Source organism: Marmota monax, unplaced genomic scaffold (genome assembly GCF_021218885.2).
Source record: "Marmota monax isolate L192 unplaced genomic scaffold, Marmota_monax_Labrador192_F-V1.1 WCK01_AAM20220418_F8-fsc00313, whole genome shotgun sequence".
Taxonomy (NCBI): domain Eukaryota; kingdom Metazoa; phylum Chordata; class Mammalia; order Rodentia; family Sciuridae; genus Marmota; species Marmota monax.
This window is the reverse complement of record NW_026695173.1, coordinates 148,403-292,581: the sequence shown is the minus strand read 5'-3', so window position 1 is coordinate 292,581 and position 144,179 is coordinate 148,403.

The window sequence follows — 144,179 nt, the reverse complement described above, 5'->3', positions numbered from 1 at the left end:
GTCTCATTATTTTAAAATGTAATTTCAATTTCTAAGAAATAAAAATTAAGACTCCCAGGTTTCCTTGTAGCATATACAATGGCTTTAAAATAATCAGACCCATCCTCTCAAGAAGAAAAGTGCTGAATGAACTAAAATTGATCCAATCTTCTTACATCGTAGAACTGAGGACTCAGTGCAATGTTTGCACTGCAAGCAGAAGAGACAAATGGTGGATACAGAAATCACAGTGGGCTAAAACAGAAGTCTGGAAGCTGAAACATCTTTGCAGTTGAAGTAGGAAAACATGAACTTGAACTGATAAATTGGTGGATATACAATTATTAAAAAAAATGAAAAACAAAACAAAACCTTCAGGGAGATTTGAAATGACTGTGGACTTCTGAGACTTTTTCCACCAGGAGCCAGACTATGGTCTCAAATAAAGCCTGGGAAAAATTCCCTTTGCTTTCAGCAGGGGAACATGGAAAACAATCATTTTGAAAATGGTCAGAAAAATCTACTATTATTAACAAGGTTGTCTTTCAAGATAAAATATTTATGATACTTTAACCTACAAGGGATTTACTAGAACCAAGTGATGGGAGGAAAAAGAACCACCATACTCCAGCCCTCTATGGCCTTTCTGTCATTCCTAAAGTGAGAGAAAAGACAAACACTTGCAAAGGTCACACCCAAGGAGCACCAGCCAACTAAAAAATCAACATTTTGTCATGAAAATACAAAAATTTCTGTCCCCACCTTATATCTCATCACTATAATACGTCTTATACATCAGTTTATTTGTCTAGTATACCATAACCAAATTTGAACAAAAATTTCAATGTGGACTTAAAAGTAAAAAGCACTATTTAAGGAAATAGCACAAGTACCAGAAGACTCAGATATGGCAGTAGTGTGGAACTGTCTATGAGTACAAAGTTTAAAAAACCATAACTCAAACAATAAGGGCTCTCCTGAAAAGAAATAAATTAACTTCAAGAACAGACAATGTGAGTAGGCATATGGAAATCTAAGGAAGAATAAAACAGGCATACAGAAACAAAAACATTCTAATAGAAATAAACACTATCTGTGATGGCTCAGGAGTAGACTAGAAATGGCTGAGTAAGCCTGAAGAAATATAATACATATTCCAAAACCGAGAATAAAATAGAAAAAAATAGGGAGGAAAAAAATTGAATAAAATATTTAAGAGTTACAGCATAAATAAAAATGTATCACTGCTTATATTGGGAATAACATAAAAAGGAAAAAAAGAGACAAGATAAATATTTTAATCAAAAAATGAATAACTTTCTCAAGATTAATATCAGAAAACAAATCACAGAACCAGGAGGCTCAACAAACATTATACAGGATAAATGCTTTTTAAAAAAATCCAGGCATAAGATTATATTCCAACTGCAGAAAATCAAAGACAAAGACTAAAAGATCATTGATCTCTAATCTTTAGCCATAATAACACAGGAGTGGGGGGCATGGATACAAGGTGGTACTTAGATCAGACATGATAGTTACCAACATAAAGCATAAAGTTTCCACAAACATTAAATGCATCATGAATGGATATTAAGAACAGTCTATGAAAACAAATTTGATAACTTTGGTAAAATGTACCAATTGGGTGAAGATATAAATTTCTAAAACCTCAGAAAAAACCTGTACAGGACTATATATATTAAAATTTCAAATAATTAATTATCTTCTACTATAACAGAAGATTCCAGGCTCAGAGAGTTCACTGGTAAATTCTGCCAACCATTTTCAAAAGAATTTATACCAATTCTCTATAATCTTTCATAGAAGGCAGGAGCAGATGAAATCTATCCCACCTCATTCTGTAAGGCTGGCATTACACTAAAACCAAAATCAGATATGATATTACAGAAAAACTGTAATATCAAATGCAAAATCAAAACAAAATATTGTCAAATTCATACCAATTGTATATGTAGAATTACTAAAAAAAGAAATGCCACATCAGAACTAATTAAAATTTATTCTACACATACCAGTGTGGTTTAATACTCAACAATCAATGTGATCGTATCAATAGATGCAAAAAGCACTTGACAAGATCCAAAACCTGTTTATAAAGAAATGCTTCATCAATTAGAAACTAATTAAACAGAAATTTTCTTAACTGGATAAACACACACACACACACACAGCCTCTAACTAATGCTGTATTCAATGGTCGAAAGCTAGAAGCTTTCCTGCTAAGCTCAGGAACAAGGCAAAGAAATATGAGCCCTCTTATCACTTTATTCAACACCATTTTAGGAAGTTCTAGGTAGATAATACACTGATTAAGAAAAAGAAAAAAAACACATGCAGAATGGGAAAAAAAAGTAGAAAAATTATCTTTGTTTACAGGAAAAAACTATCTATTTTATACGACATCCTTGGACAAAGTCCGCATAAACTGACCAAAAAACTCATGTAATTGATAAACTATTATAGCAAAGATGCAGGACATAGAATACAGAAGGAACACAAGTCAATCACATGCCTATATACCAGCAATGAACAAGTGGTATTTGCAATTAAAAACACAATAGCATGCCAGATGTGATGGCTCATAACTGTAATCCTAGCAGCCCAGGAGGCTGAGGAAGGGAGATTACAAGTTCAAAGCCACCCTAAGCAACTTAGCAAGGCCATAAGCAACTTAGTAAATAACATATAAAAAGATCTGGGGATGTGGCTCAGTGGCTAAATACCCCTAGGTTGAATATCTGGCACAACCCCCTCACCCCAAAAATGAAATAATAGCATTTACATTTGCATCATTAGAAATTAAATACTTCTGGTTAAATCTAATGAAATGTGATCAAGACCATTGTGAGTAAAATTACAACTTTATTTAGAAATTTTTAAAAACTAAAAAAAAAAAAAAGATATTTCACGCCTCAGAAAAGAAAAACTCAGAACTGTTAAGATGTTAAGATGTCAGTTTTCACAGTTGTATCTACAGATTCAATTCAATCCCCAACAAAATTTCAAAAAAGTTTTATCCATCAATATGAACAATTATGGGGGCTGTGGATATAGCTTAGTTAGTACAATTATTGACTTGCATGCACAAGACCATAGGTTCAGCCCCCAGCACCATCAAAAAATATATGAACAATTGCTATTTGTCAAGTAATTCTTAAAATATTGTTATTATATTTTTAAAATCTCAGAAAATTAAACTGTGTTACTGAAATGCTGGTTCCAAATTTTATAAAAAAAGCAAAAAAAAAACTGAATTGCACATTTAATATTTGAAAACAATAACACATACAGCAAAGGAGCCTCATCAATTGAAGACTCATAAAGATGTAAGCATCAAGATAGTATGGCATTTACTAAAGAAAAGACAATCCAAACAAAGGATCACCCAGAAGTAGAGTCCCCGTGAGACAGTCAGCTAATCTTAACTAAGGAGAGAGAATCTTCATTGGAGAAAGGATGGCCTCTTCAACAAATGGTGCTGGGGAAACAGAAAATCAACTTATAAATTTCAAAAAAATTTCTAGACACATCTCATACCTCTTACAAAAATTAACTCACAAGACAATGTATGCATAAATGTAAACCACAAAGGATAAAATATTCTAGATAAAGTAGAAGAAAATCTAAATAACCTTGTGTTTCAAGATAACATTTTAGATACAAACACCAAAGGCCAAATTCATAAAAGAGAAAAATCATTTAAGTTGAACTCAGTTAAAATCAAAATTTCTGCCCTGTGAAAGATAATCTCAAACAGAATAAGAGATAAGCCAGAGACAGACAGGACTATTCCCAAAGCATATCTCATAAAAGACTCATTCAAATTATTCAAAGAATCTTAAATCTAAATAATAATAAATGAACAACACAGTTTTTAAAAATGATCAGATCTGTACAGACATCTGACCAGATGTGATATATAGATGGAAAATAAGAATATGAAAAGTTGCTCAACATCGACGACATTAGGTAATTGCAAATTAAAACAATAATAAAATACCACTGGATATGAATCAGAATGGTGAAAGTCTAATGCTGAAGGGGTCAAACGCTGGAAAGGCTGAGATGTACCAGGATCTCTCTGATTCATGGTGTTCAGAGACACAAAAGTATAAAACAATTCTGGTAGAAAGTTTGACATTTCTTAAAAAATCAAATGTGTACTAATCATACAATCTTGATTTGCCCTTCTTGCTGCATACCAAATTGGGTTGAAAACTTACATTTACATAAAAACCTGCACACAAATGTTTACAGCAGATTAGTCTATCATTGCAAAAACTTGTAATCAAAAATGATGTCCTCAACTTGTGAGTGGGTGAATGAACCAGTGCATTTATGACATAATATTATTCAGCCTTAAAAATAAATGAGCTTTATCACCATGAGAAGATGTAGAAAACCCTTAAATGCTTATTTGAGGTGAAAGACCTTAATCTGAAAAGAATGCAATGGATTTCAAACAATGAAATTCTGTAAAATGCAGAATTATGAAGACAGTAAAAAGATCAGTATTTTTCTGGAAGCAAAGGGGCAGAAAAGATGAATAGATAGAGAAGATAGGATTTTTAGGCCATAAAAATACTCTTTGTGACACTGTATTCAAAGATACACATTCATACATTTTCCAAACCTACTGAATGCACAATCACCAAGACTGAACCCTCATGCTAACTATGAATATTAAGTGATAATGATGTGTCAAAGTCGGTTCATTAAATATCAAGATTATACCACCCTGGTGGGAGATGTTGATGGTGAAAGAAGGGCTGTGTGTGTTTGTGTGTGTGTGTGTGTGTGTGTGTGTGTGTCTGGGAAATGTGTATGAAGAAATATTTATACTGTCAGTTATTCTGTGAACCTAAAAGTCATTTAAGGTTTCTTCTACATCTTCTCATGGCTTTATAGTTTTCAGAATAATTAAAAGTAAAAACCTAAAAGTGCTCTAAAATTTAAGTGTATTAAATATAAACCTAAGCCAGGTATTGTGGCACATGCCTGTAATCCTAGCTTATCTGGAGGCTGAGGCAGGAGGATCTAGATTTCACAGCCAGACTCATGGGGCTGGGGTTGTAGCTCAGAGGTAGAGTGCTTGACTTGCATGCATGAGACCCTGGGTTCAATCCTCAGCATTACATAAAAAAATAAAAATAAAGATATTGTGTCCATCTACAACTAAAAAAAAAAAAAATAAAAAAATCCAGACTCAGCAAATGCAAGGCACTAAGTAACTTGGTAAAGTGAAACCATGTATCTAAATAAAATACAAATATAGGGCTATGGATGTGGCTCCGTTATTGAGTGCCCCTGAATTCAATCTCTGCGAAAAATTATATATATATATACATATATATACATATATATATATATATATATATATATATATGAAAGCTTCAGTAAATCTAGCTCTTTTTTGAGAAATGAGCAAAATGGCTTTTAGACATTCATAATTAGATTATATTGATCTAAAAGGAAAGCAATATATTTGAAAGAGCTGTGTGTTTCAAAATCTAAAATGTCTTTCTGATATAGAAAAATCAAAGTCATGCTGGTTTTTATATAAAGAGCTATGTCTTATAAAGTACAAATTAATAGAGTACAGTTTATCATTTCACAGCATGCTGTTCTACATTATGTAATGATACCAAAGATAAATGTATCTACAATCTGTTGTTTTAATAACAAAATGCATTAAGTTAATGAAGTATATTGGAATTTTAGCTGAAGATTTTCATTCTTCACTTTTTTTAGACTTCATTGAATCTTTGTTCTAATATCTTTATTTTGATTTATTCATTTTTATGTGGCACTGAGGATTGTACTTACAACCTCACATGTGCCAGGGAAGCCCTCTACTAGTGAGCCCAACTCATCATTTTTACTCCTTTTTACTTTATATATTATTATAATATCAGTCTTCCAGTGTCTTCTCTGATCAGTTTTATTAACTAATAAAAAATATGCAATTTACATGTTCATATCTCTCTATAAATCTGTATGAAATTGTCTTAACTTCTCCATTTGAACCTCTAAAAAAATAATAAATCATGTGGGTTGGGGCTCAGTGGTAGCAGCACATTTGCCTGACATGTGTGAGGAACTGAGTCCAATTCTCAGCACCACATATAAATAAATAAAATAAATATTCAGCAACTAAAAAAATAAATAATAAATTAACTATTTATCTTATCAACGAAGTTGGCTCCTGAATAGTACTGTTGTATCTTTATAAAAATTATCAAGTTTAAATTTTTTTAAAAATCTATCTACAATCTATTTAATCAGTAAAAATTGGGGGCTACTTATGTTTTATTCTTACTTATACTCAGAAATATGATTATGTATTGTGTTTCATAAATGGCATAATTCCAAAAAAGTTAATATAGATATTCTAAAGTTCATCAATCTTCAAAGGTATAGAGTGCTTATGTTGACTTTAGAAACTACTTCATATAATCTAGAGAATGTTGAGTGACAAAAATCTAATATCCATAACTTCACAAAAAATTTTGAGTAAATAAAAGTATGAAATAATCAAGTTTTGTTAAATTGATTTTGCAAGAAATGCCAGATAATATTTACCATTATAACAAAAACTTATGTACATAACTAAATGGCTTAACCTTTAGTTCCTTATTAGTTATTATTATGATGTTTCAAGATTTTATAATTTAAGGGTAATTTTATAATAATTGTATAAAAATAACATTCATTCATCAGAAAAAGGAAATGTAAATAACAGAAAAAATAAATATATTATTCTACTGCTGACATAATACTTTGGTTTGCATTATTGAATATTTATTTAAATGTGTATTAAAAACTACATCTTAGGCTGTGTTTGTATCTCAGTGGTAAGGCTGCCTAGCACGTGTGAAGCATTGAATTTATCCTGAGCAATATGTGTGTGTGTGTGTGTGTGTGTGTGTATATATACACAAAGATATAAAAATGTCTTATCATAATTAATTTGCAAATATTTTCTCCAATCTGTAGGTTTCTTTTTTTTTCCTTTAGATTTCCTGTCTCCTGATGTGAAACAATTTTAATTTTAATAAAATAAAATTCATTATTTTTTTTTCTTATGGATTGTGATTTTAGTGTCTTGTCTAACAACTATCTGCCTAAACCGAGTTCATAAAGTTTCTTCTATGCTTTCTTTTAAAAATTTTATAGTTCTACCACTCAGCTTTAGGTCTGTAATTCTTATGTATGGTTGAATTTTATTAAGAGTTTTTTACATGTGAGTAATCATTTAATAAAAGGACAACTCTATCAAAAATAAAAAGAACATGATTTTAAGAGTTTATTTCTGCAATCTCAATTCTACTTCACTAACCACTATCTTTACTCTTAGGTCAATGCTATGTTGCCTTAATTACTCTCACAAAAGGAAAGAAAATGAAATTGGAAAGTTTAAACTCTTCAATTTTGTTCTTCTATCCATTTATTTCAATTGTACTTGATTCAATTGTATTATGTGCATCCATGGACACCACCTTAAATCTTTTCTTAGACAAAACACATATAAATATAAAATTAAATAAACTATAATTTCAAGATATATTCGACACAACATAGTCATCCTAAGATTTGAGTGTGACAATCATTAATGTATGCCCCTTGGAATGACTAGCAACTTAAATCTTCCAAATTCCAAGGCCTACATCAACAAACATTTACTGAAAGCCTACCAGATACCCTACAGTATGAAAGTTTAGATATTGAAAGCACAAAAACCTTTCTCCTCACTCAGCATATAAATATAAAATGATGGCAAAGTATACCAATAGCAATAAGAGAACATGTAGAAAATACAATGGTAACAAAAACAAGGGATGTTAATTTTATCTAATCAGATTTCGCTTCCTTCATAGCTTGATTTGGAAAAAATGTTTACAAATTTTGGTATTTTCTACACAAAGTGATTTTAAAAATACCAGAGGCTGGTACTTACAAAATCTTGGAATACATGATCCTTTTATAAAATTTGGTTTCTCTTAACAAGTTTTAAATATTTTTACTAGTTATTGTTCTTGAGATTACAAAAGGAATTTAGACTAATGAGAAAGAGCATATAATTAAGTATTCAGGGTAGAAAAGGAAAGTTTCATTTTATCTCAAAACTACCCTTTTTTTCTCCCCAGAAATAACTTTAACTTCTACTATGCTTGGTTAACTCCTGATTATTTAGAGCAATCTAAAGTAAAAGAAGCAAAATAATATATCATGTGTTTATGTGTGTGTGTGTGTGTGTGTTTGTGTGCACGTGCATCATGTGTAGGATACTTAATAGTGACAATTTCTGATTTGTCCTGTGGGAGATTTTAATAAACATGCTTAAAAAGGAAAGAAAGAATGGAAGTTTGAAGGAAGATGGAGTGAATATTTCCAAGTTCAAATAAATTTGGAAAATATTGGGTTAAATAAAACATTAATATATACTGTGATTGCTCCCACCTTTTCTAAAAGTAATGAGTAGTAAAGCCTTTAATAATTGACTAACTAGTAATATTTTTAAAATGTTAGAACTTTACAAAAATATTCTATGTGAAACCAGTTAGTTATAGTTTTTCCTCCATGGTCATGCTGGTAGCAATTCATTCAGTTGAACACATATGGAGATTTAGAAACATGCACAGGGCCACATAATTTTGTCACTGGTCAAAACTAAGAGAATTAAAACAGAAGATTGCCTTAAATCTCTGACTTTATTATGTTAGAAAAACTAGCTTCATTTCTGTACTACTTTTTGTTTTTTCTTTGGCTGTGCAATGAAAGAAAAAAATTGACACTAAATATGCTAGTGTGTCTGTCTTTTAAAATTAAATACATCTAAAAAGTCTCTGTACTTCCTATAATGTCTTCCTCACAAAACTAAGGACTGGGATTAAAATAATCTGTGATATTAATAGAATAATTGCTTTACTATAAAAAATCTTTAAGTTGTTACCAGAAACGTGCTGAGAAATTTATCTATAGTGCCTGCAAATGCCTAGATATAATCAAATAATAGTGAATTTGGAAATGCATTCTCACATATTAGAATTCAAGTCAAGATATTACTCAGCAATAAATACCATTAAACTTGCCATTGAGATTGGATGAACCTTTGTGTAGTCATGAATGACAGCTTTTAAATATAACTTTCTTATTTCTGTCTTTCTGCTGAAATTTTATTTAGGAGAGTAATTCGGAAGCATCTCCTGTGGATGTGATCTTAGTGTAGCTAAAATAGCTGTTGTGGGTTATAGGTGGAAGCTAAAATTCAACTTCAAGAGAATAAAAGTGTATGGTGTCCACTACACATTTAAGGTTTTGCCATTTTTTGTATATTGCTGCTGGAAACAACAAGTATGAGAACTGTTCCCCTTATTTATAAATGTCACCCTCCTCACACCTTTTAACCAAACACCAATTATTTGTATAACATCTTATTCATGTTTCCTCTACAAATTATACTCTACTCTCTAAATCAATCAAAAATCATTTCTAAAGAGTGATCTGATTAAAAATATACAATTGTATTGTTGTAATAACAAATGGTTGTTGTAAACTTGACAATGTGTAATTTTACAGAAAATGCAAGTGTGATTAAGCTCCATGAGAGTAAGGAAATGATACCAGAGTGAACCCAAATCTGCAGGAATAAATGAAAAGAATTAAAAAATAAAAATGTCATTGTAACTATGAATGTTAACATGCTCTTGTTTCTTCTCCCATTTCTTTTAAAATTTATGATTATATAAAGTAAAACTTGTATATATTTATTGAGTTACTTACATATATACAATAATACCACAAAAAGGAGATTAAATGAAGCTATTTAAAGGTACATAGAATGTCTGTTTTGCTAAAAAGAAATATCAATCAGAAGTAAGTTCTTATAAAATGTACAGAAAGTCTTCTGTATCCACACATTTTAATGTCCATGAATTCAAACAAGTGAACATTGAAAAATATTTTTTTTTAAAAAAGATTAAGTGTAAAGATGATTTTTGGTTCATGGTTTCAGACGTTTCAGTCCATGGTAGCATGGCCTGATTGCTTTAGGTCTATAACAAAATAGTGAATAAACAGAGAAGCACTTGGTGGAGGAAAGCTGCTGATCTCATGGCATCCAGGACACAGAGAGATATCACTTTTATTAAAAAGCCATTCCCCTAAAACCCATTAATGTATGAATCAACAAATGTATAGATCCAATCATATGGCCAGAAGCCTCATGGTGCTATCACACCTCTACTCTACTATCATTGGAATGAGCCTTCAACCCATGATCTTTTGGAGGACATTTAAGATACAAGTCATATCAGTAATTAAAAATACATTTCCACCTAACATGAGAGGGAAATAAAAGGTAAAAGGATAAATAAATTCAAAAGTATTAATCAGGGACTTCAACTTTCTCTTATGATAGTACATAGAATAATCAATAAGGAAAAGAGCAAACAGAGAAGTTTTGAACAACACTGTAAGACAACAGACTTTTATAGAATACTCTTCCAAAAAACATATTAGACATTCTTTCTAAGTGCACACTAAATATCCTCCAAAATAGACCATGTAATAGGCTATGAACAACCCTAAAGAATTTAAAGAACAACCCTAAATAATACAAAACCATGTAAAAGCAATGGAATGATTTCCTTCTAGAAATCAATAGCAGAAGAAATTTGGGGAAATTTACAAATAAGGGGAAATAAAACAAAATATTATTAAATTACCAAATTTTTTAAAAAGAAATTCATAAATAAAGTGGGAAAATACCCTGCAAAACATGAAAACAAAAGCACAACATACCCCATGTCAATGTTTATAGCAGCTCAATTCACACTCTCTTAGCTATGGAACCAACCTAGTTGTCCCTCAAGAGATGAATGTATAAAGAAAATGTGGTATATACACTCAATGAAATAATACTCAGCTTTAAAGAAGAGTGAAACTATGGAATTTGACAGTCAATGGATGGACTTGGAGAATATTATGCTAAACAATATAATCCAGTCCTACAAAACCAAAGGCCAAACGTTTTCACTAGTATGCAGATGCTAATTCACAATAAGGCAGGGGGCCATTTAAGACACATGTCATATCAATAATTAGAGAATAATAATATTATTACCTTAGTTTAGGTAGAGGGAAGTGATGGGAAAAGGGGGGAGGAGAATGTGGTGATGGAAAAGAAAGTAGAATGAAACAGACATTATTACTTTATGTATACAGGTGACTATATGACCAATATGATTCTGCAACATGAAAACTCAGAAAAATGAGAAATCATACCCCATTTCTTTACAATATATCAAAGTGCATAAATGCATGCTACTGTCATGCATAACTAATTTAAAAATTAAAAGATTAAAAAAAACTTTTTTCCAAAGACAAAAAATAAAAAAAAACAAACAACATACCAACATTTATTAGGATAAAGCTAAATAAAACAATACATAGAGAAAAAATAACAGCTATAAAAATGGTTTAAATCCAAAATCTAATCTTCTATATAAAGAAGAAAAAACTCTAGAAAAAGAAAAAAAATAACCTTACACAAGTAGAAGAAATAAGATAATAAGGTGTATGTACAAATAAGTGAAATCGAGAACAGAAAGAAAAAAAAATGAAAGAAATCAATGAAAAAATTAAAGTGAGTAGCAAAGAATAATGCAATCAGATGGTCACTGAAAATGACAGAAAAGAGGCTTTTATGAGAAGAACAGAATCCAAACTGCAGGAAATTTAAGAAATAAAAATGTGAGGGAAAAAATGAAGATGGCATCTGTAGATTATTCTTCCAATAAACTTGAACTAAAAGGAATGAGGAGGAAGGAACTGAAAATACAAGAGAGAAGAAATGATAAACAGAGAAGGATCTTCCAAGAGACTCAAAGGGATTAAGAGCCTAGGAAAAAAATAACTTTTGTTGGGAGTAGTTAGAATAATAGAATTCTACTTATGTTTACACTGACAGAGTTGGAGTGCTGTGAATTTTTATTAGCCTCAGCTAAACAGGACCCGTATGCTTCTGAGTTGCCATTGATGCACATGAGATGCAATTTTGGCTAGAGAGGTCAAGTCTTCTAGAAGACTTTTAAGAAACTCCTTTTCACTCTAAAAAAAAGCCATAAAAGTGATACTCCCTTTTCTTACAATCTTGATGACTTTGATATGTGGGTGAAATTCTTATAGCTCAAGCTTCCAGGTGTCCACCAGAAAGGGAGAAGTCTGATGACAAAAGGAAACTCATCCATGATTGTATAATAGAAAGACAGAAAAAAAACAGTGTCTGAGGACAGTAGTTAGTTGCTGCATGAAGCAACTATAAAACCAGATCTTCTAGTGATATAAGATAATAAAAAGTACTTATTACTGAAGTCATTTTCAGTTGAGTCTTTTTTTTTCTTGCCAGCTGAAAGCAAGAAAATAATACCAAAAAATGCTATTTCTCAGATGGATGTGGGTGAAATTAACTTTGCATGTGGCATTCTTGGGAACTTCCGAGATTCAGATACAGCCTATATTTTCACTAAACTAAATAAATCTCATATAACTTAGTTTACAAAGGCACTTCCCTTAACAGCTTCTTCTTGCTTTAAATATTCAAGTATTTCTAGTTCTAGCAATAGCTTCTGGTAATGATGATGATGATGACCTATAGTTATGCATTTTTAAAAGATAGGCATTTATCCACTTATTGGTCAATTTCTGCATTCCACTTGACTTCGGTAGTGAAACCATACTAATCTTTTACTTTCTATTAATTATAATTATCATTTTAGCTCCATTTTTCATGCTTTTTTGGTATATAACATGTCCAATATTATAGTTTACAGAGGAAATTCTTAACTTTTAAGAACATCTTGAAAAACAATTTATGAATATTTATTATTATATAATTTCTAAATCTGTTCAAGAAAATAAAATTCAACTGCATATCTAGAATGATACCTTTGACTTATATCAGAGAGTGACAAAATCAATACTGTAGCTTCATTGAAAAATACCAGTAAAAGCATATTTTTAGCATTAATAGCAAAAAGTACTAGAGATATGCACTTATCCAAGCAGTTCCAAAATGGCTTAAAAACAATTTTTTAAAGGTAAATTATAGTACAGCTTTTAAAGTGCATAACATTGTTTTCTATAGAAATAATGTAACCATTCCATTATTAGGTCAGCCAATAAAAGCCTTGTAAAACCATAAGCATAAGACTACAACTTGAACTACATCAAGGTAGAATAACACTATTTCCTTCTACATAATTTTCTGCCCTCATCCAAATATCCAGGGGTCACTGCCTAGTACAGGCTCACTTCTCCAAGATCACCTCCCAACAATCTCACCCCACATATCCATGTGTCAGATAAACTGAACTCCACCAACCTAAAGTCTCTTCTCCCCTCTAAGACATTGCTTGCATGCCCATCTTCTTCTCTTTGTAGGTCACCTCCACTCAGTCTTTTGATCTCAGTTTAACTGCAACTTCCTCAGGAAGGACATCCTGTGTCTCCCACTGATTTATGTGTCATTGATGCAGATGCTCACATATAACCCCATCCTTTCCTTTCACAGAATTTACCACACTGTATTATAATTAATTATATCCATCTTCCCACAAACACCACTGTATCTGGGGTTCATTTTATTTGGTATGATTCCATCCCACAGCTTAGAAAAGAATGTGTGGCATACTGAAGATTCTTAATATGTATATTTATATGAATGGATTTTCATAAGAAAAGATACTTCAAGGTATTCTTTAACTATGAAATACTGAACATCATCTATGGTTATTACTATGGAAGAAGGCTGTTTGCCAAAGATGACTTTCCCATTCTTGAGTTTATATACTTTGCCTTCATTGTCAGAGGTCCTGTCTTTCAAGTGATGTATTCTGTTGAAGATGCTTCCTATTGAGTTCTTAATTTGGTTTACTGTTTACTTCATTTCAATGATTTCTGATTGTTTTTTTCAGAATCTCTATCTCCTTTTTGATGGAATCTTTTGTTTTCTGTATTTCCCTATGTAGCTCTTTATCAAAATGATCTTTGCTGCCTGTATTTGCTCTCTTATATCATCCTTTAATTCACTGAAAATTATGTACCTCCTCCATGCCTTCTCTGTCATTTCTCCTGCTGTTCTGACCATGGGGTTCTAATAATGTAGCATCATTGTTTGGGCACATTCTTGCTTGTTTTTTCATGTTCATGCATCTTCCTCTCCAGCTCTGTGTTTTCAAGGTGTTACAATTTTTACCCTGTAGGATTATAGTGTCCCCAACAGGTTCCTATACCTTTCTTTTTCTAAAATTTACTTATTTTTTTAAAAAAAACACAACAAGAGTGGAATACTTCACAATCCTTATTACACACATAGAGCACAATTTTTCTTATCTCTATATAGAAAGTATATCCATGCTAATTTATGCCATTACACATGTACTCATTTCTTTCTTCATTACAACTCTTAATACACATATATAACATAATTTTTCATATCTATTTGTATATAAGGTATATTGGCATCAAATTCAAATCTTCTTACATGTATTTCTGTATAATGATGTCTAGCATATTCCACCATTCTTCCTAGTCCCCTTCCCCCTCCATTTTCCTCCCATCCCTCTTCCCTATCTAGAATTAATGTAATCCTCCCATGCTCTCCCTCCCTATCCCACTGCGAGTCACCCCCCATGTATCAGATAAAATATTTGGTATTTGATTTTTAGGGATTGGCTAACTTCAGTTAACATTATATTCTCTAACTCCATCCATTTACTGGCAAATGCCATGATTTTATTCTCTTTTAGTGCTGAGTAATATTCCATTGTATATATATACCACATATTTTTTTATCCACTCATCCACTGAAGGGCATCTGGGTTGGCTCCACAGTTTAGCTATTGTGAGTTGTGCTGCTATAAACATTGACCTGGCTGTGTCCCTATTGTATGCTGTTTTAAAGTCCTTTGGGTATAGTCCAACAAGAAAATAGCTGGGTTAGATGGTGCTTCCATTCCCAGATTTCCAAGGAATCTCCATACTGCTTTCCATTTTGGCTGCACCAATTTGCATCCCCACCAGCAGTGTATGAGTGTACCTTTTTCCCCACATCCTCACCAACACTTATTGTTTATATGCATAATAACTGCAAATCTGGCTGGAGTGAGATGAAATCTTAATTAGAGAAATGCAAATTAAAACTGTTTATGTTGAACTTTTTTATTCATATTTGTTGCTCAATTGTATATCATATTCTGAGAAGTGCTTGTTCAGTTCCTTGGCCCATATATTGATAGGGGTTATTTGTTATTTGTGTGTGTGTGTGTGTGTGTGTGTGTATGTGTGTAGATTGAGTTCTTCATATATCCTAGAGATTGGTGCTGTGTCTTACGTGTGTGTGATAAGAATTTGCTCCCAGGATGTAGTCTGTCTCTTCACCTCACTGATTATTTCTTTTGCTGAGAGTCTGTTCAGTTTGAATCCATCCACTTATTGATTCTTGGTTTTAATTCTTATGCTATAGGAGTCTTATTAAAGATGTAAGGGCCTAATCCTACATGAAGATTTAGACTGACTTTTTCTCCTCTTAGATGTAGGGTCTCTTGTTTAATTCCTAGGTTCTTGATCCACTTTGTGTTGAGTTTTGTGCATGGTGATATAGGGTCTTAATCTCATTTTGCTGCATATGGATTTCCAGTTTTCCCAGCACCATTTGTTGAAGAGGCTATTTTTTTATCCAATATGTTTTTGGTACCTTTGTCTAGTATGAGATAACTACATTTATGTGGGTTATTCTCTGTGTTCTCTATTCTGTACCATTGGTCTACATGTCTATTTTGGTGCCAGTACCATGCCGTTTTGTTACTATTGCTCTGAAGTATAGTTTAAGGTCTGGTATAGTGATTCCACCTGCCTCCCTCTTCTTCCTAAGGATTGCTTTGGCTATTCTGGGTCTCTTTATTTTTCCAGGATTAATTTCATGATCCCTTTTACTATATCCATGAGGAATGTCATTGGGATTTTGATTGGAATTGCATTGAATTTGCATAGAGCTTTTGTTAGTGTGGTCATTTTGACAATATTAATTCTGCCTATCCAAGAACAAGGGAACTCTTTTCATCTTCTAAGTCTCTTTTAATTTTTTTTTCTTTAGCGTTCTATACTTTTCATTGTAGAGGTCTTTCACCTCTTTCATTATGTTGATTCCTAAATTGTGCGGGGTTTTTTGAGGCTATTGTAAATGGGGTAGGTTTCCTAGTTTCCCATTCAGAGAATTTGTCACTGATGTACAGATTCCCTTTTATTTATGGGTGTTGATTTTTATATCCTGCTACTTAGGTGAATTAATTTAATAAATTAATTAATTTCTTAGTAATTTCCTGGTGGAATTTTTTGGATCTTCTAGGTATAGAATCTTGTCATCAGCAAATAGTGGTAGCTTGAGTTCTTCTTTTCCTATCCATATCATTTTAATTTCTTTCATCTGTGTAATTGTTCTGGCCAGTGTTTCAAGATCTGTGTTGAATAGAAGTGGTTAAAGAGGGCATCCCTGTCTAATTCCAGTTTCTAGAGGGAATGCCTTTAATTTTTCTCCACTTAGAATGATGTTGGCCTGGGGCTTAGCATAGATAGCCTTTATAATGTTGAGATGTGTTCCTGTTATCCCTAGTTTTTCTAGTGTTTTGAACATGAAGGAGTGCTGTATTTTCTTGAATGCTTTCTGTGCATCTTTTTGAGATGATCATATTATTTTTATCTTTAAGTCTATTGATGTGATGAATTAACTTTATTGATTTCTGTATGTTGAAATAACCTTGCATCCCTGGGATGAATCCCACTTGATTATGATGCACAATCTTTTAAATATGTTTTAATATTCAATTTTCCAGAATTTTCTTCAGAATTTTTGCATTAGAGATATTGCTCTGGAGTTTTCTTTCATTGATGTGTCTTTGTCTGATTTTAGAATCACGGTGGTTTTGGCCTCATAGAATGAATTTGGACATGTTCCCTCTTTTTCTATTTCATGGAATAATTTCAGAAGTATTGGTGTTAGTCCTTCTTTGAAGGTCTTGTATCCATCCAGTCCTGGGCTTTTTTTGGTTGGTAGGCTTTTGATGGTGTCTTCTATTTCATTGCTTGAAAATGATCCTTGTAACTTGTGTATATCATCCTGACTCAGTTTGGGTAATTTTATACGATTCTAGACATTTGTTGATGTCTTCAATACTTTCTGTTTTATTGGAGTACAAATTTTCAAAATAATTATCGTCTGTATTTTTGTAGTGTTAATGATAATATTTCCTTTTTCTTCATGGATTCTAGTAATTTGAGTTTATTTTTCTTTCTCTACATTACCATGGATAAGGGTTTATCAAATGTATTTATGTTTTCAAAGAGCCAACTTTTCATTTTGTAAAATTAAAAAAAAAAACTTAAAAAACTAAAAAAAAAAATAAATGGCAGCAGAATGGATTAGAATTCTTACTACACATGTACAGCACAATATTTCATATCTCTGTATATAAAGTAGGTTGACACCAATTCATGTCTTCATCTTTGGATAACAATGTCTATCACATTCCTCCATCCTTCCTAATCCCCTGAACCCTTTCCCTGACCACCCTGCTGCTCTATCTGTAATCCATCTATTCCTCCCATGCTCCCCTCTGTACCCCACTATAGCCAGCCTCCTTATATCAGAGAAGACTTTCAGCATTTGTTTTTTTTTTTTTTTTTTTTTTGGGGGGGGGTTCCTGTCATCACACTCAGAGGTTTGGAAAATGCAGAATCATTTTAGGATAAATTTTCCAGAGTTTATTTTCATCATTAGCAAATTACCTTTCTCAATAGTTTGTAGAAAGTAAATTTTATTAAAAATACATGTAGAGAAAAGAAAATCCTAAGGAAAAGAGCCAATGTTGACATCATAAATTCTTTCTATGATATGTTCATTTTCAATATCTTCTAAGTTTGCTCCTTTCCTTAGGATTTTCTTCTCTACATGTATTTTCATAAAATTTACTTTTTCCAAAGTATTGATATACATAATTTGCTAATAAATTCTTAGTCTTTTAAGGGCTAACATAAGTCTGTATTTTTATTAGTTGCTGATAGACCTTTATTTACTTATATGTGTGCTGAGAATTGAACCCAGTGCCTCACACATGCCATGCAATTCCCTGCCCCTGAGCCTTGGCCCTTCTGTTCCACATCTCTATTCTGCTCTTCTCAGCCTTACCCTTCACCTTTTATTCTTCAGGTCCTTGGCAGTAAATGAACCACGGCCTCATGGTCTTGGTCTGAGCTGGGGCTGGGGCCATACTTGGGCTGGTGTGAAAACTGGGTCCCTGTGTCCAGACAGAAGGGACCTGCAGTGCAGAGTGTGGTGGTAGCTGGAGGACCTTTCCCAGTGGTAAATGTGGCAGTGGTGGGGGCCGGTTGGAGCACCTTCATAGAATTCTTTTCCCACCTCTCTTCTGTCAGGGTAGTGTTGCTCTTTCATAGCACATGCCTGAGTACAGAGAACCACACCATCTTCCAAAGTGCTTTACCATTTACCTTTGCCACTGCAGACTTGGCTGTTCCAATCACTCAACATCCCTGTGGCCATCAGTCTTAAAGTTGTGTGTGTGGGGGTGACTATTCCCCTTCCTGGTGAATCTACAGTAGTCTCTGCTGCCTTGACTATTAGTTCCCTTGAAGAGTCCTACTCGATACTCATGCTCATATATTTATTTGCCATGTAATTATTTTCTCCTTTGTGAAATCTCTTTTGAAATTTCTCATCTGTGCTGGGCTCTGTTAGGATGTCTTCCCCCCCCAAAAAAAAAAATGTGAAGTACTTTGAATATTCTGCACTCTAAGCACTTTACTAAAATTTTCATGGACAACATCTCCTTTTCTAGATCTTCCTTTAAACATTGAGATCCAGTGACTTAAAATGACCAAAGTAGAATTCACAGAGGTGAAGTTCTAGAAATATTCAGAGGGGAATCTTGGAAAAGAGAAAGTAAAAAAAAAATTGGAGGATAATGAAGTGAATCTAAACCCCTGAATGTTTAGGTGAATACTGTGGCCCATGTGCTCAGTGATAAGATGACCAGGGACCTTCCCTGTGGGTGAGGACAACACTAAGTAAGTGGTTTGACCCAAGGTTACAGCAACTGGGAAAGTGATCAGGTCTCATTGAGGTCACAGTCCCACCAGTTATCTAACCATGAATCCCTTCTCAGATCAACTTCTAGGTGTTCTTCCCTCCTAGGAGAATTTTCAGGTTTTCAGAGCTCTAAATTCTCTATTGAGTATTTGGTGGCACTGTCCCAAGCAGGTGACTCCCATCTCACTGTGTTGGGGATCTGTCTCTGCCATTCTGAGATTGCAGACCAGGGCTTTCTTTGCCCTGGGCTTACAGCTGCATTTTCTGACTTTCTGGTAAATATTGTGAGCAAGGACAAGCTCACTTGACACCTTCCAGCTCCTGTTCCTGAGGGACTAAGCTGTGTGAAGGTTGAGGGTAGCCATCAGTGGACCTTTGTGTTTTATACGAGATGGACTTGTCCATCATCTCACTTTTGAAAACTACATCAAAATAAGGAGAGGAGATTCCAGAAGTTACTAGAAATTGGGATTTTTTTTTTTTTACAAATTCTTGAAGGAGGGTGAATGTTAACACTGTGAAATTATTTCATTGTTAGGATACCTAAAACATTCAAGTTATAAAATAATGCATTACTATTATTTTAAGTGATAACCTTTGTGATATTTTCTTTCAAAAGTAACACAAAAGTATGCTTTCTGTAATTTATTTATTGATAGATTTCTTATTTGTGATACATGACAGAACAATGCCTTTCAATTTATAGTGCACATATAGAGCACAAGTTTTCATGTCTCTGGTTAAATATAAAATAGTCACACAATTTGTGTCTTCATACATGTATTGGGGTAATGCTGTCCATCTCATTCCACCAGCTTCTTTTCCCCCCATGCCCCCTCTGTTTTTCCTCCCTCCCCTTTGCCCTATCTAAAGTCCCTGTGTTACTCCCTCAATCCCCCTTCCAAATTATGGATCAGCCTCCACATATCAGAAAATATTCAGCCTTTGATTTGGGGGGATTGGCTAACTTCACTTAGCATAATATTCTCCAACTCCATCCATTTACTAGCAAATGCCATGATTTTATTTTCTTTCAATGCTAATATTTCATTGTGTATATACACCACAGTTTTTTAATCAATTCATCTGTTGAAGGGCATCTAGGTTGGCTCCATAGTTTAGCTATTGTGAATTGTGCTGCCCTAAACACTTATGTGGCTGTGTCCCTGTAGTATGTTGTTTTATATCCTTTGGGTATAGATTGAGGAGAGGGATAGCTGGGTCAAATGGTGGTTCCATTACCAGTTTTTCAAGGAATCTCCATACTGCTTTCCATATTGGCTGCAACAATTTGCAGTCCCACCAGCAATGTATGAGTATGCCTTTTCACCCACATCCTCGCCAACACTTGTTTTTTTTTTTATCTTCATAGCTGCCATTCTGACTGAACTGAGATGAAATCTTAGTTTTGATTTGCATTTCTCTAATTGCTATGTTGAACTTAAAAAAAAATATTTGTTGCTCAATTGTATATTATATTCTGAGAAGTGCTTGTTCAGCTCCTTGGTCCATTTATCAATTGGGTTATTTGGTTGTTGTTGTTTTTTTTTTTTTTTTTTTTGTGTGTGTGTGTGTGTGTGTGTGTTAAGATTGAGTTCTTCATATACCCTAGAGATGAGTGCTGTATCTGACATATGTGTGGTAAGAATTTACTCTCAGGATGTAGGCTATCTCTTCACCTCACTGATTGTTTCTTTTGCAGAGAAGCTGTTCAGTTTGAATCCATCCACTTATTGATTCTTGGTTTTAATTCTTATGCTATAGGAGACTTAATAAGGCGCCTAATCCAAAATGATGAAGATTTGGACTTATTTTTATTCTCTTAGGTTCAGGGTCTCTGGTTTAATCCCTAGGTCCTTGATCCACTTGATGTTGAGTTTTGTGCTTGGTGAGAGATGAGGACTTAATTTTATTTTGCTGCATATGAATTTCCAGTTTTCCCAGCACCATTTGTTGAAGAGGCTATTTTTTTTTCCAATGCATGTTTTTGGTACCTTTGTCTACTATGAGATAACTGTATTTATGTGGTTAATCTCTGTTTTGGTGCCAATACCATGCTGTTTTTGTTACTGTTGCTCTGTAGTATGGTTTAAGGTCTGGTTTAATGATGCCCCCTACTTTACTCTTCTGCTAAGGACTGTTTTAGCTATTCTGGGTCTCTTTATTTTTCTGGGAATAATTACATCATTGCCTTTTATATTTCTATGAGGAATGCTATTGAGATTTTTATCAGAATTGCATTAAATCTGGATAGTGATTTTAAAAGTATGGTCATTTTGATAATATTATTTCTGCCAATCCAAGTGCAAAATCAATCTTTCCATCTTCTAAAGTCATCTTTAATTTCTTTAGTGTTCTATAGTTGTAATTGTAGAGGGCTTTCACCTCTTTCATTAAGTTGATTCCCAAGTTTGTTTTGTTTTGTTTTAGTTTATTGTGAATGAGGTAGTTTTTCCTAGTTTCCCTTTCAGAGGATTTGCCACTGATGTACAGATTGCCTTTGATTTATGGGTGTTGATTTTGTAACCTGCTACTTTGATGAATTCATTTATTAGTTTTAGTAGTTTTCTGGTGGAATTTTTTGGATTTTCTAGGTATAGGTTCATGTTATCAGCAAATAGTGATAGTTTGAGTTCTTCTTTTTCTATGATTATTCTTTTAATTTCTTTCATCTATCTAATTGCTCTGGCCAGTGTTTCAAAAACTATGTTGAATAGAAGTGGTGAAGGATGGCATCCCTGTTTTGTGTGTGTATATATATATATATATATATATATATATATATATATATATATATATATATATATATATTCATAGTCTTTTACAAACATGTTATTTCCACCAGAAGTAGAAATGTTGAGTCAGTTATTTAAAACAAATTTGTGTTTCGAAATTTACACATCCAAATATTTAGATAATCTAAAAAATTATTTTTGTAAGTATTCAAAATTGTGCAACAATCACAATCTGATCTAATCTGATCTATAACTGAGGATGTACCCTTAACTTTACATTACTGATTGTAATTTTTTTATTATGGTAAAAATATTTTAATGATTTCTGTCCTCTTAACAAATAAAAATGATATAAATATGTAAATACCTGCCTTGTCAAAACTGAAAGTCCAGTAAAGAAATATCCAAACTTCCCCAAAGCCTGGACCACATGTTTTATAATGGTGGCCTTTTTACCAGGTTTTATTTACTATCATTATCCTTTTGATAATCATTATCATGATGATGCTTAACATTAACATCTTTTCATACAAATTTTCGAATTCTATGCTTTTGGGGGGAAATATCTATTAAGATTATTTGACCATTTTCAATTGGGTTTTTATTTATTACTTGTTCTTGAGTTAGAACTGCCTATCATGTACTTCGGATATTAACTCCTTGTCATATGTCTGGTTTGGCAATCTATTCTCCCCCTCTTCTGCCTTTTTGCTCTTGTATTCTTTGCTAAGCAGGAACTTTGAGTTATGACATAGTCCTGCTTGTCTCTTTCTGAATCGTGGCTCATGTTTTTGGTATCATGTTAAACACCAAATATTGAATGTCTCCTAAAGGTCTATGTATTGAATGTCTGGTCTACCAGTGGTGCAACTGGATGGTGGTGAGACACTTGGAAGGGTGCAGGTATAGGTCCATAGGTCAATGGGCATGCACATTAGATTGTGAAGCCCAAATGTGCTCTCTATTTGCTTTCTGGTGTGAGATGTGACCATTTACTTGCACACATGGTCCTGCAAAGGTGTGACATAATTCAGGGCCCTCTCCAGAATTCAGCAAAGAAGGCAACTTGCAATTCAACACCAAAAACTGAGGTACATGAGTCCTTTTTCTTTATAAATTGGTTTCTTCAGGTATTTTGTGGTAGAATGTGCAACTAACTAATATATGTCAGTTCCCAGAAATCATTATTAATATCATTGCTTTTAAAATATTCAAGTATCAGGCTTGGATTGATTACACTTCTTCTTATGCCTTCATATTTTCTCTGTCTCTCTCTCTCTCTCTCTCTCTCTCTCTCTCTCTCTCTCTCTCTCATCCCTTTATGTTTTACAAATAATCTGTCTTATCTTTCTTCTCCTCAATACTTTTCCTTTGGTCTCCATAAGTGAGAGAATTTGTATAGTACAAATGTTTCCATAACTAATTTTACGTGACACTGTAATATCCAATTTCATCTATTGTCCTGCAAATGAGATGTTTCATTCTTCTTATGACAAAACACAGGTCAATCCTGTGTATATGCCAGATTTTTTTCTACATTCATATTTCAAAAGGCACCTATGTTGATTCCAGATCTTGTTGTGAATAGTACCAGAATAAACATAGTTATGAAGGTATCTCATTTGTATGCTACCTTTTTTTCCTAAACATCTATTCCCAGGAGTAAGTATATATCGATATCTATCTATCTACCTATCTATATCTATATCTATATCTATATACAGATATAGATATATTTGGATAACTAGATATCTAGATATATAGACATATAGATATAAAGGTATTCTTCATACTGACTAAAATAACTTATATATTCACCAACATTATATAAGCATTTAATTTTTTCCAAATTCTCACAGGTTTGCATAATACCATTTCTTATTAGGGTGAGATGAAATCCTAATACAATTTTGATATGCATTTACATATTTGAAGATTATGTTAAGCCCTCTGACCACACATAATTCTTCTGGAAACCTTAACATTTATTTTCCTGCCCCACACCCCACCCTGTATCCTAGGAAGTGGCCATGACCCTGGCATTCTCAGGTAACCCAAAGCTCCTCTACTGCCATACTACAGCAAGGAACCCTGCTGTAAAGACCCCAATACATAGCTTCGAGGATCCTTGGGCTCATTCAGTCTGAGGCTCACCTCCTGCTACCCACCTCCCACCTCTTTCAGCATTACACAGAAGTCTGGTTCACTCCAAGGAAGCTAAAACACACATTGGCACCCACCTGAGTCCAGTCTGGCCCAGAGCACAAAAATCCATGTGCACTCTGCCATTCCCCATCTCCTGCTGAAGTATGAAGGTGGTTCACTCTCCATTGCCCTGGGGACAAGGGCCACTAGAGTTGTGCCACCACCAATTTCTGCCACACATAGCACATTACAGCCACCCAAGAAGTCCTGTTGGCAGTCATATGGCTTCTTTTGTATGAAGATATGTGGACAGGGGCAGCAAGGAGGCAGTCTTCTGCCCCCACAAAAGGCCAAGGAATGAACTGAGCAGACTCTGAGACAGAACCAGCTTTTCTCCTAGGAGTTCTTAGGCCTGGCACCCTAGATCCTGGGGAAAAAGACCTACAGAATTAAAATACAAAAGGGCTACAGAATTAAAATTCCTATCACTCTTCTTTTCACCCATGTACCCAGAAACTTCATGCATAGACATCACTAATAAGCAATGAATTTTAACATACACATACCTCAATGAGAAAAATCCCTAAGAACTTCCTTCACAAACCAATGACATAATCAAACCAAATTATCCTGAGGTAAAATTCCATCATTACAATCATTCAGCATTATGTTCACATATCCTGAGTATGTATGGAACTTCATTCCATGGAATTATAATGAAAACACCACAATATGTTGTGTCATAGATTTTCCTAACCTCCCATAGTATGGTAAATTTGACTTAGTACATGTAACATCAGATTTTAAGATAGATAATCACTTATTTCCAAAAGCTGAGGCATGGTCAGGCATAGGCATATTATCATTAGGTACACAAAGATATAAATTTCCTATAATTATTACAGATTCCATACCTCAGCCTTATAAAATAGTGAAACAAATTTGGCCATCTTCATATCCCAAGATAGGGATTCCTATGTTGAGTCTACCTCTGCTTCAAAACAATGTTCTTTGACAGGTACACCGCCCAGTTCCTACGCTCATGCACCCCTGGTGTGCATCCTTATACAAGAGGAATCTCACAAGCATTCTTAGGACATTCTTGCTTTAACTACAATCATAAAAATTTAACTATGTATAGAAACATAAAAACAAACAACTTTGGAAATATGCTTGAAGCTATTGACACCAAATATAATTTTTCAAAAATAAAGTAGCAAAAGATACTACCTTCACACTTTTCAGTAATTTCACATATTATGCTAATACATCATAACTTAGCAAGGATAAGAAGGAAAACTATACACTAGAATCAGCATGTATAAAACTCAAATTAATAAACTATAAAACAAGAGAACACTTAACTTATATTTCATGAAATTGGACACACACATGGACACACAATGGTATACATTGGGACTCACCTAAGCCACATTCCATGCTTCTAGAGAAGAGTCTAGTGGCATTCTTTGACTATACAGCACTTCCTAATACATCATTCATAACACCATGTAGCCCACAACATGATCCCCAAACAGAAACCCAAACACATAACAAAATTTTGGTCATGTCTCTACATGGATTAATGAAAGTAAAAAAAACTATGTATACATACCATAGTATACATGACAACAAATGCACATCCAGATATCTGTATTCTTTATGTGTGACCAAATGGCTGCAATACACATGAACAACACATTAGACTTTGAAATTCCCTTAGATATAAAAACAGACAACCAAACATGCATAACACCATACCTAGACAAAGGATAAGATCATAAACTTGACATGCGTGGACTGTGTGGATAGATGATTATGTAACACCAGACATACTGATGGGATTGCTACAGTGGGGTGAATGTAAAATTGAATACACCTACTTCTACCCCAGGTATAAGATAAAAGCAGCAGATAAAAGGCCTTAATCATGGTTGTCAAACAGCAGGCATAAATTTTGATAAAGTATCACAATATAGAGTAGATCATGCTAATATGACAATGAAACAAACCATGGGAATTAAGTCAATATTATTTTGTGGCTCATTAACCTCTATTTAACAGATCTTTAATTGCCAAAATGTCACAGCAGAAACAGGAACATGTATTTACTTGTATTACCCATGTCCTTTGAAAGATGTTACATCAAGGACTATCTTCAACCATGTATAATTGATAGAGAAGGTATTAATGCCACACATAAACTATTTAGAGAATATTACCCACCAGGAGTGAAATTATATAGAGAAAGCCCAAGACTGTCCACAATCATCAGAGCACCTTATGCAATACCAAATACACAAATTCCTCTACAAATAATTGTAAATCTCATAATTCAGAGGATAACATTAATTATTGACACAGCAATATATGCTAAGGAGCTACATAGGAGATGCCCACAGAAAACAACATGGCATATTACAACAATACAGAGACATTAGGAGAACAAGGGAGATTTTTAGAATAGATAGCTATAGCTGGACTAGAATTAGGAGAGATTATTAGGGCAGAACAGAGGACTTGAATGTTAGAATTACAGGCCTGGAACACATTAGAGACAAAGAAATTCATGGACTAAAAATATTTCTAAATCCTTATATACAACCACAGATATCTACATCAAGTTGAACTACAGAGGCAAACTATAGTTCAGACAGTAACAGCCCAAAAGGAATATTATGATGCTTTTATATAGAAAATGGATAAGAGAATAAATAGTTAAAAACACTAAGATCAGACATTATCCTAGATGGAACAATTGTACCACAAGCGTCAGTGAAACCAATTGGCACATTGACTCACCTATACTTAGGACATATAAACCATCATGAGTTACATACGTCTAAGTTCACTATAATTGACCCATAGGAAGAAATAATACCATTGTAAAATAATCTTTTTGCTTTCTGTTCACCTAATACCTTTAACATCACTTATCCATGAAAACACATATGCCCTAAAACACAATGATGATAACTACACAGGACACATCAGACAGAACCTCCCATGGTGAGGATTATTATTATTATTATTACTCTGAATATCCTGACACCAATATATGTTTTGGTAAATGTAAAAAAAACCCATGAAGCACATGGAAGTTGACATTACACACTTAATCAGGTAAATATATAACAGCTTTCTCAAATCAACAGATACAGATGAAACACACATTACAAACTAATATAGTATTTGATGAAGATGACAATAAAGAAGACATACAATTGGAACATATGAAGCAACTTCAAAACCAGATTGAACATAATATAGAATTACTACAAAGACAGAATGCCCAAATAACATTGAATATAGCACACCTTAATAAAACAAATCACATTGCCTCACCAGTAGTAATGCAATGAAAACAGATTCTTTATCATAAAAACATAATATAGTTAATGGAATAAAGAAATTAAAACCAGACACAAAGAACATGAAACACATGTAGGTAATATTATATGGCTATGTGACCACTCTACAATCACCTCTGATTATAGAGACGTGGATGTAGCATATATGAATATTACATGCACTTTACAGCTCACTTGGATACTACTGGATTCACTTATCTGTGATAACACCTACCTGGACTTCCTGAGAAACATATGTGGAAATTAGAATACCATTTTATGACATTGATTGAAAATTACTTCTGCCTTTCACTTGATGCTAACATTTTGACATCTATTGGTTGTAACAACCTAATGATGCTTGCAAAATTGTTGTGAGTAATTTAAATTTAAGTTTAAGACTTTTCTGTGTGTTACCAGATGTGAAGTACTATATAGACACACTTTAGCTGCTGTGGCAGATAATTTGTAACAGATTCACTGGAAAATTAAGATATTTTAGGATTTAAGAGAAGCTGGAAACATTGGAAAGTGAGACTATTTATCAGAATTTGACAGATGTATTAATGAAAAATATAAAGAATGGTCATGTCACTGTATCTCATATACAACACTATAGTTTTTTTGGGTGTGGGGAGCTATGTTTGTGGCTAGACCCTTGGACTTTGCACAAAGCTTATTCTGGGGGATGGATATACCCATATAAACTACCACCCATGTAGGATGCTTTCAAAAGTCAAGTAACCCATCTATTCATTTCAATTTTTTATGACTTCCACATTAATATAGAATCTTTACAGAATATAGTAAATATAGATAATATAGTGCTATTAGAACATAATAGATTTGTCACTGATGACATTGCTCCACAAAAGCTTAAGATTGAGGCTTATTTCTTTATAATCTTACCCACAATATAGCTGTGCTGCTGCTCCCTAACCTAACTAATAACATAGACTCATCCCTTCTCATTAGATACAAGATTTCAATGTGCAACTCTTTCAGATATGTACGTATTTTATGAATAAAGAATATTATCCAGAAGAAATACTACAGGGTATAATACCTAAACAGGCTACAATACTGATTTTAATAGCAAGACCAAAACTCATATCACCATACCCAGTTCAATTTCCACATCTTACAGACAACTTAAAAAAAAAAAAACATAGTATTGGAACAAACCAGAAATAAGATAAAATTAAAATTCAATCCTTTAAGGATTCTTTCCCTTACTCCAAAATATATGCATGTGCAAAATTATGGCAATATATTGACCCAAATCTTAGAGAGTATCATAAGAATTTTGATCTAAAGGAATGGGTAGGACCTGACACTTATTTATTCTTAATTTTATTGTTTGAACTTTATGGGTATTTTCAAGGAAGTTGGAGCCTGTGACAATATATTGAAGAATCAGATTTTTATCAGGCCAATCTGGCTTTTTCCACTGACTTTCACGTTTATTTTAGAAACCCTTTATTTTGAATTGAATCACACAGAGTAAATAGCACCTTACATTTTGCTTTTCAAATGCTGTACAGCTTCTGCCAAATAGTTCATTGTCAATGAGTATTAAAATGCATGAAAGAATAAAGAAAAAGAAGGCTGAAAAGCAAAATGACTTTAAAATAGCATTGCATTCCTCTACTATTTTTCTTTTTCTTTTTCCATTTTATTTGTTTGTTTGTTTGTTTAATGTCAGTACAGGGGAGTGAGTACAGGACCACATGTATCCTAGGTAGGTGCTACTCTACTGAGTGACATCCCCAGTTCTTTTTTTATTTGGAGACATAATCTTGCTAAGTTTTCCATGCTGGTCTCAAACTTGCAATCTTCATGTTTCACCCTCCCTATTAGGTGGATAACAGGCATTTGTCACCATACCTGCAATCTCTCCTGTTAAAATTTTGAAATGAACACCTGTCACTTCCTCAGCATATTTAGGCAGCTAGAACAGTATAGGTAGTTTTGATTGGTGGCCCAAGGAAAACTGTCCCTGGATTCAGTGTGGCTTCAGATGCCTAGTGCTAAGGCAGGTGGTAGGTATAGCAGGCTCTCACTGCCTCTGCCCAGCTTCAGCCTCAGCTTAATCTAGGGATTTCAGGATGAAAGTTTGGAGATTGAGATGCTCTGAAAGTTAGTGACAACCAAGGCCTCTACTCCTTATCACCTCCTGTCCTCTCTTGCCCCCAGCTCCAGGCACCCAGAACCTCCTCCAGACCTTGTACCCCCATCAGACCCTCTCCACATCCTCCATATAACCTCCCCAAATCTCCACCTTTCTTCATATCCGGTTCCTCCTCCAGACCCCATTCCCGTCCTCCAGACCCTACCACTTCTTTAGCCTAATCTCTTCTGTTGATTCCCCCCATTCTTCAATATTCACCTTTTATTATGATTCAGTCAAATTTCCCTGTACCTCTCAAGTTCTACACCACTCCAGAGAAGTATCCTGTTTCAGTATCAAGCCCTTTTTCCAGACCCCGCCCTCCAGACCCCACCCAGATTGAGCCTATTTCTGTATAACCTACACCCCTCCTCTGGACATGTCCCTTCCTACAGACCCCAACTCTCCCATGCCTTGCCCTACTCTGCCTCTACTTCAGACCCCACACTTTTTTAGGCCCTGGCCATTCTAGATATCTCTCCTCCACATGCAGCCCCTCCTGCTCACTCTGCCAGATCCTAGTCTACTCCAAAATCCGACCCTTCCCAGGCCCACCTCACCTCCAGACCCACAATCTTCCTGACTCTGTTTTCCCTCCAGGTCTCACCCTGCTCCAGGCACCACCCCTACAGGGCCAGGTGGAGTAAATGCAGGCTGAGTTTCCTCAATGCAATAATTGGCAGTTTTTGCAGTGGTACAAAAATAATGCCTATTTTATGGACATCTATCCTGAATCAAATGAAGTATCTCAGGATTTCATATGCCTTAAACCAAATTTTAAAATCAGCTGGGGTTGTGACTCAGTGGTGGAGGGCTTCCCTAGCATGTGTGAGGCACTGGGTTCAATTTGCAGCATTGCAATAAACGAATAAATAAAATAAAAGTCCATCAACAGATTATATATATATATATAATTACAAACAAATAAAATCAGAATTTGTCAAAGGTCAGGTAACACTTAGCTCATATCCCTGATGATCTTGTGGCCTTTTTCAGTAAAATATCCCTTAGCATCAGTCTAGGTTTTCTATACTAATTGGTCAGTTTATAGTTTCCTTATTTTAGAGTAATTTTGCAATGTCTCTATTTTCTCAGAAATTCCCCATGTCCAACAGATTTCTAGTTTAACATTTATTTTTTACTCTTTCTACTTTTTTACATAATCCTGCAAACTTTTGCTGTTTTTCATCAACAACATTTTTAAAACATACTTTTAATTTACTTTAGTTTGATTAAAAGAATTTTCTTATTTTAAAAAATCTTATGGTACTATTGACTTATTTTAATTAAATTGTGGTTTTTAAGACATATTTGAAGTCTGGGCATCCAGCTCATGGAAAATCACTTACCTAGCATGTGAGAGGTCCTGGGTTGAATCCCACCACCACACACCCATACAGAAGATGTCTTTGAAAAGAATCAAACATCAGAGGTATCCACAGGTATGGCTAAAAGATCATATACTTATACATATGTTCATAATCCACAATATATCTTCCATATTTTAATGAAATTATTCTAAGCAAAATTTTCAAATCAGTTTTAGAAGATAGGAGAAAAATGGTATTATTTTTTATTTTTAATTTTTTTTTAATTTTTTATTGTGGGTTGTTCAAAACATTACAAATTTCTTGACATATCGTATTCCACATTTTGATTGAAGTGGGTTATGAACTCCCACCTTCACCCCATACACAGATTGCAGATTCACATCAGTTACACATCCATTGATTTACAAATTGCCATACTAGTGTCTGTTGTGCTCTGCTGCCTTTCCCATCATCCCCCCTCCCCCCTCCCCACCTCTCCCCTCCCCTCCCCTCCTCTCTCTCTACCCCCTCCACTGTATAACCCTGAGGGTCTCCTTCCATTACCGTGCAATTTCCCTTCTCTCTCCCTTTCCCTCCCACCTCTCATCCCTGTTAAATGTTAATCTTCTTCTCCTGTTCTTCGTCCCTACTCTGTTCTTAGTTACTTTCCTTATATGAAAGAAGACATTTGGCATTTGTTTTTTAGGGATTGGCTAGCTTCACTTAGCATAATCTGCTCTAATGCCATCCATTTCCCTGTAAATTCTATGATTCTGTCATTTTTTAATGCAGAGTAATACTCCATTGTGTATAAATGCCACATTTTTTTTATCCATTCGTCTATTGAAGGGCATCTAGGTTGGTTACACAGTCTTGCTATTGTGAACTGTGCTGCTATGAACATCGATGTAGCAGTGTCCCTGTAGCATGCTCTTTTTAGGTCTTTAGGGAATAGACCAAGAAGGGGAATAGCTGGGTCAAATGGTGGTTCCATTCCCAGCTTTCCAAGAAATCTCCACACTGCTTTCGAAATTGGCTGCACCAATCTGCAGTCCCACCAGCAATGTACAAGTGTACCCTTTCCCCCACATCCTCACCAGCACTTGTAGTTGTTTGACTTCCTAATGGCTGCCAATCTTACTGGAGTGAGATGGTATCTTAGGGTGGTTTTGATTTGCATTTCTCTGACAGCTAGAGATGTTGAGCATTTTTTCATGTACTTGTTGATTGACTGTATGTCCTCCTCTGAGAAGTTTCTGTTCAGGTCCTTGGCCCATTTGTTGATTGGGTTGTTTGTTCTTTTATTGTCTAATTTTTTGAGTTTTTTGTATACTCTGGATATTAGGGCTCTATCTGAAGTGTGAGGAGTAAAGATTTGTTCCCAGGATGTAGGCTCCCTATTTACCTCTCTTATTGTTTCTTTTGCTGAGAAAAAACTTATTAGTTTGAGTAAGTCCCATTTGTTGATTCTAGTTATTAAATTTTGTGCTATGGGTGTCCTATTGAGGAATTTGGAGCCCGACCCCACAGTATGTAGATCGTAGCCAACTTTTTCTTCTATCAGACGGCACGTCTCTGATTTGATATCAAGCTCCTTGATCCATTTGGAATTCACTTTTGTGCATGGCGAGAGAAAGGGATTCAGTTTCATTTTGTTGCATATGGATTTCCAGTTTTCCCAGCACCATTTGTTGAAGATGCTATCCTTCTTCCATTGCATGCTTTTAGCCCCTTTATCAAATATAAGATAGTTGTAGTTTTGTGGATTGGTTTCTGTGTCCTCTATTCTGTACCATTTGTCCACCCGCCTGTTTTGGTACCAGTACCATGCTGTTTTTGTTGCTATTGCTCTGTAGTATAGTTTGAAGTCTGGTATCGCTATACCACCTGATTCACACTTCTTGCTTAGCATTGTTTTTGCTATTCTGGGTCTTTCATTTTTCCATATGAATTTCATGATTGCTTTCTCTATTTCTACAAGAAATGCCGTTGGGATTTTGATTGGCATTGCATTAAACCTATAGAGAACTTTTGGTAATATCGCCATTTTGATGATGTTAGTTCTGCCTATCCATGAACAGGGTATATTTTTCCATCTTCTAAGATCTTCTTCTATTTCTCTCTTTAGGGTTCTGTAGTTTTCATTGTATAAGTCCTTCACCTCTTTTGTTAGGTTGATTCCCAAGTATTTTATTTTTTTTGAAGATATTTTGAATGGAGTGGTTGTCCTCATTTCCATTTCAGAGGATTTGTCGCTGATATACAGGAATGCCTTTGATTTATGCGTGTTGATTTTAAATCCTGCCACTTTGCTGAATTCATTTATTAGCTCTAATAGTTTCTTTGTAGAGCCTTTTGGGTCTGCTAGATATAGAATCATACCATCTGCAAATAGTGATAATTTAATTTCTTCTTTTCCTATTTTTATGCCTTTAATTTCTTTCGTCTGTCTAATTGCTCTGGCCAGTGTTTCGAGAACTATGTTGAAGAGAAGTGGAGAGAGAGGGCATCCCTGTCTTGTTCCAGATTTTAGAGGGAATGCCTTCAGTTTTTCTCCATTCAGAATGATGCTAGCCTGAGGCTTAGCATAGATTGCTTTTACAATATTGAGGTATGTTCCTGTTATCCCTAGTTTTTCTAGAGTTTTGAACATAAAGGGATGCTGTACTTTGTCGAATGCTTTTTCCGCATCTATCGAGATGATCATATGGTTCTTATTTTTAAGTCTATTGATGTGGTGAATAACATTTATTGATTTCCGTATATTGAACCAGCCTTGCATCCCAGGGATGAATCCTACTTGATCATGGTGTACAATTTTTTTGATATGTTTTTGTATCCGATTCGCCAGAATTTTATTGAGGATTTTTGCATCTAGGTTCATTAGAGATATTGGTCTGTAGTTTTCTTTCTTTGAAGTGTCTTTGTCTGGTTTAGGTATCAGGGTGACGTTGGCCTCATAGAATGAATTTGGAAGTTCTCCCTCCTTTTCTATTTCCTGAAGTAGCTTGAAAAGTATTGGTATTAGTTCTTCTTTAAAGGTTTTGTAAAATTCTGCTGTATACACATCCGGACCTGGGCTTTTCTTAGTTGGTAGTATTTTTATGGTTTCTTCTATTTCCTCAATTGATATTGGTCTGTTTAGGTTGTCTATATCCTCCTGACTCAATCTGGGCAGATCATATGACTTAAGAAATTTATCTATGCCTTCACTATCTTCTAATTTATTGGAGTATAAGGATTCAAAATAGTTTTTGATTATCTTCTGTATTTCTGAAGTGTCTGTTGTGATATTGCCTTTTTCATCCCGTATGCTAGTAATTTGAGTTCTCTCTCTTCTTCTCTTCGCTGGCATCGCTAAGGGTCTGTCGATTTTGTTTATTTTTTCAAAGAACCAACTTTTAGTTTTGTCAATTTTTTCAATTGTTTCTTTTGTTTCGATTTCATTAATTTCAGCTCTGATTTTAATTATTTCTTGCCTTCTACTTCTTTTGCTGTTGTTTTGCTCTTCTTTTTCTAGGATTTTGAGATGAAGTATGAGATCATTTATTTGTTGTTTTTTTTTCTTTTTTTAAGGAATGAACTCCAAGCAATGAATTTTCCTCTTAGAACTGCTTTCAATGTGTCCCATAGATTCCGATATGTTGTGTCTGTGTTTTCATTTATCTCTAAGAATTTTTTAATTTCCTCCTTGATGTCTTCTATAACCCATTGATCATTCAGTAACCTATTGTTCATTCTCCAATTGATGTATGCTTTTTCCTTCCTTCTTTTATCGTTGATTTTCAGTTTCATTCCATTATGATCAGATGAGATGCATGGTATTATCTCTACTCCTTTATATTGTCTAAGAGTTGCCCTGTGACATAATATATGATCTATTTTTGAGAAGGATCCATGTGCTGCTGAGAAAAAAGTGTAACTGCTTGATGTTGGGTGGTATACTCTATATATGTCAATTAAGTCTAGGTTATTAATTGTGTTATTGAGTTCTATAGTTTCCTTATTCAACTTTTGTTTGGAAGATCTGTCCAGTGGCGAGAGAGGTGTGTTGAAGTCTCCCATGATTATGGTGTGGTGGTCTATTAGACTCTTGAACTTGAGAAGAGTTTGTTTGACGAACATAGCTGCACCATTGTTTGGGGCATAAATATTTATGATTGTTATGTCTTGTTGGTGTATGGTTCCCTTAAGCAGTATGTAGTGTCCCTCTTTATCTCTTTTGATTAACTTTGGCTTGAAATCTATTTTATTTGATATGAGTATGGACACGCCTGCTTGTTTCCGAAGTCCATATGAGTGATATGATTTTTCCCAACCTTTCACCTTCAGCCTATGTATGTCTTTTCCTATCAAATGCTTCTCCTGTAGGCAGCATATTGTTGGGTCTTGTTTTGAGATCCATTCTACTAGCCTGTGTCTCTTAATTGGTGAGTTTAAGCCATTAACATTTAGGGTTATTATTGAGATATGGGTTGTTCTTCCAGCCATATTTGTTTATTTCTGTTACTAAACATTGTTTGTTTTCCTCTTTGATTATTTCCCCACCCCCCCTTTACTGTCCTACCTCCCACTGTTGGTTTTCATTGTTATTTTCCATTTCCTCTTCCTGTAATGCTTTGGCGAGGATGTTTTGAAGAGATGGTTTTCTAGATGCGAATTCTTTAAACTTTTGTTTATCGTGGAAGGTTTTAATTTCATTCTCCATCCTGAAGCTTAATTTCGCTGGATACACAATTCTTGGTTGGAACCCATTTTCTTTCAGTGTTTGAAATATGTTATTCCAGGATCTTCTAGCTTTCAGAGTCTGTGTTGAAAGATCAGCTGTTATCCTGATTGGCTTACCCCTAAATGTAATCTGCTTCCTTTCTCTTGTAGCTTTTAAAATTCTCTCCTTAGTCTGTATGTTGGGCATCTTCATTATAATGTGTCTAGGTGTGGATCTCTTATGATTTTGCACATTCGGCGTCCTGTAGGCTTCTAGGATTTGGGATTCTGTCTCATTCTTCAAGTCTGGGAAGTTTTCTTGTATTATTTCATTGAATAGACTGCTCATTCCTTTGGTTTGGAGCTCTGTACCTTCCTGTATCCCAACGACTCTTAAGTTTGGTCTCTTAATGTTATCCCATATTTCTTGGATGTTCTGCTCATGGTTTCTTAACAGTCTTGCTGAGCTGTCTATGTTCTTTTCCAGTTAAAATACTTTGTCTTCATTGTCTGATGTTCTATCTTCTAAGTGTTCTACTCTGCTGGTAGTATTCTCCATTGAGTTTTTAAGTTGGTTTATTGCTTCCTGCATTTCTAGGATTTCTGATTGCTTGTTTTTTATAACCTCTATCTCCCTGTATAGTTGATCCTTTGCTTCCTGGATTTGTTTGCGTAATTCGTTGTCGAAGTGATCTTTCATTGTCGGATTTTGCTGTTTAATGTCTTCCTTGATACTCCAGATCATCTGAAGCATGTATATCCTGAATTCTTTATCTGACATTCCATCTGCTGCAGCTGTTACCTCTTCTAAAGTTGCGTTGACCTGCATTGCTTGTGGTCCTTTCTTTCCTTGTCTTTTCATACTGCTTGTGTATCTTTCCTGCAGGTGTGGGCGGCGGCTCTGCTCTCTCCTTATTCCAATTGGGGTGTCGTGGCTACCACGCTAGCAGGTCACTGGGCCTGTTCTGGGAGCTGGTGGCGGCTCTGTTCTGCCCCTACTACAATTGGGGTGATGAGTGTACCACGCCGGCAGGCCACCAGGCCTGATCCGCCGGTCTGTTGTAGGTCTGCCTACCTTGAAGGCGCGGGCGGCGGATCTGCCCTGCCCCTCCTACCACGCCTGCGGACCCCTGGGCCTGATCTGCAGGTTGATCACTGGTCTGCTCACCCTGCGGGCACGGGTGGCGGTTCTGCTCCGCCCCCACTCCAATTGGGGTCACGTGACCACCACACCGGCAGGGCCTGATCCGGGCGTGGGAGAAGGATCAGCTCTGACCCTACTCCAGTTGTGGTGATGTGTGTACCACACTGACAGGCCACTGGGCCTGACCCGCCAGGGTGTCACAGGTCTGTTTACCTTGCAAGCGCGAAGGGCGGCTCTGCCCTGCCCCTCCTACCACGCCCATGTACTACTGGGTCGTGGGTCTGCCCACCTGGCGGGTGTGGGTGGCGGATCCGCTCCGCCCCCTCTCCAATTGGGGTCACGCGGTCACCACGCTGGCGAGCCGCTGGGCCTGCTCCGGGGGCTGGCGGCGGCCCGGCTCCTTCCCTCTGGCTCGAGGACAAATTGAGGAGACTCGGGTGACTGAGCCTCACCCCCCTTACCAGGAGACCAACTGCTTATGTCACCGCTGGTATTGATGAAGATCTCTCCTCCACCGCTTTCTGCTGACATCAGATCTCTGCCATGTTGGTATCCTATGCGAATGGCAGCATTTCGTTCCCCTTGCCGGGCAACCCAAGCAACGGGTGAGTCTTGACCGGCCCTCAGCAGGACCCGGACCGAGACGCAGTTTCCACGGGCTCCTAGCCCCGGTCCAGGGAAGTTCCGGGAGCCGGAACTCGGCCGCTCCGTGCTCGGTGTAAGCTCCTATAAGTGTAAGCTCCAAGAATCAGTCCCCGCGGGCTCAGTTCCGGGAGCCGGAATTCGGCTTCTTAGTGCGTGGTGTTTGCTCTGATAGTAGCAGGGTCCAAGAAGCAGCCTCCGCAGGCTCCGCAGCCCTGAGCCAGGGCGGTTCCGGGACGGTTCCGGGAGCCGGAACTCGGCCGCCCCGCGCTCGGTGTTCACTCCGATAAGATCAGATTTTAAGAAGCACCCAGGCGCTGAACCCTAGCAATCTGTCTGCAAGCCGCAGGCGAATTGCAGCCTGAAATTACCTGTTCTATGGCTGAATGAGCTGTGGTCAGTCAAAAACAGGTATGGTGACGTCAGTTTACCAACATGGTGGCTGCTGGCCTCCTCTGTGGTCTGACCAGTATGGAGAACCGAGATGGACCGCTTCCTTCCCCCGTCTCGAACCCAGAATTCAGCCCTGAGTGCGGTGCTTGCGCGGCTGGCAGAAACTGCAGCACTTATTTTTAATTTTTATTGTCATAGTCAGTTATACATGACATCCAATTGCTCTTCGATTCATTGCATACAAATAAAGCATACTTTTTCACTTCTATAGTTGTACACAAGGTCTGGTCACACCATTCATGCAATGAATTATGCAATCATATGTGTACCTAAGTAAATATCCATCTCCTTCCACCAACTTTCCTACCTAGGATGGTAATATTTTCATGACAACTATTATAATGCATGATATTTAAGACCACTAAAAATTAAATTTCCTCAGGACTCAAACTATTACAATATGAAAGAGATAACTCATTAGCTGCATTTTGTAATTTAAATACATTTTCTAAATAATCATAAAATTATTTTCTTATTTTCAAATTTAGAAAGCATATTCTTATATCTTATTAAAATCTACATTCATCAGAAAATTATTTATTGCTTACATGTAAGGGGACACTTTCTTATAAACATAGAACTTTATTGATATCAGGAATTATTGTGGAGAACTATATTATGCTTCACTTCTATTCACACTATCATTTAAAAATGTACCAATGTGATTTTGGTGTCATAAGTTTGAATTTCTTCTTTGAAATTGTGTGTTTATTAGTACTTAGGATTATTTCTCATGAAACTTCCATGATAACATTATATCCTAATATCAGTACATCTATGTGCTTAGAAGGTAGCTTTTAGAGGAGAGTTGAGTGTACATACATAGTATTTGGTGGGTTCATTAGAAAAGAACATACACTTTTAAAAAATAATAGTTGTAGTTGGACATAATACCTTTATTTTATTTATTTATTTTTTATTTGGTGCTGATGATTGAACCCAGTGCCTAATGGATGCTAGGTGAGTGTTCTACCACTAAACCAAAACTCCAGTCGAAACATATATTTTATAATATTTAAAAGGCTATCTTTTTTGAATTAGTGAAAGCAGAGTTTATACATGTTAATATTGTGAGCTGAACAAAGTGCAGGTATAATTTAATAATTTTTTAAGTTGAAATAATAGTCTCTGCCCAATTCTACTTCTTCCATGGTTGTCTGTGATCAGATATTTGAGCTTGAGAATTTTTTGCACTGTTGATTGGGCACTAGGCCTTACACAAGCTAGGCAAGCACTGAATAACATATATCCCCAGCCCTCTAATAAAATGTATTTTGAGACAAAGCATTGCTAAATTACCCAGGTAGATTTCAAATTTGTCATCCTCCTTCCTTAACCTCCAAAGTACATGTGATGACAGGCAAATGTCAAATTTCCTGGTGTGTTCTAGAGGATTTATATCAGTCTCATGTTTCCAGTTTATTAATAATTATCTTAGATATACTATGTCCAATTTTTTTTTCTTTTTCCCAGTATCAATAAAGCTTTTTTTGGTTACTTTGGCAGTATGCTTAATGTAAACATACTTTACAACATTACACTGCACCTCCTTATAGTCCAGTTATGCAACTCAGTGTGAGGGAAGTATTTTGATTATGAAAATGTCAACAGTAATTCAGATCCAACATGTTTTCCTAAAAGCAGTAATTATTAATTTTTTATTTGATTATACAAAGAAGGCCATTTTTTTTTCTTTTGTGTGCTTGGAGTTGAGCCCAGTGCATTCTTTTTTTTCCTTTTATTTATTGGTTGTTCAAAACATTACAAAACTCTTGACATATCATATTTCATACATTAGATTCAAGTGGGATATGAACTCCCATTTTTACCCCATATACAGATTGCAGAATCACATCGGATACACATCCACATTTTTACATAATGCCATATTAGTAACTGTTGTATTCTGCTACCTTTACTATCCTTTACTATCCCCCCCCTCCCCTCCGATCTTCTCTTTCTACCCCATCTACTGTAATTCATTTCTCTCCTTGATTTTTCCCATTCCCCTCACAACATCTTATATGTAATTTTGTGTAACAATGAGGGTCTCCTTTCATTTCCATGTAATTTCCCTCTTCTCTCCCTTTTGCTCCCACCTCATACCTCTGTTTAATGTTAATCATTTCCTCCTGCTCTTTCTCCCTGCTCTGTTTTTAGTTGCTCTCATTATATCAAAGAAGACATTTGGCATTTGTTTTTTAGGGATTGGCTAGCTTCACTTAGCATATTCTGCTCTAATGCCATCCATTTCCCTGCAAATTCCATGATTTTGTCATTTTTTAGTGCTGCGTAATACTCCATTGTGTATAAATTCCATATTTTTTATCCATTCATCTATTGAAGGGCATCTGGGTTGATTCCACAATCTAGCTATTGTGAATTGTGCTGCTATGAACATCGATGTGGCAGTATCCCTGTAGTATGCTCTTTTAAGGTCTTCAGGGAATAGTCCAAGTAGGGCAATAGGTGGGTCAAATGGTGATTCCATTCCCAGCTGTCCCAGGAATCTCCATACTGCTTTCCAAATAGGCCGCACAAATTGGTAGTCCCACCAGCAATGTACAAGTGTACCCTTTTCCCCACATCCTTGCCAGCACTTGTTGTTGTTTGACTTCATAATGGCTGCCAATCTTACTGGAGTGAGATGGTATCTTAGGGTGGTTTTGATTTGCATATCTCTGACAGCTAGAGATGGTGAGCATTTTTTCATGTACTTGTTGATTGATTGTATGTCCTCCTCTGAGAAGTGTCTGTTCAGGTCCTTGGCCCATTTGGTTATTTGTTATCTTATTGTTTAATTTTTTGAGTTCTTTTTATACTCTGGATATTAGGGCTCTATCTGAAGTGTGAGGAGTAAAAATTTGTTCCCAAGATGTAGGCTCCCTATTTACCTCTCTTATTGTTTCTCTTGCTGAGAAAAAAACTTTTTAGTTTAAGTAAGTCCCATTTGTTGATTCTTGCTATTAACTCTTGTGCTATGGGTGTCCTATTAAGGAATTTGGAGCACGACCCCACAATATGTAGATCGGAGCCAACTTTTTCTTCTATCAGACATAGAGTCTCTGATTTGATATCAAGCTCCTTGATCCATTTTGAGTTAACTTTTGTGCATGGCGAGAAAAGGGGATTCAGTTTCATTTTGTTGCATATGGATTTCCAGTTTTCCCAACACCATTTGTTGAAGATGCTATCCTTCCTCCATTGCATGCTTTTAGCCCCTTTATCAAATATAAGATAGTTGTAACTTTGTGGATTAGTCTCTGTGTCCTCTATTCTGTACCATTGGTCCACCCGCCTGTTTTGGTACCAGTACCATGCTGTTTTTGTTACTATTGCTCTGTAATATAGATTCAAATCTGGTATAGCTATGCCGCCTGATTCATACTTCCTGCTTAGAGTTGCTTTTGCTATTCTGGGTCTTTTTTTTTTCCACATGAATTTCATGATTGCTTTCTCTATTTCTACAAGAAATGCCATTGGGATTTTAATTGGCATTGCATTAAACCTATAGAGAACTTTTGGTAATATCGCCATTTTGATGATGTTTGTTCTGCCTATCCATGAACACGGTATATTTTTCCATCTTCTAAGATCTTCTTCTATTTCTCTCTTTAGGGTTCGTAGTTTTCATTGTATATATCTTTCACCTCTTTTGTTAGGTTGATTTCCAAGTATTTTATTTTATTTTTTGAGGATATTGTGAATGGGGTGTTTTTCCTCATTTCCGTTTCAGAAGTTTTGTCACTGATATACAGAAATGCCTTTGATTTATGTGTGTTGATTTTATATCCTGCCACTTTGCTGAATTCATTTATTAGATCTAGTAGTTTTTTTTTTTTTTTTTTTTTGTAGACCCTTTTGGGTCTTCTAGGTATAGAATCCTGTTGTCCACAAATAGTGATAATTTAAGTTCTTCTTTTCCTATTTTTATGCCTTTTAATTTCTTTCGTCTGTCTAATTGCTCTGGCCAGTGTTTTGAGAATTATATTGAATAGAAGTGGTGATAGAGGGCATCCCTGTCTTGTTCCAGATTTTAGAGGGAATGCCTTCATTTTTTTTTCCATTCAGAATGATGCTAGCCTGAGGCTTAGCATAGATAGCTTTTACAATGTTGAGGTAAGTTCCTGTTATCCCTAGTTTTTCTAATGTTTTGAACATAAAGGGATGCTGTACTTTGTCGAATGCTTTTTCTGCGTCTATTGAGATGATCATATGGTTCTTATCTTTAAGTCTATTGATGTGGTGAATAACATTTATTGATTTCCATATATTGAACCATCCTTGCATCCCAGGGATGAATCCTACTTGATCGTGGTGCACAATTTTTTTGATGTGTTTTTGTATCCAATTCGCCAGAATTTTATTGAGGATTTTTGCATCTAGGTTCATTAGAGATATTGGTCTGTAGTTTTCTTTCTTTGAGGTGTCTTTGTCTGGTTTCAGAATCAGAGTGATGTTGGTCTCATAGAATGAATTTGGAAGAGCTCCCTCTTTTTCTATTTCCTGAAATAACTTGAAAAGTATTGGTACTAATTCTTATTTAAAGGTTTTGTAAAACTCCGGTCCTGGGCTTCTCTTGCTTGGGAGTCTTTTGATTCTTCTTCTATTTCATCCATTGATATTGGTCTGTTTAAATTGTGTGTGTCCTCCTGACTCAGTCTTGGCAAATCGTATGACTTAAGAAATTTATTGATGTCTTCACTATCCTCTATTTTATTGGAATATAGGTTTTCAAAATAATTCCTAATTATCTTCTGTATTTCTGTAGTATCTGTTGTGATATTGCCTTTTTCATCCCATATGTTAGTAATTTGAGTTCTCTCTCTTCTTCTCTTTGTTAGCATGACTAAGGGTCTGTCGATCTTATTTATTTTTTTGAAGAACCAACTTTTAGTTTTGTCAATTTTTTCAATAGTTTCTTTTGTTTCAACATCATTGATTTCCGCTCTGATTTTAATTATTTCTTGCCTTCTGCTACATTTGCTGTTGTTTTGCTCTTCCTTTTCTAGGGCTTTGAGATGAAGTGTGAGCTCATTTATTTGTTGTTTTTTACTTTTTTTGAGGAATGACCTCCAGGCCATGAATTTCCCTCTTAAAACTTTTTTCATTGTGTCCCATAGATTCCGATATGTTGTGTCTGTATTTTCATTTATCTCAAAGAATTTTTCAATTTCCTCCTTTATGTCTTCTGTAACCCATTGATCATTCAGTAGCATATTGTTCATTTTCCATGTGATGTAGGATTTTTCCTTCCTTCTTTTATCATTGATTTCCAGTTTCATTCCATTATGATCAGATAAAATGTATGGTATTATCTCCACCCCTTTATATTTACTGAGGATTGCCCTATGGCATAATACATGGTCTATTTTTGAGAAGGATCCATGTGCTGCTGAGAAAAAAGTATATCCACTTGATGATGGTTGATATATTCTATATATGTCAGTTAAGTCTAGGTTATTGATTGTGATATTGAGTTCTATAGTTTCTTTATTCAACTTTTGTTTGGAGGATCTGTCCAATAGTGAGAGAGGTGTGTTGAAGTCACCCATAATTATTGTGTTGTGGTCTATTTGATTCTTGAACTTGAGGAGAATTTGTTTTATGAACATTGCAGCACCATTATTTGATGCATAAATATTGATAATTGTTATGTCTTGTTGGTGAATGGTTCCTTTTAACAGTATATAATGTCCTTCCTTATCCGTTTTGATTAACTTAGTCTTGAAGTCGATTTTATTCGATATGAGGATGGCCACCCCTGCTTGCTTACAAGGACCGTGTGCGTGGTATATTTTTTCCCAATCTTTCACCTTCAGCCTGTGTATGTCTTTTCCAATCAGATGTGTCTCCTGGAGGCAGCATATTGTTGGATTTGTTTTTTTTAATCCATGTTACCAGCCTATGTCAGTTTATTGGAGAGTTTAAGCCATTAACGTTTAGAGTTAATATTGATATATGGTTTGTATTTCCAGCCATGTTTGGTTATTTGGTTGTGTCTGTATTTTTTATCTTTTTTTTTTTTAATTTAGTTTGTTTCTCCATGATTAGCTTTCCCCCCACCCTCTGTCTTTACTGAGGTACTTCCCACTGTTGGCTTTGGTTATTGTTTTTCATTTCTTCCTCGTGTAGTGATTTGCTCAAGATGCTTTGCAATGCTGGTTTTCTGGCTGCAAATTCTTTTAACTTTTGTTTATCATGAAAGATTTTTATTTCGTTGTCGTTCCTGAAGCTTAATTTTGCTGGATACAAAATTCTTGGTTGGCATCCATTGTCTTTCAGTGTTTGAAATACGTTGTTCCAGGATCTTCTCGCTTTCAGCGTCTGTGATGAAAAATCTGTTGTTAACCTTATTGGTTTACCCCTGAATATAATCTGCCTCCTTTCTCTTGTAGCGTTTAATATTTTCTCTTTGTTCTGTATATTGGATATCTTCATAAATGTGTCTTGCCGTTGGTCTACTGTGATTTTGTATGCTCGGTGTCCTGTATGCATCTACAATTTGCACATCCGTTTCCTTTTTTTATTTCTGGAAAGTTTTCTATAATTATTTCATTCAGCAGGTGGTCATTCCCTTGGTTTTGAACCTCTATACCTTCCTCTATCCTGATGACTCTTAAGTTTGTTTTTTTTTTTTATGTTATCCCATATCTCTTGGATGTTTTTCTCATGATTTTTTACCTGCCCTTCTGAGTTGACTAGACTCTTTTCAAGATGATATATTTTGTCTTCATTATCTGACGTTCTGGCTTCTACTTGCTCCACTCTGTTAGTGATATTCTCATTTGAGCTTTTAATTTGGTTTGTAGTTTCCTTCATTTCTAGAATTATTGTTTGATTTTTTTATAATCTCTATCTCCTGATAAAGATGCTTATTTGCTTCTTTTATCTGTTTATGTAATTCATTTTCAATGTGTTCTTTCACTGTTTGAATTTGCTGTCTCATATCCTCTTTAAGGTTCCATTCCATCTGTCTAAGGTATTCCTTGAGTTCTTTATTTGACCATTTTTCTGATGCCTCTAGGTCCTCCTGAATATTTAGGCTGTCCTGCATTGTTCGTACTCCTTTTCTTCCTTACTTTTTCATGCTGCTCATGTTACTTCTTGTTCTGTTTGACTGCTGAGTTACTGTTTACTCCTATAAATTTATTTGATGCTTGGGAGGAAAGGTATTAGAAGGGAAGGGAAGAAGTCACTAAAGAGAATGAGAGTAAGCAGGTAGAATTCAAGGAAGGGGGAATAAGGAAATTGAAAAGAAATAATAAGACCAAAGAAAAAAATAGAAAAGAAAAAAAATTTTAAAAATAATCAAAAAAAATTAAATTAAAAAAATAATAAAAATATTCAAAAAAATTAAAAAATAAAAAAAGAAAATGAAGAAAAAACCCAAATTAAAAAAAATAATAATAAATGCAGTCTTAAAGTTTGGTTAACTTCTCTTCCAGTATGTCGAGCTGTGCCCACCGGGCCAAGCTTCTCCTCTCAATATGCAGGAACCAATCACTGTGCAGCAGCTCCTCCTCCCAGACTGGGCGGGTCTCCAATCCTGAGTGCCTAGTGCCTTCTCTTGTGTCTAGTCACTTCCCCACTTTTCCTCAAGCCACACCCCGCTCACTGGTGATGCTCACCATAATACTGTCTACACGCCAGGTCTGCTGCTCCCAGGAGCCCTATTTTCTTGAAAGACTGGGCACACTCTCCCTGTTTGCCATTCCCTCAGACCCTAAGTTTGTGGAGCTTGGGGCTGAGAACCCTCAGTGAATTTGCTTGCCCTCCAGTAGCCATGCCCCTGGTAGCTGGTGCAAGAGACCTCAGTTGTCAGCACTGGTGGGAGCGGTAGCTGGGGTTCCGCACCGCGGGTACCACGCCACTCCTGATTCCCTTGGTCTGACTATTGTGCTCACAGGAGAGCTGGGAGGGTCCTTTACGGGAGAGCTGGAAGGGGCCCTTAAGGTTTCCCCGCTGTGTGGAGAGGGAAGGCTAGGGGATCACACACCTGTCGCCACCAGTTTCAAGGAAGTTATCTCCTCCACCGCATTCTGGTGATGTCAGTTCTCTGCCATGGTGGTATCCCATGCAAATGGCGACAGTTTGTTCCCTTTGCCAGGTGACCAGTGCAACGGGTGGGTCCTGACTGGCTCTCCCAAGCCCCATCTCAATCCAGTGGCCACTGCCTATGAAGGCTCGGTTGCTTTTAACCTCTGCAGGTTCAGAAGGGGTGACCAGTTGTTTCAGCAGGATCATTTAGTGCTGAGTCACAGTGGTTGTCTGTGAGATGCAGGTGAACGGGAGCTTGAATTCACCTGATCTGGGCTCGGTGTGTGTTCTGAGAGGCCCAGACTGTTCACCCCAGATCCACGTCAGCTCAGCATTGCCTAGTGATGCTGAGCAGACAGCATTTAGACAGTTTCCGACTCCCTATGCCCATGCAGCTGAAGAGGTCAGACACTTGATATCTCTGTGCCTGCCGCCATGTTGGATCCTCTCCCCAGTGCATTCTTAATGCTTCTACTAAGCTCAATGTTCAGTTACCTAAATCCTTTATTTATAATGAGCTCCTTGACTAGTTAGATTGTTAATAAAATCACAAAGAAGTTCAATTGAATTTTGAATCATTCAAGAGTTACAGCATCCAGTAATTCCTTGTGATTTTTAAAACATAATTTATTATTTCATAAGACAGCAGCATCTAAGAGCATTCCTGGACTAGGCTGCCATCCATATTATTCTCCTCCTACCACTTCCTTCAGAGCAGCAAGAGAAGAAGAATATTTGTTTTCTACTAAACACTTCTGCTGGAAGGTGTCATTTATTGTGGTTGCCAATTCTACTTATATTTTGTTTTCTTTGACTATTTGTCACAGTAGCAAATATTTGATTCTAAGTGCTAAAGGGTAGGCATAGAAACAAAATAAAGACACTTCTTGGGATAAGTTATTTAGCCACAAGCAGCCAATTTGCTATTGTAATAATTTTTAACAAGCTTTTTAAGAAGGTTCAGCCATCAATTAAAATAGAGTGTTATTTTTTCATTCCACTTATCAAGTTCTTAGAAGGCATACCCATGATGTAATGACAGAAACACACACACACACACACAAACAAACAACACACACATGTATGTGCTCTCTCTCTCTCTCTTTATATATATATATATATATATATATATATATATATATATATATATATATATACATATGTGTTATTACTTCATGTAAAACATGTAAAAGAAGAAGCACATATCTTGAATTATATATTAGTTTGGATTCTTTTAATTTTTGTTTCGAGGGGTGCTGTGGATTTAATCCAAGGCCTTGTGCATGTGTGGCAAGCACTCTTCAAAATGAGATATATCTCTAGCCCTAGATTGGATTACTTAGGTTTGTTTAATAAATGCTCATAATAAAATAGAGAACTAGCTGAGAGTGTCAGTTACCAGTAATTCACTGTATAAATAATTTTAACACCATGTATTTGGGAAACTAGAGCCATGTCTTAAGGTTTTATTTTAGAGAAATTGCAAATAAAGTGAAGAGCTATGGAAAACAATAATCATACAAAACATCCCCTGCAGCAAAGTGGAGAGATGGTGGAGCTGGGGATGAGGGGGAAAAAATAGCTAGGCATTTACGTCCCAGTATATCTTTTTTCAACAATAGACCCTGAAAAAAGGAGCATATACTAAATTCAGGGCTTTGGACTTTGAAGTTTTCCCCTTGCAAATTGGTATTAAACAGAGACACAGTAAATATTAAAAACTCTAGGAAACAAGGAATCCCAGATAAAGAATATCAAAGAATAAAATTTTAGTACTCATCCTCAAAATCTGGTCTCCCATATCTCCAAGTAACAATGAGTTTTAACCTTTTTAAACCTGCCCTTCTTAATTAAGGCTTTAAACTTGACAACGACCATTGATTATCCAAACATCACATTCAAGACCCAATGATTAAACACCCTGGTTGTACCCTATAAAATGAAAATCCTCTCTGTAACAAATGATCATTATTGTTGAACCCTGACACAAAGAAAAGACCACCAACTTCAGGGTAGAGATCAGAACCCCAGCTCTCCAGGAAAGAGTTTTTTCGCATAAAAAGTTTCAAGGGGTTGTGTCTTGATAACTAACAGATCACAGGATTTTGATAAGAATAATGCAAAGGTAGACAGTAGGTTAAGCATCTACATGAGTTAATATTTTAAGGTACCTAATAAATTTAGATCCCAGCATCATAATTTATGAGGGGCCCCTGAGGTTTCAGAGAGAGTTGTTATCTGGTCAAGTGCAGCCAGGATTTATGAGGTGTCACTAAGGATTTAGGGAGGGTTGTTATCTAGTCAGGGAAAGCCAGGCATGGGTGAGATCAATGCATGCACATTTGAATTCCAAATTTGAATTCCAAACAAATTTAAAAATTGCAGTAATTTATAATAAAATAGAAATTAAGTTTTCATGACTTTGTGATGAGATGGCTCCCAATCTTAAAATAGAGTTAATCTGGGTTGATTATCTCCACCCCCCCCTTGTGTTACATGTCTCTTTAAAGTCTTTGTTAAATGGAAGAAAAGCTCTGAAAAATTTTTAATTCCTCAGGGGACTTTCTCCAACTTTCTGAACTTACTCAAAACTGACCTCCTTGATTTAACCATCTATACTGTTCTGTCCATCTAATTCTGGTTTTAGCCCCCCTCTATAATTTTAGAAACTTTGTATTACTGTAAGGAAACCGGGTGATGACCATACTAGCTGCTTTGGAGCTGAAAGGGGGCGATGTGACAACCTTGATCTGACCTGACTCCATTTACATATCTATACTGTCTGTCCATCTAATTCTGGTTGTATTACCCCTTTCTAATTTTAGAAACATTGTATTACTGTAAGGAAAAGGGGTGATGACTATACTGCCTGCTTTGGAGCTGAGAGGGGGTGATGTAATAAGAGATAAGAAGTTTGAAGTTTTCTTTTAGAAATCCTGTTGGAGTCAACTCTGATTGAGGAAGAAGAGGTTATAATGTCCTCTGGGGATAGGTGATTCCATGAGATATAAACAAAAAACATAAGTGCTGAACCAATATTATAGCCTCTGGAACATGTCAATTAATATCACAAAGATGGCAGAAGTTAATATTTTTTCACCAGGAGGTGTGGAGATTAAGCAGCTGTCCCCCTAATAAGCCCAGAGTGGACAAGGCCTTTATATAGGAATGTAAATCTTTAACATCTTTAGAGTTATCAGGAATATAAACACAACATTTAAATTTTAATGCTACAGATGTCCATCTTAAGAAGCTCTCTTTGTAGCTTCCAGTCTTATGTTGGTGGACTAACATAAGTATATATCTTAAATTATGTTTAACAATTGTAATTTATTTTTTGTAAATTCCCAGGAATGGCTATGTTTTGGTTTTAATTAATTTAAAATTAAAAAAGTCAAACTAACTTTTTTTTTCTCTATATTTTTAAGAGTCAGCTTAGTTTCCACGGGAGTCACTTTTGGGGAATCTTGAGAACAGTTTCTTAGTTCTGCTAGTGACATTTGCACTAGGATGGGTTCAGGTATTGCTGACCATGTGGATTCTCTTGAAAGCACCAGGTTTGTCTTCTTTCTCCAATTACCCTCCTCTTAATGCCAAGTAATCTATTGGCTTTCTGTTGTCCAGTGGTCTCATTAGTCTCCCTGATCAGGATGTTATGTGACCCAGAGTTGCAAAGCTCTTTAGAAAGTTTCCTGTTTCCTAGATTTATACTGATTTGGAGGGCAAGAGCCAAATATTGGTTCTTGGTCCTTTTAATTTAACTTTAATTTTTAAGTCTTGATCTTAAATATCTAGCAAGTCAGTTTCACCAGTCTTAAATTAATAATACTGGGTTTTAACTTTGATGTCTATAACCTTATAGTCATTTACTCCTTTATATTATTTGGAGTCTATACTATGCTATCTGTCCTTTAGGTGATGGCTTATTATTATAAATAAACCCGGATTGTGTGTTTTGAAGAAATGCCCCTGTGAAACATTAACAGGCAATGTTTAGACCATTTATAAGAAAAATACAAAATAAAATTAATAAGAGTTAAAATATTTATTTTGTGTAATAACTATCCTGAGTTATGACTGCTTTTTAATATCCTAGTAATCTTAACAATAAAAATCAATCATTTAAACACACCTTTAAGTGAACTGAAATTTGGCCTGCTTTGGTGTCATTCTGACATGTAGTAACATGGGAGAAATAGCCATAATCTCAGGTAAGGTGGAGCTCATAGAAAACTTAGGTGAATTGTTAAAATTCTGAAATTGATTTTTGTTTTTTAAATATCATTTTACAAACTTTACATGTATTGTTGTTTGGATTCACATAATCATTTGCTAACACAATATAATATTACATTTAAAAAATGAATTAAGGGGCTGGGGTTGTGGCTCAGCGGTAGAGAACTCACCTAGCATATGTAAGGCCCTGGGTTTGATCCTCAGCCAATAAAATTAAATAAATAAAATAAAGGTATTTTGTCAACTACCACTAAAATATATGTTTAAAGAAAATGAAAAATGAATTAAGAAAGCCAGGGGGCATTTAACTTTTGTGGAAAACTAGCAAAAATCCTATCCTCTTTTATAATATGAACCTTTATACAACTTAGACTCTCATTAAATTAAAATATATTTAAATTGTATTCCAGTGTGAAAAGTAACATAAAACTTTATGTCTTAATGGTAACAGGTACAGTTATAGAACATTAAATGATATAAATAAATATCCAATAAAGTTTTCCGTCTTTAAAAGCCCAAAATTACACTACAACTTTAGCATGGAGAACATCAAATTGATATAATGTTTTTAAAGCTTCATCTTAAGAACTTGTAAACCTGGAAATATGAACATATTTAATATTCAAATAAGAGTAATAGCACCACAATTGCATTGATTTTTGTATTAATTAAGTTTAGCTCTTAAGGAAATAACATATTATAATATTTAAAAATAACAGTTCAACAACCGTTTAACCATACTTGTATAATCCTTAATTTCTTCCAGATTACTTTTTCAAAAAACAAGACTTAATAAACACAATGTTATGAGTAAGTTAGTGTTTTAAGAAATTCTTGTCTTTCTAAAATATAGATAAAATTTTAGTTTATACCAGTATGTTAACATTTGACCTTATGGAAAATCTCAAATATACTTGACTGATCATTATATATATATATATATATACAAATGGAAAACAGACATTAAAATTATATATACACACACACACACACACACACACACACACACACATATATATATATATATATATATATATATATATATATATATATACATATCCAACTTATATAGAATTTTTAATTTCTGTTTCCCATTTGTTAACCTCCTTTTTGTTCACAATTTGAAAAAGAATTCTTTTAAATTTCTGAATTTAGGCAAATTATTTTATTTTAATAAAAATAATTACTTTATATTGTTTAAATTACTCTTAATTGAAACAGTTGAAACTTTTGGGCCTTTGTATATAGAAATCTTCTATAAGTCTTTGCATATAGAACCACTTCTGTTTACCATTTCATGAAAACATAATATTTAAGAGCATGGAATTATAACTGTTGGCACTTTAAATTTTTAAGTAACATTTTCAGTGGTGACAAAGAAACATTAAACAATTTTTTTTCCTTTTTTTACCATTTATGAAAATATTAATAATGTTATCAAATGGAATTCATGGAGTTAAAAGTACTTGATGGTATATTTAACAGTTACCTTTTTAAACTTGTAAATTAATCAGATGTCTAACAAACACATAGATGAGTAATTTCATTTCAATTCTACTTTACTTGTTTTTACCAAGGTATCAGACAAGTATATTAAACAGTATAAGCCACTTCTTCCTTGTTGAATAAAAGTCCTAGAACTAAGAGATATTAGACATTTTATACACATCAACATTTTATTATTTCTTTGACTACCTAGAGACACTTGTGAGTTAACTTTAATTTTAAAGATATCTTGACTTTCATCTGCTTAACTAATTTAAATTGAACTGTCTTAAATCACATGAATGAAAGGTATTTGGACCCATTTAAAAATTGTAATTCTTATTACACAGATAGAGCATAATTTTTATATCTCTCTATATATAGTATCTTTATGCAAATTCATGCTTTTGTACATGTATGTTTTTGCATTACAATTCTTAATACACATATATACCACAAATTTCCATATCTCTGTTTGTATATAAAGTATGTTGACACCCAATTCAAATCTTCATACATGTACTTCATACAACAATGTTCATCACATTTCAGCAGCTGAAGGAAAAAAAAAAGTGAGAATCTCCTAAATCAATGCCCTTTTTGCTTCTTTGATATTTTGGCATTTTGAACCATGTGCAAATATTTACTATTCAAAAAAAATACGATTTTAACTTTAAAAAGTAAATAACCATGCTGTGGTCAAATGATTAAAAATAAGTAATGGAAGTTTTCTGAGATTCAAAATAAAAACCATTAAAACTCTAAAAAAATAGTCTCCTTATATATCTGCCAATTTTTATATCATGTACATGACATATGAACACACACACTCATAGACAACAACACAATACACAGTCTGCACACATGTAACAGTAAAGACCTTATTCAACATGGAATAAATGGCTTATACTGTTCAATATACTTTTAAAAATAAGTAGAATTGACCTTGTAATGTAAGAATAACCTTTTGTAGGTTAATCTCCATAGCAATGTTACATATGTTTAAAAATTTCATAGTAAAATAAAAATTAAGACTGATCAGAAGAAAAAATACAGATATTTTTTAAAAGCAATTTTCCTAGAAAAAATGACTGGCCTTTTATTAGTAAAGTACTACAAAATTTGCTTTTGGTTTAATCTAATATAAGTTCAGGTAAAAAGCACTTTTACTCCCCCCAACCCCGAGGACTTGAAACCAGTCTCCTACTGAGCTTCCATTTGTATTTCAATGTATATCCTGGCTGAGGTCATGGAGGAGCTAGAGAAACTGCTGTTTTGATCAGGTTTCTCATGCTTAAGGCATTTTAACCACTTTTTTGAAGTTGGTAATTGGACAGGTTTGGGTGTCCAAAATTATCATACCTAACTTTCTATTTCTTTTCAAAACATAGCTAAGCTCCTACTGATATAATCTTTGGCTGTTAAGTGGGTTCATTTCTTGTGTGAACATTCCTAGGGTTATTCTTTCTCTCTCAGAGACAAACAGGTTAAACAGGGTAAATCTTGCTCCAATGCCTGTTCATAACAAGGGGAGTAAACTTTTTGGTAATAGGCTGTTCAGATATTTTTAAGAGGTCTAAGGTAAGAAGTTAGGACAGAAAAGCTTGCACTTTTATTCAGGAGAAATTGACTTTTGGCTTCCTACAGAGAAGCAGAAGCATACATGGGGCATTGAAGGTTATGTTTGGCTAAGTAATGACATAACATCTTTCCAGGTGATTTCAAACATCTGACATAAGTTCTAAAATATCTCAATATAAAAATACATTGAGTACATCTGAGCATAAGAACAGAAATGGGAGATTTTAAACTGGCTTGTTAAGGCTAACTATGTGAACAGAGGGAACCTAGATATTTTCTTACTAATTATCCCATGTATTTTTTTTAGTCCTACAGTTTGAAATGCTAGTGTTTCTGATAATTATTTTATCTCTGACAAACCAACTCCCAACTGCAAGGTTGTACATTATTTAAAAAAAACTATTAAAAGACCAAATTGTTACAGTAAAACATCATCTTTTTTAGACATGTTTACATCTATAGGTGACCCATTAAGCCAAGATTGTCCCCAAGAAACAATTGGTACTGCCAGTTACTGATGATGAGTCCTGCTTCCATGCATGTTGAAGTTTGAACATTATAGAAGCACACTGAGGCAAGCATATAAAACAGGGTTTATTTTAAAAAGGGATAACATAGAGTTCTCCCAGGAGGAAGAAGGGAGACATAGTTGGTATTGAAAAAACAGCCTCTACCTCAAAGCAAAGCCGGTCCAAGGAAGGGAGCATGGCCCTTGTCTTTGGAAAGACCCACAGAGCATTCCTAGGCACATACCCACCCTGCTGAGTTGTTTATCTACAAATAACAGGAGAGATCTGACTCAGTCAGGCTAGGTGAGGACCATAGCACCCCCTAGCAACCACCAATCAGCATGAGACAGAGAAAATACCTGCAATGCCATATTACCCTCCCAGTAGTTTGTGGTGGTTGATAATATGTTGGGAAACCATGTAGTTCAGCACATACTCCCCTCATGGTTTAAACCAATCAGTTCAAAAGAATCCCCCCTTGTACTAACCAATCACACTTACCCAACTTGTTCCTGCCAGTGAATGTGCTAATCATGTTTTAGAGTTGTTTTATGATTTCCCCATGGTGTGTGATGATTTGCTAAGAGATGCTATGATGTATGTGAAGTCCCTGCCTTCCCCAAAGAATGTATAAAACTGCTACAAACCCTGGGCTCGGGGCCTCTCAGCATCACCAGTTGCTGTGTGCATGTGGAGGACTGAGCTAGCTTGAAATAAACACCTTTTTGCTGCTTACATCAGTCTTGGTCTCTGGTGGTCTTTGGGGGGGTCTGGAATTCTAGCATAACATTATCCTGGTATCCCAAGAGGAGAGGTTTTGAAAAACCATCCTCTACCTCAGATCAATCCTGTCGAAGGAAGGGACATGACCTTTGTCTTTGGAAAGACCCATGGAGCACTCCTAGGCACATTCCCACCCTGCTAAGTTGTTTATCTGCAAATTACAGGAGAGATCTTCTGTGCCAGGTGTCCCTGACTCAGGCTAGGTGGGGACCCATAGCAGTACCCTAGCAGCCACCAATCAGCATGAGACAGGGAAATACCTGGGATTCCAGATTACCCTCCCAGTAATTTATGGTGTTGGGAAACCATGTAGTTCAACACAAACACCCCTCTTGGCTTAAACCAATTAGTTCAAATGGATCCCCCTCTTGTAGTAACCAATCACCCCTACCCAACTTGTTCCCACCAGTGAATATGCTAATCATGTTTTAGAGGTTGTTTTTAATGATTTTCCCGTGGTGTGTGAAGATTTGCGAAGAGATGCTTTGATGTATGTGAAATTGCTGCCTTCCCCAAAGAGTGTATAAAACTGCTGCAAACCCTGGGCTCAGGGCCTCTCAGCATCACCAGTTTCTGTGTGTGCATGTGGAGGACCCAGCTACCTCACAATAAACACCTCTTTGCTGCTTACATTGATTTTGGTCTCTGGTAGTCTTTTGGGGGTCCTGAATTAAAGCATAACAGTGTTCTGCCCTTTTTATAAGTTCTAGGCTTCCTTTGTTCTCCTGCATTTTTCTCCATGTTTTATTTCCTTTCTGCCTACATGACTAGGCCGAGGAATGCTTGGTAGTGTGGCCAAAAGGTGGGAAATAGGTGTGCTCAAGGGGGAAGGGCAGGATGGAGTAGCAAAAGACACATTAACAACCTTATAGGTCCCTGTAGGAAAGGAACATTCCTTGGACAGGTTACCTTGGCAAGAGATTGGAGCAGGGTACATTCCTGATAAGGGTGGAGGAAGGGCTCTGAAGAAGTTGAAATTTCAATCCCTCAGGGGATAGTCTCTGACTTCCCAGACTGACTCAAAATTGGCCTCCTGGATCCAACTTAACTCTATTTTCCTATCTACACTGACTGCCTATCTAATTCTGGCTTCACAATCTATGACATCAACACATTATTGCCCATGTCTAAAAGGGCCAGAAACAGATACAAAAAAAATCACAATGGCAGACAGAGAGGCTCTCTAAACTATGGCCAACTGACAGGAACCTTTAAAATAGACCAGATAGGGGAAAAATCTCACTAAGTTCCCAACTCCCATTTAATGATGACTCCTACACCAGTGGCAACACAGATGTCCCCATGAGTGGAACAGATGCTCCCAAATAGGGGAACCAGAACTGTAAAATCAAGGTGTGGCAACTTACTGCATTCAGGTTGTTGTTTTTTTTTTTTAATTAGACAAAAATGGAGTAATTCTTATTGTGCAGGGAAGTAAGTTGGGAGTTCCCTAAAGCAAAATGGGTCTCAACAGCTGCTCAAAGTCACTCAGTCCCTCCATTTACTTACAGGAATAGCTCCACTTGTTTCTTCTGATGCTGTTATGCTTGAATTTGTGACCCTCAAAGACCACCAGAGACCCAAGATCTGTGTAAAAACAAAGAGGTGTTTATTGCGAGCTAGCTCGGTCCTCCGCGCACACACACAGCAACTGGTGATGCTGAGAGGCCCCAAGCCCAGGGTTTGCAGCAGTTTTATACATTTTTTGGAGAGGGCAGGGACTTCACATACATCATAGCCTCTTTTAGCAAATCATCACACACCGTGGGAAAATCAAATAACAACTCTAAAACATGATTAGCACATTCACTGGCAGGAACAAGTTGGGTAGGGGTGATTGGTCAGTACAAAAGGGGTGTTCATTTGAACTGATTGGCTTAAGCCAAGAGAGGTGTACGTGCTGAACTACATGGTTTCCCAACTTGTTATCAACCACCATAAACTACTGGGAGGGTCATCTGGCATCCCAGGTATTTCCCTGTCTCATGCTGATTGGTGGCTGCTAGGGGACTGCTATGGGTCCCCACCTAGCCTGACTGAGTCAGGGACACCTGGTGCAGCATATCTCTCCTGTTATTTGTAGATAAACAACTTAGCAGGGTGGGAATGTGCCTAGGAGTGCTCTGTGGTTTTTTCCAAGGACAAAGGTGATGTCCCTTTCTTGGACAGGCTTTGCTCTGAGGTACAGGCTGGTTTTTCATTCCCCCCTTTGTCTGGAAACCTGGGAACCAATCATGGTTTCCTCAGTTGGGGGCATATTTGGGCAGGCTCTACATCTTGGTAAGCAATAATCCTCAGGGTACAGTCTTCAACTTCCCAGACTCACTTAAAATTGGCCTCCTAGATCCAACCTGACTCAATTTACCTATCTACACTGCCTAACCATTTCTGGCTTTATTTCCCCTAATTTTAGAAACTTTATTGCTGTAAGGAGAAGGGGTGAGAAGGGGCGACGGCTCATTCTGCCTGCTTCAGAGCTAAAAATGGGGTGTCAAACATGAGGGGACTCGACATGGGGGACAATGACATGGGGGACATGAGTTCCCTTTTAGAAGTCAGTTCCATTTGAGGTCTGGTTCGGGAAAAACAGGTTGTCATCTGGGGATGGGTGCTTCTGTGAGAGAAACAAAAACGATGAGTACTGAATAAGTGTTGTAGCAGCTGGAACATGTCACTGTACATAAGTTCCCTCACCAAGCTTTAACATCCCCAGTTACCAGGACTGTAAACATAACATTTAACTTTTAGGGTTACAGATGTCCTTCCCCTTAAGATACAGTTTAATAATTTATGTCATCTGATTTGCAAAATCCTTTTACTAGTATGACCTGTGTCTAATAAAGAAATATTTAATTCTGTTACTTAGGGCTGGATAATCATACTAGCAAACACCATGCCTACATGTGTAGGTTAGGAATATCTGTAGGCTTCAAACTAAAAACTACTCTGGCAGTTCCTTTTAATAGTTATCAGGCATTTTTGTCTGAGAATCTCTTTTGCAGCCTCTAGTTTACTTATTTTTGGAAGTTACATTTAACTATTATTATTATTTAAAATGCCCAGGAATAGCTGTGTTTTGGTTTTAACTGTCTTTGCTAGGTGTTTAAGATGAAGCAGTCAAACTGACTTTTGTTTCTATCTATTGCTATCAGTCAGCTGAGTTTCCATGGGAGTCCTGGGGGAACTTTAAGGCAGCTTCTCAGTTCTGCTAGTGCCATTTGTGCTAGGATGGGTCCAGACCTTGCTTGTCCATGTGGCTTCCCTTGGAAGCATCAGGGATGTCTCCCTTCTCTGATGAACCTCCTCTTCACAGCAAATGCACTGATTGGCTTTCTGTTCTCCAGTGGTCTCATTAACCTCCCTGAATGGGAGGTTATGTGGCCCAGAGTTGCAAAGCTCTTTAGAGATGTCCCCTGTTCCCTGGATTCAGACTGACTCAGATGGCAAGAGCCAAACATTGGTTTTCTTGGCCCTTTTAATTTAACTTTAATTTTAAAACTTAATCTTAAACATCCAGCAAATGAATTTCAACAGCCTTATATTAAGAGTACTGGGCTTTAATGTCTATCTCTCTATCCTGTAGGTGATAACTCATTATCTTAAATCAACCCAGGTTGTGAGTTCTTAAAGCAGTACCTCTGTAAAACATTAACAGGCAATCCTTAGACCATTTATAAGAAAACTACAAAATAAAATTATCAAGAGTAAAAACATGAGGTCAGAACATGGCGGCGAGAGGGGAGGCAGCGCTTTCAGTACCTCCTCAACAACGGGGTCAGAGAGACGCATGGATACGCTGAGATTCGACCTGCTGAGAAACTCCTAGCAAAATTCCACTAAAGAGAGACCGGCCGGGAATCGGTAGGATTTTTGGAGGTGACAGTCTGCGCTAGACGAGTGAATCTCCACCACGCAGCACAGAGGTCCAGACCCGCCAGCCGCTGCCGGGGCGACTCAGCGACTGTCAGCTGCCTGCACGTGGCCCCTGCATCAGGGCCGATAGCCTCCGAGGCACAGCGCAGCAGGAGCAGTGCAGGGACTCTAGGAAGAGGTCTCTCGCCAAGCCTTCATGAAATAGCGAACCGGGAGCTGAAACCAACCAGAGACAGACCAGTCCCACCTCTCCCTTCGGACACTAAGGCAAGGAGCCTGGGGCCTGCCATAGCAGAGTGGTGACATCACCAGAGTTCCGCCGACAGAACGTGTCTGTAGGGAAGCAGAGGGGATTCCAGATCCCCATCTCCCCTTAACACCAGCGGCGACACCCAAGACCTTAGCCGCCAGTTTCTGGGGGTGTGCCCACCAAAGGGGTCCGGAAAAATTAAACTGTTGGTTCCCAGATCACCCCACCACAGCACTGGGGCTTAGATGAATGACAGAGAGGGTGTTCATCGTTTGGGATATAGGACAAGCGGTGGGGCTGCAAGTGTAATCAGATCCTTGGGGAACCGCCTCTGGTGAACAGGACCTGGCTGGCTGGCTGGGAGGAGGAACAGGGGGAGGGGCTGGATAAGTAAAAGGGCTCTGGACTAACAGGATTGAGAGACTCCCAGGAGCCACCGTACAGGGATTTCTGTCAGCACATAGAGGGCAGAAGCTCGGCTCAGAGGGCACAGCTCCACCTATGGGAAGAGAAGAAAATGGGATTCAGCCATAGAACAGGGGATGCCAGCATGGCAGAGATCTGATGTCATCGGAGAGCGGCCGAGGAGAGAACTTCATCGGTGCAAGCGGCGACGGAAACAGTTGGTCCCCTGGTAGGGAGGGTGAGTCACAGATACCCGAGTCTCTCTCGCTTTGTCGTCGAGCCAGAGGGGAGGAGCGGAGCCGCCGCCCGCGCCCGCAAGGTAAGCAGACCTGCGACCAACCTGCAGATCAGGCCCAGCAGCCTGCCAGCGTGGTACACACTTCACCCCAACTGGAGTAGGTGCAGAGAAGAGCCTTCGCCCGTGCCCAGATCAGGCCCAGCGGCCCGCCTGTGTGGTGGTCAAGTGACCCCAATTGGAGTGGGGGCGGAGCGGAACTGACACCCATGCCCGCAAGGTGGGCAGACCGGCGACCAACCTGCAGATCAGGCCTAGCAGTCCCCGGGCATGGTAGGAGGGGCAGGGCAGAGCCTTCGCCCCCACCTGCAAGGTAGGCAGACCTGTGACAGAACGGCGGATCAGGCCCAGGGGTCCGCAGGCGTGGTAGACACCTCACACCAATTGGAGGAGGGGCAGAGGAGAACCCCCGCCCGCACATGCAAGGGAGACTTTTCAACTATACAAGAGCAATATAAATATATAGGAGGGGAAAAATTTCAAAAACACAACAGTTTCACCAAGAAGAAAGAAACACAAGCAGTATGAAAAGACAAGGAAAGAAAGGACTACAAGCAATGCAGATCAACTCAACTTTAGAAAAGGTAACAGCTGCAGCAGATGGAATGTCAGGTAAAGAATTCAGGATATATATGCTTCAGATGATCTGGAGTATCAAGGAAGACATTAGACAGCAAAATCAGACAATGAAAGATCACTTCGACAATGAATTACGCAAACAAATCCAGGAAGCAAAGGATCAACTATACAGGGAGATAGAGGTTATAAAAAACAAACAAACAGAAATCCTAGAAATGCAGGAAGCAATAAACCAACTTAAAAACTCAATGGAGAATACTACCAGCAGAGTAGAACACTTAGAAGATAGAACATCAGACAATGAAGACAAGTATTTCAACTTGAAAAGAACATAGACAGCTCAGCAAGACTGTTAAGAAACCATGAGCAGAACATCCAAGAAATATGGGATAACATTAAGAGACCAAACTTAAGAGTCATTGGGATACAGGAAGGTATAGAACTCCAAACCAAAGGAATGAGCAATCTACTCAATGAAATAATACAAGAAAACTTCCCAGACTTGAAGAATGAATCAGAATCCCAAATTCTAGAAGCCTACAGGATGCCGAATCTGCAAAATTATAAGAGATCCACACCTAGACACATTATAATGAAGATGCCCAACATACAGAATGAGGAGAGAATTTTAAAAGCTACAAGAGAAAGGAAGCAGATTACATTTAGGGGCAAGCCAATCAGGATAACAGCTGATCTTTCAACACAGACTCTGAAAGCTAGAAGATCCTGGAGTAACATATTTCAAACACTGAAAGAAAATGGGTTCCAACCAAGAATTGTGTATCCCGCGAAATTAAGCTTCAAGATGGAAGATGAAATTAAAACCTTCCACGACAAACAAAAGTTAAAAGAATATGCAGCTAGAAAACCATCTCTTCAAAACATCCTCTGCAAAACATTACAGGAAGTGGAAATGGAAAATAACAATGAAAACCAACAGTGGGAGGTAGGACAGTAAAGGGGGGGGGATAATCAAAGAGGAAAACAAACCATGTTTAGTAAGAGAAATAAACAAATATGGCTGGAAGAACAACCCATATCTCAATAATAACCCTAAATGTTAATGGCTTAACTCACCAATTAAGAGACACAGGCTAGTAGAATGGATCTCAAAACAAGACCCAACAATATGCTGCCTACAGGAGATGCATTTGATAGGAAAAGACATACATAGGCTGAAGGTGAAAGGTTGGGAAAAATCATAACACTCATATGGACTTTGGAAACAAGCAGAAGTGTCCATACTCATATCAAATAAAATAGATTTCAAGCCAAAGTTAATCAAAAGGATAAAGAGGGACACTACATACTGCTTAAGGGAACCATACACCAACAAGACATAACAATCATAAATATATATGCCCCAAACAATGGTGCAGCTATGTTCATCAAACAAACTCTTCTCAAGTTCAAGAGTCTAATAGACCACCATACAATAATCATGGGAGACTTCAACACACCTCTCTCGCCCCTGGACAGATCTTCCAAACAAAAGTTGAATAAGGAAACTATAGAACTCAATAACACAATTAATAACCTAGACTTAATTGACATATATAGAATATACTACTCAACATCAAGCAGTGACACTTTTTTCTCAGCAGCACATGGATCCTTCTCAAAAATAGATCATATATTATGTCACAGGGCAACTCTTAGACAATATAAAGGAGTAGAGATAATATCATGCATTTTATCTGATCATAATGGAATGAAACTGAAAATCAACGATAAAAGAAGGAAGGAAAAAGCATACATCACATGGAGAATGAACAATAGGTTACTGAATGATCAATGGGTTATAGAAGACACCAAGGAGGAAATTAAAAAATTCTTAGAGATAAATGAAAACACAGACACAACATATTGGAATCTATGGGACACATTGAAAGCAGTTCTAAGAGGAAAATTCATTGCTTAGAGTTCATTCCTTAAAAAAAGAAAAAACCAACAAATAAATGATCTCATACTTTATCTCAAAATCCTTGAAAAAGAAGAGCAAAACAACAGCAAAAGAAGTAGAAGGAAAGAAATAATTAAAATCAGAGCTGAAATTAATGAAATCAAAACAAAACAAACAATTGAAAAAATTGACAAAACTAAAAGTTGGTTCTTTGAAAAAATAAACAAAATCGACAGACCCTTAGCCATGCTAGCGAAGAGAAGAAGAGAGAGAACTCAAATTACTAGCATACGGGATGAAAAAGGCAATATCACAACAGACACTTCAGAAATACAGAAGACAATCAAAAATTATTTTGAATCCTTATACTCCAATAAATTAGAAGATAGTGAAGGCATAGATAAATTTCTTAAGTCATATGATCTGCCCAGATTGAGTCAGGAGGATATAGACAACCTAAACAGACCAATATCAATCGAGGAAATAGAAGAAACCATCAAAAGACTACCAACTAAGAAAAGCCCAGGACCGGATGGGTATACAGCAGAATTTTACAAAACCTTTAAAGAGGAACTAACACCAATACTTTTCAAGCTACTTCAGGAAATAGAAAAAGAGGGAGAACTTCCAAATTCATTCTACGATGCCAACATCACCCTGATACCTAAACCAGACAAAGACACTTCAAAGAAAAAAACTTCAGACCAATATCTCTAATGAACCTAGATGCAAAAATCCTCAATAAAATTCTGGCGAATCGGATACAAAAACATATCAAAAAATTTGTGCACCCTGATCAAGTAGGATTCATCCCTGGGATGCAAGGCTGGTTCAATATACGGAAATCAATAAATGTTATTCACCACATCAATAGACTTAAAAATAAGAACCATATGATCATCTCGATAGATGCGGAAAAAGCATTCGACAAAGTACAGCATCTCTTTATGTTCAAAACTCTAGAAAAACTAGGGATAACAGGAACATACCTCAATATTGTAAAAGCAATCTATGCTAAGCCTCAGGCTAGCATCATTCTGAATGGAGAAAAATTGAAGGCATTCCCTCTAAAATCTGGAACAAGACAGGGATGCCCTCTTTCACCACTTCTGTTCAACATAGTTCTCGAAACCCTGGCCAGAGCAATTAGACAGACGAAAGAAATTAAAGGCATAAAAATAGGAAAAGAAGAACTTAAATTATCACTATTTGCAGATGATATGATTCTATACCTAGCAGACACAAAAGGCTCTACAAAGAAACTATTAGAGCTGATAAATGAATTCAGCAAAGTTGCAGGATTTAAAATCAACACGCATAAATCAAAGGCATTCCTGCATATCAGTGACAAATCCTCTGAAATGGAAATGAGGACAACCACTCCATTCAAAATATCTTCAAAAAAAATAAAATACTTGGGAATCAACCTAACAAAAGAGGTGAAGGACTTATACAATGAAAACTACAGAACCCTAAAGAGAGAAATAGAAGAAGATCTTAGAAGATGGAAAAATATACCCTGTTCATGGATAGGCAGAACTAACATCATCAAAATGGCGATATTACCAAAAGTTCTCTATAGGTTTAATGCAATGCCAATCAAAATCCCAACGGCATTTCTTGTAGAAATAGAGAAAGCAATCATGAAATTCATATGGAAAAATGAAAGACCCAGAATAGCAAAAACAATGCTAAGCAGGAAGTGTGAATCAGGCGGTATAGCGATACCAGACTTCAAACTATACTACAGAGCAATAGTAACAAAAACAGCATGGTACTGGTACCAAAACAGACGGGTGGACCAATGGTACAGAATAGAGGACACAGAAACCAATCCACAAAACTACAACTATCTTATATTTGATAAAGGGGCTAAAAGCATGCAATGGAAGAAGGATAGCATTTTCAACAAATGGTGCTGGGAAAACTGGAAATCCATATGCAACAAAATGAAACTGAATCCCTTTCTCTCGCCATGCACAAAAGTTAATTCAAAATGGATCAAGGAGCTTGATATCAAATCAGAGACACGCCGTCTGATAGAAGAAAAAGTTGGCTACAATATACATACTGTGGGGTTGGGCTCCAAATTCCTCAATAGAACACCCATAGCACAAAAGTTAATAACTAGAATCAACAAATGGGACTTACTCAAACTAAAAAGTTTTTTCTCAGCAAAAGAAACAATAAGAGAGGTAAATAGAGAGCCTACCTCCTGGGAACAAATCTTTACTCCTCACACTTCAGATAGAGCCCTAATATCCAGAGTATACAAAGAACTCCAAAAATTAGACAATAAGATAACATACAACCCAATCTACCAATGGGCCAAGGACATGAACAGACACTTCTCAGAGGAGGACATACAATCAATCAACAAGTACATGAAAAAATCCTCACCATCTCTAGCAGTCAGAGAAATGCAAATCAAAACCACCCTAAGATACCATCTTACTCCAGTAAGATTGGCAGCCATTCTGAAGTCAAACAACAACAAGTGCTGGCGAGGATGTGGGGAAAAGTGTACACTTGTACATTGCTGGTGGGACTGCAAATTGGTGCAACCAATTTGGAAAGCAGTATGGAGATTTCTTGGAAAGCTGGGAATGGAGCCACCATTTGACCCAGCTATTCCCCTTCTTGGTCTATTCCCTAAAGACCTAAAAAGAGCATGCTACAGGGACACTGCTACATCGATGTTCATAGCAGCTCAATTCACAATAGTAAGACTGTGGAACCAACCCAGATGCCCTTCAATAGACGAATGGATAAAAAAAATGTGGCATTTATACACAATGGAGTATTACTCTGCATTAAAAAATGACAAAATCATAGAATTTTGCAGGGAAATGGATGGCACTAGAGCAGATTATGCTAAGTGAAGCTAGCCAATCCCTAAAAAACAAATGCCAAATGTCTTCTTTGATATAAGGAGAGTAACTAAGAACAGAGTAGGGACGAAGAGCATGAGAAGAAGATTAACATTAAACAGAGATGAGAGGTGGGAGGGAAAGGGAGAGAAAAGGGAAATTGCATGGAAATGGAAGGAGACCCTCAGGGTTATACTAAAGAACATACAAGAGGAAAGGAGGGGAAAGGGAAAAATAATACAAGGGGGAGAAATGAAGGTCAGTAGAGGGGGTAGAGAGAGAAGAGGGGAGGGGAGGGGAGGGGAGGGGTGATAGTAGAGGATAGGAAAGGTAGCAGAACACGACAGTCACTAGTATGGCAATATGTAAATCAATGGATGTGTAATTGATGTGATTCTGCAATCTGTATATGGGCTAAAAATGGGAGTTCATAACCCCCTTGAAGCAAAGTGTGAAAGATGATATATCAAGAACTATGTAATGTTTTGAACAACAAACAATAAAAAAAGAGTAAAAACATATTTAGTTCATGCAATAGCTACCTTGAATTTTGGCAGAGTTATACATTGTAATCCCCTGTTTGAGATCCTAGTAATCTTGACAAAAAACAACTTTTGGACACAACTTTAAATGTACTGAAATCTGGCCTACTTCTTTCATAGTCACTTTCACATGTAGTGAGCTGGGACATAGAGCCTTATCTCAGGTAAGGCAAGGTTCTTTATAAATCTTAAATACTATAGTTCTGAAGCTGACCTTTGCTTTTTAGACATCATTTTATAAAACCTACATAAATTGTTGCTCAAGTTCACATGTATATTAGCTAACACAATATAATATCACATCTAAAACATGAATTAAAGAAAGGCTGAAAGCTTTTAAATTTTGTAGAAAAGTAGCAAAGTATTTTTGTGTTTTACAATAAAACCTTCACACAGATTAGGCTCTCATTAACTTAAAAATACATCTAAATTGTATCTCAGTGTAAAAAGTAACATAGAACTTTTACATATCTTATTGACAACAAGTCTAGTTATAGAACACAAATGATATAAATAAATATCCAACATGTTGTTTTTTAAGCCTAAAATTACCATACAACTTTAGAACATCAGCTTGATATAATGGTCTTTTGAAGCTTCTACCTTACAGACTTGTATACCTGGAAGATATGAACACATTAATAGCACCACAATTACATTGATGTTTTTATATTAACTAAGTTTAGCTTTTAAAGAAATAACATTACAATATTGAAAAATAACAGTTGTTCTTTAACCATAGTTGTATAATTTTTAATTTCTTTAAGATTACTTGCTCAAAAACTTACACATATAACCAGCTTACACAAACATTCTTTATCACTTACTTAAACCCTCTTAATTACTTAATCACATAGACTCTCTTATACAGAAACACATTTTCCCTCTATTAAATACATACCTAGAACCTTCTAGTTTCTCTTTTCCATCTGTTAACCTCCTTCTGTTCACATTTTGAAACAATACTGATAAATTTTCAAATTTAGGCAGATTATTTCATAGACATTTCATCAACATTTTATTAGGGAGTTTTTTGAACACCTAGAAAAACTTATAAGCTTAATTTTAAAGACATCTTTACTTTTATCTGTTTACCCAATTTAAATTGAACCATTTGAATCATGTGAATCAAAGATATTTGGATCCAATTTTTTAAAATTTTTCATGAGCGCTCCTCATATATCTGCCAATTGTCATGTAACTGCATAATATATGGACATACACACATACAGACATACAGACATACAACACATAACACAAGTGTAACACATAACACAATAGTAAAGGCCTTGTAGCTTTTTCTCAGGTGAAATCTCCATTGCAATGTTTAAAAACTCCACAGTTGATCAAAAATAGAACTGATCAGAAAACATTAACTTGTCTGTAGGGTCAAAATCATGAGCTCAAAAAAAATAGAATTAAAAAAAGCAAAAGTCCTAGAAAAAAACATGACTGGCCAGTTATTAGTAGATACCACACAATTTATTTTTGGTTTAATCTAGTTTGAGTTCAGATAAAAGACACATTTACTTTTTTTTTTCCCTTGGGCCTCAGATCTGTCTCCTACTGAGCTCCAGGCTTCTTGTATTTGCATTTCAATTTAAATCCTGCCTGAGGTCTGGAAGGAGCAAGAAAAACTGGAATTCTGAGGAGAAGCCTCATGCCTAAGGCATTTTAACCATAAGTCACAATTTTCAGGTTTGGATGTTGGAAATTATGACACAAGTTTAAGATACAATTCTCAAAATTTCATACCTTTACATCTTCCTACACTAGAAAAACTTGCTCACACAAAACTGAAAATAGGATCTAATTTGATAATATAAAAGTTACCATCAGAAGAAATTCCTTTAGGATCATTAAGCTACTTTCTTTGTTCTGAAGTTCCCAAAGTAGTATTAAGTTACATTAAATTACCTGGAAAAAAATTTCAAAAGAGAACCACACATTACCATGTATATCCAAACTTAACCTTTGAAAATTTTCAAGACTGTTGCTATTTAATGTCATTTTAATAAGCCAGACCAACGTTTCAATTCAACACTTTTTTTTCCTGAATCTTACACACTGAGGGGAACAGATACCATATCATAATTTATTATCCTTGCCCAAGTTAATGTACTGGTACACCTAGTGAAATCTTTTCAGGATACCCAGTTCAAAAATTGATGAAAAAATAAAACTAAATGATTGAGAGTTACTTGCCAACTTGGAAGTAGAGTTCTTTAATTTTCTATCTAAGTATTTAAGTTTTCTGGCATGAATTATCTGAAATCATAAACTGAATAATTACCTAAACCCAACTTTTAACTGCAAGATTGTACAATGCTTCAAATACCCATTCATATACTGGATTGTTACAATAAAAAATCATCTTTTAGATACACATTCATCCAAGATCATCCCCAAGAAACAATCTATAATATCAACACATTACTGCATTCATTGTCCCTTTTTTAAGTAGAGAGAGGTGGAGTAATCCTTAAAGTGCAGGCAAGAAAGAGGGAGTTCCCCAAAGCAAAATTGCTTCAGCAGCTTCTGGGAGTCCGTCAGTCCTTTTACTTACAGGATTAGTTCCTCTGGTTTGGTTGGACCCCAGGCACCAGGCACTCTCCATATCTCCTAACTTTTCAGTAGTCAGCTCCCAAAAAGTTAATCCTCTGCTTGCAGTTGTCTCAAGTGCTAGGCTTCCCCAAGAAGGCAGAGTGGGAACTCCTCCCTGGGGTGTCAAAATTTGTAATCGAAAATTTGGTTCCAGTTCTTGAAGCCAATTAATGCAGATTTAATAATGAGGACAGGGTTTTAAGAAAAGTTAAAGCAAGATATCAAAGTTCTTAGACCCCCAGCAGGCATTTCCCTCTGCAGTGGGTGCACCCAAGGCAACTACAGGAAGAAAAGAAAACACTGCTTCCCTAATTTCACTTAACAAAGTTTACCAAAGTTCTTTAAAACACAGCTAAAACGAGTGTAAAAGGTGAGAACAGAAAAGCTGTTCTATTGACTTTTGGTCCCTTACAGGAGAAGCATACTAGGGACATTCTTGGGCTAAAATTTAGCTAAAGTTACCTCCACACATCTAAGGCAGATTGGAACTTGGGACTCTGCATCTATCCAAAGTAAAACAATGCCATCACACTTAACAGAGACACAGACAAAAACACACAAAGTCATAGATTCCCTTTTCAGATTGTCAAAAAAAACGAAAGTGGGTGCTGGCCCCAAGCCAACTGGGGCCTTCCCTTCAGACAAATGGATTGGGGGAGCATCCCCTTCAGATTGGGTCTGATGACCCCAGATTGGGAGATTAGTTATCTTCCCAGGGTGTTGGGGTGGAGATAGACAGGACAATAGAAACAAACACACATAATACAAAATTCGCAGCGCGTCGTGGATTGCTACCCAGAAACTAAAGGCTCAGGCGGACCACAGATCCGTCAGTTACAAAATACTTTACCAAATACTTCACAAAATACTTTACTACCGGCAATCCACTCAGAACCCAGAAAGGGGCTGGGACGTCTCCCACAAACCCTGTCAGCTGCCCTTTGGTGCATCCACCTGGACCTTTTGCTGACCTCACAACACAAAACCAGAACCTGCATGCAACCAAAGTACAGGACCTTACACATCGGCAATGCCTTTATTACCGGCTGGGTTTTCATCACCTCTCGATCCGGGTGTCTGGGTAGGCTTATTAGGGGGATCCAGGATGAGCCCCCAAAGACCACCAGAGACCCAAGATCGATGTAAGCAGCAAAGTGGTGTTTATTGCAAGCTATCTTGGTCCTCCGTGCACACACACAGCAACTGGTGATGCTGAGAGGCCCCGAGCCCAGGGTTTGCAGCAGTTTTATACATTCTTTTGAGAGAGCAGGGACTTCACATACATCATAGCAAAACATCACACACCATGGGAAAATCAAATAATAACTCTAAAACATGATTAGCACATTCACTGGTGGGAACAAGTTGGGTAGGGGTGATTGGTCAGTACAAAAGGAGTATTCATTTGAACTGATTGGTTTAAGCCAAGAGGCATGTACATGCTGAACTACATGGTTTCCCCACTTGTTATCAACCACCATAAACTACTGGGAGGGTTATCTGACATCCCAGGTATTTCCCTGTCTCATGTTTATCGGTGGCTGCTAGGGGACTGCTATGGGTCCGCACCTAGCCTGACTGAGTCAGGGATACCTGGTGCAGCAGATCTCTCCTGTTATTTGTAGATAAACAACTTAGCAGGGTGGGAATGTGCCTAGAAGTGCTCTGTGGGTTTTTCCAAGGACTAAGGTCATGTCCCTTCCTTGGACAGGCTTTGCTCTGAGGTAGAGGCTGGTTTTTCACAGTAATTTCTATAGGATATGCTACTGGTTGAGGAATATCTTATACATTAAATACATACACAAGAATATTAGCAATTTGCATTCCTTATATAATTCAAGATAATTTGTTTTTTGTCCTGATCAATGCTGTGTGATTTCTTTGTATCTGATCTTAGTTTGTATTTTTCTGATTTGTTAAGATGTTGAGAGGTTTTAATTTTTGAACATTTTTACTACCAAAAGTGTCATTTACTTTTTTATTAAACATGCTTAATTTTATGTGAGGTAATTAGTTTTCCCACTTTGTCATTTCTCTTTACATGTTTTTGTTGTTGTTTTGTTTCATTTTGTTTTTAAATATTTTATAATTTAGTTGGGGCTAGACAAATTACCCTTATGTTATTTATTTATTGATATGGGGTGCTTAGGATGGAACCAAGGGCCTCACATGTGCCAGGTGAGAGACCTACCAATAATCTACCACCACAGCCCAACTTTAAACTGTTTAATAAAAAATTATTTTAATGTTTCCCAAATTATAAGTTTTTAACATATTTGTGTAGCTTTTTGAAAATAAATAACTGCTCTGTTTTGTGGTTCTTGAGATTTAAACCAAAGCTGCCATTACACTCATTAACATTCCCAGCCTTTTTTATAATCTTATATAGAGACAGTTTGTCAGCAAGTGGCCCAGGCTGACCTTGAAATTTTAATCTTCCTGCCTTAGTATCCCAAATAGATGGCATTATAAGCATGCACTATGGCATTTTCAATATTAATCCATTTTATTCATGCTTGGGATTGAATACAGGGGCACCTGACAAATGAATCACATACCCAGTATTATTTTATATGTTATTTAGTGACAGGTTCTCACTGAGTTTCTTAGTGACTCATTTTGGTGGGGGTTGCATTGAACTCACAATCCTCTTGCCTGAGTCTTTAGAGTTTTGGGAATTCAGGCATGTGCCACTCCATTTAGCACAAATCCCTTGTTATAGTTTTGACAGACATACATTAGGTATTGAAACTAGGGGTGGTATACCCTTAAGCCACAGCCATATACCAAGGCCATTTATTATTTTATTTTGAGACAGAAACTTACACATGGTGGTCACAGACTTGCTAAGTTGTTCAGGCTTTCTTTGAACTTTTGGTTCTGCAGACTCTGCCTCACAAGTCATTGGGATTATAAGTGCAATACCATTCACAGGTATATTTTATTTTTATATTGAAGTATATATTACTTCTGAAAATGATTTTTTCTGGTATTAAGAAAGCATATAATATAGTTCCCCCCCAAAAAAATCCCCTCATCCCTCTGGTTTTTCTTTGAAAATAATGTCATATTTCTATTTCTGCAAAGCACTGAAAAATTTCTCTAAACTACATTTTTTTTCTTTTTCTTAATAAAGGTTCTCTGTTACTTACACAAGTCTATTTATTTATATTATTATAAGGTATATACTTATTTATATAAATTCATAGTATAAAACAATGTGTGGTAAAATCATCTGCTGTTTAGTGATGTACTTTAATAAATATAATATGTAACCTAAACATTTGCTAATACAATAATCTAGATGTCAGTATTTACTATGACATTTATAAAAAAATTAGAGTGCATTCCTTGGAATGTTTTTACATTCCTGGTGATTATATAATGGTATAAGTATCCTGAATGTTAACTTCTCTAATATTGGTTTATGTGTTTATTTATATATTTGTTATTTGAACATTTTCCCATTTGCCAAGCCTGATTTATATTTGGTCTTAATCTTGTTTTATGAATACTTGATAAAAACACATTATTTCAAACAGCTTAAGGATTTATCACCTGGGAATAATTCCATCACAAAATATAATGTGCCTCTTGGTCAACTAAAAGCTGTGTCAAAACTACTCTTTGTTCCTATACACACCTTAAAAATAGGACTTCTCTCTCACTCACATATGTTTGAGAGCAGACTAACTTCCCATAGCAGCATTTAATAAACCTAGATGAGTTTCCATTTACTAGCCCACTATTATTTTTAAATTGTTTAAATTCTTGACCCTGAAAATGTGACTGATTACCTTTCTCTCTCTCTCTCTCTCTCTCTCTCTCTCTCTCTCTCTCTCTCTCTCTCTCTCTCTCTCTCTCTCTCTCTCTTTTCTCTCATATTACAGGTATAACCCAGAAATCCTTTCCTGGTAAGAAACATCCTCAGCCCTTTTTAAAATATTTTTTATAGAAAAAGGGTTTTGCTGAGTTTTTTAGCGCCTCACTAAGTTGCTGAGGATGGCTGGCTTTGAACTAGAAATCTTACACTCACTGCCTCAGAAGACTCCAGGGTTACAGGCATGCACCCCTGCACAAAACTTTTGATACTCTCTTTAAAATACTCAGTTACAACTCTAATAACTGAAATTGCGTTTACATCACTCATTTCAAATGCACTAATATATTACCAACTAAAATATTTTTGAAACAAATTTATTGAATGACTATCATTTTATTCCCAGAGTTTATTCTGAAAATTATGATTCTTAATCTATCACCAATCCCCACAATTCCAAGAATATTTAAGGCATAAAAATAACAATATTCATGACTAATTATTTGTGCTGTGGGCTCAATAAGCTTCTTAATAAGGAGATTGGCTGCCCTCTAGCCAAGGTTAAAAACTGGAACAAATAGTTTTTTGAAAACAAAAAGGAAAACTTCATAATAATGTTTTCACTTTCATGTTGAGGTTATTTTTTTGCACAGAAGTTTTTTTTAAGTTCAATTTATTATTTTTTTGAATCATAACTAAGACTTCACTGCTAAATCTGATTTATAAATATGTAATTGTTTTCTTCTTAATTTTTATAGTTTTAACTCTTACATTCTAGTGTAAGATACATTTCATGTTAAATATTGTACATAATCTCATCTAAAATCCATTACATGAAACATAAATATTCATTTATATCAATTTTGCTTAAAGCAGAGACTACTAATTCTCCATTTAGTTTTTCTGACAAAATTGTCAAAATTACATTGACTAGATATGTGGAGTTTACTTATATACTTTCAATTTTTTTCTCATTATTGTATTGTCCAATTTTATTCATATATATACTACCTGAATTTTCAAATAATTATAATGCTTAAGGTGATAGGATATGTCAATGTCAATAAGATACACTATGTAAAAATAAATAATTTTTACTTAATTTTATGAAACATAAACAAGAACAACTAATAAGAAAAATTAAAGCATAAAATTTTTAAAGAAAAAAAGAACCTTTTTTTCCTTGTACCTGGCAATGAACCTAGGGGCACTGCACCAGTGATCCACATCCCCATACCTTTTTATTTTTATTTAGAGACAGAATTTCTCAAATTTGCTTAGAGCCTCACTAAGTCGCTGATACTATCTTTCAACTTATTATTTTTCTATCTCAGCCACTTGAGCCACTGGAATTTTAGGTTTGTGCCACCAATCTTGGTTAGTTTAAGTATTTCACAAAGATGAAATATCATTCACCTGTATTACTGGAAATTATTCTCTCTTATTAACAGAAGTGTTAGTAATTTAAAAACTTTAGGATAAATGTGGCCTTTTTAGTTGATAGCTGAAACTGAATTTTCATCTCTATATCAGGGACCACTATTGTGACAGGGGTGGCTCTACCTACATCAGGTGTGTCTTACAATTGTTTTTTATTTAAATTATTATTTTTTTCGTTAATTTGTTTTCATTTTTTCACTAAAACTCATATTTGGATTTCTTTCTATTAAATATTTATAATAATTATTGCAAATAAATTTAAAATGGTATCCTATTAATGCATATATATCATAATTATGGAATGTCATTTCCATTTATGTCTATTATAAATTATTTGTATTGACAGAAGTTTCATGTAGCTTCACATTCTTATATATAAAGGCCCAGATGATATTCTCATCAGAGTTCTAGTGCATTCTTTGGTATCTTGTTTAAAAGTGCTGTGTTCTTCTTCACTCTCTTTTATGGGTTTTCAAATTTTTATTTTTAGCACTTTTGGGATACAGATGAAGTATTCTCTTTCTAGAATTTCCAAAGAGTGTTTTATCACCATGCCTTTTGAATGCATTGTAGTATTTTCATAAAAATGTATTGTTGATTATTTATTTTCTAAATTGAGACATCAATCATTACTCAAAATTATTCCAAGTCCTTTCTAGAAGCTTCAGAAGGACACTCTTGATTATATTATTCCCACCATTGATGTACACAATATGGACACAGATCCTGCTTTTTTGGTATGTCTCTATCTAAAACCTCAGAGAGTAAGAGAATTTGCATGTAGTGCATTGTCTAGTGGAAATCTTGGATTTGGAGTCATGCATAGTTGATTCTGAATTCTACCTAGTCTGCTTAATAGCTGTGGATATTTGAACACATTGTTTTCCTTCAAACCATTATATAAGCTTCATGTATAAAATAGGTTAGTATGATATAGAGTGAATGATATCAGCAGTTTTTCCTTCTTTTATGTATTTATACACTAGGTATTGTGTTTTTTATCTTCACCTGTTAAAATTCAGAATCTGTTTCTAAGTCCTTATATCTAATATTTCTTTTTTTTTTCTTTTTAATTTTGGTGGGGGTTTGGAGTACAAGGGATTGAACTCAGTGTAACTTGAATACGGAACCACATGCCCAGCTCTATTTTGTATTTTATAATAGGTAGGATCTTACTGAGTTTCTTAGTTACTTGACATTGCTGAGGCTCAGTTTAAATTTTTTACCAATCCTCCTGCCTTAGTCTCCTGAGCCACTTGGATTATGGTCATGCACCACTGTGCTTAGCATTTTTTATTTATTGTGGCTCATAGAAACCTGTAAAGATGAAAGTGAATAGTATAATATCTACTTTCAAAAGGTCTTGATTTCTTTTGATTTTGGTTTTCAAATCCTCTTCTGTCCAAATTAACAAGCCCATATTCGAGGAGGAATTATCAAGGCAAAGAATTAAGGTGCCCCTGGTGAGGATGATAGCTAACTCTCTGAAGTTCAGCACTTATCAGGTAACTATTTCTACTAGAAAAAATACACAGAAGACCAGTATGAATTAATAAACAGATCATTCGTGATCTAATAAGCTCTAGAGTGACTCATCCATCAATTATAATTGGAAACCAGGATTCTGGCACATACTTTGAGAAAATTCTGTGGAAAACAGCAGTTGCCTTATTGGTATTGTTTTCCTTTTACCCCACATTAAGTCTGGACAATTATTGAGGTGCTATTAGCTTATGCAGACATGTATACATGAGATTGATGCTAAAACTCTCACAGTACCTCATACCAAGTGAGGAAACAATATCACAGCCTAGTCATTAGGTCAAAGGCTAAGTTTCAAAATAAGATGTTTGTCTTTAATATATTTAAATTTTAGAGTCAAGGCTGTAAAAATATATACAAAAATGAGACATAATACTCTTGGAACTCTCTCTTTTATGCTGTCTGACATCTAAAATGGGAATAAGCCTGTGTTCAGCATCAGAAAAAAATATTATCTTCTGGGCCCTGTCTTGTTTTGTCTTCCTTCTCTTTCTGAGGGCAGTGCCACTCTTGCTGTTTTGTTTTGTGGAAAAGCATTGATTAAAAAGTGTATTCTCACACCTCTTGGAATGAAGGGGTCCAGGTTATTTGACTCCTCAAGGTTAGAGGAGCCATATTCTCAAAATGGAATGTGACCACTATGAAATAAGATGTGCTAAAGCCTTAAAATAGTGGGAGTTGTGAGGATGCAGTTCTAAATACATATACTTTTATTAGTAAATTTATATTTTCACATACTAATAGTATTCTTGATACATTCATTTTTTGATTAAAATAAATTTCAACTATGTCTTTTTTATTGTATATACTAAAATAGTATACTACACCTGTGCCTAACATATTATTTGTATTGGACATTAGGGGAGTGCTTCCCAGTTGAGAGCTCTAAGTGGCTTTTTAGTAAATGTACCCAAGGACCTGCCTATCTTGTCTCCTTCTGGCCTCATTCATTCCTGGAGTTGATGCCATCTACTGTCATTTGGAGAGTAGGCTCAGTGAATTCAAACTAAGAGGGCAGCAGTTTCCAATCAGGTGATCTTGGATGATAATTGTTCAATCCAACATATGATAAGTACAATAGGTGTGACTTACACTATCTTATCGAGTTTTAATTTCTGGAGCTTGCCATTCTTTCAGATTCATTTTTAGGCTTCTTTCTCAATGTTCAGGAAACCCAGGATCTTCTTCCACCCAGATGATAAAATATCTATTGGGAGAATGCAAGGCACCCTGAAAGCCCGTAAATAGTGACTGCAAGGTATTGAGACTGTATCTGTACACTGGAAAGGGAGACCTTTTGAAAGAAGTTTCAAAAAGCAATTGCCATGACTAAAAGTGTTTTTGGTAGATGGAAACTACAGTTTCAGCACATGCAAAAATGACTCATAGAGAAGTTCATTCTCAGTCTTCTCTGGCTTATTCAGTGGGAAATATGTCAGTAACTGAAATTCTGGACATTCTGTCCTATCCAATCATGGTAACTTCAGGCATGGTGTGAGGCGTATGTGGACAGCTTTGTTCTGGAAGCATGACATCTCCTCAGATTTTGTAGTACTGATTGGCATGATCAGCAGGAGAGAATCCCAAATCCAGATGTATTTTTTTTTCTGCATAAAAGTGTTGCTGGTATATAGGTGACTGAGTTGCTTTTTTCTCCTGAGCTTTCTATATGTCTGAGAAGCAGGACCTCAAATTCAGAGTGATGGACATTTCCTTTAGTTTAATTTTTTAGGGTCTCAGAATATAATTCTCTATTTTAATTTTTCTGTTTGTATTCCCAATGCCAACTTCATTACTCTACCACATAATAAACTGTTTCTAATATTTCAAATAGACACATTATTTTGTAACTATTTTTTTCTAACACTAGGTGGCATGGTTTCATAATATTCATTTTATTTTTTAGTTAAAGGTGGACACAATATCTTTTTTTTAAATTTTTATGTGGTGCCAAGGATCAAACCCATTGCCTTACATATGCTAGGCAAGCGCTCTATCTCTGAGCCATGATCATGGCAGTGTTTATGGGATTTTTATTCTCCTGGTTGTGAGAATTTAATATGAGAGAGAGAAAAAAAGAGAAGAATCACATGATACTTTGTAATTAAATGCTTGTTCTTGTCCTCTCCTTTTCTTCCATAGACAGAGATACCTTATTGTAATGTATTTAAGTGGGGATTCCCCTTTGTAGACTTGGCAGGATGATATGTCCTCATGTCATTCCCATATTTTCTCCTGGGTGAGTTTTTTCTGAAATATCAACGACTGTCATATAATTTTGGAGTGTATAGCCCATTTGAATCTCTGTGTCCTCTCCTGCCAAGAGGAAGCAAGCTGAAATATAGTGTGGAGATTATCTTGGGAGTACTTGGATGCCCTGCACTTGAAATAAATCTCCTGAGACACCTTTCACTTAAGTCTTTTTTTTCTATGACTACTGGCAATACTGCTACATGATAATGGGTATGCAGTCATTTGTTTGACTTACTCGTATTAACTCTTTGAATTTATACCCAGGATTAATTTAACCATGTTATATGTTATTTCTGTTTATCTTTGTTCTAAGAGATAAAGATATTTTGAAACCTTCTCTCAAAAAGAGATTGAGAGTTCCTTTTAAATTGTCATTAAATTTACATTTTCATCATCAGTGTGCAAGGATTTTCTTTTTCTCATATCCATAATGTCTTGACTCCTTTTTGGTATTAGACTATTGACAAAACTATTCTTTCTCTTTTGAGGGGGTAGGCACTGGGGATTGAACTCAGGGGCACTCAACCATTGAGCCACATCCACAGCCCTATTTTGTATTTTATTTAGAGAGAGGGTCTCACTGAGTTGCTTAGTGTCTTACTTTTTCTTAGGCTGGGCATTGAACTCATGGTTCTCCTGCCTCATCTTTCCAAGCTGCTGGGATTACAGGAATGTGCAACTCTGCCTAGTGGCAAAAGGTACTCTAACACCTGTGCTCAGTATACAAGTGTCCACTATTTGACTTGTGCATCAAATACGTCAGGGATGATTGTGGAGTCCAGCCTGTCAAGTATCCACAGATTGAGTGTGTGGAAACCTTTTCTTGGAATTAACAAATATATATGCTTTCTAACCCCTTCTTTGAACTACTGCTTGGGATTTTAGCAACTTATGAGATACTTGCTAATTAATGGAAAACCAAAAGTTTGTAATCTAGGGGAGATTTGCATGTCATCAGTAACCTTCATTCCCAGAACTTGAGCATTTAGAATGGTTTTCTATTTGGCTTCCTCTGCCTAAGCCTCCTACCTTTCTTTTTCAGAGTGTTTTGCTGTATGTGAGGTAAATAGTTTCTTTCATTGAATGGAAGATGTTAAGAGATTACATCAGTCAGTGAAGAAAAATTTTTCTGCTGGGAAAAAATTGGCTGTCATGAAAATTTTAGAGAGACCAACTGGAGACTGGAGCTCTTTGTATGCTGAACACCCATAAATTCATGAACCAAATTATTCGTGATTTTAATTCTCTGTCCTAATCCCAGGTTTTAAGCCCATGGATGCCCTTGCATGAACATAGATAACTATCATTTTTTTTTCTGTGTTCTTAGTAGTATGAATTTGAAGATCCTTCTTTAGCACAAGCAAAATTAATATCTAAAGCACAGAACACTATATAGTGGTAGGGTGTTGTATATATGGTCCCAATATTTTTCTTCTCAGGGTGACACTGGCTGTTGTTAATTCTGTTCCAATTACATAGCACATTGCCTAAGGCTGGACTGAGACCCAAGTCTACCCTAGTGTTTTAAAAATCATCAAGTGGCAGATATTTTCCCAGTTGTACAGTTTATATAAATCTTTCAATTCATTTTTTATTTGCCTAAGAGTAACTTGAAACAGAATATTTCCTTTTAATGTATTTATGGATGGAGAGAAAGTCAGGAGCTACTATTCATTTATATTCCCAACATTGCCCTCATTTAAGATATACCTTTTATCATTGGGCTGGAATTTTAACCCAGTGCTTTCCAGATTGTATACACAAACTATACCAGTTAATTCTGCCCCCAAGTCAGTCGATCTTTCTGTAGGTTTGGCCAAGTCAACCACTCAAATGTGGTGTTTTTCTTGAGGTGTTCAGATTTATATTGACCTTTCAATTTCTATTAAGTGTAAATAAAGTTTCACATACATATACATTTATCTATGAATTTTGTTTTGTATTATTATGCTTGGTTTTACTATTGTAAAATAAGTTCTTCTTTTAATTCAGAATTTGGGGACTGATTTCATGTATAACATATAACATTCCAGATAAATTTTAGAATTTTTTCTCTGGTAACTTCTCTCATCAAAATTAAAATATGCTAACGTTTTAATGAGGTGATATTATATATTTAGGAGAAATTTTACAACTTGGTAATGATGAGTTTTATCATGGTGTATATGTATGGTGTATATGGTCAAGTCTTTTATGTTCTTTTGTACATTTTTATTTTCTCAATATATACTTATTTTTAAACATGCGTGAATGCAAAATATCACATATATGTGACATCTACATAAAATTATGTGAAAACTCACATATTTGTCAAACTGGATACATTATGATGAAAATGGGTTCTGGAAATCATTTTTTCACTGTATTCCCTTTGTCTTTGTAACCCTATTCTCTTTATATCTTTCTCCATGTACATTGCCTTTTTTCCATGTACTGGATTTCATCTGTTTGAACCAATACTGCCAAATCCTTTTATGTTATTATGCTTCAGATATGCAGTAATTTTAATAAGCATATGCTTCTGCTTGGGAATGAACATGTATTTTCAATACCCATTTCTTGAAAGAAATAACAAATTTTACTCTCTCTTTAGTTCCTGTGAATTTATTTGCTCCATGTGTTTACTGATACTATTTGATTTTGTCTCACAGGTATGATTTTATTTGCCATTTTGAAATTTATAAATCTATTGAGCTATTTTATAATTATCGAACACTTATGTTTTCTTTTAAAAGGTGGTTGTTAAAGTCTCTTCCCTTCCTTTTATTGGTACTGTGGATTTAATTCAGAGGCACTTAACTACTGAACAACATCCTAGAACTTTTTTTATTATTTTCTTTTGATACATGGTATCACCTAATTGCTTAGGGCCTCAATAAATTGCTGAGACTGGGTTTGAACTCACAGTACTCTTTCTTAAGTATTCCAAGCTGCCAAGCTGCTGGGATTATATAAATCTGCCACCATTCATAGCTCTTACCTTCTCTTTTTTGGAGTCTCTGTTTTTGACATTTTTTTAAAAAAAAATTTATTTACTTTTTTGGTACCCAGTTTAAAAATCAGGGATTCTTAACTACTGTGAAACATCCCCTGATCTTTTTACTTTTCTAAGTTTGAGACAGGGTCTCTAATTTGCTTATGAGCCTGGATGAGTTGCTAAGTCTAGCTTTAAACTTGGGATCCTCTTGCCCTAGCTTCTATTACATCTTTATCATATATGAGGCATACATTTTGTCATATGTAAGGCAATTAGTTTTTTTTTCCTAAATTGTTACTTCAGTTTATACCCTTTAATGGTATCATATTATAAATATAAACTACATTTAAATATTTTTCTGTTTTGTTACAAAGGTACCATTTAAGTTTGAAGACAAACAGCCATATTTCTCTTTTATATTATTATTATTTTGTTATTTTGGATGACTACTGAAAGGTGTGCCATACTACTCAGACACATTCATAGTCATTTTTAAAGGTCATATTGAATAAGCATCTCACTAAGATACTTAGCTGATTTTAATTTTGCAATATTTCTTTTTTTTTCCGAGTATCTGGTATTACAGTCAACAACCACTATGTACACTGTGTAGATCTCTTACTTGTATAAACTTTGCATATCTTATACTTTTCTTTCATGTTAAAGTATTTTTTAACCAGTGAATGATTTATTAAGTCATACCAGGAAATGATACAATGGCATTTTTGTTAAGCAGATACTCCATTGTTTTAGCAGCTTTTTTAGAAAGGTTGTCATTTTTTTTTCTTTTTTATGGTAGTTCAGTTTCTGTGTTATATCATTGTCTAAAGGGCCAGAGTCTTTTTACATATTCTGTCTTTAGTTTCACAGGGCTAATAATTCACCTCACTATGAGATCTATATTGATTGCTATAATGTTAAATCCTATAGTCACATGTGGTATAATGTTTTCATTAATGTTAAACTTTATATATTTTAATGGCTAAATTATAACCTAGGTTTGTAGTGGTCTATACCACTTAAAATTATGTAAGTACCCTGCATCATTAGTAAAATAACAGAATTATCTTATGGTGCATTTCCGGCAATGTATTCACATCATTAAATGAGGCATCATTAGACATACCATACATTTTACAAGCATATAATATATAAATAACATAAAGATTTTACTTGTGGAATTTACCAGAGCTCTTTTAATTTAATTGTGTTCTCAATGCAATATTTGGAATTACTGAAGCTTTCTCTGCTATATTCACTGTTGATATGTTTAAATATTACTCCTTTGTTAGTATTTTCCCTCTACTCTCGACCTATAAAAATTGCCTTTCTCAAAATATTGAACACAATATTTAGCTAAAAATTTCTTACTTTTATTTGTAATTAATCATTTAATAGTGTAATATCTAGTACCCTAAATTTTTAGTCTCTCCCTAATGCTGTTCCTCACCACCTTTTATAAAATTAATTTGATCTTATTTAACAATGCAAATACTTGATCAGCATCAAAACTCTACAGGTCAATGAATTATTACAAATGGAATATACTATGTAACTACTATTTATATTAAGAAATAGAACATTAGTGATGCTACAGAGAACAGCTTCATGTCCTCTTGCTTTCACTATACCCTCCAGTCACCCTAGTGGTAACTTCAACTTGTTTTCTCCAACTAGTTCTTTTAAGTATTATTCTTAAAAAAAGGAGTGGGTTATTTATTTATATAATTATACAAAAATGAGTAAAATATGTAGCTCATTGTGTAGGAAACAAAATCTTACACCAATTATTCTTGTAGATTTATTGGCAGAGCAAATCAGAGGGTGATCTAGGAGTAAGAAAAAAGAGGGATAGCTCAAAATGTCAGGGATGGATCATTAAGAGTTAAGACATGAGAGGTTATCTGAGTATAAATATTGGTGGGATGGGTTGAAGAAAAAGAAAAAAAAAGATTGGGTGTGAGTTACTGGAGACAATCTGAGGGAGCTCAGATGGAACAGGTCAAGAAGTGGATCAATAGCAGATTTAAGTTGGATGAGCAGTGCCTGGAGGGGGAGAAATTAGAAGTCTTGAAAAAAAACGAGTGTGACATCTCTGGTAGAGCTCTAAGAGCAGGAAGCCAAAGTGTGGCATACATGTTTGATTACACCATTATGTTCTGGTTTTAAAGAAATTCCAAATACGAGGACATTGGTGTATGTATCATGCTGCCACAATATTTCCTGACTTCTCCCATCTGGGATCAATATTTTTCTCATCTAATACTCAGTTAGCAGTTTCTTCTTCCTCCTCAGATCCATTCTTTTACTCCTTCACCACTTTTTCTTCTACCGGTTCCAGTTTGTCTTTTCTTCTATTGTGTCCATGTTCAGATCCTTGATTCTCAACTATGCCACATTCCTTATGCTTTACTTGGACATTGTTGTGGGACTGGGAATAGGCTCATGGAAACTTTGATAACCAGGGCCCTGATTTAGGGAACCTGGACAGTGGAATGTAGTGGCAGATGCAGTTTATTTTCATGGATAAAGCAGCAGTGGCAGCTACCTGTTGAAACAGTCAGAATATTTTGGATTCCAAGAATAGAAGTGATGACTCGTTAAGGTGTACCTATGTAGGCAGTACCAAATCAATTTTCCACAAGGCTCTAAAGTTTCACATGGCAAAGAACAGGATTTGACAATTCCAATAAATTAACGTATTTGTAATTTCAGTCTTTTTTTTTTTCTTTCTATTTCATGTTTTCCTTCCTGGTTTGCATGCAATTATGAATTTGCTTTTTTGTTAACTTGCCTCAGTAGTAGTGATTTATACTCCCTTTTGTAAATTTATGTGATGTTTGAATATTTCCTCTTTTATTAATTGAATTTAGAAATATTTTGACTGTGACATACTCTTTTGGTATGCCTTCTTTTCCTCACAAATATAACATCACTTTCATTGTGTTGTATCAACTTTTTGCTACATATGAAGTTTAAAAGTATTTTCTCCAACTTTATGTTTTACCTCTGATCACTGAGTGTTCCTCATTCTAAAATATTAAAAATTGGAATTCAGATACATACATCGATGGAAATATACAGGGAAGGGTCTTAAAAATTAAGTAACAGAGATCACTGATGTAGTTTCTCCTTTCCCAATATTCAAATAAGTACCATGAACATTTTTTGTAGGAGGATGACAAAGGATAGACAGAAAGTATAAATAGATATTAGTTTGAATAATCCAAAACTCCATGCTATTGAGAGAGTTTCCAGGTTTCAAAAAAAAAAAAAAAAAAAAAAAACACAAATAAGACTTCCACTTTGGAAATGGCTCTGTCCTCTGCACTACATCTGCAGACAGTGTAGACAGTGTATGATGTCACATTTTTACCCATCACACTCACTTTTGTGCATAATTAACCTGTCTTGCTACATTCTCCTGGCTCAATGTCCCATCTCTTTCTTCATCCACTGTGCATGAAATTTCCTTTTGTGTGATTCTGTCAAATACTCTGTGTAAGAATAAAAATAAGCTCAATGGAAGATCTCCCTTCTGTTTCTATAGTTCTCAGATTCTATGAGGCTTTAATGTTGTAACTTGTTGTGACATCACCTCTCTCTCTATATATAGTCTCTCTTTATTCTTTTGAAGGCTGTATCCTACAAGAAGAAGGAAAACATTTGAAACCATACACACACAAAAAATACCAATAACTAATAAAAGCTAGAATGATTATCTTCCAGAATTTCTGGAAAGACTGCAGATTTGCTAATACTTTGATATTAATCTTCTGTCATGATAATAAAACATCCATAATGACAAAATAATTAGTTTTTTTATTATTTTAAGCTGTCATATTTGTGATTATTTTTTTAGTAGCAATGGGAATCTAGGGATTTTTTGCAAGTTTAATTGATGATGTGACCAAACTGAATCAAAGTGGTAGGTATCAAATATAAATACTGTTGTCAGGTTGTGAATATATTTGCAAATTATAACTGAAAGCTGCCTACCATATTTGTAGAAATAGAAACAGCTTGGCAAGGCAAATTTTTTAAATTCTTCAGTATTTTAATTTTCCTTTATTTTTTTAACTTCTGTTTATTGCAGATGTGACTTTAGGAAGTATTCTCTCTATCTTTTATATAACTTCATACAACTTATTCATTATAAAATATTTTGTTCTAAAATACTTTTGAATATATTTTATTTTTTGCAGTACTCAAAATTGTAAGGCTGATTCTAACAAATTTCCTGAAAATATGTTTTTATTTTTAAAGATTGAAAGAATTCTTTATTGCTTCTGTCATCTACTGAACTGAGAACAGGGAATTTACTGGTTTATGTTTCTCTCACTTCTTTCACTAGGTGGATGTATTTGTGTCTGTTTGGTGGTCTTGTTTTTTATGTTTTTGAAATGTAAGTTTTTAAGATTCTCACCAATGTTTTCAACATGGTGAAAGTAAGGTATATACAAAATAGCTTTGTTGTGTAGCTTGCTATTTTAATTTTGTTCTTTCCCCAAATTAGCAATAACAGAGCTTAAAAAGTAGATACTTTCAAGGTCATCAAAATTGAAGGGTGTAAAAATAGAAAAAAAAATAGGTGAAATAAAAAAGTCAAAAATCATATGCACTTTGGCTTCTGATTAATGTGTATAATGTGGTGAATTTCTGACTGAATGTTATCTAAAGTGTGCTATCATTGTGTAGATAAAAATTTGAGAATGAAGACTTACATTCAGACATAAAACTGTTTTCTCATCTTTAACATGTTTTAGAGTTTTCATTAGGGGTATTAAAGGATCTCTATACTCCTTATTGTATAGTGTTCAGTAACTTTGAAACCATTTCTGAATTCACTTTCCAGAAACTTCTAAAAGCTGAGAGCAATGAATCTTGTAGAACATAAAACAATCAGTTTAAAGAATAACGTATCCTGTTGTTTAAATGGTATCTCAGCCTTTAAATTATCATATTGAAAATTTATACATAAAAATATGTGGCACAGAGGAAATAAAATTTACAAAAACCTACATATCTACTAATATTGTAACCAATATGTCACTAATAATATTTTATTATTTCTCCATATTATCTGCCAAATTTTGGATTTGCTACATTATTGTCAAAGTTTTACCACAGTGCCTAAGTTTTATAATATATTACAATTTTTTTTTGGGGGGGGGTACCATTGATTGAACCTAGGTACACTTAATCACTGAGCCACATCCTGAGCTCCTATGCTCTTTTTGTATTTTTATTAGAGATATTACTTTGCTGAGTGACAGAACCTTGCTAAGTAAAAGAGGCAATATTTATACTTGCTATCCTGCTGCCTCATTGTCCCAAGTCACTGAAATTATTATAGATTTGTATCATCATAGCTAGCATATATTAGCAATCTTATGATTGATGCTTGTTTCTCTTTGTTTTATAATAATTATTATTTTTTACAAAAATTATACAGTGTATTTTGGGATGTATATTGTGTACATAAACATTTATAGTAGTTGCACAAAGGGTACAAGAAGATAAACAGTCTGTGGTAAGATTTTTATTTTAATTTTAGTAAACTTATATAATACTGACTCTTATTAAATTGAAATGGTAAGATGGAAATTATAATCTTCATAGCAACCAGTAAAAATAATATGCAGTTGTCATTGAAATACTAGAAAAGAATAAGCTGAGTTTAATAATTATTTGTTTAAAATTATTGATGGCCTCACTAGTCCTAATGGTCCAAAATAAGAAATAATTCAAATGTTCCTGAATGTTGATATTAACAATTTGTATTGCATCCATAAAATACAAAAGCAGTCATCAATACAAAGGAGCACTTCACTGATGTACACATGCTTATTGACTGTCACAGATACTGAATAGTTCTGCAGCTGTATTTAAATTATATTGCATGATGTCAGGCAAAATAAAAATATAGTTCTATAATCCATTACACTAACATCTTTCTGAGAACAAAAAGTTGCATGTAAAAGAAAATGTTTTTTGGGGGGATGCTGTAAATATTCTGTGCTTAAAAGCAGTGAAGGTTTTTATTTTATCATTCTATTTGTTAAAACTAAAATAATGTATTTCTATGACATTCAGGAGATGTACATATGACCTCACCAAAAATATCTATACAAGAAGAGGTGTTCATCTATGTTGGGAAGTAGGTAGAAGCATAGAAAAAATAAAAATGGCATATAATAAGCAGGTATTAAATTCTGGGTAACTGGTAAAATATTCACTTTACTTATATATACTTTACATTTATGTGATAAAACATTCCCATGCTAGTTATTAAGAACCTCTTTGCTTTTTGGGATTGTAGATGGAAAAACGCTTTTAGTTTGTCCTGAGAAAGGCCGATTCAAAATGTGTTTACTTTTGAATAATTTCTGAATCTTCACATAAATGCTTTATGTGTTTTTATGTGTGCATCATACTTCAATGGAAATTTTAACAGATATGCTTGTGAAATAATTAGATATAACAGAATGCTAGCAAAAATTTGCAATTCAGTACAAATCTCAAATTAGTTCACTTTTTATTTTAATATTTTAATATTCTCAGACATTTTTACATGTTTTAATACTTGGACATAAGTGTTTTTTTTAAAATATCAGCAACAATTTGATAAACATTTTTTTATTCATTTTCCTTTTCAGTATAGGCAACGGTAGTAAGTAACACTTTGCCACTTACTGTTGCCAAACCTCAAGCCTGTAATTCACCTTGCAATCCAGCAGTACCAGACAACTTCATTATAGGATTATTAGCATGCAGCACAAAACATGGCTTAACACATTTTCTTTAATATTTTTTTCAATTAAATTATTTGATAAAATGATGTGGTTTATGATCAAGGCAATCTTTCCTGTGCCTTGTGTATTCTCAGTAATTTTTAACTGAGTTGAATGGGTGAAAATGACTATCAAAAATAAGTGTATGCAAAGAATATCAATAATACAATACAGGTGCTCTGGTTTGGATAACTGCTCCATAATGGTCCATGTATTAGAGGTATGTTGCCAAGGTTGTCCTATATAGTGGAAACTTTACAAGGATAAAGCATATTAAGAATTGTTTAGTTCATTATAGAGTATGTACTTGAAATGAAGTAATGACACCTGGTGTTTTTTTATGCCACGTGCTCCCACCATAATATGCTCACTCAACTCAAACATAAAGCTATAATATCAAGCACTCATCTACAGGAATCTCCAGAACTTTGATTAAAAATAAGATGTTTCTATTTGTTAGTTGATTATCACAAGTATTTTTATAGCTAAGAACAAAACAAAACAAACAAAAACTGACAAATTGGGTGACCAAATTCATGAGTACATATTGTATAGGTCTTGGCAACTCATTCATCAAAAAATATTAATTTAATTTAGTGGTTTTTCGTTTTACTACCCATGATAATTTCTATCCAATCTTTCAGAAACACTACAGCCTGGGTTCCTTTCTAGAGATATGGATTCCAGGGATATGAATTACATTGTTTTAATGTATTTTTTTTTTAATTTAAGAGACACCACAGTTTATTGTACACGTAAGCCAGAACTGGGACCCATTTGTTCACAGTTGAAAATGCATTAGCTCTGTGTGGTTTTCTTGTGTGCTGTGTAGATTTGTCCACTTCAGACTTTCTTTGGGGGGTTTATAGAGAAGAGGTTTGCCATGTTGAAAAAATAAAAGGATGATTTTATTATATCTTCAGGTGTTTAGTCAAACTGCTGGTGGAGGAAATTTTTTTTTCAGTACATCTATCATGTTCTGATGCTTTCATATCAAGAAACTGTTTCATGAAAAGAATGTCTAGGATTAGTCTAGGTTAAAAATCATAAGTAGACTATGAACACCAAAGAAAAATAACAAATTAAGTTCTAGGTATACTTTGTGTTATGCACATTTTTACTGTTATCTCATGATGAGAAATAAAAGTGAATCATATAGCTTCATTTTCAAAACATAGTCCAAATAGATTTACCCAAATGATTCCCTATTAAAAAAAAAGACTTAAGTGTTCTTGAAAGTTTTTGAATAGTAAAAAGTAGTAAAGTATATAAAGCTAAAAAGAATTATGCTTCTATAGCAGAGGTGTAATTCTTCAATTGCTAAATTCCTAAAGAAATTTTATATTTTTTAATGGTGCTGGGGATCAATATAGGGTATTTTTCATTCAAGGCAAGCACTGTACCAATTTTAACTATATCAAGAGCCCTAGAAAAGTTGCATGATTATTGTGGCCTAGGAAAATCTTTGAATTTTTGAGGCAAGCAGTTGTGATTCTGAATTCAAAACCTAACTAGCCTCTTAGTATCTGTGGTACGGTAAAATTTTATTAATTTAGAATTGACATACAAATATCCTCTGAGAGAAAAGAAACAAAAAAGAAAAAAAAAGTATAAAATGCAAAAAATATGTCCTGTTTTATATCCTTCTCTGTATCCCAGCAAATTGGCAATACTCTTTTATAGCTGTTTGTATCAAGAGACAGTATCTTTGACATTATGTGAATTAAAAAATGTCTATTATATTACAGCCAGTAGAAGAGACAGAATATGGAAATATACTGGTATTTTGCTTAGATCTAAAGTGTCTTGAATTCTTCCCATTTTTATCTTTGTAAACCCTGCCATCTTAAGAAGAAGAATCTCATACTAGGCTTATGAAGGAGAAGAGGCCATGTGGATGAGAATGAAAAAACCACAGTGGACAGCCATCTCTCTTCAAGGAACAGTGTAACCATGTCAAATAGCAGAACATATGCTTGTAAACTTTCTGCTTAAATCAGAATATCCCAGGTAAACCCAGTCTAACTTTGACTTACTCATAAACTGATCATTTGAATCATGAATTAGTACGTTTGATGGTAGTTTGTAATACTTTATTGCTGGGTAATATTTGACTGCTCAAATACATTTAATAGAAACAGGAAAACAGAGTTAAAAACATAGTAATTTCAAGGCTGGGGATGTGGCTCAAGTATTAGCATGCTCGCCTGGCATGCATGTGGCCCAGGTTCAATCCTCAGTACCACATACAAACAAAGATGTTGTGTCTGCCAAAAACTAAAAAATAAATAAATATTTTTTAAAAAACATAATAATTTTAAGTTAACTGCATAGATATAGGCATGGGGAAAACACTGAATTTATTTTTATTGATTTAATTTTGAAAGTCCTATAAAATTATTTTGAGTAATGACAAAATGCATGGAGACATGAAAATGTTATTAGTACTTTAACTCACAGCATATTCTACAACAAAAGATAAACCAGACAACCATAGCTGAATCACTAGGATGAAGGCCCAATGGCAAAATCAAAAAGTTTTAATTATTTTATTCACAACTAAATTTCAGTATTAAGGTGTAGACAGACATGAAGACATGAGAACACTTCCTCATGAATTTGCATCATCCTTTGTTTGCTGTCTAATATATGAAAAGGCTACTGACCTTAACAGTTATCAGTTTGGGAAAATGGCCTGCCTTAGGCAACTCTCATCTTATAGCACAATCCTGAGTCTAAAAATACCATTTCTTTCTCATTTGGTTTAAAGGAGGAATAATGTTAATGAAGACATATTTTCTCACCTCTGATAAGAAAGGAGGGTTTCAGTTATTAAATTATCTGCAGTCCAGGAAACCACAGTACTCAGATATACACTTGTGATGTGGCAGCCATTTGCCACATGTGGCTAATGAGTTTTTGGAATGTGGCTGATCTAAATTGAGAAATATTATAAGTGGAAAGAAGTGTGAGATTTGAAAGTTTAATGAAAAATACATGTAGTTAGCTAACAATTTTCATTGTTTCTATATTAGAATGATAAAATTATGGATATTTTGGGTTAAAAATATAATTGTTTTCTTAGAAATTATAATCATAATTTTATTATGTAATAAAAATTCTAATTATTTTATACTTTAAATTATTATAAAGTGACAATTTTGTGATGACTTATGTTATAAGAATTTATAGAAATTTATTTATAAATTATTATAATTATTTATTTGTTTTACTTATGACTTCTAGAACTTCAGTTATATATATATATATATATATATATATATATATATATATATATATATATATATATATATATATATATATATATAATTTTATTTTTTTCAACTATGATGCTATAGAAGATTGTCTACTTTTTATAAAATCTATCTGCATCAAAATTTCTGAACATGAGTTGGGTGTGTTGTTGCATATCTGTAATGCTGATTACTCAGGAAAATAAAGAAAGTTCATCACAAGCTTAGAGCCAGCCTCAAAGCCTTAGTGACATTCTGGCAAAAAATAAATAAATTTTGAAAACAACTGGAGATGTTCCTCAGTAATGCATCACTGGGGTCTATCCTTGGAACCAAACAAACAAGCCTCATTTAGCCAGAGTATGAAGGTTATGAAACCAAAAACGTAAAGTAATTCCCACTATATTATTTGCATTTGTGAATCTGTCATTGGCATTATTGTCACTGATAATTGATATAACATTATATTCAACATTAAATACTTATGTCCCAAGAAAATTTAAAATATCTTGACTTACTTTCTAGCTCCTTTTGTTGTCAAAGATTATTTTTCTTACAGATCTTACAGTGAAAACTGTCATTAATTTTGTGTTTAAAAGAAGTAATGAGGAATGTATATTTCTACAAAGTAAGGTTAAAAATAAAAAGAAATTGAATTGTTTATGCAAATAATTCAATTCTAGGATATTTTGTTTTGTTTTATTTTGTTGCTACTTATAAGCATCTTTCACATATTGCAGTACAAAACCTTCCAGTTGCTTTCAAAGGAAACATTTAGCTCTTACATGATTTGTAAGGTATATCCAAGTAATGTAAAATAGTTTGAGATTATTTTAGCTTTACATCATGTCAGAATGTCGTCTAGATAGCCTAGCAGGATTTACCAGAGATATTAATCCATTTTGAAGTTTGCCACTTTTTTCCTGAGTGGCCCCTTATAGCTTACAACATTTAGAAGGAAAAGCTAACTTTATAGACCTAACACCAATACCCTAATCTCCTTGTTCCAAATATGATTAATGGCATTAGACTATAAGTAATATTAAAATGGTTTTATCATTTTTATACCTTTTGTGCATTTACTTTTTTTAATTTGAACGACAGAGAACTCTGACGTTTTAATTGAAGTTGAATGGCATTTGTATTAATTCTGCTCAGTTAATGACCACAGAGTATCTAGAAGACGTTTTGGCAACTGGAAATGTAGCTCAATTGTAGAGCACTTGCCTACCATGCAAAAGAGCCTAGATTCAATCCCTGGTACCAAAAAACAAACAGACAAACAAACAAACAAACAAAAACAGATGATTTATATTCTAGTTTAGAAAATCTTTAGTTTGGGGGTTAATTTCAACTTGAGTTGTCTTACTCTGTCTCTTGTATTATCCTTGTCAGATCTAAGCTTTTTGGTGTCTAAATTCTTTTAACACTGAATCGGCAAAGTAAACAGTATATGATGTGCTGCAAATTTATGCATAATATATTAAGTTGTAAATTACTGAAACCTGTAAAACATTTTTTGTAAATTATGTAATTTATTTTTCAATTTATGTACAGGTTTTTATGTAAATTTAAAAAATATTTTTTCTGTTCTTTTTTGTAAACATTCCCATACTCTTCTTTAATGCTTCTTTGCATGAAATATTGAATTCTCTTATTTATATGATAATAACCATTAAGCCAACTTAAGTTTTTCTTCCTTCTTTTCTGTAGTTTAACTTTTTCTAATTTTGTTAACATTCTAAATGGTAATTTTTATGTCCTACTTTCCAAATAAATTCTCTTAAGTTGTTTAAAAAATGAATAAATAAATAAATACTCATGTCCCCTTTTATAGCCAGGTATTCTTCCACATAGAAAGCTCTGACTAAGAAGGAATATAATTAATATTTTGTTATTTTTGGTTCCTATGGCCTGAGTTGAAATTGTTCCACCTTACACTCAGAGGCAGAGGGATCTGAGCTTGGTAGTTTTTATAATCAGGCAAAAATTATTTAATCAGAAGTGATTTGGGTTATAATTATTGAATCACAGCAACAACCAAAGAATAGAGAGTAGAATTCAAAATATGGGAGGCAATTTATCTCTTTATCAGGCAAATATCTTGATTCATCTCCAGGTTTTGTGATGCCTGGATGACTCTGTCACAGGCCCTTTTCCTCTAACATTCAGCGTCTATAGTATTTTAAAAAATAATAAGTCTGCAGGACTGGGCATTATGAAACAGAAGAAAGGGGCTGAGTAGAACCTAAGCTTGTTAGAACCTAGGCTTTCCTGAGGTCACCTTTGTAATATTTTAACCCTAGTCTAAACTTGATAGAGCTCAATATACTGATACATCTGGCTCTAAGAATGGGGTTAACAGTCGGGATTCTGCTTTTTGTCCTCTGGCAGATTGGTGAACTCTGCCTGTCCTGAAACCAACTCTGTATTTTCTTGCCTACACCCCTTTAGAGTGGATGTTAAAGACAGAATCAGGACATGAGAATTTTGACTCATGTAAATAATTCACATTTGGGAAGAGCAGTGGTCCAAGGAGTTTTCAGTTTCTCTTTCTTTACCAGGTGGCACTCATTTTTAAGTGCATTTTCCAAATGTGTGGTAAGCATGATTTTCCAAAATTTCATCTTTTCTCAGCTAATTCACTATATTATGAAGTATGGTTCCCTGGAACATTTCAAATAACACAGAGTTTTAAATCAACTTTTCCTCTTAGTTTTGGATGGAATTTTAAAAAGTGAGTGAGTGTATGTGTGCATGTGTGTGGTTGTACTTTCACATGAGAGGAACATGTTGTTATAACATGAAAGTCTTTAAAAAAGTCATTTGCACCTAATGCTATGTGTGAAGATGCATGTTTATAATCTCAGCATTTTAGTAGGCTGAAGCAAGAGGATCAATATATTAAGAATAAAAAATATAAAGGGAAGGGTAATGTTGATAAGTGTGTAGGCACTCCTGAGTTTAATCCTTGGTATTTAAGTTAAAAAAAATCTTTGATCTTTTTGTTTATTTGCCTTTCATAAGCATAGACCAAAAGTTTAAGACCCCCTTAGAAACTTTAGAGTGTGATATCTCTTCAGTATCTGCCATGTCTTTGAGTAGCCATGGTGTAAAAATTACATGAAGTTGACCTTAGGTGCCCACAAGCTTCCTTGCTTGTTGAGCTACCTAGAGAATGTCATCTTGTGTGTAATCCTCCTTTCCTACAGAGCATCTAGTGGTCAGGGAATGGAGCACCTTGTTGGACTTGCTGGATACTCTAGATACTCTAGAGATTACATGAATATTTTTATTGGTTTCATCTAAATAGATCGAATATTGGAATATAAATAATATTTTTCCCAAGTGTTAGTTCAGCTCCCCAGAAACACATTGCTGCTCAGACTCACTGACTTTTGTCCTCCCTTTTCTTATTCATCTAGGTAAGACTGATTGTAAGGTGCTAGAATTTGAAAGGAGAATAAACTGTACCAAGAATTCAGAGAAAAATCCTAGTGTGTTTGTGCAGAAGTATTCAAAGAAAACTCACTCTATGCTAATTGGAATACATAATGTAGTGCCTCAAGTTTGGAGTGGTAACCAAATATTTAAGTAAATAAAATGGTGGATGGAGAATGTCTCATTTTGTTTAACATTTCATTACCTATGAAATATAATTTATCACTAATATTTGAAAGATAAAGAAAAAAGTTTCCAAACAGAAAATTTAGAGGCAAATTTTAGAATAAAATTGTATTCAAACTAAGATCAATTTTTTAGCCTGTAAAAGAACATAATTGAATGTTAAGTAAGATATTAATTCTATCCATAGCTCTAGTGTTCATTGCTGGGGAGCTATTTCTATAATATCAGTTTGGAAAAAATTAGAGATAGGTAATAAGCAGCTTTTTTTCTAAATCTATACTGCAATACTTTAAATTCATCAAACATAAGATAAGGATGCATCTGAAATCTTAGGCTGTAAAGGGCTTTTTTTTTTTAGAAGAAAAAGAAAAAATAGAAGGTGAAAACAGGTGGACCAAAGAAGGTTTGTACATTTATATCTTTCTGGGAACATTAAGACAGGCCAGTTATCACAACTACCTGGAGATTGAGAAAGAAAGGTCAAAGTTCAAGTTTAGTGTAGCAACTTAGTGAGACAATGTCTCAAAAGGAAAAATAAATTAAAAGGCCTAGAATATATCTTAGTTGTAGAATGTTCCTGTATCAATAAATATATAATAATAATAAATTCAAATTCCAAATAAAGGATCCTTTACCCTGAAGCTAATGAATACTTATGAGTTTTAAGAAAAATATTGTATGTTGGTTTGGGCTGACATGAGATGGCTCAATATTCTAAGGGTTTCACATAGAGAAGAAACATAAGCTTCATTTTTTTATGAATATTTTGTTCTTACCCCTGAGTGTAAAAGTGTTCAATTAAATATTTTGATGAAAAAATGGAAATATGCAGAATGAGTATCTGAATCAGCATGTTTAAAATAGTGAGGATCTTCTAAATCATAATGGGAAGAGGGCTATTAACTGCTGTAGCAGAACAGAAAAATTGGAGGTAATATCTTCAACCAGTTATTTCCTAAAATGTCCTATATAGTGTCCAATTTTTCTCTGACATTTTTATGTTCTATGCAAGATTTCAATTGTCATCTTCCTGATTTATATAATTTATAAGAAGCTGGTATGCAAAAGTGTGTCTTTTTTATCAGAATAAGTAACTTGAGCATGTAGATGTCAAGACCCCTAACTTATAGGAAATGAATCATAAATATAAATGTTATTCTATTTTGGGGCCAGACGCTGGTACCTCAGTTAGTAAAATTTTAAAGGAGTAAGCCCCAACCTTGTGGGGTCTGTACTAAATGGTATCAGAATTGAATTATTGGACTACTAGTTGTTGAAATATTGGTTGTTGTTCCAATTTGCATATTTGGTATCAAAAGTGGTTGCAGAGTCAGGAGTGGTGGTACACACCTGTCATCACAGTGGTGTGAAAAAATGAGGTAGGAAGAAAGTAAATTTGATTCCAGATTTAGTAATTTAGAGGCCCTAAGCTACTTTGTGAGCCCAGTTATCAAAATAAAAAAATTAAAACTTCTAGAAATGCATTTCATGGGTAGAGTACCCCTGGGCTAAATATCTAATTAATAATAATAATAATAATAATAATAATAATAATAATAATAATAATAACAACAACAACAACAACAATAAAGCAAAAAATCATAGTTCAGAACCTTAAACTAACTTCAGGTATGTGTTCTTTTGCTAGTGATAATTGAGACCCTGGAAAAAGTGGTATTTCCATGCTGTCAAGGAGGCATTTAGGGTGCCAGACTCTTTTATAGTTTTTTTGTTCATTGCTTAGTACTCTCTAACTTCCTACTTTGAAATGAGCCAGGGGAGGTTACAGTTTCACAGTGAGGGTGGTTTTCCAAATCTGGAAATGTTAAACCTGATATGTCAGTTTCCTTATGAACTGAGAGAGTAACAGTCTATTCACTTAATTTGCTTTTTCAAATTTTTAATAACTTTTTGCCAGGTAATTCAAGTTGACCCAAGTACCTAAGTTTTTTGTAGTAGTTTGATAGTTAAAATTTTATTCTATTATTTTATAAGTGAGTTGTGATCTTGTGGTCTGAAGAAATAAAAGTATTTTTTTAAATACAGTACTTGTTTTATGGTATGTTTAAATAATGAGAAATAGACAACTTTGGAGATGACCAGTCAAATAAACATGTGGAATGTTGGAAGTTTTGATGTGTCTTTAGTGATCTCATATGTCTTCTACACACTGAGGTGACCACTGTTGTGTGAGTAAATGTATTACTTATAATTTTGCTGTGTATGTGTCAAGTATCATTGCTTTGTTTTATTTTGCTTCTTTTGAATATTCAATAATTAATTGCAACTATTATCCATCCTTTGGGATTACATTGGATTTTTTTTACACTTCTTTGCTTTTTTGCTTCAGTGTTTTACTTCACATATACTGCTCCCTGGGTTCCATTATACCAACTTTATCCACCAATTTTCCTGCTTGTAACTAATGATTAGGGCTGGGGATATAGCTCAGTTGGTAGAGTGCTTGCCTTGCATACACAAGGCCCTGGGTTCAATCCCCAGCTCCACAAAAAATGTATCTTATTGAATGGTTGAGGTCATTTCCATATGTAAAAGCCACTGCTTTTAATTCTCATTACAATTTGTATGAAATTAAATATTATGTCATTAATCGTATGGTTTATGTGATATGTATTTACTCATTTTTATTTCAGGAACCATTCACATTAAGGGATGTGATCATTGATTTCTCTGAAGAAGAATGGAAATGTCTGGACCCTTCCCAGCAGATGTTATATGGAAATGTGATGTTAGAGATCTGTAGAAACCAACTTTTTATTGGTGAGCCTAAATTTAAGTCATAATTTCTAATTCAAAACCAAGGTTTAATTTTTTAACTTTTTAGAGTGTCTTATGGCAATTTCTATTCAGCATAAAAAGTTTTAGATTCTTGTTTTTAGGACAAAGATTGACATTTATTTATGTAGAAAAGAAAATATTAAAGATTTTTCTTTTTATGTTTATCTTTTCTAAGTAGTGGTCACAATGTAGACAATGAAAATGGTTTCAAATTATTTTAGTGTTGTTGTCTGGAAAAAAAGTTTGGGGAGATAATTGTGTAGAATCTTATAAGGTATTTTCTTTTTCTTTTTTCCTAGTGAGGACAACATTAAAAAGACTTCTGTAGTTACCAAGGAAATAACAAAATGTGACATATGTTATTTTCCATCAAAAAATTATGCTGTCTCTAAGTAATCTTTTGTCACCTCTCTGTCCCCCCAAAAATAACCTTGGGATTTTGTGGTGAGCTGCTTCTGCCGTTTCTGCAGACTATGGTCGCCATTACAAGATGGCACTGGCTCTGCTGTGGTCTGTGACAAACAACTCCTTATTTGGGTGAGTTGGCGCATGGTTTTTCACCACCCTATGAGAAAGCTCCATGTGGCAGCTTTGCATTGGGTCTTGAGATGCTTTATTAAGGCTGGGAGGGGCATCCGAGAGAGAGAAGAAGAAATATCAAGGGCCTGAATAAACCGCTGAAAGAAGATTCCTGAGTTGCGTCTTCCTTGCGGGCAAGGGGTCGCGACAAGTGGTGCCGAAACCCGGGAACCAGAACTTTCAGCAGTCAGGGGTGGTGCACCGGTTAGTCCCAGGTAAGTGGGATCCGCGACCAAAGCGGGGTTAGTCCCAATAAGTGGGATCCACGATCAAAGCGGGGTTAGTCCCAGGTAAGTGGGATCCGCGACCAAAGTGTGGCAGCTCCTCTGTAAAGAAAGAGAGAGCATTACATTTTATTGCAGCTGCACTGTGTACTTTCGCTTTTATTTTCTGTGTTTCTTTTGTTGTGTCATTTCGCTTTTGTTTTTTTTGCTTCTTTTGTTGTTGTGTCATGGGTGCCGCATCTTCAAGTCCACTTCTCCTGGCCCTAGATGGCCTGTTACGTTCCAAGGGCCTGGAAGTGAAACATAGTACTTTACAGAGATTTTTACAGAAGATAGATATCGCTGCACCGTGGTTTGCATTTTCGGGCAGCCTTACTGTACCTAGTTGGGATAAATTAGGCAAAGATCTTGACTTTGCTTCTGAGCAGGGCATATTAGAGGGTGGGGTGATAGCCCTTTGGAAAATGGTCCGTAGTTGCCTTACAGATGGCAGATGTCAGGAAGCACTTACTAAAGGACAGGAAGTTCTAGAGCAATTACATGAGGAGAAATTGGAGACGGCAGGAAGTGAGGTGCCTCAGGAGGATGGGAGTGTGTGGAGCGTGAAACAGGGGAGGAGACGATTGTCTCCGGCAAGAAGTGAGGTATCTCAAAAGGATGGGAGTGTGAGGAGCATGAAACAGGGGAGGAGACGATTGTATCCAGATCTCAGTACGCTGCGCACACCCCCATGTGAAAGTGGGTCAGAGGAAGAGGAGGATGAGGAGGAAGAGCTCGGGAGGCTGTCTCGTCAGCTAGAGAGTTTAGCTATAGGAGAAGGGAACAGAAATAAACAGGGGCTCAAGAAAAGCGATCCCCCGGATCCACCGCCGTATGGTGGGGGTGTTTCAGGGAGAGCTTTCCATGCCCAAACATGGAGGGCTGTTAATGCTGAGATGGGTCTTGCTTATCCAGTTTTTCAGGATGACAATAGGGGAAGATTCCATGAACCCTTAGATTTTAAAATTGTGAAGACCCTGGCAGAATCTGTCCGCACTTATGGCATAGATGCCGCTTTCACTCTCACTCAGGTGGAGGGACTTACTAGATTTTGCATGACTCCCTCAGATTGGGCTGGTCTAGTCCGCGCTTGTGTTTCCCCAGGGAAATATTAGGAGTCCAAAGTTGGCTGTTTAATGTTTCTGGCAGTACCCAAGACTCGGAGCGAGGTAGGAGACTTAAAATTACTTCACACAATTCACAATTGTTTAATGCTACATTACCCTCCGCAGCAGTCTGTCTCCAATCTCCGTTCCTGTTTCTTTTGGCTAATGTTACATTACAGGGGATGCTTAATTGTTCTAATATTACCTGCTATTTGTCTGAGTGTTGGGATGGCTCCTGGACTACGGCAGTGGTTATGAAAATTCCAACCTTTGTCCCGATTCCGGTTACTACAGATCCAGAATCTTTTCTTATTGTTGAACTGATTAGAGCCCGTAGAGATTTTGGAATTACAGCAGCTATAGTGACAGCTGTGGCGGTGTCTGCTGCTGCAGCAGTTACAGCTGGAGTAGCCATGGCCAGCCAGGTTCAAACTGCTGCCACTATTAATCAGGTTATTCAACAAACATCCACCATACTTGAATCTCAAAGTAAAATTAATCAACACATTTTATCTGGGATTCTGGCTGCTAATCAAAGGAAAGATCTGCTTCAAGCTCAAGGTGAGGAATTGTCTGACCTAGTACATTTGGGTTGTATTGATCAACGTGCACATTTATGCATAACCTCTGTCAGATTTAATGATTCCAGGAATGCCTCCCGCATCATTGGCGAATATTTGGCCGGAAATTGGTCCATGGCAGCGGAAGACATGATCCAGTCTCAACTAACCCAGATAGCTGTCTTGAACAGTACCTGTGTCGATCCCGTGACTTTGGGTCAATTCACCGATTGGATATCTTCTGCTTTTTCCTTATTCAAAGAGTGGGTGGGGGTAGGCATTTTTGGTGCAATGTGTTGCTTCGGTATGTTCCTCTGTTTGTGGTTTCTCTGTCGCCTTAAGGCCCGCAGTGCTCACGATAAGGCTATGATCATACAAGCTCTTGCAGCTTTAGAAAATGGCAACTCACCTCAAGTCTGGCTTGCACATCTTAAACAGTAAACCTTTGACATGGTCGTTACACCCCAAGTTATTATAACATTGCACTGGGATCGACATGACTTTCCTTGTTATTCTCTTAGTGTTGGAAAGCCCTTGCACTCTGCTGGTCTTACTGCCATTGCACGCAAATGGGTTTCCACACTAGTGCTTTTCTATCGTCTTAAAGTCCGTGCCTTTCTTTCAGGGTGGCTGTCAACTTGTTTGTCGTTATAAACAGCCACAGTTCAGCCTCAGCTATCCCCCTTTGTCCACCATCGTCACGATACAGGATGCGAGGCAAGGCACTGCACTTGAGTGATCCTTGACGTGGACCTCAAGGAGAGCATGTCCTATTGCATGCGGGTTAGACGTGTCCACGCCCCGCCCCACGAAAACAGGCGTCGGCTGATATGGCCTCAGATCTGGGGAAGGGCCCTCCTTAGGACTGAGCCATACTATGCAGCCACTTCTGCACAGTGGGATAGGACCTCTACTCTCGCCTGTATTGTTTTAAGAAAACAGAAAGGGGGAACTGTGGTGAGCCGCTTCTGCTGTTTCTGCAGACTATGGTCGCCATTACAAGATGGTGCTGGCTCCGCTGTGGTCTGTGACAAACAACTCCTTATTTGGGAGAGTCGGCGCATGGTTTTTCACCACCCTATGAGAAAGCTCCACGTGGCAGCTTCGTATTGGGGCTTGAGATGCTTTATTAAGGCTGGGAGGGGCATCTGAGAGAGAGAAGAAGAAATATCAAGGGCATGAATAAACTGCTGAAAGAAGATTCCTGAGTTGTGTCTTCCTTGCGGGCAAGGGGTCACAACAGGATTTGAAGAGAAAACTAATAGTAGACATATCAAAGTGGGTAGAAATCAATGAAGCAAATAATACACAATTTTAGTTTAAAATGGACTCTTGCTAAGTGGCTAAAGCTGAAATTGTATTTCCATGTCTCTGCCTTCCAAGTAGCTAGAATTAACAGTATATTCATCATCTCTCTATATATGAATCTGTTCTTTTATCTAGGAGTAAGACTTTAGCTTTTTAAAGGTACCATAAAGATTTTTACAATTCTTTTAACTTTTATATATTTGTCAAATATGTGATTGTGATCAAAACTTTCCTGAACTTACTGTCTTATATATTTTAAATTTACTGGTCAGTAGTGTTCATTCAAATTTTTTGTAACATTATTTCTAGAAAGTTTGTATCACATAAAAAGTAAGTTCATATTTTCCTTCAAACAAGTGCTGCTTTGTCTCATCTTTTCATCCCTGATGCCATTCCTTTTAGTCTGTTATTTGACTATATTAAATATCCCTCATAAGTAGAATTACCTGGTATTTGTTTTGTTTTTTTGTGTGTGTGAATTACTATTTCACTTAACACACTATACTAAAAGTATATATTATATAAATTCTTATCTTTGAAAATTTTGAAAACTTTTCATACTTCATTCCAAGTTGCCTTCATGTAGTTATGTAAAATGATATTTGATTGGCTTGCCACATTGGTCTCTATTGAATGTTGTTTTAATGAGAATAGATCTGTAAATATATTTTAATTTGACCATCAAGTTGAGGGCTCATTGATGTACTTTCCGTTTTATTACTCATGACTTTCTCAATTACCCTCAAAATCTATTGAATATTGTAGATTTTATTATTTTTATATCAGGAAGTAGTTTTAAATTTTTTTTAATATATGTAGTTATTGATGCAAAAAGGATATTCCATAGAATTGTTCAAATAACTTATTTGTTTATACAAAAATAATATTGAATATTTGGTATTACATAGACTGCTTACATTATTTTGGGTGCTGTAGTATTTTTTTTAGCAGAGGTTCTTAACCACTAAGCCCTTTTTTGGGAAGGTTACTGGAGATTAGTCTAAGGGGCACTTGACTACTGAGCTACATCCCAAGCCCCATTACTTATTTTATATAGAAACATGATCTCCTTGATTTGCTTAGCACCTTGCTTTTGATGAGGGTGGCTTTGAACTCACAATCCTGCTGTCTCAGACCCCCAAAGCTGCTTGAATTACAGGTGTATATTACCATGCCTGGCTGGCAGCTGTTTTTATATGTCATTTTGTGACACTGTCAATCTAAGTTGCTTGGGGCCTTGCTTAATTGCTGAATTTGGCTTTAAAATCATATTCATAAATTTTGGATATCACATTCACTTTTGCTTTCCAACTTATTCTGTTATGTTAGAAAACAACTTCAATATTTTAATATTTTTAACGTTTGTTTTGTGCTTTTAACCTGATCTCTTTAGAATAATATTCCATACACTATAGAGAAGATTGCCTCTGTAAATCTAATTAGTTTTAAATGTTTTTGAATTTTTTTTATTCCCTGGATACTAATGCAATGCTATTGTTTTCTTTGCATTAATTGGGGATTGATGTCTCCTACTATTACTTTGTTGCTTTCTGTGATGTTGAATTCTTTTGTGTGTTTTCTTTCTCTCTATTAAAAATATGTTTTGAGACACCGGTCAGAACACAGAGGAGGCCAGAGGCCACCATCTTGGAGAGCTGACATCACCATCCCTGTTTTCGACTGACCGCAGCTCATTCAGCCATAGAACAGGTAATTTCAGGCTGCCATTTGCCTGTGGCTTGCAGACAGATTACTCAGGCCCAGTGCCTCAGTGCTTCTTGGAGCCTGCTCTTATCAGAGCATACACCGAGCATGGAGCGGCCGAGTTCCGGCTCCCGGAACTGCTCTGGCCCAGGGCTAAGGAGCCCACGGAAACTGCTTCTCGGTCCGGGTCCTGCTGAGGGCTGGTCAGGACTCACCCGTTGCTTTGGTTATCCGGCAAAGGGAACAAAATGCTGCCATCCACATAGGATACCAACATGGCAGAGATCTGATGTCATCAGAAAGCAGCGGAGAAGAGAACTTCATCAATACCAGTGGTGAGAGAAACAGTTGGTCTCCTGGTAGGGAGGGTGAGGCACAGACACCCAAGTTTCTCTCGATTTGTCGTCAAGCCAGAGGGGAGGAGCCGGAGCCGGGCTGCCGCCCGTGCCCAGAGCAGGCCAAGCAGCTCGCCAGCATGGTGGTCGCATGACCCCAATTGGAGAGGGGGCAGAGTGGGGCCGCCACCCGCACCCGGAAGGTGGGCAGACCCACGACCCAGTGGTACACGGGAGTGGTAGGAGGGGAATGGCAAGGTAAGCAGACCTGCGACAGACTGGCGGGTCAGGCCCAGTGGCCTGCCAGCGTGGTACACACATCACCCCAACTGGAGTAGGGGCAGAGCAGAGCCTTCACCCATGCCCGGATCAGGCCCCTCTGGTGTGGTGGTCACGTGACCCCAATTGGAGTGGGGACGGAGTGGAACTGCCACCCGTGCCCGCAGGGTGAGCAGACCTGTGACCAACCTGCAGATCAGGCCCAGCGGTCCGCAGGTGTGGTAGGAGGGGCAGGGCAGAGCCGCCGCCTGCGCCTGCAAGGTATGCAGACCTGCAACAGACCAGCAGATCAGGCCCAGGAGCCTGCTGGCCTGGTACACACGTCACCCCAATTGGAGTAGGGGCAGAGCAGAGCCACCACCTGTGCCCAAAAGGTGGGCAGACCTGCGACCGACCGGTGGAACAGGCCCAGCGGCCGGCCGGGGTGATAGGCAAGTCACCCCAATTGAAGTAGGAACAGAACAGAGCCTTCGTCCGCTCCCGGAAGAGTCCAGCAGTCCGCGGGTGTGGTAGACAAGTCACACCAATTGGAGGGGGGGCAGAGCAGAGCCACCGCCCGCGCCTGCAGGGTAGGCAGATGTGCAACCGACCGGCGGATCAGGCCAGGTGGCCTGCCAGCATGGTACACTCGTCACCCCAATAGGAGTAGGGGCAGAACAGAGCTGCCGCCCACGCCCGGAACAGGCCCAGTGACATGCCGTCGTGGTAGTCATGACACCCCAATTGGAGTAAGGAGAAAGCAGAGCTTCCGCCAGTGCCTGCAAGGTAGGCAGACCGCCGCCTGACCCTGCAAGGGAGACTTTTCAACTATACAAGAGCAATATAAATATATAGGGGAAAAAAACATTTCAAAAACACAACAGTTTCACCAAGCAGAAAGAAACGCAAGCAGTATGAAAAGACAAGGAAAGAAAGGACCCCAAGCAATGCAGGTCAACTCAACTTTAGAAGAGGTAACAGCTTCAGCAGATGGAATGTCAGATAAAGATTTCAGGATATACATGCTTCAGATGATCTGGAGTATCAAGGAAGACATTAGACAGCAAAAACAGACAATAAAAGATCACTTCGACAATGAATTAAACAAACAAATCCAGGAAGCAAAAGATCAACTATACAGGGAGATAGAGGCTATAAAAACAAACAAACAGAAATCCTAGAAATGCAGGAAGCAATAAACCAACTTAAAAACTCAATGGAGAATACTACCAGCAGAGTAGACCACTTAGAAGATAGAACATCAGACAATGAAGACAAAGTATTTCAACTTGAAAAGAACATAGACAGCTCAGCAAGACTGTTAAGAAACCATGAGCAGAACATCCAAGAAATATGGGATAACATTGAGAGACCAAACTTAAGAGTCATTGGGATACAGGAAGGTATAGAACTCCAAACCAAAGGAATGAACAATCTATTCAATGAAATAATACGAGAAAACTTCCCAGACTTGAAGAATGAATCAGAATCCCAAATCCTAGAAGCCTACAGGATGCCAAATGTGCAAAATCATAAGAGATCCACACCTAGACACATTATAATGAAGATACCCAACATACAGAATAAGGAGAGAATTTTAAAAGCTACAAGAAAAAGGAAGCAGTTTACATTTAGGGGTAAGCCAATCAGGATAACAGCTGATCTTTCAAAACAGACTCTGAAAGCTGGAAGATCCTGGAGTAACATATTTCAAACACTGAAAGAAAATGGGTTGCAACCAAGAATTGTGTATCCAGCGAAATTAAATTTCAGGATGGAAAATGAAATTAAAACCTTCCACGATAAACAAAAGTTAAAATAATTTGCAGCTAGAAAACCATCTCTTCAAAACATCCTCAGCAAAACATTACCGGAAGAGGAAATGGAAAATAACAATGAAAACCAACAGTGGGAGGTAGGACAGTAAAGGGGGGGGGGGAATAATCAAAGAGGAAAACAAATCATGTTTAGTAACAGAAATAAACAAATATGGCTGGAAGAACAACCCATATCTCAATAATAACCCTAAATGTTAATGGCTTAAACTCACCAATTAAGAGACACAGGCTAGTAGAATGGATCACAAAGCAAGACCCAACAATATGCTGCCTACAGGAGACGCATTTGATAGGAAAAGACATACATAGGCTGAAGGTGAAAGGTTGGGAAAAGTCATATCACTCATATGGACTTCGGAAACAAGCAGGCGTGTCCATACTCATATCAAATAAAATAGATTTCAAGCCAAAGTTAATCAAAAGAGATAAAGAGGGACACTACATACTGCTTAAGGAAACCATACACCAACAAGACATAACAATCATAAATATATATGCCCCAAACAATGGTGCAGCTATGTTCATCAAACAAACTCATCTCAAGTTCAAGAGTCTAATAGACCACCATACAATAATCATGGGAGACTTCAACACACCTCTCTAGCCACTGGACAGATCTTCCAAACAAAAGTTGAATAAGGAAACTATAGAACTCAATAACACAATTAATAACCTAGACTTAATTGACATATATAGAATATACTACTCAACATCAAGCAGTTACACTTTTTTCTCAGCAGCACATGGATCCTTCTCAAAAATAGATCATATATTATGTCACAGGGCAACTCTTAGACAATATAAAGGAGTAGAGATAATACCATGCATCTTATCTGATCATAATGGAATGAAACTGAAAATCAACGATAAAAGACGGAAGGAAAAAGCATACATCACTTGGAGAATGAACAATAGGTTACTGAATGATCAGTGGGTTATAGAAGACATCAAGGAGGAAATTAAAAAATTCTTAGAGATAAATGAAAACACAGACACAACATATTGGAATCTATGGGACACATTGAAAGCAGTTCTAAGAGGAAAATTCATTGCTTAGAGTTCATTCCTTAAAAAAAGAAAAAACCAACAAATAAATGATCTCATACTTTATCTCAAAATCCTTGAAAAAGAAGAGCAAAACAACAGCAAAAGAAGTAGAAGGCAAGAAATAATTAAAATCAGAGCTGAAATTAATGAAATCAAAACAAAACAAACAATTGAAAAAATTGACAAAACTAAAAGTTGGTTCTTTGAAAAAATAAACAAAATCGACAGACCCTTAGCCATGCTAGTGAAGAGAAGAAGAGAGAGAACTCAAATTACTAGCATACGGGATGAAAAAGGCAATATCACAACAGACACTTCAGAAATACAGAAGATAATCAAAAACTATTTTGAATCCTTATACTCCAATAAATTAGAAGATAGTGAAGGCATAGATAAATTTCTTAAGTCATATGATCTGCCCAGATTGAGTCAGGAGGATATAGACAACCTAAACAGACCAATATCAATCGAGGAAATAGAAGAAACCATCAAAAGACTACCAACTAAGAAAAGCCCAGGACCGGATGGGTATACAGCAGAATTTTACAAAACCTTTAAAGAGGAACTAACACCAATACTTTTCAAAGCTACTTCAGGAAATAGAAAAAGAGGGAGAACTTCCAAATCCATTCTATGAGGCCAACATCACCTTGATACCTAAACCAGACAAAGACACTTCAAAGAAGAAAACTACAGACCAATATCTCTAATGAACCTAGATGCAAAAATCCTCAATAAAATTCTGGCAAATCGGATACAAAAACATATCAAAAAATTTGTGCACCATGATCAAGTAGGATTCATCCCTGGGATGCAAGGCTGGTTCAATATACGGAAATCAATAAATGTTATTCACCACATCAATAGACTTAAAAATAGGAACCATATGATCATCTCGATTGATGCGGAAAAAGCATTCGACAAAGTACAGCATCCCTTTATGTTCAAAACTCTAGAAAAACTAGGGATAACAGGAACATACCTCAATATTATAAAAGCAATTTATTCTAAGCCTCAGGCTAGCATCATTCTGAATGGAGAAAAATTGAAGGCATTCCCTCTAAAATCTGGAACAAGACAGGGATGCCCTCTCTCTCCACTTCTGTTCAACATAGTTCTCAAAACCCTGGCCAGAGCAATTAGACAGACGAAAGAAATTAAAGGCATAAAAATAGGAAAAGAAGAACTTAAATTATCACTATTTGCAGGTGACATGATTCTATACCTAGCAGACCCAAAAGGGTCTACAAAGAAACTATTAGAGCTGATAAATGAATTCAGCAAAGTGGCAGGATATAAAATCAACACGCATAAATCAAAGGCATTCCTGTATATCAGCGACAAATCCTCTGAAATAGAAATGAGGACAACCACTCCATTCACAATAAAATAAAAAATTCAAAAAAAAATAAAATACTTGGGAATCAACCTAACAAAAGAGGTGAAAGACTTATACAATGAAAACTACAGAACCCTAAAGAGAGAAATAGAAGAAGACCTTAGAAGATGGAAAAATATACCCTGTTCATGGATAGGCAGAACTAACATCATCAAAATGGCGATATTACCAAAAGTTCTCTATAGGTTTAATGCAATGCCAATCAAAATCCCAACAGCATTTCTTGTAGAAATAGAGAAAGCAATCATGAAATTCATATGGAAAAATAAAAGACCCAGAATAGCAAAAACAATGCTAAGCAGGAAGTGTGAATCAGGCGGTATAGCGATACCAGACTTCAAACTATACTACAGAGCAATAGTAACAAAAACAGCATGGTACTGGTACCAAAACAGGCGGGTGGACCAATGGTACAGAATAGAGGACACAGAGACTAATCCACAAAACTACAACTATCTTATATTTGATAAAGGGGCTTAAAGCATGCAATGGAGGAAGGATAGCATCTTCAACAAATGGTGCTGGGAAAACTGGAAATCCATATGCAACAAAATGAAACTGAATCCCTTTCTCTCACCATGCACAAAAGTTAATTCAAAATGGATCAAGGAGCTTGATATCAAATCAGAGACACGCCGTCTGATAGAAGAAAAAGTTGGCTACGATCTACATACGGTGGGGTCGGACTCCAAATTCCTCAACAGGACACCCATAGCACAAAAGTTAATAATTAGAATCAACAAATGCGACTTACTCAAACTAAAAAGTTTTTTCTCAGCAAAAGAAACAATAAGAGAGGTAAATAGGGAGCCTACACCCTGGGAACAAATCTTTACTCCTCACACATCAAATAGAGCCCTAATATCCAGAGTATATAAAGAACTCAAAAAATTAGACAATAAGAAAACAAACAACCCAATCAACAAATGGGCCAAGGACCTGAACAGACACTTCTCAGAGGACATACAGTCAATCAACAAGTACATGAAAAAATGCTCACCATCTCTAGCTGTCAGAGAAATGCAAATCAAAACCACCCTAAGATACCATCTCACTCCAGTAAGATTGGCAGCCATTATGAAGTCAAACAACAACAAGTGCTGGCGAGGATGTGGGGAAAAGGGTACACTTGTACATTGCTGGTGGGACTGCAAATTGGTGCAGCCAATTTGGAAAGCAGTATGGAGATTTCTTGGAAATCTGGGAATGGAGCCACCATTTGACCCAGCTATTCCCCTTTTCGGTCTATTCCCTAAAGACCTAAAAAGAGCATGCTACAGGGACACTGCTACATCGATGTTCATAGCAGCACAATGCACAATAGCAAGACTGTGGAACCAACCTAGATGCCCTTCAATAGACAAATGGATAAAAAAAAATGTGGCATTTATACACAATGGAGTATTACTCTGCATTAAAAAATGACAAAATCATAGAATTTGCAGGGAAATGGATGGCATTAGAGCAGATTATGCTAAGTGAAGCTAGCCAATCCCTAAAAAACAAATGCCAAATGTCTTCTTTGATATAAGGAGAGTAACTAAGAACAGAGTAGGGATGAAGAGCAGGAGAAGAAGATTAACAGTAAACAGGGATGAGAGGTGGGAGTGAAAGGGAGAGAGAAGGGGTAATTGCATGGAAATGGAAGGATACCCTCAGGGTTATACAAAAGTACATACTAGAGGAAGTGAGGGGAAAGGGAAAAATAATACAAGGGGGAGAAATGAAGGTCAGTAGAGGGGGTAGAGAGAGAAGAGGGGAGGGGAGGGGAGGGGAGATAGTAGACGATAGGAAAGGCAGCAGAACACAACAGACACTAGTATGGCAATATGTAAATCAATGGATGTGTAACTGATGTAATTCTGCAATCTGTATATGGGGTAAAAATGGGAGTTCATAACCCACTTGAATCAAAGTGTGAAATATGATATATCAAGAAATTTGTAATGTTTAGAACAACCAACAATAAAAAATTTTTAAAAAAAATGTTTTGAGTTACAAATATATTTATTGTGATTGTAATCCAGGTATTGTTCATATTTATTTTTATATAATAATCTATTTTGTCTCTTATTTATATAGTATTATCATTTTTGCAATTTTGAATGTAATATTTGTTATATACTTTTGTTTTTAAGTCTTTTTGTGACCTTATATTTGAACAGAATCTTTTGTAGATTTACATGTGAAATAGTTAACATATTTTTAAGTTCAATCTTGTTAGTCACATTGTGTTCTGATTAGTTTTTTTCAAAATAGTTTATTTGTACTTAAATTACTGATGAGGAAGAACTTACTTCTGTAGTTTTCAAGTTTTGTTTATTACTTATGATTTTTCTACTATTAAAAAACTGCCTTAATTTTTAGTTCATATATTTTTATAGTGATTTTATTTTTTTTCTATTTTTATCTTTGATGTTTATTTGTCATTATTTGGAATTCATAAGAGTACTTAAAAACAATGAAATAAATTGGAAATAACATTCTTATGTTCTTATGAGAATACACAACCAGTATAACTCCACAAAATTTACCACCAGAAAAATAGGTAGTTATTCTTTATGAATGTATGATATGTGAAGATACGTTTTACTGTCATGAATAACTAAAGAAGAAATGAAAATAATAAAGTACTTACTTTGCACTATGTTTTAAATGGAATTAACTTTGGTGTTCTAAGATAATCAGGGTCTTTACATGTGTTGCCATGATTTGTTATTGATTTCACACCCACTTTTCTAACTTATACTAATTAACAAAGATTTATGATAATTTTTAAGCTTTAGTTTTCCAAATTCTATAGTAGAATGAAATGTTTTATGTACAACAATGAAAGTAAAATAAAACATATATTTGTATATATTTTTCTCTTCCACATAAGCTTTCAAGTTTTATATAATTTCTGTTTTGCAAATTTATTTTATTGGAAAGATTCCATTGATTATGTCTCTTAGAATAGGCCAAGAAGTAAAGAAATTTTTGAATATGTATATATCTGGAAAGCCTGTATTTTTCTTAAAGTTTAAAAAGTGGTATTGGTCGATAAAGTATTCTAGGGTTATATTGTCTTTTTCTCTCAGCATACATATCTATATACTCTGATTCTTTTCTGGAAGACTTCTACAAAGGAATCAACAGTTAACCCTAAAAGAATATCTTTGTAATTAAAATTTCTCTTTTATTAGTCATATCAAAATTTTTTCTTGAAGAGTTTTAAAAGTTTGATTATGAATTTATTAACTTTTGTCATTTATTTATTTATTTATTGGTACTGGGGATTTAACTCAGGAACACTCAATCATTGATCCACATCCCAAGCTATTTTGTATTTTGTTTAGAGACAGGGTCTGACTGAGGTGCTTAGTGCCTCACCATTGCTGAGTCTGTCTTTGAACCCATAATCTTTCTGCCTCAGCCTCCCCAGATGCTGGGATTATAGTCATACACCACATTGTCCAGCACTACCTGTGTCTTATAATTAACACTGACCTTTAATATATTCTTCAAATTTCTGATGTATGAGGCTGTGTGTGTGTGTGTGTGTGTGTGTGTGGTGCCAGGAATTAACCCACACTTTTTGCATGTGAGGCAAACATTCTACCATCTGAGCTGTATCCCCAGCCTGAGACATTGTGTAAAAAAAACATTTTTTATTATATAATTTCTACCTTTTCTGTTGCTATTTTTTTCTGATTTTTTTTTTCAATTTTATATGTTTTTTATTTTATTACAGATTTTTCAAGTGATTATTTGGCATTGCTTAGATATTTAACAATATCAACTTTCTGAGTCTCAATTACTAGTGTTATGTTCTTTATTTGCTTGAGTTGATAATACAATTTATTGTATGCGCTATTATTTTCATTGGGATTTTTCTATTTAAAATCTGTTAAACTAGATCATTATAGTCATTTTGGAAAATATTTGGAAGTTACAAAGTAAACAAAAACAAGTCATGTACAATGATATATAAATGTAATTCCATATAACTGGGAAGCTGAGGCAGTGGGATGCAAGTTTGAAATGAATTTTAGAATCTTTGTGATAAACTTTCTCAAAAAAGTATAAAAATAGAAAAATCTTTGGAAATGTTTTAGTGATAGAATACCCTGTTTTTCAATCTGAAGAAACAATCCCCAAAGAGATAAAAACAAATAAGATATATTCATTTCCTGCAACATTTGAATCATAGGTGGAGTCCTAATATGTTGAAGTGAAGGGCTATGATATGACATTGTTGTGGTAATAGTAGTCAGTTTGAATATTGTCCTCATCTGTGGTGCTATACATTTTAAAGATGATTTTCAAAGTTTTCACAACTTTCATCAGCATATTGTAGTAAACTATATATATTTCTTGAGTAATAATGGCTTTGAATCATACTGTTCTCTGGCTATCCCCCCGAGCTTTAAAAAAATGTGGCATTTATACACAATGGACTATTACTCAGCAATAAAAAAGAATCACTTAATGGCATTTTCAGGGAAAAGGATGGCATTAGAGAAGATTATGCTAAGTGAAGTTAGCCAATCCCAAAAAAACAAATGCTGAATGTCTTCTCTGAAATAATTGGGTGAATCAAAATGGGGTTGGGAGGGAGAGCAAGGGAGGCAGATTACCTATAGATAGAGAAAAGGGGTGGGAGAAAAGGAAGGGAGAAGGGGAACAGCATGGATGGTGAAAGGACTCGCATCATTATACAAAATACATGTATAAAGATGTTAACTGGTGTCAACATACCTTATATATAATCAGAGATATGATAAATTTTTGTATATGGTATATTATGAATTGCAATGCAAAAATAAATAAATTATTTTTAAAATAAAGTTTTATATATTTTGTGGGAAGCCATCCTGACACGTTACTGGGTGGCTCCCGTTAAGGGTCTGAGGCTTCTGGCTGTGTCAGAATTTTCCCGGCCCTTTCCTGATAAGAGAACCCGTCCGTGTGGGGGTGTGACTGACCACTGACCCCGGGGGCCCAATCACTGACCCTGACCTTGGAGTGCAGTCCCCCCTCAACCTTCATTGGATGGAATTATCCCATGAATTTCTTGTTCCCCAATAAAAGGCTGCTCCCTGGCGTGTTCACTCTCTCTCTCTCTCCTGCTAGCCCTGAGTAATCCTTGCTGCCCTGCTGGGCAGTTAGAGGTTGGAGCCAGAGAGGGGAGCCGTCTGGGACCTGGCAATAGAAATAAGGTAACTGAGTCTGCGTGTTTTATTTCGATCTCTTCTAACTAACTTTATGCCAAGAACCTCATTAATGAAACCATTGCACAGGCCACATGGTGGAATTGGCGCCCACGAGGGAGGCATTCTAGATTAGTTAGATTGAGTGGGAGCGCGCTATAAAGATAAGGATAAAGATAAAGATAAAGAAAGTGGTGACAATTTGGGTCACAAAAGTACCTGGAGCTATTGAAGGAAAGAGACGTTAAATTAATTAAAATGGGAAATTCAACTTCTACGGATAAGGAAATGTATCTGACTATTTTAGACAGTATAATTAACCAGAAAGGAAAACAGATAAAGAAAGCTCAGTTATTACAATTCTTAAGGATTGTAGGTGAATATTGTCCTTGGTTTTGTGAACAAGAGTCTCCAAATTTATCTACTTGGGAGAAATTAGGAAGAAAGTTACAAAAGGTTTATTTTTCTAATGAACTACCTGGAGGCATAGAAAGTATTCAGAAAACTTGGACAGCTCTAGAAGTTTGTCTTTTTGAATATATGGGTCAAAGTTCATGGCCCCGTGAAGACCTGTTAAAAGGCTTGCAAAGGGCTATTAAGTCTAATCAAATGGAAAATTCGCCTGAGGCTAAGTTAATTCCTTTTCCCTTAAGCCATTTAAAAACAAAGACAGTAGGGACAGGTAAATTTACTGATATAAAAAGACAGTTAAATTATGATTTTGTAGTATACAATCAAATAACTGATTGTGCAAAACGTGCCTGGAGGCAGATTGTCTCCAAGGACCAATCCAATTTAGTTCTTACCAAAATCAGGCAAGATGCGAGTGAACCTTACTCAGATTTCGTAGCCCGGTTGTACCAGGCTGCAAACAGGTCAATTGGGGACTCGGGATCGAGTGAGTTCATTGTTAGGCAATTGGCATTCGAAAATGCAAATAAATACTGTCAGGATATTCTTAGACCACACTGTAAAAAGGGAACAATCTCTGAGTTTATTAGCTTATGTTCTGACATAGACTCTACTCATTTACAAACAGTAGCCCTAGCTGCAACAATAAAAGAAACTTTGAAACCACAGGATTTAGTACGAAAACCCCGCGGAAAATGTTACATTTGCGGGAGAAATAATCATTTTGTGAGTGTCGCATGCGCAATTCTAAGTTCAGGGCTCCATCTACTGGCGATAACAGATATTACAGGACTCAACCCCACGTGGCGAGTCAAGATGGCGCGGATCAGCCCACCTTCTCGCCGTCATTTCCTCCTAGCAGGAGGACAAAAAACTTCCAGTCGGCCCCTCCCCGGGCCGAGCAACAATATGGGGAATTCGAGGAGAGGTCGCACAGTCTGACGTCACTGGTGCCGACCAGGACAGCCCGCGATTTTTATCGGAACATAGATCGCAGACAGTTTTCTTAGGACCTTCAAGGACAGTTGAATTAAATCCTGAGACAGGGCCAGAATAAATCCCTACTGGGATTTTCGGGCCGCTCCCAGATAATACTATAGGTTTAATTTTGGAACGCAATAATTTAAAGGGAGCCATTGAGGTGATACCCAGTGTGATAGATTCAAATTTTAAAGGACAATTAAATGTTACTGTAAAGTCCAACTATGCCTTAAGGCTCACTCCAAAGGATACATTTGCCCAATTGGTTTTATTGCCTTGTGATTCAGGGAGGCACGCACCAGTAGATTCAGTTTCTAGACTACCAGACAGAGTATACTGGTCGCAGCTAGTAAGACAAGAACGCCCCTTATTAGAGCTTAAAATTAATAATAAAAAGTTCCTCGGAATAGTAGACACAGGAGCTGATATATCTGTTTTTTCTAGTAGGTTCTGGCCTAGGAGCTGGCCTTTACATGTAGCACCAGCTAACCTAGAGGGAATAGGACAGGTTTCACAGCCTGCTCAAAGTGCCAACTATCTCCGTTGGGAAGATTCCGATGGGAACAGTGGAGTATTTAAGCCTTATGTGTTAGGGTCTTTACCAGCTAACCTATGGGGAAGAGATATTTTAGCCAAGATGGGATTATTATTAGTTACTCCAAACTCTATAAGGTCAGTTGAGGAAGTTAATCAGAGGTATTTTCCTGGAGATGATAAGGAGACCCTTCAGGAAGAGTATCTGTTTACAAACCAGTCTCCACGACAAAGATTAGTAAATGCTCCAAGCCAAAATTTTTACTAGGGGCCCTGAGTACTTCCCCGATCCCTAAGACAGCCGAAAAAATCACCTGGATCACAGAGGAGCCTATATGGATTTCTCAGTGGCCCATCTCAGGGGAAAAGCTTAAAATAATTCATAGGTTAGTTGAGGAACAACTTCAGGCTGGTCATATTGAACCAACACTTAGTCCTTGGAACACACCTATTTTTGTTATTAAGAAAAAGTCAGGTAATTGGAGATTTCTACAGGACTTAAGGGCAATAAATCATGCAATTCAACCTATGGGATCATTACAGCCAGGACTTCCCTCCCCCACAGCCATCCCTTTAGACTATAGCTTGATGGTAATAGATTTAAAAGACTGTTTTTTTCTCTATAAGGTTACATCCTGGAGATTGTGAGAGATTTGCCTTCACTGTCCCAGCAATTAATTTTAAGGAACCTGTTAAAAGATATTGCTGGAAAGTACTCCCTCAGGGAATGCGTAATATTCCTACCCTGTGCCAAAAATATGTAGATCAGGCAATAGAGCCCATAAGAAATAGCTTTCCTGATGCGTATATTATTCATTTTATGGATGATATATTATTTGCTCATGCTAATCCAGAGGTACTTTCAGAAATTTTTATTCAGTTAGAGACTTCACTTACAGCAATGGGTTTATGCATAGCCCCTCAAAAAATTCAAAAGGTGCCTCCTTTTCAATATCTAGGTCAGATAATTCAAGGATGTACAATCCATCCTCAAAATCTTCAGATAATAGTAAAGGAGTTACATACCCTTAATTATTTTCAAAAGCTATTAGGAGAAATAAATTGGCTGAGGCCATCCCTAAAACTAACTACTTCTGAGTTAAGTCCTCTATTTCAGATATTACAAGGAAATCCCTCTCCAACCTCTCCACGTCAGCTAACCTTAGAGGCTAGAATGGCTTTAAGGAGAGTTGAACATGCAATTAAAAATGCACAGCTTACTAGAGTTGATCCTAAAGAAATAGTGTATTTATTAATATTTCCAACTGAGCATACCCCAACAGGAGCCATATGGCAAAGATTAGGAGTTATTGAGTGGATTTATTTATCCCACTCTCCTCAAAAGACATTAATTCCTTTTCAAGATTCTATAGCTCAATTAGTAATTAAAGGTAGAACTAGGATTTTACAATTAATTGGATCTGAGCCTGATATCATAATTATTCCATTTTCTGTTCAACAGACTAATTGGCTTTTTCAAACTTCTAGCTCATGGCAGATAGCTTTTGCTGATTTTCCTGGCCAGATAGATAGCCATTATCCTCGTGATAAGATTATACAATTTGCATCATTAACGTCACTTATTTTTCCAAAGATTGTATGTGCACATCCTATAGATGAAGCTTTGTCAGTATTCACAGATGGTTCTAACTCAGGTAAAGCAGGTTTTTATAGTCGTGTTCACACAGAGGTAATACAAACTTCTTATGCTTCTGCCCAAAGAGCAGAGCTTCAAGCTCTGATTTGTGCCTTAAATTACTTTTCTAATGAGCCTATTAATATTTATTCTGACAGCTTATATGCAGTCGGAGTTACTAAAAATATTGAAATTTCAGTTATTGGGTATACTTCATCACAAGAGTTATTTGAGTTATTTCATAATTTACAAAAGACAGTGCTAATGTGAAAGTACCCATGTTTCATAGGGCACATACAGGCTCATACTAATCTTCCAGGACCTTAGTTTCTGGTAATGACAAGATTGATAAATTAGTAACTTTTTGTCAACAGATGTCTTCATGTGACTGTGCACTAGCTTCCCATTCCTTGCATCATCAAAATGCTTCTAGCTTATGTAAAAAATTTAATATTACTAGAGAACAAGCTCATCAGATTGTAAGCCAATGCCCTAAGTGTGTTATTCACACTCCATCTCTGCCATCAGGGGTAAATCCCCGTGGATTAAAACCAAATCAAATATGGCAAATGGATGTAACTCATATTCCTCAATTTGGTAAACAATGTTATGTGCATGTCATAGTGGACACTTATGCTAGATTTATTTTTGCCACAGCACGTACTAAGGAAAATACTCAACATGTAATTTCTCATTGCTTAGCAGCTTTTTCTGTTTTAGGGTGCCCTATGCAGATTAAAACAGATAATGCTCCAGCTTATGTAAGATCTTCTTTCAACAATTTTGCCAAGAGTTTAAAATTAATCATAAAACAGGAATTCCTTATAACCCTCAAGGCCAAGCCATTGTGGAACGAGCTCATTTATCTATTAAGCTTCAATTACAAAAATTAAAAGGGGGGAATAGGTTTATGACTCCCCAAAATAGCCTTAATCATGCCTTGTTTGTTTCAAATTTTTTAAACTGTGACGCAGAAGGTCACACTGCTGCTGATTGACAAATATCTCCCTCAGTAACAGGCCATTTTGGCAGAGTTTTGTGGAAAGATTTACAGACTGGTCAGTGGAAGGGTCCAGACCCAGTGATTATGTGGGGCAGAGGTCATGCTTGTATTTTCCCAGAAAGCTCTTTTCATCCTATTTGGGTGCCTGAACATGCTATCAGACATGGAAGAGATAGAACCCAGATTCAATCGACTGAGGATCGACCCGGAGGAGCCCCTATCCAGAAGGAGGAGATATCAGAAAAGGATGAAGAAAGACCAGATTGACCCAGCCAAAAAGCTGATTTTGTGGGAAGACGTGAAGAAGCTAACAACCGAGGCTTCCTGAATACTTCGACACCTAGGAGAGAACAGGACCCCAGTGATGATGGTAGCAACAGTAATTGCCCTGTTGGGCTGTCAGGTAAAGGGGGATCAAGTAGACACTTACTGGACATTTTTCCCAGATCCACCCCTGGTACACCCAGCTGTGTGGACTGGAGAATCTATTCCAGTATTTACTAATGACTCATTCATGATGGGAGGATTTACAGATACTCATATTACTCCCAATCATGTGACTAGATTTAATTATTCTGGCTACAGTGCCCAATTACCTTTGTGTTGGTCACACGATAAACATGCTGGCTGTCTAAAAGTATCATTCGAAGAAAAGACAGTGATTGGTAGACCTAGACTGACAAATAATTCTATTTATGGGGACTTAAGACCTTATACTAGATCAGTAATTAAGATGGGACTTTCCCATAACAAGCCAGTCATTTCTACAAAACCTCCACAGATGCCCCACTGTCCAAATAGTTCTACAATTGAGATTGGCACCTTTTCTACATGGATAGATTGTGTAAATACCTTTCCTGTACAACATAAGGTGTCTAAAGATAGTGGGTATATTTTAGACTGGTCTCCAAAAATTGATAAAAGATAATTATGAAGAAATTCTGCTATGACACCTGCAGGATTTGTTAGTAATATTTTGACTTATAGTAAAGGAGGTGTTCAGAAAGATATTTGGCGTTTAATTGCTGCCTCAGAATTCTTACATTTTACAGACAAACCTTTAACAAAATTTGTTGGCAAGAACTGTAAAGAGGGATCTTGCTATGGCTTACGAGCCTGTGTCCAATCTCCTTGTGTTTTAATTATTGGAAATGTAAAAGTTAAATGGATAGATGACAGATATATTGTTACTTGTAATAAATGCAACCTAACCAATTGTATTACTAGGTATAATGGAGGAAAAGGAGTGCTGATACTTCATCAGCCCTCTTTCGTTTTATTACCTGCTAATATTTCAGAGCCATGGTATGCTGATACTGGTTTACAAGTCTTGCAGCAAATTCATGCCCAGTTAACAAGACCTAAATATGCTATTGGAGTTATAATTGTTGGTGTTTTGGCGCTAGTCTCCTTTATTGCCTCAACTGTCTCTGGGTCTCTGACATTGTCTCAGAATATTCAGCATGCAAAATTTCTTAATAATTTAGCTCAAAATACTTCCAAGGCTCTGTGTAATCAAGTAAATATTGATGAAAGTATTGAGACTAAATTAAACGCCTTAGAGGTGACTGTTATAGACGTAGGTAATGAACTTTCAGCCTTAAAATTTAAGGAAAGGCTTAAATGCCATGCCAATTATAAGTATGTTTGTATTACAGCTCCCAAGTACAATGCTTCTCTCTGGGATTGGGAGAAGGTTAAAAACCATTTATTAGGTATTTGGCAAAATAGTAATAATAGCTTGGATATTCTGGAACTTCATCACCATATCCAAGACATTCAAAATAATAGAGCTGAATTTTCAGATCCTTCTTCTCTGGCAAACCAAATATTAAAGGAGTTGAATGGATTCAACCCTGGAAATATTCTTAAACACTCAGCCTGGTACATTATTGGATTATTCTCTTTGCTGTTAATTCTCTTTTGTGTTGTAATTATAGGATGGCGAGTCTTCGGAACAAGAATACAGAAACTCCAAAGAGTGAACCGTCGCCTCATTTTTAAGAATAGAAAGGGGGAATATGTGGGAAGCCATCCTGACATGTGACTGGGTGGCTCCCGTTAAGGGTCTGAGGCTTCTGGCTGTGTCGGAATTTTCCCGGCCCTTTCCTGATGAGAGAACCCGTCCGTGTGGGGGTGTGACTGACCACTGACCCCGGGGGCCCAATCACTGACCCTGACCTTGGAGTGCAGTCCCCCCTCAACCTTCATTGGATGGAATTATCCCCTGAATTTCTTGTTCCCCAATAAAAGGCTACTCCCTGGCGTATTCACTCTCTCTCTCTCTCCTGCTTGCCCTGAGTAATCCTTGCTGCCCTGCTGGGCGGTTAGAGGTTGGAGCCAGAGAGGGGAGCCATCTCGGACCTGGCAATAGAAATAAGGTAACTGAGTCTTCGTGTTTTATTTCGATCTCTTCTAACTAACTTTATGCCGAGAACCTCATTAATGAAACCATTGCACAGGCCGAATGGTGGAATATTTGAGGAGTATATTCATATTAGTATAGTAAGTAGAATAACTTGCTATTTTAATTTTTTTCAGGTATGACTTCTAATCAAAACAAAGAATATTCAGGAGAGCAAGAAATAAAATGTTTTTTGCAAACCTTGATAAAGAGAAGGTATGGATACTAAGACATTTAATGCTTAATTTTAAGCAAGAAATAGATATTGAAAGAGAGGGAAGTTCAGAAAATTTGTTTTAATGAAGAAAAAAAACTAAAAATTATTTATAAAGAAAATTACACAGTCATCATGTTACATTATTACAAACATCTCAGAAGACTGACTACTCAACTAGTGCCAGTCACTTTTTATTTAGTTAAAACCTTTAATCACATTATTGTAATTGCAATATTTTACTAATCAGTATTTTGTATAGAATCACTTACAATATCCAATATTTTCAAATGCAAAAACATGTATCAAACTGCATATATATGTGATATTTGCAGGCCATTATGAAGCTGCACCTTAAAAATATCTTCAGGAAAATAAAAATTCAACCAGTTTGCTCAGCTTTAGAAATAGGATTAAAATAGAAATAGGCATTTTAATGAAAAAAATAAAAACAGTAATAAAATGCTTAAAAATCGGTTATCTTTTAATGCTTTTAATAATCTCTTCAAGAGGGCACATTAGATAAAAGTGTACAGATCATTAATATAAAATTGCAGTATTCTAATCTGTCTGATTTATAAAGTAATAAGGAGGCTATTTTCTATAAGTGTAGACAAATGGGCTTATCATTTAAGCCATAGCAGATGTAAATACTTGGGGAGACCTCTATATTTATGATAAATCTTTCAACACCTATAGACATGTCTCTAACCTAGGTAATTTGCAGTACATTTGTTTTGGTGTAAAACAATATAAATTCTGTAAAAGTCATTAAAATTTACTTCTTTTTTAAATCCTAGAAAACACCCATGTGATCATTTAAAAGAGCTTTACAATGGTGAAAGTGAGAAAGTTTTTAACCCATGCCCACAATTTATTTATCCAAGCATTCATAATCAACAAACAAATTACACATATAAGGTTTGTGAAAGCACTTGTAATAAAACTGCAAGCATTCCTGAACACCAGAGAATTAATATTGGATGGAATCCCTACAAGCTAACAAAATATGTAAAAGCATTTAAAGATTCCTCATTTGTAGATCAGATCAGTGATAAATCCTCTATCACTAAAGGATGTGGAAAATATTTTACTCAAAATTCATCCATTACCAAAAACCATATGCTTCACAGTCTTTACTTACAAATATAAGAAATGTGAAAATGTCTTTAAATGTTTTTCAAACATTTTTAAAGACTACCCTAATCATACTAGAGAGAAAACCTGGAAATATAAAGAATGTGGCAAAGCTTTTAATCAAAAATCAAACCTTAGTAAACACCAGAAAATTTATACTGGAGAAAAACCATACGAATGTAAAGAATGTGGCAAAGCTTTTAATCAAAGATCAAACCTTACTCAACACCAGAGAATTCACACTGGGGAGAAACCATACAAATGTAAAGAATGTGGAAAAGCTTTTAATCAAAAATCAAACCTTAGTAAACACCAGAAAATTCATACTGGAGAAAAGCCATACCAATGTCAAGAATGTGGCAAAGCTTTTAATCACAGACCAAGACTTACTCAACACCAGAGAATTAATACTTGGGAGAAACCATATAAATGTAAAGAATGTGACAAAACTTTTAACAAAAATTCACACCTTATTAAACAACAGAGAATTCATATTGGGGAGAAACCATATAAATGTAAAGAATGTGGCAAAGCTCTTAATCAAAAATCAAATGTTAGTAAACACCAAAAAGTTCATACTGGAGAAAAGACATACCAATGTAAAGAATGTGGCAAAACTTTTAACCAAAATCAAGTCTTTCTCAACACCAAAGAATTCATACTGGGGAGAAACCATACAAATGTAAAGAATGTGGCAAAGCTTTTAATCAAAGAACAAGCCTTTCTCAACACAAAAGAATTCATACTAGAGAAAAGCCATATAAATGTGAAGAATGTGGCAAAGCTTTTAATCAAAAATCAAACCTTAGTAAATACCAGAAAACTCATACTGGGGAGAAAACATACAAATGTCAGTAATGTGGCAAAGCTTCTAATTGAGGATCATTTCTTAGTGAATCCCAGAGACTTTATATGGGAGAAAATCCATACAAAGGCAAATGATGTGGCAAAGCTTTTAATCAAAGATCATGCCTTATTCAACACCAGAGAATTAATACTGGGGAAAAGCCATACAAGTGTAAAGTATATGGCAAAGCTTTTTATCAAAGATCACACATTTCTCAACACCAAAGAATTCATACTGGGAAGAAACTATACAAACTCAAAAAAATATGGAAAAGCTATTTCTATTAGAGAAATTCTCATTGTTCACCAAAAACTCCATACTACATTAGAGCCATATAAATGTAAATAATGTGGCAAAGTGTTAAGTATGCTTCAAATGTTACAAGGCAACATATCATTTATACTTGAAACAATCCTCACACATCTAAAGAATGTAAACATCATTTGTTTTGAGATCACACCTTATTGGTCACCAGAAACTTCATACTGGAAAGAAAAATTACAATTGCCCGGAGATAGTTTTTGACAGCCTACGGCATGAAATCCCACCCTTCCCAACCGGCCATGACACAAGAGCCCATGGAAGTGGACAAAGAGTACAGTTGGAACCTTGGCTCTCTTTCCTCCTGTGAAGCTCTCCAGGTTCACTTGTCCCTTCCTTAATTACTTTGTATTGATTGAATTAAAATCATCTTTTTTTTTTCAAAAGCTATCTTTGGATTTAAAGCCCACTTTTGTACTAAACCAAAACATTAATGAAACTGTCTTATGACTGAAGTCTATAATCACATCAAAAATTTCCCCATAACCTCAGATGGACAGCATAGTTCTTTGTCAATGTTTCATTTATTCATTTTATTTTATTTTTGGAAGATACCAGGAATTGAATTCAGGGGCACTCAATCACTAAGCCACATCCCAGCCCTATTTTGTATTTCTTTAGATACACTATTTTAATGAGTTGCTTAGGGCCTCACTTTTGCTAAGGCTTGTTTTAAACTTGCAATTCTCCTGCATCAACCTCCCAAGCTACTTGGATGACAGGAAATGCCCACTACACCAAGAAGTCAATGTCTTTTGCTCTGCAGTTAGATACAAAATTTTACTTTATTTTTATTTTATTTTATTTTTGGAAGATACCAGGAATTGAATTCAGGGGCACTCAATCACTAAGCCACATCCCAGCCCTATTTTGTATTTCTTTAGAGACACTATTTTAATGAGTTGCTTAGGGCCTCACTTTTGCTAAGGCTTGTTTTAAACTTGCAATTCTCCTGCATCTACCTCCCAAGCTACTTGGATGACAGGAAATGCCCCACTACACCCAGAAGTCAATGTCTTTTGCTCTGCAGTTAGATACAAAATTTTACTCAGGATTTGGTGTCCATAAAATCATTCAAAAGATGTTTTTTGCCACACTTCTGGCTTTTAAAATGTCCTTCATTATACAATTTAGCTTTCTACATCAAATTAAGAGTTCACAAATTTGTAATCAGGTGGCTGAGAAACAAAGACATTGATCAGTGAAATGCAATACATCTTGTTGTTAAATCCACACATGTGGTGGGTTTGAATGCTTACACTGAATAGACAGCAGGAGGCCTGTCCATGATCCCTGAGGCCTCTGAGCCTCCATCCATGACTTTGAGCCCCTGAGCCTCCAGAGGGTCTGCACAAATGAGAATGAAGCACACTACCCTTTACCACCCCTAAACATACTATAGCATTTACTAGAAAGACCAGGGAAGCACTGTGTGTCTTTATATTCAATGTGTGGCTCTGCTTGCATATATATAGCATCTATTTTAGAGAACACTGATCCAGTTCCTGATAAAATATCGTTGCCTTTTTTCTTTCAAAAAATAAACACATCCCTGCCCACTTTTCAAATCCATAATTTTGTTACATTTAACAAAAAATAATGGTTGAAAAATGGTGCAAATGAAAAGAATTTGAACTGATAAGTCCATCCTACCAGTAACTTTTATAAGGATACCATTGGGTCACTCAGGAAAATGCAGGTCTGTCCCCAGTCACACTGTGAAAGCTCAGAAATTTACAACTTTCCCTGGACTTATCCTTGGCTCAGCCTTCAAGGTGCTTCTTCCCAGAGAATGATGGTTTTAACAGTTAATAAAGTATGAGAAAATCTCTTACACTGCAGTACTTCAGTTTCTCTCAACATTCTGGAAGACTCAGTCTTCATCTGCACACAGTGGTACACACTTTTTATCCAAGCAGCAGGGGAGGCTGAGGCAGAAGGACCATGGTTCATAATGAGCCTCAACAATTTCACAAGAATCTAAGCAACTTAGGAAGATCCTAAATCTAAATAAAAAGATTTGGGGATGTGGCTCAGTAGTAGAGAGCACCTAGGTTTAATCTCAAGTACAAAAAAAAAAAAAAGACAAAAAGACTCACTCAGGTTTTCTTGTAATCAGACTTTGTTTCTGCTGTGTGCAAGTCTGAACAATTGCATCTTTTTTTCCCCAAATGATAATAGCTATAGTTATGTGTGATCACCATAGTGCTATAAATCACAGATACCTCCACTTACTTTTGCTGTCACAGAAATATCTCCATGATAATCCCACAATACTAAGATGATGCCTCTGTTGATGGGGGTTTTATTTGGTAGCATCTGGTCAATTACTTTCTTACAACAGGCTTGCCCTAAACCCCTGCAAGTCCCACTAACCCAGACTCTGTGAGAAGTAGCATACCTGAACAGACCCCAAGTAGGCACAGAAACATCTATGCAAACTCCACTGCATTTGTAGATTTAGCTTCGTGCCTCACTGCTTAGTAGTTCTCAGCCATCTCAGTGGTTACATCCAGTAGACATTGGGCCTTCTAGAGGCATTTCTGATTTTCAAAATAGGGAATAGGATTACTAAACATCATCATGATTGACAAGCCCCTTGCCAAAAACAAGTCATTGGTCTCTAAGTTTAACTATGCTGAGGCTCAGGAACCCTGGGGTAGATCATATATTCCAAAAAAAAAAAAATCTAGAATTTTTCTAATTTATTATTTTCTCCCTAGTGTTTTAAGCACAGTGATGGTCTTCCAGTAGGTGAGGAAGGGAGGAAAGAAACAAAAAAAGGAGCAGAGGCAGACACACAGAATATTATCAGAAGAAATCTAAAGCCTGCATGCAGAAGAATTATTAATTTAGGCCTGATGTGGTGCTACTAACTCTCTGTCAAAGAGTTCTACCATCCTTCACAAAGCTTACTAGTCCCAGGTCACTTTTCAATGTCAAGCCAGATGCCCCTCCTTGAAAAACAGGCAAGAATCTTCCTTATCAGAAACCCATTAATAAGTAGTCTTTCAACCTCTTCTATCCCAAGAATGCACAGTGAGTCATTGAGCACTTCACCTGCATTTACCCGTACACACACACACACACACACACACACACACACAACTAACATGCAGGCCATCAGAATCTGCAGCCCCACTTTGGACTGGTGGCCTGGGACATTATCTTGCCATCTACAAGAAAAATCTTGAATTCTGATCCAGCACATTGCAGAGTATTCTGTGCATGCTTCACTTTCCCCTTCCAAGGTGCCATCTGAGAAAATAAAATCCCCAGTGAGATGCAATGCTATACAAATGCAGGTGATTCTCTCTTCTCTCTAACTGAGTAGTCTGTCCTTGTTCCAAACATCCTGATCTCACCACAGGAAGGTATCACCTGGTGACAAATTGAGGATCAAAGGACAGAGGAGAGACTGTTGATTGGCATCAGAATTCTCTGATCTGCTGGCCAAGCTTTATGCCTCACTGGTAGATACTCCATTAAAACAAGGAGTCTTGCTGCTCTGCAGTCACCCACAAGTTTGCATAAGTTCCATGAAACATGTGATCTAGAAGATCATAAACAGAGGCCCTTGCCTGAGGGAGCAGAGAGAAGCCTGCTAGAAGCACCTTCAGAGTCACTTTCTTTCTCTCTGGAAATGGAAAGCACTTGTGTTACCAAGGCCTTTTACTATTGGGACTCTCTTTCTTGGACAATGGTGAATTGCTGACCATGAAGGGGATGACTTCTTATACTGCTTGTGTGTGGGGGTGGGGGGGCTGTGTGTGTATGTAGGGGACAGAGGAAGGTACTGGGGATTTAACTCAGGGGCATTCTACAACTATTCTACTACACCTGAACAAGATCCCTAGATGTGCTTTTAAAAAAAAATTTACTATGAGACAGGGTCTCACTAAATTGCTCAGGCTAGCCTTGAACTTGCAATCCAACTGCTTCAGTCCCCTGAATCACTTAGTTTACAGGCATGGACCACTGCACCTGGGCATGGATCACTGCACCCAGTCTTGACCTTCTGGAGATAGCTAAATCTTAGAGATATTCAGCTATCTCTCCAAGTTGTTCACTATGTGCTAAGTAACCAATATAATTTCCATACCACCAATATTCTCCCTATCGTGCTGCCATCATTCAAGATTAGTCTTTGTCTCATCTAATCACAGCATGTCCAGGTACCAGAATTCCAGTGATGGCCTGTGCCCTGTAAAGCTCACTGAAATAATAATAACATACTAACCATAAACCTACTTTTGCTGTCTTATCTTTTCATCCTTCACAAATAGAAGAAAGTCTCTTTCCCATGTTCTCCATCTCCTCCTACACCCTCATCTCCTGACAAACCCTGGAGCTTCCCAAATGGCTCTGCACTACTGCTTATAGAAAACTGTAGCTCTCTGTGACAGTGCATGTGTTTATGTGAGTGCCCCATACATGATTAAAACAAACCCAAGGCACTCTTACAACAATTTCAAACTTACAAAGCTTCTGAAAAGGGCCAGGGCAACTTCATCTGTAACCTGTACCACTGAATCTTGGTCATGGGGAGGCAACCAAGTCCCTTGTTTTCTTTTAGACCCTCCCCATATTAGTGCTGGGGAACACAAAGGGCTGCCAGAGGTGGGAGGGAAGGAGAGCCAGTGCATCAGGGATAAGGAAATTGTGCAGGCATTGTTCCTGTTGCATACAGTCTCTTCTGCCATTGCTGCAAACATGCATCACAGAAGAAGCACAGAAGCAGACAAAGCCCAAAATATTCTGGAGAAGAGCTAGACTTGGACCCAAGATTCAAATTTGAGTTATCTTCCCACCTTCTCAGTTACCTTCCCAATCAACACTTTAAAACATCAAAAAAGGCAGACCATATGTTCTGGGTGTTCATAAAACCAGAGTATACTTTTCAGTAGAAGAAAGTAGCCTGTCTCCACTTTCCACCTCTAGATTGGTATTTTTAGGGCCTGTGACCATATCTCTGCCACCACCAGGATTTCAGGCTGTGGGGAAATTGTCAGCATTTCCTGTATTTGGAGGAGGACTTTTAACACTTTAAAAAAGTTTCCTGCTACAATATTATGGCCACTGATCCTTGTAGTCAAAGACCCTGACTTCATATCACTTCCTGGAGTCTGCAGTAAAATCTGCCTCAGCACGGGGACACTTCAGGGACTCTGATGGAAGTGACCAAGAGAAGCCAGCAACCAACTGCAGAGTGTCTGCCTCACATGTTCACCATCTAGTGGTCTTATCAGGCAACTGTGGGGATCTGCAAATCATTATCCAGAATCTTTATTTAAGAAACCCATGGTCTACCCAATCATATTAACAGTGCAGTAACATGGCCTTTTGAGATTCTTTTTATTTTTTTCTTATTACACATATATACCACAATTTTTCATATCTCTGTATATAAAATATGTTGACACCCAATTCGTGTCTTCATACATGTACTTTGGATAATGATGTCCATTAATTCCATTATCTTTGCTAATCCCCTGCCCCCTTCTTTTCCTTTCCACCTGTCTGCCCTATCTAGAATTCATCTAATCCTCCCATGCTCTCCCTCCCCTACCCCACCACGAGTCAGCCTCCTTATATCAGAGAAAACATTCAGCATTTGTCTTTTGGGGGGATTGGCTAATTTCACTTAACATTATCTTCTCCATCGCCATCCATTTACCTACAAATGCCTTGATTTTATTCTCTTTTTTTGCTGATTAAAATTCTATTCTGTACATATGCCATATTTTTTTATCCATTCATCCACTGAAGGGCATCTAGGTTGTCTCTACAATTTAGCTATTGTGAATTGTGCTGCTATAGACATTGATGTGGCTGTATCCCTGTAGTATGCTGTTTTTAACTCCTTTGGGTATAGTCTGAGGAGAGGGATAGGTGGGCCAGATGGTGGTTTTATTCCCAGATTTCCAAGGTATCTCCATACTGCTTTCCATATTGGCTGCACCAATTTGCAGTCCCACCAGCAATGTATGAGTGTACCTTTTCCTCCACATCCTTGCCAACACTCATTGTTGTTTGTTCTCAAAATAGGTGCCATTCTGACTGGAGTGAGATGATATCTTAGAGTAGTTTTGATTTGCATTTCTCTAATTGCTAGAGATGCTGAGCATTTTTTCATATATTTGTTGATTGATTGTATATCCTCTTCTGAGAAGTGCGTGTTCAGGTCCTTGGCCCATTTGTTGATTGGGTTATTTCATTTTTTGGTGCTTAGCTTTTTGAGTTCTTTATATACCCTAGAGTGGTAAAAATTTGCTCTCAGGATGTAGGCTCTCTCTTCACCTCATAGATTGTTTCTTTTGCTGAGAAGAAACTTTTTAGTTTGAGTCCATCCCATTTGTTGATTCTTGGTTTTAATTCTTGCAGTATAGGAGTCTTACTAAAGAAGTTGAGGCTGTTGTTCTTTTTAGATACCTTTTATCTTACAGCAAGCTTTCCCAGGCACTGATTACTGTTTAACCCAATACAACTTGTTATTGTCTTTTAAATTATATTCATTCTTGTTTATCTAAAGTGATATCTCATTGTAGTTTTGATTTCTATTTCCATGATGATAATGATGTAGATCATCTTTTTTATTGGTTGCTCAAAACATAACAATGCTCTTGACATATCATATTTCATACATTTGAATCAAGTGAGTTATGAACTCCCATTTTTACCACGTGTACAGATTGCAGGATCACATTGGTTACACATCCACGTTTATACATACTGCCATACTAGTGTCTGTTGTATTCTGCTGCCTTTCCTTTTCCCTTCCTATCCCCCCTCCCCTCCTCCCCTCCCATCTTCTCTCTCTACCCCATCTACTGTAATTCATTTCTCTCTATTGTTTTTTTCCCTTTCCACTCACATTCTCTTATATGTAATTTTGTATAACAATGAGGGTCTCCTTCCATTTCCATGCAATTCCCCTCCTCTCTCCAATTCCCTTCCACTAAATAAAAAATATTTTGTATTTAGTTTTAAGTGGACACAAAATTTTTATGTTAATTCCAGATGGTGATGAGGATCAAACCCAGTACCTCATGCATGCTAGTAGAACACTCTTCAACTGAGCCAAAGCTTCAGCCCCTTTAAGCTTCTTAAACAACAGATTTGGTACTGCTTTCATCTCTGGAAGTGAGGTAAAAGTCAAAAAATTTAGAGGGATTGGACTATTAGCTGTGGATGTTGTGGTTATGGGTCTAAATTGGGACATTGCCACAGAATTCCCTAAACACCTAAGCAGTAGGGATCCATGTGCCAGCCCCTTGGATCTCAGAGTGTGTCCACCATGTTTGAAACTAGAGAATTTTGGATTCAGGTTACTGAGGTCAAAATATATATATATATATATATATATATATATATATATATGAAATAAAATCTTGTTCTTGGAGGAGATACCAAACCAGAGTATAGATTGTCAGCCCCATGCATGCACTGAATGGATTGTGAAAATTAAGATTTGTGAGCCATTCTGAGTCTCATTTGTGGGCCACTCTGAGTCTCATAAGGCTGGGGTGAAGCCTGAGAATCCACATTTCTAACCAGTTCTCTGGTGAAACTGATGTTTGTCTGGGGCCCAGTCTTTGGGACAAGGATCAACCATAGTATGACTTGGGCTAAACTACTTTTTGCTAAATGATAGGGGAAGATGTGAGTGGTTGGATTCTGAGGCTCAGGGACTAATTCTATAAAATGTGCCCACTGTGCTGAACCCCACATGCTTTTCTTTTCATGAAGAAATTAACCTGCAGCCCTGTCTGACTTAAGTAGAGACAGTATGTCACATTCATCAGCAAACTATTTGCTATCTGCAGGGAAAAATAAGGTAGGAAATGATGTCCATAAGAGGAACCCATGTTACCCTGAAGAAGGAAACTTTCGTGACTCTTTCCACATACCAAATTCAGAAACCCGGGAAGATGAAGATACTTATTCCTAACTCTAAAATTTGCAAAAATTTATGGCTAAAAATCCAATGAAAACCATTAGCATTGGCCAAGTTGACCTAGTTATCAAAGCAGTGGGAACTGGACATACTGATGTTATTCCGCTGTCAGTTCAAAGTCAAGTGGTAGGCCTAGGTGGGACTCTTTGGAAACTTCTCTAGGATGCCCAATAAAACTGAAGTGCAAGAAAAGCACAGTTTCTCTCCCCTCTGATAGGACCCATTATCTTCTATGAGAGTGTCCCCCTTTCCTGTTTATCCTTCCAATAAATTTGTGTCTGCTATTCTGAATGAAATGTTTGAAATCTTTGTGACTTAATTACAAAAAATAGGGTTTGAAGAGGGTTCTTTTTACTGTCTTAGTTTACCAGAAGGCACCAACCTTCTATAATTAAACATTTAAAAATTTCTCATTATCTACATTAAGCTTGCTCCAGCTACACTTTCAAAATTTTCAGAGTTGTAGTCTCCAGCTGTTTCAGAAAAAGCAAAAAGATAGAGCTAAGATAAGCTAAGATAGAGCTAAATGCTGTGACTGTCTTTTTCATGACACTCTAGTGGTTAGGACCACCAGGAGAGAAGGTTGAACTCAGTTTCTGCAGCAAAGACCTTTGGTTCCCACTGCAGCATCCAAATGGTCAATGAGGTTAGGATGGTCATCATCCACAGTCTGTGAGGCCAGGTATGAGATGTCCCCACAAGACATATGAAAATTTCCACCACTTTTGCATAAAATTTGCATGTGAGGTGTTTTATGCTAGAAACTTTCCAAAACAAATGGTAAGGTTGTGCACTGAACAACTATAAGGATTTCATCAGAGGATCAGTTTCATCCTGCATCTCCAGCACAAGGGGATCTGGTGAATGCTTGGCCCAATAAACCACTCTTAGTTTAGACAATCAGGAATGAGCAGTGATCTGATCTCCACCATCAATTTCTGTTCAGCCTAATCAAACCAATAGTACATGTAGCCAATCAAAAGTTATCCCTGCTCTGATACTCAAGAAACTGGAATTCATATCCTAGCTCTACCAGTTCTACTCATTCAATAAATGTACTTCAGCTGATGTGGTTCCTAGTATGCATTGTAGACCTAGTAAAAAATAATTTGCCTGAAACTAGAAACATATTATTGGTTACAAATGTATATCCACTGACAAACATGTATATATAACACAGTAAAAAAAACAAAACAAAACAAAACAAACAAACAAACAAAACAACAAAAAAAAAAACGATAGCATTTTCAGAGTTAATTCATTCACTGAGCAACATCCCCAGCCCTGATTTGTATTTCACTTAGAGGCAGAGTTGCTTAACACCTTGTTATGGCTTTGAACTCAGGGTGCTTCTGCTTAGCCTCCAGATCTGCTGGGATTGCAGGCATGTGCTACTGCACCTGGCCTCAAATTTATTTTCTTTTACAAGTGAAATATCTGTAGGTAGTTCTGACTGAAGCACAGCTGACTTTAGGAATAAGTGTCTTTTCATCTCTCACTTCCCATTTCATTTTCTGGCCTCCCATGAAGCCATAAGTTGGCAATAAGCTTTCCATTTTCACTTCCTACAGTTATTTTTGGGCCCCTGGAACAGTCTGTCTGGACAACTCAAAACAATTTGGCAGGTTAAGAGCCTCTTGTTCAGGGGGATTCATGCTATGACTTTTTGGGCTGGGTATCCTGTCTGACTCACCCCACATGGGGTGGAATGCAGAAGGGAAATCCCCAGAAACAACACAGCAACCTCCGGAAGAAGAGGAAACAAACACTGGAGACAGATAACAGATCAGACTCTCTTCTGATCTTCAGGGGAGCCATTGTCTATACTGTACAGCAGAGAAGTCTATCTATGTCAGTTCTTGACACTGCCCAAGCACTCAGGGTTCAGGACATCCCCATCTCATAGATGAGGAGACCAGGGCTCAGAGGGAGTTAAACTTTCTGTCCAAGGTCACTAGCCTTGAAAGTGGTAGGCCTGAATATGAAGAGAAATCCAGACTGTTTTGAATCAGTCTTGACCTTCCAGCTCACTGATAGCCTCCCTCAAGTACAAGAAGGTATTCATTGACATAGAGGAGGAAGAGGGGAAGCAGGAAGGATAAAGATTCCCTGAGAGAACTTCACAAGGACCCTGTGATGGTAAGTTTGTTGCTCTGTCCTCGAGGCTTTCTGCCTACTAATATATTCTAGTGGTTGATACACATATTTATTTCCACATCACCTTTGCAATTTTGGCATTAGTATTGTTTTTTGTTTACTTATATTTCTTAAGTCAACTGTTATACTTACAGGAATGTCCTCAAAATCTTAAGTGTTTCTGGCAATTTTAAATCAAAATGAGTAATGCTTGCCTCTAATAAAAATTAGCTTTAAAATCTCATAGAAGTATTAAATGAAAGGCTAGCTATCTGTTAACCATTCAGTATCATGCCACAATACAGGTGGGGTCTTCATGCTCAGTTTGGAAAATTAGAGTAACCAAGTCACACCAGAACACAAATTACCCCTATGCTCCTTCTCCATATGCAGTTTTCCATTCCTGATATCTCCTCTGCACTCTGAGAGCAAGGCTAAGAAAGTAGCAGCCCCTCTAAACCAGGATGCCAGGTTGTTCTACCCCAGATATGTCCAAGTCTCCACACCTCATCCTCAGGCTCTAGGTTCTGGCCACTGCACTTGTAGTTTCTGAACACATACATTTATAGGTGTATAAATTTAATCAGAGGCCTTGGTCTCTTCCAGCATTTTTTTCATGAACATTGAATTATGTTATAACTCTTGTTTTACCTTTTCTGTGATTATTGCTTTAAGTGCCCTGGGAAGAAGACACCAGATTTGCACAGTGTGCCCAGGAAGCCACGCAGTGCTATGCTGTGCACAACTTTTCCCACTTTCCTTCTCCCTACCTGCTGCTCAAATATGTCTGAGACCATTTCCAGGGGAAGACAGAGAGGTCACCAACTCCCAAGCATGAAGGGTTTTTGAGAGTAGGAAGCAAATACCACTCACTGTGTAGAGAAGGAAGTCAGTTCTAAGGGACCTGGTCTAACCATCTCACACAAACACCTGTGAAAGAGCTTTATTGGATCAATATCTTCGGACTCCAGGCACAAGGTTTGCTTTTATTAAGCTGTGATTATTTCTATCCCAAATGACATTGATCTTCTAGCTCCAAGGACAGAACATGCAAACTTCTCATTCTAAAATTGTCTAGTCTCTATGGAACAGCCATGTTGTAATAATGACTTTCTCTCATCTAAGAGATGAACCACATGACCTCCTAGAGGCTAATGATCCTATAAAATTGAAATTTTTTTAAAAAATTGGATCAACAAAAGGATCTAGAGTTCCCCCACACACCTTGCCCTCATTCTGAAGACTCCAATATTTTTATCCTGTGGATGGAGAAGAATTTGTGTGACTGCTTAAACCAGAGGCTACAAAGAAAGTACATTTATCTGTCTCAGAAAGCAACAGGAAGTCATTGTGTCTTCAAAAATGCAAGTTGTGGCATGAGCTATTTTCTCTCACAGTTGGCCACTCAGCTCCCTTCTGCTCAGCCCTGTTTCACAACTGGGTTTCAGTCTGGCCTCCTCTGACTCCTCTCTCAGTGCTTACAGGGGTCTCCCTTGGGGGTTGTGCATCCCACCTGCTCAGACTCAGCACAACTACACCAGAAAGACAGCTGAGTAGGGGAGAGAGACACAAAGAGTCTAAGGAGCAGAGGTCCAAATAATTTAAGGCCACAGCTTCTCCCCAAAACATAGAATTCCATGAAAGTGTGGTCTTGTTGAAAAGGAATTAAAGAGAACAGAAATCATTCCGCAAACAAGAAGAGTTCCTCTACACTCACTTCTTGTTTTATTTTTTTAGTAAGATGTTTATATTTTACATATTATTTATAGAATAGCTAAATCTATGAGGACACCAATTATCCAAGATAAAAACATGGCTGGGTAACTATGGTTCAACTGTTCTACAAGCTCTTATGCAGACCTAAGAATGATGGTTTAAAAATATGGATGGTTCAATTCAGATAATGTTCATATGGAAAGAAGGAAAAAAAAAAGAAAGAAAGAAAGAAAAAAGAAAATAAAAGAAATAGTTAATTGTATGTGTGATGAGATTACTACTGTGCTAATTGATGTTGCATTTCCTGAGCAACATTTTTCAACCCATATACAACTATAGTGGTCCTAGTGAACTTCTGAGCCAGTGCATAGAAATGTAGAAATATATGACCCAAGTATAATCCCTATTTCCATTCAGAGCCTCAGAGTGTCCTGGGACACCCAACTCTGGCCTGCATGCCCTACACCTTTGTCCCTTAGAATTAATGCTAGGAAGCTCATCCAGGTGTGCCAAGCCTATCCTAATGCATAGGAGGTGCCACACCAAAAAGAATGGCACTGTGTTTTGCAGAGTACATGTGGTCTTGAGTAATATTTTTTTCTAAAATTTAATGCTTGGAGTGGGTATTCATATGAGAATAAATGGGTCAGTGTTGCTTGGGGGTTGAGCCCTGACCCTGACCTCAGGGGGTTTACAATTCAGGTTGACTCTTTACGTTTGCTCCTTCTCCAGTATTGTAAGAGACCTGAAGGTCATTAGTACCTACCAAGTTCCATGGTCACAGTTCTCAGTGTCTGTTTCTCTATCTTTTTCTGTGATTTCTACCTTTTTCAGCAGGATCCCACAGGGAGTTTCTTCATCAGCACAGTGCAAGACCATATTTTGACATACTGCTTGTTAACACTGGGATAAAACTAGAGCTGTGGTCCCTTTATTGTTGGGGCTGCAACCTATACTGGCCAGAAAATACTAGGGGAGTGTGAGCCATGTCTGCCATGACAAAGAGTCTGTGCCAGAATTAAGCTAATCTCTTGAACCAATGTGCCCAAAAGAAGTGCCTACATTAATTTAACCTCAAAAATTGAAGAGATTACTTACCTCAATTTGTGACTCCCAGAGATACATGACACACCATAGCTGGGAGGATCTTGGGCACATTGCTACCATCTCAGCTTGGCTTAGGTAAGGAACTGGTCTTTGGGTAAATGGTCCATCCCTATCCCCAAGATCTGAGGACCAGGCCTGGTTTCCATTCACCTACACTTCATTAGGATAGATGTGGTTTTTGTCCCCAATATGTTTCATTTCTTTCCTGCTCCCTCCTCTCTTTTCTCTCCACCCCCCCCCAATATGTATTTTTTCTCATAATCATGGGCAACACAACTGTGTACAAGTCATCCCTGGACTCATGGTCATGTGACTTAAGCTTCCCAGTCAGTCCTTCAAGTGAAATCTTGTCCCCACTTCATAAATAAAGCAAAACTGCTCCCAGAATACCATGGATGTTGTTACTGAGAAGCAAAAGTCAAAAACACTGAAAAGTCATCATATCTAGCAATTAGATTAATGCAAATTAAAACTACACTGAGATACCATCTCATTCTAATTATAATGCCAATTATCAAGAATATAAGTAAAAGCAAATATTGGTGAGGATATGGGGAAAGAAAACACTCAAAAATTGTGGTGAGACTGCAAATTTGTGTAACCTCTCTAGAATGCAGTATGGAGATAAAAAAAAAAAAACACTAGCATATAAACCTGCTTTGAACCAATTATCACATTCCTTGGCATATATACAAAGGAATAAATATCAGTATACTACAGTGACACAGCCACACCAATGTTTATAGCAACTCAATTCACAATAGCTAAGCTATGGGACCAAGCTTGATGCCTATCAACAGATAATGAATAGAGAAATTGTTGTATATACACACACAATAAAATATTACTCAGCCATAAAGAAGAAAGACTCTGTGACATTGCCAGTAAATAAATGGATTTGGAGAGTGATATGCTAAGTGAAAAAATAGAATTCCCTAAAAAACATAGGTGAAATCTGTTTGCTGGCATGTCCAGCTAAACCACAATAAATGAAGGAGGGAAAGAGAAGTTCAGCAGATTATCCAAAGAAACATTCAAGAAAGTTAGAGTAGATAGGAATAGAAATGACAGTAGAATGAATCTAACATGCATTAGATTGTATGCTTATAAAAATATATAAATAAATTCCACCATCATATCCACCCACAACAATGAGATTCATAATTATGAATCATTTTTTTAAATGAACACAATATCTTTATTTTATTTTCTTTAATTTTATTTATTTATTATTATTATTATTATTATTATTATTATTATTTTGTGGTGCTGAGGTGCCACAGTTTGGCTGCAGCAAAATAACCGGGGGGTGATGAACAACTTGTGTACTTTGATACAGCAGGAGTAGGAGCCGTTTATTGCAGGACAGGAGCAGTATTTATACATTCCACACAGCTTATCTAATTAGCATAAACTAGATACAACAGTCAACCAATAAGGAATCTCCACACTTAATGGCTCGCTGGTGTTACTTCACAAACCACTCCCTCTGGCATTTTGCCAGGCACCATCCAGACTTGTTTACAGACTCTAACATTTCTCTGGCAAAATGCCAGGCGCCATCCTGACTTGTTTACAGACTCTAACACTGAGGATCGAATGCAGTTCTTCACATGTGTGAAGCAAGCACTTTACTGATGAGCTATAGCCCCAGCCCCAAATAATTATGAATCATTAATAGGAATTCCTATGCTTGTTTAATTTTACCAAAATAAATTCTATATCATATTTAATAAGAAGAACAACATAAATTAAAAAATAATGAATAGGAACATAGAAAGAAATTGATAGCATCATAGCCTGATGATGAAATGTCTTAAAGTTTATTCCAGAATTTTCTGAATCTCTCCTCAAGTGGAGTCTGAAAAATTGTTCAGGCCTGAAAATAAGGTAGAAGTTAAAGAGGCTCCAAAGAGGAGCAGAAGGGACTGTACCCCTGCTGCATTCATATGCAGGTGAAGGGATCCAAGGAAGCAGGTAATCTCAAGGCAGACCATGTGTAACTAGGGCAGAGAGGAGCAGGGTGCCATGACCAAAGTTTGTGCTAGCCTTAAGCTCAGTTATTTATTCATTGGCACGTGTATGGAGTTATTCATAGAATTAGAAAAATCTGGAATTAGTTTTCCTGGATTCACAATGAAAGTCAAATATTCTCCTTTTCCTTGTAGAGAGAGACCCTTGATCCTCTTTTAGCAATAAGTCTTGTCTGTAATATGAGATTTTTTTGCACCCCTGATATTTGGAGAGCAAGATACAGAACCCTGTTTTGATCAGATCTGCTCTGTTTGCATCAAAACAAACAGGCAGAGTGAGCAGTTAATAATGTTATTTTTTTCTTTGTAAAGTTCAGAGTGTCCAGCTGCAATTATGGATGTACTCCTGGGCAGAGTATTTTTGACTTTTGTAGATAGGCAGGTGAGTGCCCATGTCCCAAGATTCAGGTGAGTGGCGGGACCCAGACAGAATTCCCAGTTTTGCCTTGGTCTGTGCAGAGCTGCCATTAAGTGGCCATCACAGGTATTTCTCTCAAAAAATGCCTCACCAGAGAGCAAGGGAGCCCAGGTACAGCTGGGTTGTATAAATGTCTGGGCTCCCTGATGTCTCTTCTGTTCTGATCTTCTTTCTTCTTTATTCTGCCTTCAGATTAAACTTAGAAAAAAATCAGGCTTTAATGTTGCCATCCAGGTCCAAGTCTACTCTAGGGCACCTGCCAAGACTGCGGGAAGCCTTCACCAAAGTGAGCACACATCATTGTCAGGGTTTGTTGGGGACTTAATATTTCTTTTCGGTTGCTACTGTTTTTGTTTTAGCTCCCTCCCCCAGGTAGCCCATGTACCAGTAAACTCCACTGAGCTTTCAGTCCTTTTACAAGATATATTGAGAACTTCCCAAGAGACTAAAAGATCACATCCATTTGTGTATTTTTACACAGATAAAAAGATAAAAATTCAGCACTCTGAAGAATGTTTTATGGTGGTCTTATTATAGGAAGTGGCCAAAGTAATTAAACTTTGAAGAATCAACCTCAATTCTTCTGCATTAGAGCCAACTAGAACTTAGAAATCTGGTAACCAGGCACACACATTCCAGAGAGAGTGCATTATTCAGCTCATTTAAATGGAGATGCACAAGGTAAAAACATGCTTTTATGATGTATGAAAACCTTCCAGGGTTCTAGGCACAAAAATGTCCTGAGCATATTTACAGGTTGTCTCAGCCTTCACACCAGAACCTATGACTATTTATCAGGAGGCATTTACAGGTAAAAGAGAGCAGTCCAGACAAGAGCAATCCAGGCAAGTCCTCATGTTGGATCACAGATGGAAAGTCTTTTGACCTTCCCCTTCTGTGTGTGTGTGTGTGTGTGTGTGTGTGTGTGTGTGTGTGTGTGTGGAGGAGGGAAGTAATTGCAGGCATCTGCAATGGCAGAATTAGGTTATATCAGGACATGTGTCGTAGGGTGGATATTTAAATATTGGATTCTACTTTTTCTTCTGAAATAATTATCCAAAAACCTTATTCTGTAATCCAATGTATGGAGGCCTATGCATATATTCATCTATTTCTAATCTGTGTATAAAAATTTTCAGTGGGAGTGTCACCTGTGGAAACAGCCATGATGGTTAGTGTTAATTGTTGTCCTACATGTAAGACAAACTCTTTGAAGAGCTTCTTGTAGACCATCAAAAAGCTACATTTAAATTCTGTCTCCTGTGGAAAGAGCAAGTGCACCACAAAACCCACCATGATATCTGTGGTCTGAGGTTAGCTGAACCTTGTGGAGAATTGTCTCCACAGGATAAACCTCAAGATGGCCAGAATATACCAGAAAAAATTCCCATGATTGGGAATCCTCTAAACTTTTAGAACTTTAACACTTGAATGACCTACATGCCCTTTCCAAAATAATGTGGACTGTATTATTTCTCCTGACAACACAATAGGTGTGATATTCAGATTATATGCAAGTAAAAATAACAGAAAAATCACTTTCACATCAATGTCAGTATTTGTTGGGCACTGAATATTTCTTTTGTATTGTTACTCTTTTTGTTTAGCCATCTGCCCCAGGTAGCCCATGTACCAGTAAACTCCATTGGCCTCCTAGTTCTTTTATGAAAATTATATACAAACATCCTCACCAGGAGAGTTTTCACACATAGAGAAGTGAGAGTTATATTAATGAAGAAGGTAAAATGGTATATATTTAGTATTACTGTGCCATGCCACAAATCCACAAATCTCTATATCCCTATCAGGTAAGGAGCTGAGTTTTTGCATACTTTAAGAATATTGAAGTAAGAAATGTCTTTTCTTGTAGCAGTTCAGCTTTTCAATGCTGTTGAAAGGTGAAGTGATCTAATTGTACATTCATTCATCCAGGGGGCAGGGACAGTGTATGTGTATCTATTAGTTTCATAGGGCTGTTGTAAGACAATGCACAGATGAGGTTACATAGAAATTTATTTGTCCTAATTCTAGAATTTGTATATCAAGGTAATTGCTGGAATAATTTCCATTGAGGTGCACTCTTTGACATGTAGATTGCCATCTTCTGTCTCCATGTTTGTATGACATTTTCCTGGGTTTCTCTGTGTCCTTAGAATTTAAGTAGCTCTAAACATTAAAGTTTGAGACAGTTGATTATACTTGCTGGGACCATTTGTATATTAAGTGTCCAAATTAAGACTACCAATGATTTGAAAAGAATATCCTCATTTAATAGTCCCAACTCAGTCTTTAATAAAGAGCTGTTTTGAGAATAGCTTAGTTATTTTTCACCCAGTGCCCATGTAATAGTATTCTTCAGTATGTTGCATACCCTGAACCTAAAGAACACTTGCCTTCTCTTTGCAGCCCATTGTTCTATTCTTCAATAGATGTTTAGGTGTCACTCTTATCCATGAATTGTGTCTAGCTTCTAGTACTGATTTGATCAGGACTGTTATTTACTTGTATAGCTGTGGGCTTTCCCTCCTTTTTTATTGAACTGTGTTGGATATTACTTTCTCTAATGACAAAACCATAATCACTGCTTATTTCTCTTTATTCTTTTATCTTTTCATGACAATTTTGTTTACTTTTGTCTAATAGTAGCAATCTAATACACAATCGTCATTTTGTGATTAGTTAAGCATTATTTCAAGGCGTTCTTGCCTATCTCACATTCAAGATATTTTTATAATGCTAGACAGGTTTTCTTTATTTGGAGATTTAAGTGGTTAACAAGAATGTTTGGTAAATATTTTAAAACTAGTTATATTTAATCTAAAGACAATATTCTGAATATAAAGGTATCAAGAATGAAAATTTCCAAAAAAAATCATGAAATGATGTGGGCTTGGGGTAAAATATATTTATGCTGCCAAGTGGCTGCACTTATGTAAAGATTTAAGAAGAATTTTTTGTAAGTGTAAGAAGAACCTTTTTTGTTGTTGTTGTTCAAAAGTGATATTTCTAAGACAATTTGCTAAATAGATTTTAATTGACGTTATGAAAGTAATTGTGGCATAAACTTTTTTCTCCCCTAACTTAAAACCCATGGAATCTTCCCTTTAAGCCCAGTTTTTTTTTTTTTTTTCATTTGTTCACCTAGGCCTACAAAAACACTGTTTTAACATACACTCTTTTTAAGCTTATTTAGCAAGTATTTCTACTTTTGTTATTAAAACAGGAATACAAACCTGAAATATATGTAAAAGTCATATTTAAAAATTCTAAAATTACTAATGACCTTAGAAATGTGATAACTGTTATCAATTTTTCTTTGTTTTATGAAAAGTAATTTAAATATTTACCTTATATTGATTTTAATCATAAAAGATGCTTTTCAAGTTTGGGTGGAACAAAAAAAAATGAAGAATCCATATCTCATTGTCTTAAGAAATTGTTAGGCTGAACAAATGGTAATGCAGAGATTTATAGAACCATTCTGGAAGATACCACTCAGAGTATAACTTAAATGATCCAGAAGTTTGTAGTATTGAAAACAGTATAATACATAAAGGGTCAGAAGTGCTAGGGAGAAATTTGTACTAGGGATGGGGAAGTAGATTAAATTAAGCTTCTTCTTAATTATTATCAATTACAGAATAATTCATGGAGAAATAATCATTTTATCTTGATAGCAAATAAATATGTATAAATTTATTAACTTGTGATCTAGCTTCATTTATAAGATAATGTTTATTCAAGAAGCATGAAAGGTCCAAATAAAGCAACAATGTTTTATCATTAAGAAAAAAAAAAGAAGCATGAAAGGGTATAAAATGAAATAACATTTAGTTTTATGAGTTTTTTTTTTTTTTTAATTTGCAGATTAACTCCAAAGAGTGCTTAATTTCTAATAATCTAATGAAGTAAAAATACTGTTAAGGCTTTATTGTACCATCAAACAAATGGTAGAACATTGTGGTGGGTAGTTTTTTTTTAAGAGATTAAATGAGAATGATTATGAATATTTACACATCTGCAAAGCCATTTAGTTTTCTAGTGTCCACCAGAGTATCTGCCTACTTATTGGCTGGCTTGGTTATGAAACATTTTAGAAAGCCCTTCACTATTGTTTTACAAGAAGCTTTCTAATTTTTTTCATACAAATCTTCATTAATTGCATGTATGAAATTAATCATCCAGCTAAGGAGGGATGTGGTACACTCACTACCCAGTGTATGTATGTATGTTTGTGTGTGTGTGTGTATGTGTGTGGGTGTTTTCAAAATTTTATTCAGAAGTGGGGTAATAATTTCAATTCAGTTACGGCCTCTTTCTACACCTATTGTGCCTGAGATGCTTCAGGAGTCCTTACTAATATTGCAGGTATGTCTTTCTCTTTTCTATGCTGTGATTATTATAAGCCAATAAATAGAATAAATATATCTCAGAGATGACAAGTTTTATCTCACTTATAGTTGCCCATTGGGCATCTGTAGGCCTAAGTGAATAATCAGTGCTTTTTGGCAAAAGCATCTTATAAGTCCCTTGATATGAGGAGAATTTGTGGCCATTTAGGAGAACTAGTCCCCATGGGTATGATTATCAATAGAATATGTATGATATAACATGATGGCATGACTTAGTAATAGGAATAAAAGTAGTTTAACCTGATTTATTTATTTACAATTATATATTTCATAGATATGTAATATCCATATAATTGTATACTTATATATTTATAATTTTGAATATATGTACCTTTCTGTCTCTCTCTCACACACATATGTTTATAATATTGTCTTTAAGTGTTCTGAAAACCACTAAAATGAATGACAGGATGGCAAAGGAGAGACCTTGAGATTTGGTGCCATAGTGGTTTCTGATGATCTCAGTGAAACCCCTGTTCTTAGGTGGTGGGAACTGAAGCCAATTGGATAGTTTATGGAAAAATTAAGGTCAGCATAGTGAAGGCAATAGCTGGAGATTATTTTTCTGATTGTGTAAAATGAGTTAAAGGGAGACTTAGCCAGGTGTTAACATTTTTGGTCTCTGAGATGTGGGGAGAGTTTATTCCTGCAAATGCTTGTTTGTGGCTGCAGAAATCTTTTTTCTATTACCATGTTTTCCCCCTATACCCTAGAGTTGATGTTTTAAAAGTTATATGGAAGCCCAATAATAATTTCTGGAGAGTAGGAAGGGTTCTGGGGCAGGGAAAGGGATGAAAGCAGAAGAGAGATAATTAGATATAATCACTGTGTACCATGCATTTGGAAATATGCTCAATTCCATTAACATATGCAACAAATATTTTTTAATTAAAAACAAATTAAAACTAATTATTCTATTTGATCAATGAAAGGTAGGCACTAAACACTGAGGGAGAGAGTATCCTTATGTTTTGTTTCCTGCTTGTGAAAATGGTCATTGTCAATTACCTGTAAAGAGAACTAATTAAATAATTGGAGATTACTTGGAAAACTGAGAATGGAACCACCATTTGACCCAGCTATTCCCCTTCGTGGATTATACCCAACAGACCTAAAAAGAGCATACTATAGGGACACAGTTACATCAATGTTCATAGCAGCACAATTCACAATAGCTAGATTGTGGAACCAACCTGGATGCCTTTCAACAGATGAGTGGATAAAAAGGTGGCATTTATACACAATGGAATATTACTCAGCACTAAAAAATAACAAAATCATGGCATTTGCAGGGAAATGGATAGCATTAGAGCAGATTATGCTAAGCAAAGTTAGCCAATCCCTAAAAACAAATGCCAAATGTCTTCTCTGATATAAGGGAGGTGACTCAAAACAGAGTAGGGAGGAAGAGCATGAGAAGAAGATTACCATGAAACAAGGAAAAGAGATGGGAGGGAATGGGAATGAGAAGGGCAATTGCATGGAAGATGGAGGGAGATCTGAATGGTTTCACAAAATACATATACAGACATACACGATGGTTTGAGGGGGAAGGGAAGAAAAAAAAGAGAGAGAGATAAATGTCACAGTAGAATGGGTAGAGAGAGGTGATGGGAGGGGAGGGAAGGGGAAGGGCTTTAGGGAGGGCAGAAGAATACAACTGACACTAGGATTGCTGTAGGTACACACATGGATTTATAACCAATGTGATCCTGCAATCTGTACACATGGGAAAATGAGAATTAATACCCTATTTGAATCAAATGTGTGATATGTAAAGATCATTGTATTGTCTTGAGCAACTAATAAAAAATAAAATAAAATTTAATCTTAAGTAAAGCTATACATATCAGTTTGTATTCCAGGTCAAATCTTTATTTCCTTGAACTGGGTGAGATAATTCTCTCCAGTGGGGGAAAAATAGCTCATTGTTAAACCATTTTCAATGTTTTCAAGGCAACAGTGGCACAAATAATCAAGGTCTTATATTAATGATGTCAACTTACTATAAACAGAATTTGCAGGAAGCAAAAAGTCAAGTCAAATGCAGGTCAAACCCTGGAAAACATAAAAATATATGAAAAATAGCCCAAAGTTTTTATTGTTATCAATTTCTAATTTTATTACATTTTTTCTGAAAAGTTACTTGACATATTTCAGTTTTTAAACATGTGTTGAGACTTATTTTGGGGCCTATCATATGATCTATCTTGGAGAATGTTCCCATGCACTGATGAGAAAAATGTGTATGCAAGTTTTCACCAGACAACTGGACCTGCTAGTGTCTTGATCTTGTACATCCCCCTCTCCAGAACTATAAGAAAATAAAATTATATTATTTGTTAAAAAAAATAATAATTTTGGAAGGAATAGTACGGATTTGAAATGCCTTGTTGTCACAGCATGATGAGGTTACCTTATGGTCACTGAAATATTTAAAGCACTATAGTCCATCCATTGTCAAAATAGTTTGTGCCAGGTTAATTATTTGGGGATGTAATATTTTTACTTATTCCTTCATTATTTGTTGCAATCAAGTCACTGAATCTGCCCATCCATAAAATGACAAGGATACTAAGCTCCACATGCAGGAGGGGATGCTATTATTCTGCATTGTTTGAACTCTTCTATATAAAAGATTTGTCTGTTTCCATCACTTTTTTTTATCAATGAAGTCAATTATGTTTTATTAGTAAATAATATATTCATTTGTTGCTTTCACTTAAAATATACTGCAAAAGGAATTTGTTTTATGGCTCATATCTTTCCAACTTTCACTATTTCAGCATCTTTTACCTTAGTTCTTATGTCACTTTTCAGAAATCCACATATGGGACACATTGGGAGACTCTCCTCCTACTCTTCCTTCTCTTCCTCCTTCATATGTTGAGGTTCATTTTTTAATTTATCTTACCAGATATTAGAATCAGCCCTTTCTCCAGGGAAATATACACCTTTTTACTGGTATTTTAGGGCAACTTGTGTAATTTTTCAGGCCCAAAGCAAAAATGAAAACTTAGAGTCCCTGTCTAAAAGCAGGT